General features: G+C 39.9%; 5 protein-coding genes and 1 long non-coding RNA gene across 11 annotated transcripts in view; 4 read left to right on the top strand and 2 right to left on the bottom strand.

The window, feature by feature from the left end:
- The first annotated feature begins 662 nt into the window (after positions 1–662).
- herpud1 (homocysteine-inducible, endoplasmic reticulum stress-inducible, ubiquitin-like domain member 1) lies at positions 663–20,063 on the top strand. The gene is made up of 8 exons (XM_077596205.1): positions 663–1,068; positions 2,366–2,446; positions 8,858–8,935; positions 10,909–11,087; positions 14,333–14,443; positions 15,853–16,227; positions 18,449–18,563; positions 18,643–20,063. The coding sequence occupies exons 1-8, from the start codon at positions 916–918 to the stop codon at positions 18,829–18,831; spliced, it is 1,281 nt and encodes a 426-aa protein (XP_077452331.1). The 5' UTR covers positions 663–915; the 3' UTR covers positions 18,832–20,063.
- Positions 20,064–25,517: 5,454 nt separating this feature from the next.
- Positions 25,518–46,784, top strand: cetp (cholesteryl ester transfer protein, plasma). Of its 4 annotated transcripts, none has more exons than XM_077597242.1 (18): positions 25,518–25,635; positions 26,044–26,241; positions 26,490–26,604; positions 26,681–26,812; positions 28,634–28,704; positions 28,823–28,910; positions 29,913–29,982; positions 30,064–30,124; positions 31,702–31,793; positions 35,815–35,914; positions 37,488–37,567; positions 37,666–37,716; positions 37,845–37,991; positions 40,647–40,714; positions 42,211–42,250; positions 42,940–43,009; positions 45,489–45,574; positions 45,661–46,784. In XM_077597242.1, the coding sequence occupies exons 1-18, from the start codon at positions 25,620–25,622 to the stop codon at positions 45,757–45,759; spliced, it is 1,584 nt and encodes a 527-aa protein (XP_077453368.1). In that variant the 5' UTR covers positions 25,518–25,619; the 3' UTR covers positions 45,760–46,784. The 4 variants fall into 4 exon arrangements, 3 of the variants coding, with proteins under 3 accessions (XP_077453368.1, XP_077453369.1, XP_077453367.1); XM_077597243.1 differs by lacking the exon at positions 25,518–25,635 and adding an exon at positions 25,931–25,943; XM_077597241.1 differs by lacking the exon at positions 25,518–25,635 and having other exon boundaries at positions 25,957–26,241.
- On the bottom strand, positions 28,851–32,431 carry LOC144071821 (uncharacterized). The gene is made up of 3 exons (XR_013299741.1): positions 31,650–32,431; positions 29,323–29,505; positions 28,851–29,160 (listed from the first exon to the last, which is right to left on the bottom strand). It is a non-coding gene; the product is annotated as an uncharacterized LOC144071821 (long non-coding RNA).
- Positions 46,785–46,871: 87 nt separating the features above from the next.
- chka (choline kinase alpha) lies at positions 46,872–87,908 on the bottom strand. 3 transcript variants are annotated; one of them, XM_077595964.1, is made up of 12 exons: positions 87,502–87,908; positions 86,059–86,167; positions 76,223–76,276; positions 65,162–65,275; positions 64,689–64,822; positions 62,312–62,416; positions 61,987–62,045; positions 61,807–61,891; positions 57,386–57,494; positions 57,192–57,298; positions 57,028–57,109; positions 46,872–51,810 (listed from the first exon to the last, which is right to left on the bottom strand). In XM_077595964.1, exons 1-12 carry the CDS (start codon positions 87,735–87,737, stop codon positions 51,751–51,753), a joined length of 1,254 nt encoding a protein of 417 aa, XP_077452090.1. In that variant the 5' UTR covers positions 87,738–87,908; the 3' UTR covers positions 46,872–51,750. The 3 variants fall into 3 exon arrangements, with proteins under 3 accessions (XP_077452090.1, XP_077452092.1, XP_077452091.1); XM_077595965.1 differs by lacking the exon at positions 46,872–51,810 and adding an exon at positions 51,827–56,237; XM_077595966.1 differs by lacking the exon at positions 76,223–76,276.
- A 3,195-nt stretch (positions 87,909–91,103) lies between these two features.
- LOC144071726 (uncharacterized) lies at positions 91,104–98,680 on the top strand. The gene is made up of 3 exons (XM_077597068.1): positions 91,104–91,400; positions 93,861–94,473; positions 97,726–98,680. The coding sequence occupies exons 2-3, from the start codon at positions 93,943–93,945 to the stop codon at positions 98,311–98,313; spliced, it is 1,119 nt and encodes a 372-aa protein (XP_077453194.1). The 5' UTR covers positions 91,104–91,400; positions 93,861–93,942; the 3' UTR covers positions 98,314–98,680.
- An 8,671-nt stretch (positions 98,681–107,351) lies between these two features.
- The window catches only part of anpeplb (alanyl (membrane) aminopeptidase-like b), a 27,447-nt gene continuing 12,490 nt past the window's right edge, over positions 107,352–122,308 (top strand). Inside the window, exons 1-12 of the mRNA XM_077595963.1 lie at positions 107,352–107,947; positions 111,981–112,123; positions 112,230–112,363; positions 112,928–113,048; positions 115,327–115,481; positions 116,402–116,515; positions 116,719–116,862; positions 116,995–117,060; positions 120,026–120,091; positions 120,199–120,338; positions 122,106–122,185; positions 122,272–122,308. The exon at positions 122,272–122,308 is cut by the window's right edge and continues 94 nt beyond it. Of these exons, the coding sequence (XP_077452089.1) occupies positions 107,352–107,947; positions 111,981–112,123; positions 112,230–112,363; positions 112,928–113,048; positions 115,327–115,481; positions 116,402–116,515; positions 116,719–116,862; positions 116,995–117,060; positions 120,026–120,091; positions 120,199–120,338; positions 122,106–122,185; positions 122,272–122,308 (1,796 nt within the window). The remainder of the gene's footprint in view (positions 107,948–111,980; positions 112,124–112,229; positions 112,364–112,927; positions 113,049–115,326; positions 115,482–116,401; positions 116,516–116,718; positions 116,863–116,994; positions 117,061–120,025; positions 120,092–120,198; positions 120,339–122,105; positions 122,186–122,271) is intronic.

The following is a 122,308-nucleotide window of genomic DNA, read 5'->3' as shown; positions in this document are numbered from 1 at the left end:
TGTCTTTTCCCGGGAAAATCGCCCCCCTGGCCTGGTTTTAATGTCTGAAAAGCTCCAGTATTTGTATTTAATCATGAAATGCTGCTAGGAAGTGGATTTTACCCCATTTTTGTGCATTGATTTATTGATTATTTTTTATGTGTCGCAGCTCTAGCTGCAGTAGAGGTTTTACAGCCATAAAATAGTTTTTGAGGGTTGGATAGAAACATTGAAGGCGCTACGAGAAAATGCACCGACCGCCACTGATTAAAACTATACGGAAATGAATTGGATTAAATGAATGTTTTCAACGATTTTTTTTACAATGTGGTAATAACACCTTTTATAAATGATTAGGTTTAATTCTTTTTAAATAATGGTTGCCGGCCCTTCCCACATGATGCAACAAAATTACATCATCTTTGTAACAACAATTTGTGCCTCTCTGAGAAGAAAACTCACTCTTTACACTTTTTCCTCACTTGTTTTACTTGGGGAAACTGTAAGAAAACTAATGAATCTTGATACCCTAAAATAAAAGGTGAATATAGATTGAGATTTATGATGTACATTTGCAAGAAAGAAAGCAGATTACAATAACCAAATGCACAATAGACGATCTTTGTAATTGGGATTTGCGCATGCTCACAACATGTTCACTCTCTGACACTCCACGTCGGAACGCCAGGATGAATTGACCAATCAGGAGCGTCCACAGTGTGTTGTTTGGCAACAACATTCCGTCTCGTCGCTGTTGGGGCACATTCGTACAAACGCAACGATAATAGTGCAGCTTTGTGCACAACTTTCCATCTTGAAGAAACATTTTTACATTTGTTGATATTGTTAATGACCGTAGAAGCCAGTGTTTACCTTCACCGAGTTGTAAAATAGAGTCATCGCTTAAACGTGAACACGAACGTGAAAAGTGGAAAAATGGACGTGGAGGACTCGCAACAAAAGACCATAACAATACTCATAAAGACACCCAGCCAGGCTGTGGAGGATCAAAAAGTCGAAGGAGTCCATCTAAACTGGACGGTAAAGGATCTGAAGAAACATCTATCGGCAGTCTATCCGACTAAACTGGTGAGGTTTTTCGAGGGATTGGCTAACCATTGCGGAGCCAGCTAACTTCGTGTTCGAATGCCAAGACGAGACGAATTGCTTCTGTAGCACTGGTTCTTTGATTTGTTTTAATTTCTTTTTTTCTCGTTAACTACTCTGTTCAATTTGAACAAACTGATTTATTATTTTCATCAAGGGCTGTGGTTCATGTAATTTTTCCAAAACAGATAGGGATATCGTGTTTGTCAAACGACCGGTTACGCAAGTAGACGCAGGTGTATGATAAGTTAAGAAAATTAAGGTAATAAATCAAACACAGCTTCTTTTTCGGCATGACTTAACATTAGGAAGACATGCAATATTTTGCTCCTATTTAAGCTCTGATCAATGACGATGTTAATAAAATAAGTGACAGTGCACTTTCAGAGACGTTTTAAAACGACATTTGGTGTGAGTGAGCTAAACGATACAAATGTCAGCTTAAAATGTGTGCTTAAAATTCAAGAGATAATTTTGCATTTTGTTTGAGTACCACTGAGTCTGATATTACCTCATAGTTATTTAGCCAATCTACCTGCTATATTAAATAATGCTAGTGCTTACACAAATTGAACTATACATGTTGAAAAACTTCTTTAATGTTGATTAGATTTTGGGCGGTCATCCAGGATTTTCTGTTAAATAGTGCTATATATACATATCAGTCGTATATCGTTTGGAAAACCCCTGATACAGAGCAATTGGTTTGAGAAAGGGAAGAACTAGTGACATGCATGTTATGTTAGTTTGGCTAAGAAATTATGCAGAGCTGTCAACCACTCCGGAATTTCAGGAGTTTACCTGGAAATGCAACGCAAACTCCGGGGCTCCGGACAACCTCCCTAAACACCGGAAATCCCAAAAAATTGTCACTTAATTTTTTTTTGAAGCAACCATTTCAGAAAAGTACCAAATTTCCAATTTAAATGCCTTGAAATTTACACCATCGCCACGGCTTCCTTCTGCCACCTTGATTCAACTGCACTGTAAACCGGAAGAATTTGGTAACAAGTGTGCATTGTGAATCATCCGAGTTACAAGTTCTGATGAATGATTCGTCTTGTGCGACTTCAGCGCAAATCGATTTTGCGTGAATCGCATTCACTCTGGATAAACTCCAGAAATGGGACAAGGGTACTCTTGAAATGGGGTCGACGGAGGTAGGCAGCTCTGAATTATGTCGTTTTAGTTTGTTTAGAACCTCTACTTGTATTAGGTAGTCCTAGTTAGTAAGTACTGTCAAACTAATTTTACATCTTGTTCTTCTTGTTTCCACTAGCCTGAGAGTGACCAGAGGCTAATCTATGCAGGCAAACTTCTACCCGACCATCTTCACATTCGTGATCTCTTCAGAACTGTGGTATGTCAGAGTTAGGTTTTTTTCCCTCCAGGCTCCTGAAATTGGGTCAACGGAGGTTGGCAGCTCTGTAGTACCCTGGTGTTCCTTTTCTTGGAAAATGAACTTAGCCCTTTCAGGGACAGTGGTCACTACAGTGGACAGCTATTCAAAGTTGACTCTTAAAGTACCACTATCAGGAGTTTTTACACACTTTTTTACTCAAAAATAGATTATTAAGACTCAAACTTATCCATAACTTTTGAAATCGTGCATGTCAATTTTTTTTCGTAATGCTTTGCCTGTGCACAGTTGAAACTGATGACCTCCCGTATTTACTCGCATATAAGTCGGACAAAAAATGATGACTGAATCGAGGGTACAGCTTATATGCGCATAAAAAGACGACATGCACGAAACTGCAAGGTGACAAAGACGAAACGCCATGACGCAGGACAATGCAGCTGATACGGTCATTTATTTCAAAATAGAGAAAATATAAACAGATAAAATGATAAACTACATTTATTTTGACGTCTATGAAAGAAATCCCCTCCCCCCAAAAAACGGATCTTGCATAAAAGATGAAAAAACTCACTTGTGCTTGCCACCGCTTGCTCAGAGCGTCGCCATCCCACCGCAGTTATAAAGTGCTCTGACTGGCCCGATGCGAGTACCCTTGATAGATTAGTTTCCCATGTCAGCACATCCCAATTGTTGTTAAGGCTGATCAAAGGTGTGTATCTCATGCTATTATTGCACCCACCAACAGAGCTGGTGAAAAGTAGACCGGACACACCTCCTCTACATACCGCTCATGTGAATTCTCTTTTGAATTTGTCTACGTGCAGGCAACAGGCCTTTGGGAACATGGAAAGAACAGATTCTATAATAATCATGGTTGTAGAAAAAAGATCAAGAAGAATGTGTTACAGAACTGATTTCAATCCACTTTGATTTTTTTTCTCGTTTTATTTCTTGTTCGAAAGTGACAACTATTGCAGTAATATGAACCACCCAAAGAATTGAGATATTTTGACATTAGAAGTAATATGGCTACGACAACATCTTAAACTTCTGGTAAGAAAATTTTAGTTTCTGTCATTAAAAAGCATCAGGTTCTCATCAAGATAGACTTACCGTATTTTCACACCTATAAATCGCACCGTCTGATAGAGCCCAGTCTCATTTGCGGGTATATTTTCTGGTTTTTGTCAATACATTGGGCGCTTCCTTGGAAAAGGCGCTAGCATGACACTAGGCCAGCGTATGTTATGCTATCCGCTAGTGTACCTATGTTATGCTATCCGCTAGTGTACCTATGTTATGCTATCCGCTAGTGTACCTATGTTATGCTAGCTGCTAGCATATGTTATGCTAGCTGCTAGCGTATGTTAGGCTAGCCGCTAGTGTGTTTTTTTCAAGGACAGCATGAGCAAAACTAAGTTTGATAATGCTTTATTAAGGTCAAAGGTACACTGATATAAAGAGTTCAGCGTTTAACATGCTAGGCTCCACTGTCAGTCAGAGTTGTGTATTCCTGAAACCAGTGGCGGTCCGTGCATTTCCTAGTGACGCCTTCAGCAAAAACTATTTTATGGCTATAAAACCTCTACTGCTGCTACAGCTGCGACACATAAAAATAATCAATAAATCAATGCACAAAAATGGGGTAAAATCCACTTCCTTGCAGCATTTAATGATTAAATACAAATACTGGAGCTTTTCAGACATTAAAACCGGGCTAGGGGGGTGGTTTTCCCAGGAAAAGACAGCGATGGACGTCAATGGCGAAACCGCAAAAATGCACTAAAATGGGGTAAAATCCACGTCCCAGCAGCATTTAGTGATTAAATACAAATACTGGAGCTTTTCAGACATTACAACCGGGCCAGGGGGGTGATTTTCCCGGGAAAAGACAGCGATGGACGTCCATGGCGAACTGGCAAAAATTGCACTAAAATGGGGTGAAATCCACTTCCTAGCAGCATTTATTGATTAAATACAAACACTGGAGCTTTTCAGATATCAGAACCGGGCCCGGAGGACGACTTTCCCCAGGAATTTCATACAATTGAAATATTATTCAGGAATATAGCCATATTTTACCATTCACCATCGAAGCTAATGCTGAAAGTCGAGCCTCTCCTGTCGTAATTCTGGCATACGTTTTTATTCGATATAGTGCGAAAATGTTTGTTCCAAGTTGTGACAGGCTTGCTTTCTTTAGAGTTGTCCGACCTTTCTTAATGATGTCCAGCTTTTTTTTCTTGAAAAGTCCGTCTTGAAAATGGCTTTAAATAAACACAACAATATATTTGCTTGTGCAGCTCGCTCCAGATACAGTTTGGTAGCTCTGGCTAGGCCACTCTATCACTAGCTAATCATAGTTGGTGAAAGCGATGACATATCCCTACGCCTGCGAGAAGGCAATGACGTATCCCTACACCTGCGAGAAGGCAATGGCGTATCCTTACGCCTGCGAGAAGGCAATGGTGTATCCCTACACCTGCGAGAAGGCAATGACGTATCCCTACGCCTGCGAGAAGACAATGACTTATCCCTACGCCTGCGAGAAGGCATTGTGGTGTTGCCAACTCGAAATCTGATTGGTTAAAGCAACAGCCTTATCGACGCTTGTTTAATGCAGCAGAGCCTGCAAAACTGATTGTGAGGGCCTTGAGGCAGATTTCTGACCCTGGCAACAAATAATGGCTGAAATGTGATTGGTTAAATGCTTCAATTTGAAAACACACATCTGATAGCAGTGCAACCAGGGGGAAAAGCAATCTGTCAGTCTGTGATTCAGATATTTCTTAGGCCAGCAGAGAAGGCCTTGAAGGCCCTGACGGCATATCACTGCCTGGAACTTAATTCCAGCTTTGGCGAAAGCTCAAACAGTGCTGGCCGACACTTGAGCCCAGTCATCCACAATCCATTGTAGCTCGCGACATGCATGACTCCCAAGCCTTTGATTCTCCTCGCTGTTTTATCGGCATCGACAATTCAAATCATCACGTAACTCGTGAGACGCTGCCTGCCCGAACTACAATGTTGGCCATCCGTTAGCCATCCGTTAGCAATCTGTTAGCAAAGCTGTTAAATTGTGTTCGATCCAGGGCTTCAGTCCATTTTCCAAGCGTTCACACCCGCATTGTGTTATCATTCACACCAGGCATTTCCTCTGCATAGCTCTGATATGCTGTTTCTTTAAGTATTGAGAGTGTTTTTGAGGGTTAAAAGCGCTGCAAGCACACGGAAGTCAAATGCCTTGCCACTCCCCTGGGATGTTTTGAATGGATTTATCGTAATGCTTGGAATGCGCGGGGAGGCTCTTTTTAGGGTGAACGTCCGCTGGGTTGATCGCAACAAGTAGCGTTCCGGCAAGAAATAAAATCTGTCACTCAAGCGGTCAGGGCCATACAAAAATTTAGTTTAGTGCACAGACAAAATGCACCGACCGATTGGGCGCATCGACCGTTTTAGAGAAAATTTTAGACTTAAGTGCGCCCTATAGGTGTGAAAATACGGTACCTACTAACATATGTATATTGGTAAAATATTTGCTGGCCAATGGACGCATGTTCATAACGAGTTTTATTTTGCTCAAGTGGAACACAACCTCATTGATTCAGAGTTGCTGTAGTAGCTTTAGTTTATGTAGCCTACAGATTTTTAATCTTTGGCAATCTGGATGCAGGCACAAAACTGACATTGTAATTGCTTAAATGGTGGGCAGGATATACGCTGTCAATAAAAAAAATCAAAACAATAACAGCTAATATGGGTTGAATAGCAACTTTCAAAATTGGGAAATCTAAGTTTAGCAATTTAAAACCTTAGAAGTAGTATGAAATATTAGGGGTGTTTAATCAAGAATTGAAGGGCAATCCTTTCATATGGCACCATTAATACAACATTCTTGAATGCTATTCATTTTCTGAACCGCTTATCCTCACCAGGGTCGTGGGAGGTGCTGGAGCCTATCCCAGCTGACTTTTGGGCATAAGGTGGGGGACACCCTGAATGGGTGGCCAACCATTCGCAGGGCACAAGGAGATTGACAACCATTCACGCTCAAACTCATACCTGTGTGCAATTTTGAGTGTTCATCCGCCTACCCTGCATGTCTTTGGAATGTGAGAGGAAAGCAGAGTACCCAGAGAAAACCCATGCAGGCCCAGGGAGAACATGTAAATTCCACACAGTAGGACTGACCTGGGTTCGAACCCAGGATCCCAGAACTGTGAGGCCAACGTGCTAACCACTCAACCGCCGGCCCACTCATGAAAGTTAAATTAAGGAAATTTAAATGAATATAATCAGAAATAAGTCTGGTTACATCCTGAAGTAACCTTCTTAAATATTTTTTCATAGTATTTATCTCATTGCATGTAATTGATCTCGATAAATGGCTAATTTAATTTAGGATACTATGCATGAATGCTTATCTTTCTGCGCCATTAATAGAGGTAGATGTCCAATCCATTTTGACTGGGAGGTTTGAATAACTAATTAACATTTATTTGCCCCTCACAGTCCAATGGATTAACATCTTGGTTCCCAATGCCATCCTTTAAGTTTAGGGATATCTTGTAAGGGTAAAAAATAATAATACAGAATTTGTGTATAAATGTGATAACAGGTCAGAATTGACATAAAACATAAATATGAGCGTTTAGGGTTGACTTAAATATTTTGACTTTTGTCGTTGCTTATGCAAGTCCTAAACAATAAATGGGAAATTATACAACCAAGATGATTTTTCTTTCTTTCTTGAAATTGTTTATTTAATCCATCGGTCAAGATTATCCTTGTTAGCCATACAAATCTGCTAATTTACCTATCATACTCATGTCTAATATGTAAAGCCATCTGAATTTAGTTAGTCTTTCAGAAAGTCAATCACTGGCAGCCACAAATAATTTATATGTTTACAATTAAATTACACTGCAAATTGTCATGCTGAAATGTTGTTTAACACTGTACAGTGGTACCTCGACATACGAGTGGCCCGACATACGAGCAATTCGAGATACGAGTAAAATTTCGGGCAAATATTTATCTTGAGATACGAGACAAATTTTGATATTCGAGCAGACAGCGGACGCGAGATGCTGCTCATAAGAACATCATGGGCACTGTCTCTCTCCCCGTAACTCCCTCGTGTAATGTCTCTGGTCGCAACTCCCTCTTTGTAATGTCTCTGCGAGCACTGGGCGGAGCGTTGCATTTTTTCAGTGTTTTTTCCCCCCCATTAGTCAGTGCGAATGGCGTATATACTACTTCTCGTTGGCAAGTGGTCGTGGGTTATCCTATTGTGAGGACATTTGTGTGCATCATTTTGGGAATATTTTGAAGGGAATACAAACTCAAACAACCCTCGATATTGACTGAAAGTCAGTGTGGAGGCGGGGCAAAAAGAGCCAACCCGGGAGAAGAAAGGTATCAATCAAAATGACAAACAAAATTAGAATTAAGTTTAGTGTTAGGTTCAATTAAACTTATTTTGAGTGTGTCTGCATTGTAATACAAGTTCATTTAAATTTCCGTTTTTTTCTCCATGTTTCCGTAACTATCACTTATTTAAGTCTTTTGCCGAGTAAACGCATCTTATGGAGAAGCACCACCAATTTCGTCATACGCAGTTTCTGGGTGTGATGACAAGTAGGCTTTTTGTTGTTGATGATGACGACAGGGCCTATGTCCGATTATTAGTATATTATTATTATTTGTTTGTTATTTTACGAGCGTATTGCCGTACAAAAAGCCCCCCCCCTGTCCGTTTCTCTCTCCCCCTTCAAAATTCGTATAATTTTAGTACTATTAAACACATTTTAGTAATATTAAACCACTAGTTATGTGTTACTTTGTTAATAGATGGCGAATTAGAACAAATAAAAAAAAATTCCAATCCAATATCCTGTTTTTGGTGTTTTTTCAAACGGTTGGAACTAATTAATTTGTTTTTAGTTCATTTCAATGGGAAACGTTCGTTTGAGTTACGAGCAAATCGACATACGAGCTCAATATCTCGAGGTACCACTGAGTTGCATCTAAGCCCAAAAAACAATGTATCATCTAAATCAGGTGTCTCAAACCGATTCCGCCGAGGGCCGCAGTGGGTCCTGTTTTTTGTTCCAACCGATCCAGTGCCGACATTTTGACCAATCAGGTGTCTTCTAAAATAAGTAGCACCTGGCTGCAATCAACTGATTAACTGATTACACTTGCAAAAGGTATCCTCTTGTTGAGTTGGAATGATAACCTGCACCCACTGCGGCCCTTTGAGGACCGGTTTGAGACCACTGATCTAAATGAATGCAATTAAGTCTTGTAGATGAAAGAGAATGAAAAATAATTTGTGATCAAAGTCACAAAAACTAAGGCTTTTTGTTGAACGCAGCTGCCACAACTCTGTGTTTTCTTTCTCAGACAGATATCATTCCCATACTGCATCTAGTCTTTGCTGTGAAGATGCCAACCAACCCTGATCTGGGAGCAAGACCCAAGGTGAGATGTGCAACAGTAGACATGGTGTTAGGGTGCATTTTGCTGTGACCCAAAGGGAGGGAAATTCACAAAGAGACAGGGCATAAATGTTCCAGCATTGCAAGGGGACTTGTTGGCTTTTTAAAGAAAATTGTCTGTACTAGAACATTGTCGACACAACTTGGCTTCCCCTCATTTCTTCACAATGGCTTAATTATTGTAATAATAAAAACAATCAATTTTATTACAAAGCGCCAGGTTCAAATCAGAATCAAATTGACAATAAAACAGTAAATCAAAATAAGATAAACAAAGCACAGAAGAAAAGCAAATTCAAAGCTAGTGCTAATGAGTTCAGAAACATAGGGTGGGCCCATAGCAGCGCGAAAAATATTTCCCGTATTTCTGCGGTCATAAGGCACAGTCTCAGTTACGGGTACGATTTCTGTTTTTAGCACATGCATAAGGCTCATTGGGCAGAGGGATATTAAAACATAGGTTGTTTAAAACACACAAATGCACATAAAACATGCAAGCATGCATGATAGATAGATTAAATATAATAGATTAAAAGTTTTTTTAAAAAGGCAGCGGGAGCAAAGATGATTTCACTTGTACTTTATTAAAATATTTAACAATCTCACTCAAAGCCCTCATCTTCTGTATACGAAATGAATAGCTGGCCAAGTTTGCCATCAAACATGCAAGTTTCCTTCTCGTCATTGTCAGTCAGTCACATTGGCTTGTGACTTGTCAGAAATGATGCCAAAATTTGTGCCTGTGGACATGTTAGCCCAATATGGGCCGCCTCACTTTGTTTTTCTGCAAAAACTCAGCTTTCTCTTCTTAATTCAGTGGCGCTTGTTTTCCTACTTTTTCCACTTCCATGAATTCATTGATCTTGATTTCTCTCACAGCTGTTTGAATCCTAAGTTCCTCTGCGCACACAGTTTAAACTGTCCTTTCTAAGTGTACCTCTTGTGAATAGGATTTTTGGTCATCCTTAGTCAAACCAATATTGTTTTTCACAACGCATACCAGCACTATTTACCCTACTGGTGCATCCCTTCAGTGTCCTCTGTCACGGCCACTCTGTAATATCAGCATGCCCTTCTCAGTCATGTCCACGTTCCCCTGAGGGCGGAAAACACTCAGATTCCCACACCTTCTGTTCTGAGCCGCCCAATTTGGCTAGATTTCAAAATTGTCCAACATGCATGTACTGTATCATACATGTACCGAGACGGACAACCATACACACTCACACTCTATTTTGAAATAAAAGACCGTATCGGTCGCATTCGCTTGCATCATGACGTCACGGAGCCATTGCATCGTGGTTTCATCGTGTCATGGCGTCGTCAACTTGCAGTTTAGTGCATGTCGTGTTTTTATGCGCATATAAGCCGTACTCTCGATTCAATCATTTTTGTCTGACAAAAGCGGTATATATGCAAGTGAATACGGTACTTCTGTACTTAGGAAAAATCCAAGTTACAAAACAAGTTCTAAAATCAATTAATTTCTTAAGTGAAGGTATGACTACACTGTTTCTAAATTACATGTAATTACACTTTAGTCGGAAAACTTTCTTCAATTTCAGTGTACACACCAAACAAAGACAACCTAAGTGAAAAAATTGTTAACTGAATTGAAATACAATTTTTGTGGAAAGTTACGCTCATTTTCATTGACCACCGTATTTCCACTAGATTTAGTTAAGAAACCCCTCGCAAAGCACTGTCACAAAGTGCTTGTCCAAAAACGTGAAGTGAAAAAATAGTGAATTGAAGTGGGAAAAAAACGCAACAAAAACAACATCAGAGCATAGTTTCATGATCTGTAACTGTAATGTGATATACAAACAAGTGATTAAAAAATCAGAAAGGCGTAAAATATGTTGTTGTTGCAATTATTGTCACCAAACAGAATTAGTTTGACATCAAATGATTGTAATTTCATAAAAAGTAATGTCTCTAATTTTCTTTTTTCAGGTCAGAACAGCCGAGCCTGATCAGTCCAGCCCAAAGGCCATTGTATCCTCTGCTTCAGCCAGCAGCACTGCTGAGCTGAGACAGAGAAGGCAGCCTTCTTCAATTTCAGCTACCGCTCCAATAAACACACATGTGACTGCATCACCCCCTGGAGTTTCTGCATGGCCTGCCACCAACATGTAAGTCAAAAATGGAAACACTGTGCTTCTTTTATTTCTTTAATTCATGAGATTTTTTTTCTCTCTCAAATGGACATAAGGCGATGACATGATTCAAGAGAAAAAACATAGCAATAATACAATAAATAAATAAAACATGGCATACACCAGGGGTCCCCAAACTTTTTCTTGTGAGGGCCACATAACTTTTCCCTTCTCTGATGGGGGGCCGGTGTCAGTTTGTAACAGAAAAAGTGTGACGATCGTAGGGGAGCTTAATTTTCTTTTATTGTTTTCCAGAAAGCCACACATAACCAAATAACCCTTTCCAGGTTCTTTACAGAAAAAAAGTCAGGAAACATATAATAACACTATTAATGAAATAAATAATAACTAAATAACCCTCTCTGAGTTCTTCACAGAAAAAACAGGAAATAAATAACACTATTTATGAAATAAATAATAACTAAATAACTCTCTCTGGGTTCTTCATAGAAAAAAAAGCCATGGAACATTAACTTTCTGTTGTGCCATGCACAATCTTCTCCCTTTGCTCTGAAGTTTATGCACGACACCACAACCGTCATTACAGAATCCCACGTCAACATTTTGCAGCACAGTGCTTGCTGGTGAATTTGGCAGTGGACTCGTAGCGGGGCGGTGAGACCCCTTTTTTCCAACTCCCGGTTCATGCGTCCCATTATTAGACCGCGAGTTTCGGCCACCATGCTAGGAGCCCCGTCAGTCGTGATGCTAGCTAGCTTTGACCAGTCCAGCTCCAACTTCTCCATGGTTTGGCACACTTTGTCAAAAATATCCTCTCCCATTGTAGTCCCTTTGAGACTTTGGAGGGCTGCCAGATCCTCGCAAATCTCAAAGTTTGCGCTAACTCCACGAATAAAAATGAGCAGTTGCGCTGTGTCTTGCACGTCCGTGCTTTCATCCAGTGCTAATGAAAAAAAGTCAAATTATTTCGTCTTCTGCTGCAGCTGGGCATATACATTACTCCCGATTTCTTCAACGCATCTGGTCATTGTACTCACCGACAGACTTACCTCCTCCACGACAGTATCCATACATTTCTTAACAAACTCTCCGTCAGTGAAAGGCTTACCGCTGCTTGCTATCAATTTAGCAACCCAAAAGCCGGCCCGAACGGATGCCTGGTTCTGCTGAGATAGTAGTCCACTTTTTCGCTTTGAGAGTTTGTCTGCTCGTATTTGGCCTTGCAAGCTATCGTACTTGTCTTTGTGACGGGATTCATAGTGTCGGCAAAGATTGTATTCTTTGAATACCGCCACCGTCTCTTGACAAATGAGACAAACAGCCTTTTCTTTGCCTTGAACAAAAAAATAATTGTTTGTCCACTCCAGGTTAAATACCCTGCATTCTCAATCAATTTTTCTCTCACCTAACTTTTTCGCCATTATTCCGTTCTCAAACAGGTTGCAGTTTTAATATGCTTGAATAGTCCGCGATGGTCCCAGGGCTCCGCCCTCACCTGCGATCGTCCAGATGTCTCGGTAACACTGCTCGTGCATGCAACGGTGGACGTGCCCGCATGCATCAAAGGGAAACACTCTCCCCGCGCGTGTCACCAAAGAAGCAATGTGAAGCCCCGCTTCACTGGGATGATTTGTGGGCTCAGCAGGGGTGCAATGAACCAAACACAAGATTAAAACGTCCCAGTCTTCAAGGCCAAATAGGAAAAAAAATCCGATAGCGTCTCTGGTATTGTTCATAGGGCCGGTCCAAATGTGCCGGCGGGCCGCATCCCAAAAAAAAAAAAAATTAAAAAAAAAAATAATAATAAAAAAAAAAAATAAAATAAAATAAAATATCCGATAGCGTCTCTGGTATTGTTCAGAGGGCCGGTCCAAATGTGCCGGAGGGCCGCATCCGGCCCGCGGGCCGTAGTTTGGTGACCCCTGGCATACACTATCAAATTAAGGACAAAAGGAAGAAAAAAAAGAAATTTATTTTTTCTCTGGGGGACTGCAGCAAGAAACGAACGGCTTGGAGTTTATATTTTCATGGGCAAATGAGCAAGTTAATCCCAGCCTCTGGGACTGACCCATCAAATCATACTAAGTGAAAAAATACAAGTACACAATAAATTCCCATGTCCACCTTATCATTTAGTGAGGAGAGTTTAAATGTTTACAGAAAGGAGAACAGGAACTTTGTGACCAAGCGTGTAGACACTGGCAGAACAGCAAAAAATGAATACATAAAATTTTGCATGATTATATAAAAATAAGACCACATTGTGATTTTGGGCAAGGTCTGTTTGATAAGTAGCTACAAGGAAATAATACAAGTGACTTGATTTGCATCCTCAAATGTATGTAGATCTAAACTGTTTGTGCTGCAATATGCTAGTTTGCAGGCTAGCGTATGTTTTTAAAAAGGCAACAGGAGTAAAACTGAGTTTGACTGTGTTTTAATTATGTAATTTTTATTTGTGGTAATGTAAGTCAAAGCATTCAAACATCTACATTCGTAAAAGTCCACATCTTCTCTATCTGACATAGAGGTCGGCCAAGTGGCCGAGTTCGCCGTCCAACAATGCTGGATTCCACCTCATTGTCAGGGTCAGAGTTGTCGCCGTGGGGTTTCGTAATGGGGATTCCATCTTGGACGAAAGCTCAAATTACAGTGCTTGCCGACACTTTGGCTCAGGCATCGACAATCCATTCCAAATCACCATATAACTCGTGCGACGCTGCCTGCCGTCTTTGTATGTAACTATGTTTGCCATCTGACATCCATCACTCCCAAGCCATTCGCAACGCTGCTTCTCCCGGCTGTTCTCTCGTGGCTTGAGTCCATCTTCCAAGCCTTCACCATATCGTATTGTCCCTCCTGTCAGGCCTTTCTTTGCTCTATGGTTATAAGGTGTTGTTTCTTTAACTATTGGGTGTTTTTCAGGGTTAAAAGTGCTACAAGCAAATCAACTGCCATGCCACTCAAATGGAATTTTCTTAATGGATGTACTGTAATGCTATTTTTCGGGTCTGCTCATTTGACCACGAGAACATGAACGTCCTCTGGGTTGATTGCAGTAAGTAGCGTGTCGACAAGAATTAAAAGTCAGTCAGTCAAGCGGTCATGGTCATCCAAAATTTCTAAGTTTGTGCAAACACAAGGTGCAGACTGACTGATTGGGCGTAGAGTCCATTTTAGAGAAAATGTTATACTTTTAATTGTACCTTATAGGTGTGAAAATGTGGTACTTAATAATTTATGACACCTTCTTTCTACAGGACTGAAACACCACAAATTACTCAACCAGTATTTCCAGCCTACTCGCTGTACAGTCCTCAACAACTACTGTGGCTCCAACATGTCTATGCTCGACAATATTATATGCAATAGTGAGTTTCTTCTAACTCTTAAAGGGGAGAATGACCATGTTTACAAATTTGTTCTGAAATGCTGTAATTGTCCTCCAATTGTAGTTGTAATTGTTTAATTTCTAATTTTAGGCAGGGGTTGGCAACCCAAAACTTTGAAAGTCATATTGAACAAAAAAAACACACGCAAATATGTCAGGAGCTGCAAAAAATTAAAAGCCTACTATCAAAAGGACTAAGTTGGCTACTAATACATCATGAGCCTTCATGATTAAATGTTTATTTTCGCTGCAGTGCTTTCTATAGAGAATGATGCACCACGACCCTGCTCTATTGTACAATGCAGCCTCAAGTTTAACTTCATTACAATATTAATGAATTATGTTTCATTGCTTTGATGAAATTGAATAAATCAGAATTTTGATGTAATTTTTGTTTTAAAGATTCGACAAAAAAAAAACGAAATGTAAAGTGCATAACGTGCCCCTTCAGCATCTGTGAATGCAACAAAACTTGCGACAGTCGTGGAATTCGAAGATACAATCCAGATCTTAAATCTATTTTTTCGCTCTTATCATTTCTCCAGAAGTAATGCAATCACACTTTTTCTCTCTTTCCCAACTGGGTACTCGTCTGTAGCATGCCTTACCTGGAAATGTCTCTCCACGTAACTATTTTTATTATTTGACCACTTCTTGCTACAAAGCAAACATTCAGGCAATCCTACCGCATTGGCAATGAATGTAAATGATTTGGCCCAAGAAATGTTGAATCCTCTGTTTTTCTTTGTTATTTTGTCTGTTTTTCCCATGGGTTCCATGGCACATCACACAATCGTCAGTTTGTTTACAACAGCCACCTGCTCAGAAATTGCCCTCTGTTGTGTCTTAGGCTATGAAGCAAATCTTCGTTCACAGAAAGTTTGAAATTTAATATTCTCCACATTCTTACAGCATTAGAAAATGTTTGAAAAATTCATTCATGCTTGTCCTCCTCTCGAAACCATATAACACAAAAAAATTTATTTCTATCCCCCATTGCAGCACTAAAGTGCTGCTTCAGGGTTGCCGACCTCTGGTTTAAGGTTTTACGTCAGCAGAGGAACCTTTTAGAAAAGGGATCTCAAACTTGCGGCCTAGTGGCCAATTGAGCCTATCGTACGGGTTCTGCTTAATAACAGATTTTAATGTTAATGTGTAATTATTTGCTAAGTTGATTGTTTTCGTGTTTTATGTTATTTTATACATTAAATCACTTTTTTTAAAGATTAGACGAAAGGATTTCTCGCACCTATCCCTTTGATGGGAATCAAACTAGTTTCAGATTTTATGTCCAGTGGCTCTTAGATGAATTAATCCCCGCTTTAGAAAACTTTATTTATGTCAGAGAGATGAGCTATATGTGATAACTGTGATGTGTTCCATCAACAGCCATGCAGCTATGGCAGCAGCTGGCACTGACCCCACCATAGCACCTGCAACTGTTGGCCATCACCTTCCTGTACCTGCCCACCAGGTACCTGTACCAGCCCCCATCGCCAATCAGAACCCCATCGACAATCTGCAACCGGCAAACCCAAACCCAGCGCAAGATGGTGCATTTATCAACCCAGGTGTAGCCAATGAGAACATGCGAATGAACGCTCAAGGTGGGCCACTAGTTGAAGACGAGGAAGGCATAGAGCGAGACTGGTTGGACTGGTTGTACTCAGCTGCCAGACTTGGTGTTCTACTCATGATTGTTTACTTCAACTCCAATTTGAGTCGCTTCCTGCTGGTGATGAGCGCACTCTTCATCATCTACCTGTGAGTACTCTGCCAACTTGTCTCTGTCACTGTCTACTTGGGCTCCTACTCAAGCCCTTTCTTTTCCATCGCTAAAAGGCGCAGTTATTGATGGATGTTTTGTGTTTTGACTACTTGATTCAATCTTTAGACTTGTGTTTTGGTAGTATTAAACCAGGGGTAGGGAACCTATGGCTCGGGAGCCACATGTGGCTCTTTTGATGGGTGCATCTGGCTCTTTGCCAACCTGTGAGCTAAAATATGGAAATCGCTGTTGACAGAACTAAGATATTACATTTAGAACTGCTTTAATCTTCTTTTTTTTTTGCTTTAATCTTCATTTTTTTGCAGTAGACTCTTCTGGAATGCATCCTCATTGATTAGCAACAGCATGAGAATCTTTTAAAAAATATTCAGTTTTTTTCCACTTTAAAAGTGGTGAAATTACCCCAAAAATTGAAAACTTGACTTTTAAATTTGTAGTATGGCTCACAAGGAATAACATTGGAAAATATGAATTGTTTGTGGCTCTCTTCGTCAAAAAGGTTCCCGACCCCTGTATTAAACAATAGGTGCCAGCCCTCGAATTTTGCGGATTATGTAGGCCGCAATAATCGAAAAACCGTGAAGTAGAATCACCCCTATTAGTACTACAATACTACCGTATTTACTCGCATATCAGCCACTTTTGTCGGACAAAAAAATGACTGAATGGAGGATACGGCTTATATGCGCATAAAAACACGACATGCACGAAACTGCAAGTTGACTACACCATGACACGATGAAGCCAGGATGCAATGGCGCCGTGATGTCATAACGCAAGCGAATGCGACCGATACGATCCTTTATTTCAAGAGAGAAAAGATGAACAGATACAACGCTAAACAAAATGTATTTTGATGTCTATGAATGAAATTCTAGAAAAAAATGTACGTATCTTGCATAAAACGTGAAAAAACTCATTCCCGTCACTGCTCGCCCGAGCCCTTCTTACCTAGGTCCCGGGTATCAGCCATCTTACCTAGGGCGCTGCCGTCTAAACCTAGTTAAACGTGCTCTGACTGGCCAGACGCTAGTAGCCTTGATGTTGAAATAAAACAAAATTCCACTTTGATTTTGTTTCGTGGTATTTCTTGTTTGAAAGTGACAATTATTGGAGTAATATGAACCATCGAAAGAATTTAGATATTTTGACATTGGAAGCAATATGGCTGCCACAACATCTTAAACTTCTGGTAAGAAAATTGTAATTTCTGTAACTAGAAAGCATCAGGTTCTCATAAAGATAGACTTATTTCTTTTTTCAAATTGAATAATTTCATATTTTGCATTTACAAAGACTTTTGATTCATACTGTATCTCAAAAATACCATGTGTGATGATTTTTCTTAAGATTTTCCCTTCAAAGTACACATTTGTACTCCAACCATGAACATGGAGGTGAAAATTGGGAATCAGGGGGGTTAGCTTATTACGGGAGAAATTGTGAAATTCAAAAATTTTAAGGCAATGTTAAGGGTGCGGCTTATATGCGAGTAAATACGGTACATATTTTTGCGCCTTAACGAAAATAGAAGTACACAAGTACAATGATCAAGAAGTGTATTAAATGTTAGTTATAGGCATATGAAAAGACTAATGTATTAATACCTAAATATAATCTATATATAATAAATTGTACATACTTTACATAGAGTGTAAATAGTTCCTTTCCCCTTGATTCAACCCCCCCCCCCCCCCCCCCCCCCCCCCCGAAAAAAAAATTATAAATTAGAGTCTGAAAATCAAGGTCCCAAGTCAGAACAAAATGCATATGGATAATAAAAACCTTTTTTTTTTTTTTTTTTATATATATGTGACTAATTTAATGCTCTATTTTCACTTCACTGAAAATCCTTGTAATTTATCATGAGCTAATGGTGGCAATGCTTTTGTTCACATGTTAAAAAATGATTCAAATTCTTAGGGAAAAAAGTCAAAACGGACAGGTTTTTCTTATCTAACCCTACTGGAGTTATCGTCGTTCCTGACCAGCGTGATGAAGTTTTGCAAATATTTGCGTTGTATGATGTAACCAAAACCCACACTTGTCCACTCACATCCATTTTCAAATTCCTTTGGCTGTGGAGAAATTTAGAGTATAATGTTCTCACCACGTTCTAAACCTCACAAAGTAATATTATCCTGTTTTGCACGTCACCGCAGTCATTTTGAATCAGTTTGTTTTCCTTTTCTTTAGTCACACCACAGGCTGGTTTCCTTTTAGAAGGCAACAGCCGGTCCAAGGACCCAATCACCTGCAGCCTCCTGAAGTCCAGCACAACCAGGCGAATGAAAACAGAATCCCAAATGATGTATGAAAACAACTGGTAGCATTAGCTTGAAGATTATTTTTCTTTTTTAATTGATACCCTTAATGTTGCGTGTTTTTAGGTCGCTGAGCCTGCTGAAGAGCGGAGGGAATATTCTCCCCATGATCAAGAAGATTCAAACGAACGGCTGCAAGTGACTGCTGTTCAGGTGCCTCGAAACAGGGTGTTATCCATGTGGACAGCGTGGGTCTTTTTGAAAACTTTCTTCTCCTCGCTCATACCTGAGGTTCCTCAGGGGCTGGCCAACTGACCAGCAAAGACTGATCGTTCCTTAGGGCAAACTTAACCATGGAGTTGTTCTTATTCACAGTGTAAAGAAAACTTCCACATGACCAAAAACAGCAGTATCATCTACACAGACGTGAGAAATTGTAAGCAGCTTAGTGAAAAATAATCGTACGTTAGGCAGAGGGCAGACATGTAGCTCTTTATATCAGAGAAATACAAACCTAACCGAGTAAATCCTGCAATACTACATGTATTTTGTCAAATTATGAAAATGTGCCAGGACGTTCCAAACTGATTGTACAGGTTTTTTTTGCTGCGTAAGATCTAGTGAAGGTACAAACTGATTAGAGTCTACCTTTGTGCAGATGAATGTTTGTTGGCCTCTTCATCCCTTCAGAAAAAAATGTGCCAAAATTAAATGGTATAGAAAACCAAGCTAAACTGTATTATTGATGCATATTCGAACGATCAGATTGTCTTGTACGTAATTCGGGTTAGAGTGGTTTTTAGTTCTGAACTAATGCAATCAGTTGACAGTAACAATTTAATTCACCGTCTGCATAGAATTTGTACAACTGTAATACTGAACAAAAGAAAAAATGCAGTACAATGCAAATCATCAGTCCAACACTGTACACAGGGAAACAACTCCAAAGACTGCTTCTTTTGGTTCACAGTAAAATCTGTGTTCTTATAAAAATATTGTCTCTACCCAAGAACGCACTTTAATAATACTGTATGCAAGCGTCTCACCGGTAGGTTATTTGGTGTTATTTACAATTATTTCTAATATAAATGGGTGAGATTGAGTCAGCATGGTATCAAGCTCTCATGAAATCTATTTGATTAGATGTAAAGAAAAAACAAGAGGTGGAGTAATTTCAAATGTCTTGAAATACCTGTATAATGGGTTCCATCTCTCTTTACAGCATTTATTCTGTTCTTGTTGTTTAGGCATTTGTGAACATCATTGATGGTGTGAGTGTCTTATCAATAATGCTAGATTTATTGGCCTATTTACCTGAAGTTTCTTTCTGTGGTGAAAATATTTTTCATCCAGTCTAATGAAATAATTTATATTTCGGGGCATACAATTATCCCCACTTGTAGGATTTATATCCTGGCGAGGATATTTTGTGACCAATTTCACTTTGTACATTATGAATGAATATTTTAAAGTTTGCTAAATGAATTATGTTATTTTGTATATTGGGAAGACTTGCAATAAGATGCAATAAATATTCTGGACTTAAACTTTTGGAAATGTGTGATTGCAGTTTCTATTGAGTTCCCTGAAAAGAGTACAACGTTTTTTTTGACCCCAGGTTCAAATACGTGGACTAGGCTTGTCAAAACCACCCCAGACACAAATATTTAGATCAAGAGTCTAGGGCAGTGGTCCCCAAACTATTCCAGAAAGGGCCGCATTGGGTGCGGGTTTTTGTTCCAACCTGTAAGAGGAAACCTTTCCACCAATCTGGCATCCTAGAAGCACAATCAGTGGATTGCAGTCAGGTCCTTTTTTCAGCAGAAACCTCATTGGTTAAACTGTTTGTGTGGGATCGGTTGGAACAAACACCTGCATCCACAGCGGTCCTTGAGGACCAGTTTGGAGACCCCGGGTCTAGAGTATGCTTTCAACTTTGACTACCCGCACTAAAACAGTAGATTAGTCACATGATTACAACTTGTCTTAGGCCATATATTGTGTTATGGTATAGACCATAACATGTTTACCATGCCAGCACACCAGAATCAAATAATCAGGTCGTTATCAAGCTTCTGGACAGCTTGCCGATGAGTTAATAATTTGATTCAGGTGTGATAGAGAAGGGAGAGATTAAAAAACAGACTGGATGGAGCCCTCCAGGACCGGAGTTGGACACCCATAGTATAGAGCAGTGGTCTCCAAACGATTCCACGAAGGGCCGCAGTGGGTGCGGGTTTTCATTCCAACCCAGAAATAGGACAACTTTTTTCACCAATCTGGTGTCCTACAAGTGCAATCAATGGATTACAGTCAGGTGCTTCTCATTTTCTGCAGAAATCTCATTGATCAAAATGTCTGTGCTGGATCGGTTGGGACAAAAACCTGCACCAACAGTGGTCGGTTTGGGGACCCCTGGTATAGAGGCATAAACACTGGCTGCCTGAACTTGAAGTGGCGCCAGTAGTAAAGTAAACTATGACGACCCCCCATGATCTAATTTAAAATACTACATTGTAATTTGAACAAGGGCGGCCCGATAGCCAAGTGGTTTGCGTGTTGGCCTAACTGTGTGGAGTTTGCATGGTCTCCCCGGGCTCGCATGGGTTTCGCACGGAACTTCAGGTGCTCCGGTTTCCTCCCACCTCCCAAAACATGCATGGTAGGCTGGTTGAACACTAAATTGCCCCTAGGTGTGAGTGTGAGCGTGAATGACTGTCCATCTTCTTGTGCCCTGTGATTGGCTGGCCACCAATTCAGGGTCTGTGGTCAACAACACTTTGTATGGACCTTCCCACTTTGGGTCGTGCTAATGTTTTTTCTTTATGCTGCAGATGAGCACCCAGTTTCCTGGCACCACTGCAGTCCCTCAGAAAGAGCTGAGTACTCTGCTCGACTAACATACGTCTCTGGGTGGGTTCGAACCACCAGCCTCCCGGTTAACAGCCGTATCAAACTTTCTTCCGTTCATCAAAATTAAGGCTTGTTAGTACAAGACTTTCTTCAAATTATTTGAAGGTTTCAACCCTCATCTTGAAAAAAAACCTACCAATTTTAAAAACGTATCCAAATCCTTCTATTGCTAAAGGAACATTTAAAACAAAAAGATCAAATCACACGACAAAATTCTCTTAAGAAACACAACTACACTTGGGTTTAAAACTTCTACCTCACAGTCAACAGTTGAGTTCTCTGGGTAATTGACTCTGCTCTCTGGGTGGACAGAAACAACTAGCCATTGTCAACAGCTGGGTACTTTGGACAAGTGACTCAATTTTGGGTGGGTTCAAACAACGAGCCCACTCTCGTTAACATCTGGGAGCTCTGTCTGATTGACTTACATTTTTGGGTGGGTTTGAACCCACAGTCTCTCAGAAAGAGCTGACTGTGTGCAGTGCACGGACACGCCAGTGTGCATAATCCATGTGATCATAAAGAGGCTAATTATTGGGCTCCTTGATTGGCTTATACATTTCCCTCGAGTGCTTGGAAATGCAACTTTTTTGGATACAGTATGGAAATCATTTAATGGTTAGTGGGCAGACTATGGCTAACAGAATCTGATGTCGATTTTTTGATTTTTTTACGGATTGCAAACGACGCAAAAGCGCTATAACATGAAGTTTATCGCAAAAAGATTTTTTTTTAACTTAGCGAGTTAAACACCAATGTCAGGGGTGGCCAACTCCGGTCCTCGAGAGTCGCTATCTGGTCTGTTTTCCATATCTCCCTCTTCTACCACACCTGGATCAAATGATCAACTCATCAGCAAGCTGTCCAGAAGCTTGATACCGAACGCGATTATTTTATTCAGGGGTGTTGGTGGAGGGAAATATCGAAAACAGACCAGATAGCTGCTCTCAGGACCGGAATTGGCCACCCATGACCGATTTTCTTTTGTAAACGTGCAAAAGATTTAATAGCGGGAGTTAAAATATATCGCAATAATTTTCAATTATTGCATTTATGGCTAAAATTAATTATCTATCCAAGCATCTGAAAAAAACACCAAAAACAGGATATTGGATTGGAAAAACATTCTTATTTGTTCTAATTCAGCATCTATTAACAAAGTAACAATTAACTAGTGGTTTAATAGTACTAAAATTAGACGGATTTCGTGGAGGGGGGACAGGGACAGCGAGAGAGGGGGGACTTTTTGCACGGCAACGCGCTCATAACATAACATAAACAAATTTAAATGAACTTGGATTATGATGCAGACACACTCAAAAATAAGTTTAATCTAACATTACACTAAACTTAATTCTAATTTTGTTTGAAATGTTGATACCTTTCTTCTCCCGGGTTGGCTCTATTTGCCCCGCCTCCACCCTAACTTTCAGATGCAACCAATCGAGGGTTGTTTGCTTTTGTCTTCCCTTCAAAATATTCCCAAAATGATGCACACAAATGTCCTCACAATAGGAAAACGCACGACCACTTGCCAACAAGAAGTAGTATATACTCCTCTCGTATTAGCGATCGCTCCACCATTCGCACTGACTAACGGGAAAAAAACACTGAAAAAATGCAACGCTCCGCCCAGTGCTCGTAGAGACATTACACGAGGGAGTTGCGAGCACAAAGACAGTGCCCATTATGTTCTTATGAGCAGCCTCTCACGTCCGCTGTATGCTCGTATGTCAAAATGTGTCTAGTATCTCAATATAAATATTTTCCCGAAATTTCACTCGTATCTCAAATTGCTCGTATGTCGGGGCACTCGAATGTCGGGGCACTCGTATGTCGATTTATTACTGTAATGGGCAAAAACGTGACATGCTGAAAACACACAACCATATTATAACCACCTGTATAAATTTTAACCTCCCCTCTTTGCATTACATTACAAACTTCCTCTACAGTCCGCCATTTTCACAAAAGACTTGACATAATTCGGAAGCGTTAACATTTAACTAGACACCAGTACTTGTTTCAAATCACAAAAGGACTGTTGAGCTTCTGGCTTTGGGTTATTGTGAAATCTGATCTCTGACTTCCCTCCCACCACTGCAAAACGACCTTGACTAGAATGTGTAAATAGCATCTGGATAAGTAGTGGGCTTGTGTTGAATGACTGGGGCAAAAATATTCAGTTCAAAAGGCATTGGCAGGCAGCACTGAGAAAAAGATATATTCGGGGAAGGAATATATTGCATATTGGCATATTACCACTTCCATTTCGCTGCTCAATTTTTACATTATGCAATACAGTCCATTACTGTATATTTAATACATACGTTTGACAACCTATTAAAAAGTGCACATCCAGTTAGCTAATAGATTGGCTTCCAGCCTTGCATACAAGTGTGGGGATTCTCCAGAATGTCTTTCAAAAGCATTTTTTTCAAGTTTTGCAGCCTTCAAAAAGAAAATAAAGATAAGTAAACAGCCGATTTTTTAATTTTGGAGCATTAGTGGCCATTTTTATTCATCTGCCATAACGCACATCGGTGTGGCGTATGCATGTTCTCCTTGGGCTTGTGTGGGTTTTCTCTGGGTATTCCGGTTTCCTCCCACATCCCAAAACCATGCACAGTAGGCTGGCTGGACAATCTAAATTACCCCTAGGTATGAGTGTGAGCGTGAATGGTTCTCTGTCTCTTTGTGCCTAGGCCTGCCCCCAATTCAGGGTGTCCCCCACCTGATGCCCAAAGTCAGATGGGACAAGATCCAAAACCCCCTGCAACCCCTGTGGGATTAGCGGTACAGAAAATAAATTAGTGAATAATTAAAATTGTGTAAACATAAAAGATTAAAACAAATCTTTGCGGCCGTCGTGATTTATCTCATTTTCTGAACCACTTTATCCTCACTAGGGTCGCGGGGACTGCTGGAGCTTATCCCAGCTAACTTGGGGGCAGAGGCAGTGCACCCCCTGAGTTGGTGGCCAGCCAATCGCAGGGCACACGGAGACAAACAACCATTCATGCTCACAGTCATACCTAAGGGCAATTTAGAGTGTCCAATCAGCCTACCATGCATGTCTTTAGAATGTGGGAGGAAACCCGAGTACCCAGAGAAAAACCACACAGGCCCGGGGAGAACATGCAAACTCCACACAGGTGGACTGACCTGCATTTGAACCCAGGTACCCCGCTGTGAGGCCGACGCGCCAACCACTCGCGGCACCGGGCCGCCCCTGCATTATTTGTATGAAGTTGAAAATACATTTTATCTCCAAGTAATGCTAAACGTTAAGAAATTCCAAAGGGTGAACAAACTTTACTGTACATTATGTCCAGTAATTATCTGTAGACTGTACTTCACAGACCATGGAATATGGTACTCCCACTAGGTGGTGCTACATCAGTGTTAGGTTTATCATTATTATAGATGTGTATCAATATTATTATATTATATGTACTTGCAACGAAGAGTTATTGACATTAATACAAAGGGCACTTTAATGCATCTCTTGCAAAAGTAAGGACTGTGGTTCGCATCAAGAGGACTGGGAATGGCCTTGGGCAGGATGGGTTCACAAGAGAGAGACCTCGAGTTGTTAGAATTATCCTGACCGGAGTCGCGGATGGATGTATTCTCTTCTTGCAATAATTAAGCAAAGATGTGACTTCAGATGCCTCTTTTATTGTGAATTTGGAAATACCTAAGGATTATTCCAACAATCAGTTTCCCAAAATTGGTTTGGATTGAATAACTTTATTCATCCCGTATTCGGGAAATTTCATTGTGACAGTAGCAAGAAGGGGGAATGCAGATACAGAAGATAAAACAAACAAACACATAGTTACAAGTCAGACATTTCATTTGCAAAAGCCGCAGAACAACAAAGCAAAAGCACAAAGTACAAAGCAAAGTAAATGGGATCAATAAGAATCACCAAATCAAATCATCAAGACAGAAAAGCAGCAAAAACACAAAACAAACATAAGTGGACGGAGCTATATTATACAAGCCTGTGCTGTCAATCAGTTACCTACAAGAAGTACAAATAAAAGTGAGCAGGTCCAAAAAAGGCTTTCTTCTAGTTTATAGCTTGTTTGTGTTGGAATGGTCTCCAGTATTTCACTTCATTGTCCGATGGGAAATTATCATATTTTTGACTGTTTTAAACCTAGTAGGAAAAGTGTGGGCAGATGAAAATTGTAGAGGGTAAAAGATTTATTTCCTACACATTGACATTATTAATCACTGCAAAGCATAATGAAGCAAGGCGAGAGCTATCTGATTCTTTTAGACAAATTGTAATTGGGTTACTATCACTCTCCTTTCTACTTGGTGCTAATCTCCAATGCAAACAATGACCAACAAAAGTTTGCATTTTTATCAAGTGATTCATTCAGATTTGCATCACACATTTGTAAAACTGGATGATTGTTTACATTTTCCCCCTCTGTACTTTTACGTTCAAAGTTCAGCATCTCAAACATTGTGTAGCAAGATCGCAAGTGGGTTGAAATGTAAGAACTGCAGGAGGTTCAGTACAGGTTATGGAATGTTTTGATTATAGAGTCAAAGTGAGGCTGGAACCAATTTATGTGCCCGTGTGTGTCGTTACAGGGAACCATACAAACAGTGTTCCCAAAGAGATTGGTACGCTTTTGCCTTGCAAAATGTCTTTTGGCATTTCTCCACTGTCACTCGTGTTACTCCTATTATCTATGTATGGATCATCACAAGGTTGCCTGCAGGATTCCACCTCGGCTTACAGATTCACTGGAGCAGTGTGCCGTCTCACCTACCCAGCAGCAGTTGTGTGTGAGTTTGTGATCACTTTTTTATCTTCTGGTGTCTTTTTGCCCTTTTTGTTGTATAATAACACAAGGCAGGTAAACAATACAAAACTTGATCAAAGAGTTTTATTCAATGCCAAATGGCTGCTAACTTAGTTGACAGAGTTTTAGTTCAATTCTTGATGTGTAACTGGAAAATCCCATTTTTCTTCTAATTTGTGAATGATGCATGATATGTTTCCATGACTAAACAAATCTCACGTTTATATGCAGTGAATGAAAAAACCACCAAAGTGATAGAGGCAGCATTCCAGCATGCCAGATATCCAGATGTAAATGCAATAAAGACAGTGCCCTTCTTGGGTAACATCTCATACGGCCTTCAGGAGTGAGTAAATGCATGTACCAACACAGTTGGACAAGGAAATGCTTTTATATCTAGCTGTTTCCAACTCTTCCACTAGTTTGGAGATTCACAACCTGACAATTGGCCAGAGCTCCTTTGAGCTTCTTGCGGGTGAAGGCATCACCATTGAGATAAACAATGTATCAGCAGCCTTCATTGGGACCATCCACTACGGATATGGTAGCTTGCTGTAAGTCTCATTTCATCTCATCTCATTTTCTGAACCGCTTTATCCTCATTAGGGTCACGGGGGGTGCTGGAGCATATGCCAGCTGACTCCGGGCCAGAGGCGGGGGACAGCCTGAATTGGTGGCCACCCGATCACAGGGTACAAGGAGACGGACAACCTTGCACACTCACACCCATACTTAGGAGCAATTTAGAGTGTCCAATCAGCCTACCATGCATGTTTTTGGAATGTGGAGGAAACTGGAGTACCCGGAGGAAACCCACGCAGGCCCGGGGAGAACATGCAAACTACACACAGGTAGACATGACCTGGATTTGAACCCAGGACCCCAGACCTGTGATGCCGATGCGCTAACCACTCGCTCCACCGGGCTGCGCTTGCTGCTGTGTGACTGGAAAATAAAATACATCAATACAATACAGTGGTATCTTGAGATACGAGCCTAATGCGTTCCGGGACTGAGCTCGTATGTCGATTTACTCGCATCTCAAATCAACGTTTCCCATAGAAAATACAAATTAATTTGTTCCCACCCTCTAAAAAAACACCAAAAAACAGGATATTACAATGGAAAAACATTTTTATTGGTTGCAATTCACCATCTACTAACAGAGTACCAAATAACTAGTGGTTATGATGTTTAATAATAAAATGAGGGATTATTTTATACAACGGGGAGTTCGTGGATGGGAGAGAGAGAGAAAGAGAGATAGAGAGAGAATGAGTCACTTGACGGATGCGCTCGTAACGTAACATAAATTTAACTTAAATGAACTTAGATTCCTATACACATATTTACAAAAAGTTTTAATCTTACGTTACACTAAATTTAAACCTTCTTATGCAATAACCAAGGCAAAAAGGTTCATGTATTCCACCACAGCTTTCAGGGCCAACTTCCTGCTTCTCCATACCTATTGGTGAGCCAGCTCAGTGACCCGTACACTACTCATGTTTTTTTTATCATTTTGTGCTTAATATCGATTATCATCATACGCCTTTTCTTCGCACTACCCTTCATTGCACCGGCTTGCTTTGGATCCATTGTGTTTCCCTTAATTCTGCACTGACTAACGCAAAAAAACTGAAAAAATGCAACACTCCGCCCAGTGGAGATCTTTGCGCTGAGGAGATGCGGCGAGAGAGAGTGCGGTGAAATCATAAAGCAGTCTCTCGCGTCGGCCACCTGGCTGTATGCTCGTACATCAAAATTTGTCTTGTATCTCAAGGTAAATATTTCCTCGGAATTTTACTCGTATCTCAAATTCCTCGTATGTCGGGGTACTCGTATGTCGAGGTATTACTGCGTGATATTTAAATTGAAATAGTGATTATAGTAAAACTGGATGCCCAATAAAACACAAATCAAAGATGCTATGTTCTCAAACGCAATAGTGGCGCAATAGGCATGTCGGGATCATAGTCCTGAGATCGAAGGTTCAATCCCAGGTACGACGTTCCAGTGGGGAGTTTGTATGTTTTCCCCAGGCTTGTGTTTTTTTCTGGTTCTTCCAGTTTCCTGCCACATCCCAACAACATGCAGCATAGGCTTGGTTGGACACTCTAAATTGCCCCTGGGTATGAGCATAGATGGTTGCCTGTCTCCTTGTGCCCTCTGATTGGCTAGCCATCAATTCAGGGTGTTCCCATTTTTCTGGGGTAGTCTGCAGAACCCCCATGACCCTTGAGAAGATATGCTGTATGGAAAATGAATGAAATGATTAGTTAACAGAAGCAAATACTCTTATATGCACTGAATGACACATGAATACTATTGAAATGTTCTCTTAATACTGCAATATATATATATTTTTTGTCTAGCTTCAATGTTGCTCAGTCAATTAATTTTGAGATGGAGTTCCAGATTGATCTTGGAATCAACACTAAACTTTGTAAGTATTTCATTTTTTTGTATCAATTATATTTGAAAACAAAAACAGCTCAATGTGTGACAATCCCGCTTCAATATGTATTTAATTCATGTAAAAAAATGTTAATATTTTCTCTCAGATTGTGGTCAAGGGAAGGTAGCAGCAGATACATCATCTTGTTCCTTTAACTTTGACAAGCTGCGTTTGCACCTGGAGGGTGACAAAGAGTGAGTTAGTTCCTCTTGAAGATGGACGGACACCCGTACTCTTCTACTCCATTCCTCGGGCATTGAGTACCTTTCTAGGATCTCTCATCTCATCTCATTTTCCGAAACGCTTTATCCTCACTAGGGTTGTGGGGGGTGCTGGAGTCTATCCCAGCTGACCTCGGGCCAGAGGCGTGGGACACCCTGAATCAGTGGCCAGCCGATCGCAGGGCAAAAGGAGACGGGCAACCATGTACACTCACACCCATACCTAGGGGCAATTTAGAGTGTCTAATCAGATGCCTGCCATGCATGTTTTTGGAATGTGGGAGGACTTCGGAGTACCCGGAGGAAAGCCACGCAGGCCCGGGGAGAACATGCAAACTCCACAACGTGACCTGGGTTTTGAACTGAGGACAGGTGCCTCTGTTACCTTGTGTGTGCGCTTTGGTTCTCTCATTTTCCTCATTCATTAATTCCTTAAAATAATTCTTCCATCTTCCTTGTACATTGCTGGCCTCTGCATTTAGCTGTGCTGTCCTTTATCAATCTAATCTGCTGGACATCCTTTCCATTTTTTCTTTGCTCTTCAACCTCCATTGCATGGTTGGGTCACCTGCATTGCAAGGTTTGCAAAAACACAATTTAAAATGCAAAATACTTTACCCAGCACAGGTTACAATTACAGTAAATAAAGATGTGAAATCAAATAAAAATGAAAGAATATCAGGATTTTGCCAGATTTTTTATATCAACATTATTACAAAAATCACAGACTAATTATTTTTATCTTTTTTTTTAACTGACATGATGTTTTTTAAAATTTAAATTTTATAAAAACCCTAATTGTGAGTTCAAAGTAAAGAAATCAGGTTTTCTTCTGCAAATCTTATTCTCCTTGGGTGTATGATTTTTTTTTTCTAATTAATTGTGCAATTCTTGTTAAAATAGGGTTTGTCGTCCAAAAATAGTGTAAATACTGTTTGAAGATTATTTACACTGTGTGGCTTTTTTTTTATAAAGACCAAACTGGCTTAAGAAGCTCTTCACTGACTTCATCACATTCACCGTCAAACTAGTTGTCAAGGGACAGGTACTAAATTTAATCTTTTAATACTGATATGATCATCAATATTTTGAATGTTGTTTAGTTATTCTTCTTCTTCACATATAGATTTGCAAGGAGATCAACAAAGTGGCAAACATATTAGCTGACTTCATACAGGAAAGAGCAGGTGGGTTCACTTATGTTACTTAATGACATTAATTAATTCATTCAGTCAATTATAAGCTCTTTGGACAATTTTTCGGCAACCCAACAAACGCACACTTTATTCAAAGCAGTAAGAATGTGCATGGCATTTTTTTTCACCATCAAGTGCAGGTTTTCAAAATTGGTTACTATGCAGGGGGGTGCTGGGTGCCTAGGCCAGGGGTGGGCAACCCGGTCCTCGAGGGCCTCTGTGGGTGCAGGATTTAGTTCCAACCAATCCAGCACAGACACTTTGAACAATGAGATTTCTGCAGAAAACAAGAAGCACCTGACTGCAATCCACTGATTGCACTTGTAGGACACCACATTGGTAAAAAGGTGTCCTCGTTATGGGTTGGAATGAAAAAACGCACCCACTGCGGCCCTTTATGGAATAGTTTGCCCACCTCTGGCCTAGGCCTTTATTGGGCTCGGTTTGTGGGCGTAAGGGGAGTGTGAATGGGTGTGGAGACGGGCTAAAACAAACGTAAGATGATGTACTAAGTCTGCTAGTTCTCTCTTTGTATTCATATTTACATTTACCAAAAAGGTTACAGCACCTTGAATTCCCATCCACATCCAAGTACTTAGCAAGTGCTGATTATTTTCCGAAATTGGGCGTACTCAGGGTAGTATGGTATAAGGTGATTGTGAATGTGGAAAGGTATTTAAAAAATCACTTTTAACTACAACCTGAGGATGGCAAACACACTTGGATAGATACAAATTCCATAGCCTCCCCAAGCTGTTGCGTTATTATATATGAAACACTAACAATGGTGCTAGCAAATTTTGATCCCTCCTGTAGGGCCCTGGTTATATCGCACCTGGGCGCTCTTAGCATTGTGTCTTGACCTCGTACCTACAACGGATTTGAAGATAGACGGAGACAAGAACAAAAACTAAAGCTAAGGGTGATGCAGGCACCTCAGCAGAGGCTTTATTGCAAGAAGCACACCGACTTGACATCTGACTCCATTATATATCTTCTTTCCAGCAGGCAAAAGTGGGCATTAATTTGAATAATAGTGGGCATGTCTAAGTTTAGAAGTAACTTCCAAATATGGAGTTGTTTTCCGTGGCTAGCTAGTCTTGACAATTAAACTTTCTCATCACTAAGGGGCTTGAGAACAATGGTAGAATCTTTTCTTATGGTAGCAGCCCCCCAGACCAGAGCTGGAATATTCCCTGCCTCCTTTTCAAACCCTAGACAACCACAGCTAACAAGAAAGAATTATGAGTCCTAAGTTAAATGTGGAATTTGCAGAACAAATTAGCCCTTGTGCTGAAAAGCAAATACAAGGATTAAGTATCAAAAGTAAAATATAAGTGTGAATGCATATGGAATTTGAGTGATAATAGAAACAAGATAAATGATCGGAGTGCATAAAGTCAAAAAGGTTATAGGCTGGTGAGATTATACATTTGAGTACATAACCGCGCATATCTGATTTGTTCCTCCGCTGTTACTTTGTTAAAATCAGTAAGTGTTGAACTAGAGAAGTTACCTTTAGTTGACTTCTATCTCTTTGATGATGTATCCTCTTCATGCATTTTCAGAGCAATTCCTAAGTGATGGAGACATCAGTGTAGATATCAGTCTGACCACGACACCCACCATCACTGCTAACTACATAGAGTCATACCACAAGGTAAACAATATTGTTTATTATCACATGCATCACATTTAACCAGGTAAGGGAATTAAGAATGCTCCATATTGCCATACAGAAGTCATAATAAAGAAATTGAATGATTACTTAAATAATACTTAAATAATTATTTAATTAAAGTATGTTTACTATCTTATATTGCTTCATTAATTTTTGACACCACTTATCATTGTCAGGGTCGCAGGGCGCTGGATCCTGTCCTAGCTGGATTTGGACAAAAGTTAAACAACATGTTAGACTTGTCGACAGTCAGTCATAGGGTACAGATAGAGACAACCATTTCAACTCACAATCACACCACCATCCAGTGGAATAACCCACGCATCCGATGCTGATAAAACAAAAGAAATACGTATACAGTCATACCTCTACTTACAAATGCCTCTAGATGCGAAATTTCCAGGTTACAAAACCTTTTTATATGCAAATGATTGGCTCATGATAAGAAAAATATCCAAGTTACGAAAACCCCCAAAAAGTACATGCATTCCTTATCCGTTATTTTATTTTGAAAATATTGTCGCGGATCCATTGATTCTCGCTTTAGAAGCTCACTCCACCATATACTGGGCTCTCATTGGCTGTCTCACAACAACCGTCCATTTTCTTTAACCCATTGTGTGCTTAAACTTATTTATGCTTGGCAAAGCTGGGGCAGAGTGCCTCGACCTGAACCGCTGCCTTCGGTGGGCGAAATTGTATTTCGTGGGCAGGCGGTGGGCCGTGTGGTCAGTAATACAGATGTTGATGAGGGAGTTGGTCATTGTGCACTAAGACAGATTTTCAGTAAATGCAACGCTCGGCAATACATGAGGAATTCAACGAGAAGGCAGCCGAGGAGGAAGCAGCCACCATTGCAACAGCACAAATAAGAAAAAAATGGGGGAGGAACAAACTTTCCGATGTCGTGGAAAAAACATCCTGAAAGTGTTCACAAGTCGTGCCCACTTTGACAACGTTTGTCTTGTGCATGTTAGAAACATTATTAAAAGTCGTTAAAGGCAACCCTCTTTAGTATTTTTTTTCAAAATGTTCGTCAACCAGCACTGCAGAAGCAGGTAAGAACCAGTTGTGACTTATAAAATGGGTGTAAAATGACATTTCAGAGAAATCATAAAACGTTAATGTTGGTTGTTGATTAATGTTTGAATTCTTAATGCTGTGTTTATTAAATGTGTGTTCTGTTTGTGTGCTAGTATCTCTATGTTGCATCCCGGGAGCTTTCTCTTGTTCCCATGCATTTCAACACGGGTAGATTTTGTATATATACTTATTCATTTTGTGACATTAATAATTAATTTCATTGTCATTTCCTCTCATTTTTGTGTTTCTCACATTTTTCTTACAAAATTGGCACATGTTGACCAACTTTAAATGGTTTAGTTGGTAGTTGTGCGAGGACCGTGGAACGAATTAGAGAATTTACGTATAAAGTACTGCTCTACTTAGGAAATGTTCAAGTTACGAAAAAAGTTCTGGAACCATTTAATTTAGTAAGTAGAGGCATGACTGTATATGTATATACAGGTGTGGTCAAAAGTTTACATACACTTGTGAATAACAATGTCATAGCTCTCTTGAGTTTCCAGTTATTTCTACAACTCTGATATTTCTCTGATAGAGAGATTGAAACAGATACTTCTTTGTCACAAAAAACATTCATGAAGTTTGGTTCTTTTATGACTTTATTATGGGTGAACAGACAAAAGTGATCAAATTTGCTGGGTCAAAAATATACATACAGCAAGGCTAATATTTGGTAACATGTCCCTTGGCCATTTTCACTTCAATTAGGTGCTTTTGGTAGCCATCCACAAGCTTCTGGCAAGTTTCTGGTTGAATCTTTGACCACTCCTCTTGAGAGAATTGGTGCAGTTCAGTTAAATTTGATGGCTTTCTGACATGGACTTGTTTCTTCAGCATTGTCCACAAGTTCTCAATGGGGTTTAAGTCAGGACTTTGGGAAGGCCATTTGAAAACCTTAATTCTAGCCTGATTTAGCCATTCCATTACCACTTTTGATGTGTGTTTGGGGTCATTGTCCTGTTGAAACACCCAACTGCGCCCAAGACCCAATCTTTGGGCTGATGACTTTAGGTTATAATAATAATAATAATCGGACATAGGCCCTGTCGTCATTATCACAACACAAAAGCCTACTTGTCCTCACACGCAGAAACTGCGTGTGACGAAATGGATGGTGCTTCTCCATAAGCTACGTTTAATCGGCAAAAGACCTAATAAGTGTAAGTTACGGACTTGTAATTTGTCATTCCGCTGTTGAGGATACAGGTCGCTTACCTCTCGCTTACCTCTCACTGTCTTCCACTTACCTTTCCTCAGTCAGCTAGTAGGAGGCAGATCACCAACCAAACATCTGTTCATATACCGCAGAGGGGAATGTGTGTTATGTTAGCGCGAGGTTAGATTTCTGATGGATGTGGGGAAAAAACTGTCCTTAAGCCTATAGCGTCTGCCAGAGGGCAGCAGCTGGAACAGATTGTGACCAGGGTGGTAAGGGGCCCCTATGATGTTCTTGGCTCTGCTGAGGTAACGAGTGCTGGCAATGTCTTCAAGTGAGGGCAGAGAGCAGCCGACAATCCTCTGGGCAGTGTTAATCACTTTCTGCATGGCCTTTTTGTCTGCTGCCGTGCTTCCAGCGTACCACACTGTGATGCCGTACGCCAGGATGCTCTCTACAGTGGTTCTATAGAAGGTTCTCAGAAGATTGGTGCCCAAGTTGTTCTTCGAAGGTAATCCTCCTTCATTATCCCATTTACTCTCTGTAAAGCACCAGTTCCATTGGCAGAAAACAGCCCCACAGCATAATACTACCACCTCCGTGCTTGACGGTAGGCATGGTGTACTTGGGGTTAAAGGCCTTACCTTTTCTCCTCCAAACATATTGCTGGGCATTGTGGCCAAACAGCTCGATTTTTGTTTCGTCTGACCACAGAACTTTCCTCTAGAAGGTCTTATCTTTGTCCATGTGATCAGCAGCAAACTTCAGTCGAGCATTAAAGTGCCGCTTTTGGAGCAAGGGCTTCCTTCTTACACGGCAGCCTCAGTCCATGGAGATGCAAAACACACTTGACTGTGGACACTGACACCTGTGTTCCAGCAGCTTCTAATTCTTGGCAAATCTGCTTTTTGGTGATTCTCGGTTGAATCTTCACCCTCCTGACCAATTTTCTCTCAGCAGCATGTGATAGCTTGCGTTTTCTTCCTGATCGTGGCAGTGAAAAAACAGTGCCATGCACTTTATACTTACAAACAATTGTTTGCACTGTTGCTCTTGGGACCTGCAGCTGCTTTGAAATGGCTCCAAGTGACTTTCCTGACTTGTTCAAGTCAAGGATTCGCTTTTTCAGATCCATGCGGAGCTCCTTTGACTTTCCCATTGTAGCGTTTGCATCCAATGAGCCCTATTTAAATGGCCTCAGAGAAGTCACCAGCTGTAGTCACTCATAATCACTCACAAGAAGTTAAGAGGCCATGCTATGAATCTCATTTCACTGACACAACTTTCTAAGTCACCAAAATTGCTAATTCGTGTTGCTCTATGTATATTTTTGACCCAGCAGATTTGATCACTTTTTCTGTTAACCCATAATAAAGTCATTAAAGAACCAAACATCATGAATGTTTTTTAGTGATAAAGAAGTATCTGTTCCAATCATTCTATCAGAGAAAAATCAGAGTTGTACAAATAACCGGAAACTCAAGAGGGCCATGACATTATGTTCTTCACAAGTGTATGTAAACTTTTGACCACAACTGTATGTATATGCATTCATTTTCTGGGATGTGTGTGTGAGGGGGATGATTTAGGTAAAAGTGCATTGCGATGTTTATCAATGAACAATTGAAGCTGAAATGAATCATCCAGTAGTAGGTAGAACTATGTAGCATTGAATAATGTAGTAAATATAGCAAGTTTGTAATTTTTTCAAAACACAACAGTTTAAGCTTTGTTTCACTTTTTGCTCTTTCTTTACAGGGCTTAACAAACTACAAAAACACTACAGTGGTCATTGATGAGTCAGCATTCAACCCTCATCAACTGACTGAAAATAGAATGCTTTACTTTTGGATCTCAGGTCAGCATCATGTCCAAATGCAAGGATATGTTGCAAATACCTCAAGGGTAACCACATTTTAAAGGTTGATATGGCAGTAGGTGTTATATCAACACATCTCAGCATATGCTCCAGTAATAGGTGTATCAGTGGGCAGACTCAAATCGACAAGTTTAAGACTTACCGTATTTTCTCGGCTATATGCCAAAAAAAGATGACGACAATCAAGGGTACTGATTATATTTTGACGTCTATGAATGAAATTCAAGAAAAAAAACGTACGTATCTTGCATAAAACGTGAAAAGAATTACGTAACAGTCACTGCTCGCTCGGGGCATGGCCATCTTACACAGGTCGGGGCACGGCCATCTTACCTTGGGGGCTACCGTCTAAACCTCGTTAAACGTGCTCTGACTGGCCAGACGCGAGGAGCCTTGATTTTGAAATAAAACAAAATTCGACTTTGTTTTTATTTTGTATTTCTTGTTCGAAAGTGACAACTGTTGGAGTAATATGAATAATCGAAAGAATTTAGATATTTTGACATTAGAAGCAATATGGCTGCCACAACATCTTAAATTTCTGGTAAGAAAATTGTAATTTCTGTAATTAGAAAGCATCAGGTTCTCATCCAGATAGACTTATTTATTTTTTTAAATTGAATAATTTGATATTTTGCATTTACACAGACAGGCATATTAACTTCCTTACGATATTGACCCTAATAATGTGCTTTTAATTCATACAGTATCTCAGAAATGCCATGTGTGATGATTTTCTCTTCAAAGTAAAACATTTGTACCATTTGTACTCCCTATTAAAACCTTGAATATGGAGGTGAAAATTGGGAATCAGGGTCGGCTTATATGTGAGAAATTGTAAAATTCAACAATTTTAAGCCGAATTTAAGGGTGCCGCTTATACGCGCGGGCAGCTAATATGCGAGTAAATATGGTAAATAGTTTTAGATGTCATTTTTATTTTGAGGACTCCACAAAACCACAACAAAATCGAACATGCATAACGTGCCCCTTCATTATGTTGATATGTAAGATTTATTCTACACATTCTTACAGCATTGGAAAATGTTAAAAAAATTTTTTGTCATGTTTGTCCACCTACAGAAACCATTTTAAAACAAAAAAAAAACATTTCTCTACCCCATTTTCAAACATTTTTTTCAAAAGCGCCAGAGGGCAGCGCTAAAGTGCCTCAGAGGCTTCAGAACTGAGGGTTGCCAACCCCCGCCCTAGACTGTACGCCATTCAGCCATAGGGCACACATATTGACAGATAACCATGATCCATGTTCATGCCGATTAGCGCTGTTGGTAGGTTTCACTCATGAGCTAACAACCCAAACAGTCTGAGCTCCTCCTGTTTTATGTAAATTACTTCTAGTCATATTTTATATTCATGGAGCTATTTGCAACAGATTCCAATCAAAACGTTTGCCTGCTACACCCAGTTACTAAAGGACACCACTAGTCTGTGGGACAACTATTTCCCCCAAAATGCATACATAAACACACTCAACGATTACTTGCAGTACTGTTGTGCAAACATTAACGCAAAAACATGTTGTTTCCTTTAGATGAAGTCTTAAACCCTATAATGACAGCTGCCCACAATGATGGTCGCTTCCGACTCAACATCACAGGAACAGAGTTAATCGTAAACAAATACTTCAGAATTAAGATCTCTGATCTACATTCAAATTATACTAAAATTGTGTGAAATAACTTTCAGAATGCTCATGAATGTGATTTCAGGAACTTTTCAAGACAAATCTTTCTACAACCATGCCAGATTTTTTTAGAAAGGTAAAGTATTCAATTTACTGCCCACTCCCAAAAACCAACAAATAAAAGCATGCTTATGAACATTTTGATTTTCTCCCAATTCTTTATATAACAAATATATAATAATATTTGTGTGCTTGTGTGTCAAGTTTACCATAGAAACCAGTTTTCCAGAAATACATGTGTGGAGCTCTTCAGTGCCCTTTCTAAACACCTCCACATTTGGGACAGCTGTCTGGGTTGAGGTCTCTGGTGAACTCTGCTGGGGAAATCAAGGCATTCTATTCTTTCAGACAGTAAGTTTTAATAAGATAGATCTACAATAAAAAAGACTGTAAACATTTTCAATAAGTTACTTTCAAATTTATTAACCCCTGAAGGTGTAGGAATTATTTTCACTCTTGTTTTTTTAACATGTAGATAATATCTCCTGAATCATAAATGTAGGAGACACAGATTGGCATTTCTATGGTGTTAATGCTGTCTATGAGGAGTTTATAAATTCTACCTCCTCTTCCTTTATCAGACACACTTAGAGATGTGTCTCATCTGATCTTTCATCTCATTTTCTGAACCGCTTTATCCTCATTAGAGTGGCGGGAGGTGCTGGAGCCTATCCCAGCTGACTCCGCGCCAGAGGCAGGGGACACCCTGAATCGGTGGTCGGTCAATCGCAGGGCACAAGGAGACAGACAACCATGCACACACACCCATACCTAGGGGCAATTTAGAGTGTCTAATCATCCTGCCATGCATGTTTTTGAGAGGAAACCGGAGTACCCGGAGGAAACCCATGCAGGTCCAGGTAGAACATACAAACTCCACACAGATGGACATGACCTGGATTTGAACCGAGGACCCCAGAGCTGTGAGGCCACCGCACTAACTTGCACGACCGGGCCGCCCCCTTAGAGATGTGTCATTTGCAAATTTTACAGCGTGTACAGTAATCCCTCGAATATCGTGGCTTCATCTTTCGGGGTTTCACTACATCGCGTTTTTTTCTGGGGTATTTTTTTTTCTTTGTAAGTTCCTAAAAATGTGAAAATCACACACTACTTTCATTAAATGCATTCACATAGTTATACTTTACTGACAATCATACTTTTTAGAACAGATCATTGAGCATTTGCCGTCAGTGTATACCTAATGACCACATAGAAGTGTAATACGTTTAAATAAATATACAATATTTATACAATTTTTTAAAAATACCGCCCAGCTTGACAACGTACAAATTGCGCACTTACGGAAAATTATGAAGTCATTGAATCTAGATTTTACCAAATGTAACAATTTTAAGTTGTGTATTCACACGTGTGTGTTTACTCAGGTACCAAAAGCTTGCCTCCTCCTCCTCCCTCACTTGCGCACTCGCTCATCCCCCCAGTAGAAAATGTCTTATTAATTTAAATTAATAATAAATGTTCTTTTCTTTTTTCTATTTTTCATGTTTCACACTTGTTTCATACTGAAATGGTGTACTTTTATCATTTTTAAAGTGTTTCGGGTGTAGGATTAGAGTCTTCGAAAAGACAAATTAGAACAAAAAAGCGTCTCTTTTTACAAAAAAAAATCCAATTTACAAAACTACGGTTTACGCTTTAAATTCGTAAGTAGAGGTTCCACTATATTTAGAAGAAAATAAACAATCAAAATGACCTAACTACATCTTTAAGCTCATAAAGAAAGAAGTAGTCCCAAAAATATCTTTTAGGAACGAGTTTGTACATCGAAAGAATTGGAGCATGATTTTTCAAAGCAGTTATGACAAAAGTGCATTAATGTCACATCTATGCCACTCACTACCATGTAGACTTGATAAGTTAATAAAATCCCATAATCGGAGGTTTGCAAGACCTTTATGACCACTGTTGCCCCACATTAGTGACATTGTCATAGTAGTATAATAATATTGGTTTAACATGAAAGACAACACACTATAAATGAGCATGTAAAATATGGTTGTATTCAAGTGTGCCAACCACAAATTTCTTTGACCTCTGGTAAAGGTAATGTGTTTAAATACAAAAAAAGGACAATACTTATGGGTGCAGCCATTTTGTGATGTCAGTTATAGCCATCCTTAATATCATTTGCATGCATAACCGTGTGAGGGTGCGTGTGGTCATGGATATAATTGAAATAACAGGGAAGGGCGGTCAATTCGGGATACTGACATTTGATTGGTTAAAATAGTATTGGCATTATTTAAATGTTGGTGGTCACTTGCTGAAAATACTGGGTTTTATTTACATTTTTCTCTATTACACAATTTAAAATTGCATTCTTTAAAAAAAAAGTTCCGACATCGAGGTTTCAATCCCTTGGTGGGTTCTGACTTACCTGTGTGGTGGGTTTAGTCTGGGGACTCCATTTTTTTCCCCACATCCCAAAAACATGTGTGGTAGGCTGGTTAAACTGTCCAGATTGCCCTTAGTTAGCATGAAAGGTTTTCCATCTCAGTGTGCTCTGCAATTGGCTGGCAACCATTTAAGTGTGTCCCCCACCTACAGAACATAGTTGGGGTATGGATAATTAATGAATAAAAACTTTCGCTGGGATGGACATGAAGATCTGATGATTGATGATTACCCTTACCTTTTACTGCTTATTACATAAGAATGGAATCTTTTATGATTCATTTTGAATGATTCAGTGCATATGCAATAGGACAAGGTATTGTGGGCATTGAAAAACTGATCAAAATATTATAAAATGCCCAATACCGTCAAGTTTTTTTTCTCCTGATAATGGCGGAATTGAATGAGTGAAAATCATTATAAATTGTCTCATCACACGCAACTAGATCATGGTTAGGGTTGTTTGTTCTGGATTAGAGATGACTAAGGTTGATCAATCAAGTGTTTTAATGCACAGAGGATAAAGATTTTCTCAGATAAATGTTTTTGTCATATCATCATATTTCTGTTTTGTTTTTGTGTGTGCAGCTTATCACCACTGATGTCACTGCTTCTTACGCCAACAAAAATGTTTTACTTGACGCCAAATCATCACAGTAAGACCATTTTTAAGATTAACATACATCGGTTTCATCCAGAGGTGTGTAGTAAGTATTGACGTTAGTTTTTTCCCACCTCGTATGGACAATGCCGGGCGCTTGTTTTGTGTTCTGGAGGGTTTTTGGAAGACAGACGGGGACCTACAAGACATACTCAGGCTCAGGGTCCGTTCTCACACCAGCGTGGCTTTATTGCGAGAGCGACAACTTTTTCATATCTATCTCCTGTTTACATAACCATTTTCAGCAAGCAAAAGTGGGTGTTAATTTGAATGAGTGGGTGTGTTTCAGGTTAGAAGAAACTTTCCAAATACAGTGGTACCTCGAGATACGAGCTTAATTCGTTCCGGGACTGAGCTCGTATGTCGATATTCTCGTAGCTGGAACGAACGTTTCCCATTGAAATGAACTAAAAACAAATTGATTTGTTCCAACCCTCTGAAAAAACACAGAAAACAGGATATTGGATTGGAAAAAAAAATGTTTTATTTCTTCTAACCGCCATCTATTAACAAAGTAACACAAATGCAGTGGCGGTCCATGCATTTCCTAGTGACGCCTTCAGCAAAAACTATTTTATGGCTATAAAACCTCGACTGCAGCTACAGCTGCGACACATAAAAGAGCGGGGAGACTTTTTGCACCGGTGAATAGTGAATATAATATAAACAAATTTAAATGAACTTGGATTACGATGCAGACACACTCAAAAATAAGTTTAATCTAACCTTACACTAAACTTAATTCTAATTTTGTTTTACATTTTTATACCTTCTCCTGGCCGGGTTGGCTGTTTGCCCCGCCTCCAACCTGACTTTTAGTATCGATGGGCTGTTTGCTGTTGTATTCCCTTCAAAATATTCCGAAAATGATGCACACAAATGTCCTCACAATAGGATAACGCACGACCACTTGCCAACGAGTAGTCTTGAATTAGCGATCGCTCCACGAACGGGAGCTAACAGACTAAGGGGGAATAAAAAACACTGAAAAAATGCAACGCTCCGCCCAGTGCTCGTAGAGACATGACAAAGAGGTACATAGTTGCGACCAGAGATCTTACACGAGGAGTTGCGGGGGGAGAGCCAGTGCCCCTGATGTTCTTATGAGCAGCAAACGAGAAGTAATATACTATACTCCTCGTATTAGCGATCGCGCCGGCATTCGCGCTGAGCGACGGAAAAAACACTGAAAAATAATGCAATACTCCGCCCAGTGCTCGTAGATATCCGTTATACACGAAAGAGATGCAGCAAAAAAAGACAGTGCGCTACAATGATAAACAGCCTCTCATTTCTTAGCCTCTACTTACGAAATTTTGAAGTTACGAAGTCTTGGAACCAATTAATTTCACAAGTAGAGGTACAACTGTATTACTTAAACTGAAACGGGGTGCAAGTGAAACAAAACTTTATAGTTAGTAATTTAAAGAATAAAAATCTTGATTCGATCTTGGATGCTAGATACGAATAAAAATGTATTTCTTTCTTCAGGGTTGTTACACTAAAGGCTGAATTAAACCAAAATGCTCTGGTAAGTAAATTGCAATGATGTTTACAACCACTTTGGTCATTGTTGTATCTTGGGGTGTTTTATTTAAACTTGAAAGGAAACACCACAAAGGACACAGGCTTAAACCTTTTATCTAAGAACTGTGAGTGGACGCGCAATGCCATCTGCCCCAGTGCCATCCTCTTTACAAGTTATTTGTGAGGGTATGCGAGATGGAAGATTAATGAATGAATTAATTTCGGGGGAAATTGATATTTAACTCATCCTGGCAAGTGTAAAGTCTTGTTTTTAATGAGGATTAAATTTGAATTATGTTAAGCACATCGGTAAACCCCTATGTTAACAGGTGTATTTAAAATTCAAAATGTATGATCATGTTTTAATTTAAAAATGGGGAAAAAACTATTACTAATCACAATTTATGGAAACTTGAATAATAGCAATTAAAATTTGTTACAACTTGACAGAAAGAATATCCATAACTCAGATTTCAGATGTGGTCCTTGCCTAAATTAGCAAGCACTCAGTGATTCAATGATTTTTCCTGGCCATTTGGACCCCTGCATTAGTTGAAGACATCCAATATACTGTCTGATGTGTTCATATTTAGGATGTGACCTTTAGATTATTTATTCTTGAAGAACAAACACGTCTGATTTGGGATTATGAGAGCCAATTGAACTGATTTCCCTAGTGATTTATCTTTTTAGGTAGATCAAGCACAACAGGATTTCATTGAAGAAGCTGTGATGAAGATAGGCATCCCCAAAGTGTTGTCATGTAAGAACCCCATTTACCTTACTAATGTGCTCTAATACTGATGATTACACATTATGCGTGGTCAGAGAATATTACAACTACAGTAATCCCTCGAATATCGAGGCTTCAACTTTCGCGGCTTCACTACATCGCAGATTTTTTTGTGGGGGAATTTTTTTAAAATATTTGGGGGGGGAAATTCATAAAAATGTGGAAATTCACACTGAAACTCACAAGCGGAAGCCACTGCCCTGTCCTCCACTTGCGACTAGGACTCAATAGTGAAGTAAAAAAAAAATATATATATATATATTTTCACACCTATAAAACGCACCATGTGATAGGGCGCAGTCTCATTTGCGGGTATATTTTCTGTTTTTTGTCCATACATTGGACGCCTCGTCCGATAAGGCGCTAACATGACACTAGGCTAGCGTATTTTATGATAGCCGCTAGCGTATGCTATGCTGGCCGCTAGCGTATGTTAGGCTTGGCACTAGCGTGTTCTTTTTAAAGACAGCACGAGCAAAACTACCGTAATTACTCGAATATAACACGCATATTTTTGCTATATAATTAATTCCAATAGTTGGGGGTGCGTGTTATAATCAGTAACTAAAATAAATTACAAATTTTCGATCGAAAAAAGCATTGTCAAACTCACTTTGACGCACGGACATTGTGCAATTTCCAACTTTGAATTCAAAATACACGCATATTAAAGATCGTCAAGCCTCACAAACATCACAATCCTGCATTAATAAGCTGGAAAGTAGAATACTACATTGTAGTGTAGCACGTACTTGTATTTAGAAATATGTCCAGCGGGGGGCAGTACATTCCCTTGTTACATGTGATAGTCTTTTCCATTGTGCATCTCTTCAAATCATTTATTTATTCAATTTGTATGTTCCTTTTCTTGTTTGAGAATGACAATAGATATTTGAATTAAAACATGGTATTGTCAATTGAAATGTAGTCAATGTTCAAGGAAGTCTAAAAGGTATTGCAACATAACATGTCTACATGATATGTTTGTCCACTCTGTGTATCATCTATTGCCCTAAAATTCAAACGCATAACTCCACGACACTCGACACGCTCGTACCTGAAGATTTCTCTATCCGGTTTTGAACAAAACAATCGTGAAACGAAGAAAAAAAGGTAAGATTTCTGATTTTCGTCAGCGGGAAATTTTAGGTGCGCACTATATTCGAGTACAGACACTCCTCAACTTACGAACGCAATTGGTTCCGAGCGATTGTTCATAAGTTGAATTTGTTTGTAAGTTGATTTAGTGCTATATTTTGTATTATAATTTATGTTTAAGGCCTATATAAGTATATTGAAGGTTTATATAAGTGCATTTGTATGTTTAAGGCTTGTATAAGTAACACGCATTGGTTTGTACTGAAAAAAAAAACATTTAATAAAATGGAGAGAATATGTACAGTACTGTAGAGAGAGAGAGATAGATTTATGTATTAGAAACTGGCCAAAAGAAGCGACCTAATGACGATTGCACAGTTTTCTTTTTTTCATCATAAATGATGCAGTAGCACTGTATGGCATCATTCAATTGATTTGCAAACTTTGTGCAACGTTCAATATTTGGGTCCTGCTGCTCGATCTTTCTGTTTATAAATGGTACTGAATGTGCAACGCTCACCACTTTCTGACGCGCATCAAGCTTCGTTATTATTGCCACTCGTTTCAAATGAAATGGCTTGCCTCTTCCTTGCAACTCCCTCAATAGAAGCCTTTAGCTTTTTACCAACCATATTCAATATTGGATGCATGAGATATTTAATGATACAAATGAAAAAGGTTCTTTGCACACTGGAGATACATTCACGCACTTCCGCATTGCAACGAAGAAGGTAGATTCTGGGTGAGCTGAGCTCTCACAGCGCCAGGCGTCGGTATTAGCGGCGGAAAGAAGTACTACTCCGAAAAAGACGCGAAATACAAAATTGGACTTGCGAACATTTTTGGACTTAAACGCAATTTGCAGACATGTTCGTATGTACCGTTGTTCGTAAGTTGAATGTTCGTAAGTAGGGGAGCGTCTGTACTGCGTTTTCCAGATTTTTTTGGCCCAAAATTACCTGCGTGTTATTTTCGAGTGCGCGTTATATTCGAGTAATTACGGTAAGTTTGATAATGCTTTATTGAGGTCAAATGTACACCCTGATATAAAGAGTTCGGCGTGTAACATGCTAGGCTCCACTGTCAGTCAGAGTTTTGTATTCCGGGAACATGAATGCAGCTTTGGCCGACACTTGAGCCCAGTCATCCACAATCCATTGTAACTCACAACATGCATCACTCCTAAGCCTTTGATTGTCCTCGCTGTTATATCGGACGAGACAAAGACAATTTGAGTACCTTCAAGTGAAGATATGCTAATGACCTGTGTCAAACCAACATGTTGCACATTTTCTCATATTACTTACTGTACATTGAATGAAATGTGGTCCTCTTGTATTTGCTGTTCCAGTGCTTGGATCACAAATAACCAGGCTGTTGAACAAGCAGGGAGCACACTTATTTGACATCTACAACCCAGAGGTCCTTCCTCGGGATGTAAGGGCCATTTGAAATTACAGTATTTTGTCATTTTCTCAGTTTTTGTGCATGTGTTATACTTAGTGTTATTACTTTCCACGCAGGGATATGTGATTATACAGATGGACTTTGGGTTCCCTCATCACCTCCTTGTTGACTTCCTCAAAGTGACACTGGACCAAATGGGCAAACCGCAAGAATAAAGTAGAACAAGAAATTTGGGAACATTTAAAGTACCTCAAGACCTTTCAATTAGTACCGCTGAGATTCATAAATACAGTACTATAGTTGTATGTTTAATCCCATGGATATAACTTTTAAGATAGCAATATTTAACTTGGTAAAATATTTTCAACTGTTCGTTCGATGTCAACTTGCTGGAATGATAGAAAAAAAAAAAGGAAACAAATGAGAGAAAATTATAAGGAAATGATTTATTTATGTCTTAAAATAGATAATTATATGAAAATGTGCCCAACGCCACTGAATAGTTTCCTCTGCGGCCGTTATAATGGGAGACGTAATATCCGTGTTTGTCCGCCAGATGGCGTGGCGGCAAGAGCCCGTTCTACCAAGGCCAAAAGCCGTCCACTTTGTACTACATTTTACTTTTAACTGTGCCGTGTATGTGTGTGAAAATATGTGCCACGTTGCATTTGTATGGTTTTTAATCGCTTAATAAGTGGAATTGCAATCATTAATAAGGGGAGCATTTAGTCCAGGTGGACAGGTATGTAAGAGAATCTTGAAACATGGATAGTGGTTGTGAGACAGCCAATTGAATGCTCTTATTGTCATTATATGAGATAGAATGAGAGCCCAGTAGAGGGTAGTGATGTTCTAAAGTGAGAATCAATTCATCCGCGACAATATTTTCAAAATAAAATAATGGATAAGGAAATGCATTTACTTTTTGGGGGATTTTGTAACTTGGATCTTTTTCGTATCTCGAGTCACTCATTTGCATATAAAAAAATTCGTAACCTGAAAACTTTGTACCTGGGGGCATTCGTAAGTAGAGGTATGACTGTACTATGATAATTGCACTGCAAGCATGTCTAAATGCGGATCAGTAGTTTTCTTCCCTTCCCCTACTTTTTCAGTCGTTTTTGCATTCCTTACAAGTTGAAACACAATGACTAAGTCTTCAGGTCAGAGTCCTCTGTTTGAAACAACCGCCTGCATTCACAACCAAAACTGTTTTTTTCTTAAACCATTAAAAATGTACAAAAAAGTCTGTTTTTTTTATTTCCAGTAAGTCTCCACATTTGTCCACTTTAACCCAGCCCACAACACAAAGTCAAACAAATATTCATTATCTTTACATCTTTTATTTGTGCAAAGCAGAAATACAACAAGGAGGATCAGTCATTTTTATCCTGCATTAGATAGCAATAACATATTGGCTAAGTTAAGAATCATAACAATACTTTAGAATCAAGTATTTCAAATACATGTGTATTACTATCAATTTGGAGATCATGACATGTGTATTTCTTCTATTGTCGTCTAGCAGAGAAAGTTGGGCAAGAGTCAACACGGATATGTGAACATAATTAAATGAAATGATCAACAACAACAAAAGGTTTAGTCCACCGTTTTCAGAACATTAAAAAAAAAATTCTAAATGGATTATTACCAAGATAGTAGGGTGGGTAGGTACTATTTGCTCTTTGGCCCTGACTCATATGAATCCCATTCCTAATCTCTAGGTTTTAGTATGAATTTGGCACCTCTTTTGTCGCTATATCTTCAACCATTCTGGAAAGGCTTTTTTACAAGGTTTAGGAGTGTTTATATAAATTATTTGACCATTCTTTCAGAGAAAATTTGTGAGGTTGCACATTGTTGTTGCATGAGAAGTATGTTTATGGCCTAGCCATAACAAAGGTGTTCAGCATGCCTGTTAAATTCAGACAACTAAAGATTGTAATCCATGTTTGGATGGAGATGGCATGTTCCGAAAGTTTGGTGTAGATTAATCTGACTGGATTGACCTCAAACAAATAGAACACTGTGATGAATTAGGACAAAAAGGAACTGTAAGATAATTCCCCTACATTAGTGTTTGGATTTTTAAAAAATGACGTCTGCAAGAATTTAAACAGTCCTTTTCCATGTGAAAAAAAGCCTTCCCAGATTATATGCAGTGCTGCAGAACGTAGACAAACATTAAACCGTATGAATTATGAATGGGACGTCACTTCAATTTTAACTACCTTTGAGGAACTCCTTTTGGGAATGATATATACATTGTTGTTAAGGTAAGCACTTGAAGCAGTTAAGACTCTTGCCTAAATTATGATAGGGGTTTTAAGACTTTTGGGATTGCAAACCCAAATCTACCTACCCATGACTAACATTGGTCCAAGCCATATTATCAGAATGGATGTTTTCCGAAATAAGTGAAATTGTCTTACTGTATTTGGATAAAAAAATACAAGCATTAAAGATGGTCAATGTAACTTTATGATGGTGGAAGGCTTAGAGCAGGGATGGCCAAGTCCGGTCCTCGAGAGCCCCTATCCAGTCAGTCCTCTATCACACCTGAATCAAATGAATAACTCATCAGAAAGCTGTCCAGAACCTTCATACCGATCCCGATTATTTGATTCAGGTGTGTTGGGAGGGAGACGTGGAAAACAGACTGGATATGGGCTCTCGAGGCCCAGACTTGGCCACCCCTGGCTTAGAGAATGAGACTTGAATACCACAGAATGTACTGTTAAATCAAAATCTTTGTGATAGCATATCGACATTAAATATTTGTCCCAAAATTAATAGGAAAAATGTATATATTATTATTCTAAGTGTAATCATCATGTAACGGAAAGAAACAAAAAATTACTGGAAGTTCTACTGAATGTAATAAAAACTGGCTTTTCCACATGGAAAAAACACAACCATGATAATTTTATGGACAATATTCCCAGTGCAGTATCGAATAAAATCAACTACATATACAATTCAAAAATAAGGATAACAGTGAAATATAAATAAAACCTGCATGCAAAATGAGTTTTATAATTCAAATGAATCCCAGTTTTATTTAAACTGACATAATTTATATTTTATTTATTTTGCTTTTTGTTATCCCTTCAAGATTAAAAGTGCTGCACTGGACATTCAAACATTTTTGGATGTAGTTCCAGCATCAGACAACTGGCACATACAGTATATGCTGATGAGTAAATCACACAACAACTAATAGAAACAATGAGGTAATGCCAACTGTATGCTTTAAAGAATCACATTTTCGGGGTTTCTACTTTCAGACTCAGTGAATCAAAAAAACAAAAAATGCGTAATCACAACTTGGAACACAAAGCTGTATAAAGTACAAAGCAGTTCAACATAATTGTAAAATATTAAGGAAAGCTATTGATAATGACAGTCAAAGGAACGTCTTGGATGTCTTGTCCAATCTTCACTAACTTTTATGTTGTTTTGATTTGCTTGCCAGCTATCATGAACATTTAAATTTGTACAGTACAATAGAATTTAGTTTTATTTTGTCATTTACAAAACATTTTATTCTTCCACCAAGATGGTCTGTAGCAAATGAGAAAAATAATCTAGAATTAATTTTCCCACGAACTGTAAGGACTTTAAATAATTTACCGTATTGGCCCGCATTTACGCCGTATTTGTCGCCAAAAAAAATGATGACTGTATCGAGGGTACGGCTTATATGCGCACGAATTAGACATGACAGGCACGAAACTAAGGTGACAAGGACAAAACGCCATGACACAAGACAAATTTATTTTGACGTCTATGAATAAAATTCAAGAAAAAAAACGTATCTGGCATTAAACATGAAAATAAACTCACGTTCTTGTGCCTGCCATTGCTCGCTCAGGGCGCCGCCATCTTACCTAGGGATGACAAACCAGACCGCTACGCACACACTTCCTGGTTCTACTGCTCACCGTACTTCCTTTTTGAATTTGTCTACGTGCAGGCAACACCCTATAAGAATGTCCAATCCAGCAACGGATTTCTTAAGATTACGAGATATACGAGAGAAATTGTAAAATTCAACGATTTTAAGGGTACGGCTTATATGCGGAGGTGGCTTATATGCGGAGGTGGCTAATATGCGAGAAAATACGGTACTCTAATTACCTAACTGAGAGCAAAGTGTAAAGCAGGGGTGGCCAAGTCCGGTCCTCGAGAGCCCCTATCCAGTCTGTTTTCCACATCTCCCTCCTCTACCACACCTGAATCAAATGATCAACTCATCAGCAAGCTGTCCAGAAGCTTCATACCGATCCTGATTATTTGATTCAGGTGTGTTGGTGGAGGGAGACATGGAAAACAGACTGGATAGGGGCTCTCAAGGACCGGACTTGGCCACCCCTAGTGTAAAGAAAACAGTTGATCAAGTCATAAAGTAAATGGGGAATGTGACTTGAACAAAAATTGCAGAAGAGCTGTCGTTACAGCTGTATTTTAAACCATTTCAGTAAGTGAACTTCATCCTAGCTAAATGCTGATTATTGACAGTTGCTGTTAAATACAACAGCAAAATATAATACTCTATGAGTAATGTAAGACGATTTCACAGTGACATTTTGAATGGGGTTCACCCATGACCATTCTTATACAGTAATACCTTGAGATACCATCTTAATGCATTCCTGGACCGAGCTCGTATGTCATTTGCTCGTATCTCAAATCAACTTTTCCAATGGAAATGAACCAAATACAAATTAATTCGTTCCCACTGTCTGAAAAAACACCAAAAACCGAATATTATATTGTATTTTTTTTTATTGGTTCTAATTCGCCATCTACTAACACAGTAACAAATAACTATCTAGTGGTTATGATGCTCAATACTAAAATGAGACATTCAGTACAACGCGGAGTGCGCGGCGGGCAGAGAGAAAGAGAGACAGTTTTTGGATGACAACGCCCTCGTAACATAACATAAATTTAACTTAAATGAATTTAGATTATGATACAGACACTTAAAAATCGGTTTTAATCTTACCTTACACTAAACTTAATTCTAATTTTGTTTTAATTTTTTTTAAACTTTTCTTCTTCTGGCTTGGCTCTTTTTGCCTCGCTTCCAGTTTATAAAAGGAACCTATCTAGGGTTGTTTGCTTTTGTCTTTCCTTCAAAATATTACGGAAAAAATGCAGACAAATGTCCTCACAATAGGATAACGCACAACCACTTGCCAACTTGTCCAGGTGCTTCTCTCGTATTAACGAGCCAGCTTCGTCATGCGTACACAACGCTCATGTTCTTTTTATTATTTCATGCTTAATATCGATTGTCATCATACGCCTTTTCTTCGTACTACCCTTCATTGCACCTGCTTGCTTTGAACCCATGGTTTTTCCCTTAATTCTGCACTAACACAAAAAAACCTGAAAATATGCAACGCTCTGCCCAGTGCTCGTAGATATCTATCTTTAAACAAGGGAGATGCGGCACTGTTATCATAAGTAGCCTCTTGCATCTTGGCCACCTGGAGGTCTCGAATGCTCATATCTCCAAATTTGTCTCGTATCGCAAAGCAAATGTTTGCTCGGAATTTTACTCGTATCTCAAATTTCTCGTATGTTGGGGCACTAGTATGCCAAGGTATTACTGTGCATGGAAATACACCATCCCTTTCTCTGGCCTAAATAACAGTGTAAACTGCCTTTAAAAAATAAAATTGCACGTGCACCAACTTCATAATATGAAGTCATAATACTATTAGCTTGACAGTCTAGTATTAGTAACAAAGAGTGCCAGGTTACTGGTACATGAGGGTTATATATAATATACGTAGCAGGACGCTTCAGTAAGCAGAAATCTACTATAATAAGTGGACATTTTGGCTCTTTCTCACAGAATGATCAATACATTGATGCAATGTTAAGGTGTCCAGTCTAGCTTCAAATAGGATCATTTTTTCCACCTGCTTTAGCACATCTTAGATGAGTCATATTCATATAAGCAATGCAAATACCTTGACCAGATTATAGGTCCGTAGGCAGTTGAAACTTTGAGCTGCAGCACAGTGCGGGGTGTCGAGAAACACCCAGACTTTCAATTCGATTTGGCAGCCCTACCACAAAGAGCAGCCAGCAAATACTCTTGTGGGAGAGTGTAAGTAAAGCATGGAATCTGTATCAGCTAGTAATGACCCCCTCCACAGAGATTGTTTGCTGAGAGTCTTCTCACTTCACTAGACGGCCCATGTTTTCTTCTGCTGGAAGTAGGCCTCAAATCTGTCGAGGGCGTACTCCTATACATACACGCCAGAAAGTACAAATTAGTTAGGAATAGTTGTAGAAACCATTTTAAGAAACCATCATCCGAGTACAAGGTGAAAAAAACAAGCTAAAATTTAGATAGGGGTCATTTATTGACCCCCCAATTAAAATGACACTGTAGCTATAACTACTGAATTTTATGTTCAGAAGATCATAGTTCATATTAATATCGCTGCCTGTTATCTGGGGTCACCTCATGTTATGTGCAGATAGATTTACATTTATTCAGAAATAGTCACACATTTGTTTACATATACACAGTGGCCATGACCTGCAACTGCTATTTTGATAAGAAATGAATGGGAGCTTCCAAGCTTTGCTCCTACAGCAAGGCCATTGTTGCTGATAAGTCACTGTTTTTGTGGGGCACAGATGTGCAGTAAATTTCCAGTGAGGTGAGTTTTACAAGTGCTCTCGCGGGGTTATTTGCATAAACAGTGGTACCTCTACTTACGAAATTAATTGGTTCCAAAACTTTTTTCATAAATTGAAAATTTTGTAAGTAGAGCAGTATTTTATATGTAAACACTAATTCATTACACGGTCGGAGCAAAACTACTAACTAAACCCTTAAAAATGTATCAATGTGTCCCAATTTTGTAGGAAATGTGTGAAGAGACACAGAGAGAAAGAAAATGATCATATTTTTTTAATAAGAAATTAAAATGAATAAACATGCAAAATCTATTCGTGTTGAAGGGCATGTGCACAAGTGTCAGGATGCTAACGTTAGGCAACAGAGGCAGAGAGCATACAAACACATGAACACATAAAATTAAGATTTCAAAACGATATGACATTGAACTTTTAATCTTTTCCATTAATGTTTCATGATTTCTTTGGCATCTAATTTTTAACCCATTTTTTTTATCGCCACTGCTTCTTACCTGTTTGGATTTAAGTTCTCCTTTGGCGGTGCTTGTTGACGGATGTTTTGGGGATAAAAAAAACGATCTAAAGAAAATTGCCTTTGACGACTTAATACGGTTTGAAAAATTCAATTTTAAGATCATTTTCTATCATTTTTGTTTGTCTTGACCCTTTTACTACAAAACACCTTGATGAATTTTAAGGGTTTAGTTGTAGTATTTACATACTGCTCTACTTAAGAAATTTTCAACTAACGATAAAAGTTCTGGAACCCATTAATTCCGTAAGTAGAGGTATGATTGTAACTTAAGATGACTGCTGGATGTTCATCTTTTAGTGCCATTGACAGGGCTAGATGCAATGTTCCCTCTAAGCTGGGCGCGTGCGCAATTGCGCACTACTCTCGTCTTCTCCGCGCAGCAGCAATCATATGGCGCGCACAAAATAAAATCCTAACTTTTTTCCCTCTTTCCTCATGATGGCGCCGTTCATGCGGTAGCCGGTGGCAGTAGCTCTGTCTGCTCTTATGTTTTTCGTGTTTTACAGCCCTTCTATCTTTTTTTTAATTACATTTTAATATTTCTTAATACATTCCTTTTTACTTTACTGTGCAAATAGAAGAACAAGATGAAGATGTTTTATTGATAGATATTTTTTCATTCATTTTCTGAACTGCTTTATCCACTATCACTCACTGGGGGTGCTGGAGCCTATCACTGCTGACTTTGGGCCAGGGGCGGCGGACACCCTGTATCGGTGGCCAGCCGATCGCAGGGCACAAGGACGGACAGCCATGCACACTCAGACCCATACCTAGGGGCAATTTTAGAGTGTCCAATCACCCTACAATGCATCTTTTTGGGATGTGGGAGGAAAACGGAGTACTCAGAGAAAACCCACGCAGGCCCAGGGAGAATATGCAAATTCAACACAGGTGGACCGACCTGGATTTGAACCCAGGACCCCAGAGCTGTGAGGCCGACGCGCGAACCGATCATCCACCGGGCCGCCCATTCATAGATATTAATCATTACATTTTATTATTACTAAATCATTTATGTGTAGTAGACATCCACCTGCTTATGGCAGGTGTGTGCCCACAGCGAGCAATGATGATGTTGCTCACACGGGTACTCAGTGTGCTCAGGGAGGTTGTCTTTCTGCCCAGACAAACAAAAAAATTTGAGGGAACATTGGCTAGATGTCCAATCCATTTTGACTTGGGGAGCTAACAAACCTTGATTTGATGCTCCCAGTCCAGATGGATCGAAGTCTAGCGCTGTCAACGGTGTGTAGTCAGTGAAGTGCCCAAAAATAAACTGGTCCAGCCCATGTGAGAAGTAGCTACCGTGAATGTGGCCCGCAAACCAAACTCAGTTTGACAACCCTGCTTTAAGCAGAAAATGTGTACTACAGCTTTCTGACTTTTTCCTATAATATTTTGGAGGAAAAAGAACTGAACTAAAATACATCCAGTAAACCTGAGTACATTATGCAATAGCTAGGTAATGCCATTGATTGAGTGTTTAAAAAACAAATAAAACAATGTGAATGCATATAAAAACAAATTGGCCAAAATCTTTGTCAAAATAGCATCCAATGGGCCTAAATTAGTTTCAGGGCCACAAGGTTAACTGGTTACATGTTATTTATAGTAATAAAAATAATAATAAACCATGCATTTTTTGTGTTGTATTTTTTTCAAGCAGTTTCATCTTGATTTGATGATTAGATAAAGCTTACTTCAGGTAGAAAAAATAGAAAGTTTGCCTTTTTGCCTCACACGGTAAATGAAACTTAATTTTCAATGATTTCAAATCATTTTTCATATGAAAGTGTAACGTCAGTAATTCTAAAGAGTTTACAAATGCAATTTTACTAATGCGCGGTCTGCTATATTTTCTATTTTTCAACTACTTGACCATAGACTGCAGCTGTTCCCTGATTGTTTTAACAGCTGGTGAGTGTATGACCTTGGGCAGAGAGGTCTGCTGTGTTTCAGACAATGTGAAGTGCAATTCAGAGAACTGCAAACGCTCAGGCATTTTGGCATGCTGTTGTCATGGCAGTCTGACCTGATCTCGGTCAACCACCTCTTAACTAAAATATTGACTGCGCCACTCTGCAGGTCGTAAAGTTTTTTGGGCAAATATGAATAACAAATGATTTGCGGCTGAGTATAGAAACATATCAAAGAAGGTGTGAGTCTACAAAAATTCCAAAAGGTTGTGAAAAGTGATGAAAATAAAAAGGGTCTCTCGTGTTATTGTTAAGGCGGCCCTTGTGTGGGGATAAGCAGTATGGAAAATGAATGGATGAATTAGGCATACTAGATTAATTAATTTTGAAAATGTGATTTTTCCCCCCCGTGTAAAAATGGATGTGTCGTGTGATACAAAATTGGTCCGAAGGTAGAATTAAAGGCTCCAATTTTAAAGATGTTTTCTTTGCTGTTAATCATTTTATGGTTTGTGCTTGAAATTATGTTATCACGAGAAATACATTTAATAAGTAACATTTGGAAAACTAAAATAATTCTGTTGCAACTGTTAAATCTGGAAATATACAGTGCCTTGGAAACTATTCAGCCCCTTTAACTTATCAACCTTGCGCCATGTTTCAGGCTTCAAACAAAGATGGAAAATTAAACTTTTTTGTCAAGAATCAACAACACTGGGGACATCATTGTGAAGTGGAATGAAATTTAGTGGATATCATTTACTTTTTTTAACAAATAAAAAAACTGAAAAGTGGGGGCCCCCTTGCATTCATACTTTGTAGCGCCACCTTTTGCTGCAATTACAGCTGTTAGTCACTTGGGGTATGTCTCTATCAGGTTTGCACATCGAAAGACTGAAATTCTTGGCCATTCTGTTTGCAAAACAGCTCTAGCTCAGTGAGGTTGGAGATGGAGAGCGTCTGTTAACAGCAGTCTTCAGTTCTGCCAAAGATTCTCGATTGGATTCAGGTCTGGACTTTGACTTGGCCATTCTAATACCTGGATACGTTTATTTCTGAACCATTCGGTTGTAGATATGGCTTTATGTTTTAGATCGTAGTCCTGTTTGAAGATAAATCTCCGTCCCAGTTTCAGGTCTTTTGCAAACTCCAACAGGTTTTCTCCCAGAGTGGTCCTGTATTTGGGTCCATTCATCTTTCCATCAATTTTTAACTATATTCCCTTTGGAGATGGCACATTCAGGGTGATGGGCTGTGTTACTTTTAGGCCAAAGATATTGTTTTGCATTGTGGCCAAAAAGTTCCGATTTTGGTATCATCTGACCAGGGCACCTTCTTCCAGACATTTGGGCTGTCTTCCAAGTGGCTTATGCCAAATTTTAAGCGAGACTTTTTATGGATGTCTTTGAGAAATGGCTTTATTCTTGCCACTCTTCCATATAGGCCACATTTGTGCCTTGTATGACTAATTGTTGTCCTGTGGATAGACCCGCTCAACTGAGCTGTAGATCTCTGCAGTTAATCCAGAGTGATCATTGGCCTCTCAGCTGCATCTGTGATCAGTGTTCTCCTGAAAGTTTAGGGTGAAGGCCAAGTGTTGGTAGATTTGTAATGATCTGGTATACCTTTCATTTCAATACCATTCCTTGCACAGTGCTCCTTGAGATGTCCAACAGTCACTTTGGAAACAGTTGTCCCACCTCTTTTCAGGTTATTAACCAAGTCCTCTCGTGTAGTTCTGGGCTGATTACTCATCTTTCTTAGGATCAGTGAAATCCCACAAGGGTATATCCTGCATGGAGCTCCACTCCGATTGAGAGTGACTGTCGTGTTTAGCTTCTTTCATTTTCTAATGATTGCTCCAACAGTAGACCTTTTTCTACCAAGCTGCTTGGCAATTTCCCCGTAGCCCTTGCCAGGCTTGTGGAGGTGTACAATTTTGTCTCTGACAGCTTTTTGGTCTTGGCCATGTTACAAGTTTGAGTCTCACTGATTGTATGGGGTGGAGAGGTGTCTATGTAGCTAATGACCTCAAACAGGTGCATCTGATTCAGGATAATACATGGAGGGGAGGTGGACCTTTAAAAGGTGTACTAACACCTCTTTGAGGATCGGAATTCTAGCTGATAGACAGGGGTACAAATAAAATCATATACTGGTAGTTTTTCATTTTAGATTCTCTCTCACAGTGGACATGCACCCAAGATGAACATTTGAGACCATGATTTTTAAATGAGAAGCAATGTAGCAGTGTTGAAATACTTATTGAACTTATTTTCATTGTGTTTTCCCCCATTATTTTTTTAACAATAATAAGGCCAAATCGTAAAAGATAAAAGTTGTGATAGTCTATCACTTACCAGATATCCAAATTTAATAGTGGAGAGACGTGCCTGAATGATTGACCATAATCCCCAAAAGAAGTGGGATGCAAGGGAGAACCTGTGGTCCAAAACAAAGCACAATGGCATTTATTTCTGAATGCTGCTAGCCTTTTGGTCTCAAATATAGTCACTTTAATTACCTGTTGACCTCCATGTAAAGATCTTTCTTCATTTTTCTTTGGTCTTCCTGACTAAGCGTGTCAAATTCTGGATCAGATGCACGCAGGTAATTTTCAAGGAAGTAGAGCTGCAAATATGGTATCTTATTTCATTATTGAATGTGAAAACTGCTGTCGTGATACAAAAAGAACACATTTTTAAACATTGCACAAACCTGCTGAGCCTTGGATGGATAACCCTTAGTATTCACTTTGAAGAAAGGAAATTCATCACAGTTGTAATCATACATCCATTCACAGAAATGGTTGCCAATATCAAATCCCCTGCAACAGATGATTTCTTCGTTATAATTGTGAGTTATTTTCCAAGTATGGTGCCATATTAGGATGTTTTCTCTACTTAAAAACTTCCATGATGTTAATTTCTCATTTCACTGACTGCTTAGCACTTTAATTCCCATTCAAGTTAAATGACATTTGTTTTAATTATAAAATTCACAGAAATTTTTACATTTCTTATAACTTAAGTCTCAGATAATGTGTCGTGTTCATTTCTGTAAATTTAGGCTTTTTAACCTGAGAATGTTTTTTCCTCATCAGACTTGTATTTTGAATTCTATTGCATTCTTGTGAAATTTACTTATCGTATTTTCTCGAATATAACACGCAGAATTTTTCTATATAATTAATTCTAATATATGGGGTGCGTGTTATAATCAATAACTAAAATAAATTACAAATTTTCGATCGAAAAAAGCATTGTCAAACTCACTTTGACGCACGGATTTTACCTCATCTCGTAAAGCCGATCGAAAATCGGAAAGCCGAGACCACCACTGCCCCCCTCTAGCCTCGTACTCGTCTCAGTTCACCCTCTCTCAGTTCAGTTTTGGACATTGTACAAGCAACATGGCATCAAAACGAGCAAGTTATACCGCAGCGTTCAAAAGAAAAGTCATCAAAGTGGCAGAGGAATTGGGCAACAGAGAAGCTGGAAGAAAATTCGATATTAGTGAAGCTAACATCCGTGGTTGGAGGAAGAAGAAAGACTCATTATTGAAAGAAAAAGCAACAGCAAAAGCATCAGGACGTGGAAGAAAAGCAATGTTCCCAGAGTTAGAGAAAGAACTTCTTAAAACAAAAGGTATTGCAACATAACATGTCTACATGATATGTTTGTCCACTCTGTGTATCATCTATTGTCCTAAAATTCAAACGCATAACTCCACCAACTGCACGACACTCGACACGCTCGTACCTGAAGATTTCTCTATCCGGTTTTGAACAAAACAATCGTGAAACGAAGAAAAAAAGGTAAGATTTCTGATTTTCGTCAGCGGGAAATTTTAGGTGCGCACTATATTCGATTACTGCGTTTTTCCAGATGTTTTTGGCCCAAAATTACCTGCGTGTTATTTTCGAGTGCGCGTTTAATTCGAGAAAATATGGTATTTATTTACGTCCTTGTACAATTTAATGTCCATTAATCTGCACTCTCAGATTTTTGATAATTATTGAGGCCAAATTGACGACTGGAATCTATACATTGTTGGTTGTGATGCTTGTATTACCAAGTAGTGATTGGCAGGAACGTTTTGAAACCCACTGATTAATTTTATATTTCGTTTATATACTTACATGAGTCTTATAATAATGTGTTGAACAAAATCCTCTTTTGGAATTTCACACATGGAATCAGTAAAGGAGGCTCAATTCATTAATTTTACTTTCCATTAGATGTTTGTCCAGCAGTGATCAAATGTAGCAAACGACCAATAAAGTGTTGGGATTCGGAAGAGATTCATGTTACTAAAGTCAAATAAGCATCCGGAATCCATATGAGTGTGTTTCAAATTCAAATTCCTCCACTTGAGGTATTTTTTTTTCCATCAAGATTCACTTATTTGTTGTTAACCTCCCTGCAATGTAACCCTGTGGTTTATAGCTGGTAAGATCCACAATCAAAGTTGATGCAATGGTGGTGATTCTTGCATGGGTTCAAGTAGGAATTGAAGAACAGAAATTATTGTGAGTAGAGATGTTTCTTCATTGACAGATACATGTGCCAGTAATTTTAAACACGACACCTGAATTCAGCTGTTCTGAGCCCATTTAGTGTACTATGCTCACGGTAACAATCTATTCATTTGCAAATTGGGACTTAGAATCCGGGACAACTCAGTTGTGTTCTCGTGCCTCCAGCTAATAAGTAGGCCATTTAACAGTACACAAACATGCATCATATTGCATACATGGTTAAGGTCATTTTGGGGGCCTGCTCGGCCCGGAATTTAGAAGCATTAGCTCACGTTGTGCGTGTATGTCTGTGCGTGCGTGTAGGTCTGTGTGCGTGTATGTCTGTGCGTGCGTACGTTTGTGCGTGTGAGTGCATTGTGCAGTATGCCATTTGTGTATAGTACAACAAATGACGACAACATTAGGGGTCCCGTAAAGGGTGCACACTTCTGGAGGACCTCGGGGATGGGACAAAAGGACTGTGGGAGAAAACGGAAGCTTTGTCTGCTCTTCGCTTTTCATGGATACGGATACGTGTGCGCGCGCGCGTGCGTGCGTGCGTGCGTGCGTATATGTGTATATATATATATATATATATATGTATATATATATATATATATATATATATATATATATATATATATATATATATATATATATATATATATATATATATATATATATATATATATATATATATATATATATATATATATATATATATATATATATATATATATATATATATATATATATGAATATGTATATGTATATATATATATACATATACATATACATATACATATACACACACATATAGCTATAGCCTTGAAATTTGTAAAACAAAAACACAAAAAATCCCAAATGTACTCGAGGACAAAACTGTCACGCAATTCCCCTTTTTATAACATGGCACAGCTGGCATCATACACTGTCCTTGCATTATGTCTGGAAGGTGTCTTTCTGTGCCTCCACTTGGCTTGCACTCATTGGTTTGCCAAATTCTGTTACATAACTGCAGAGAATTTCAACATCACAACCAGCAAGGGGGCCGTGAATTATAACTACTGGGAGGTCGTATTGATTTAATCCAGGCTATGTGCAAGGTGATGTTCTTCTTTCTCTCTTGTTCCATCAATCTACATTTCTGCTGAGTCTCTAGGTTAAAGCTGGGCGATATGACAACATTTGTTATCACGATAAGAAAAAATTATCAGTCGATATCGATAACTATCATCTTTTTTTGGTTCAAATTTGAAACTTCAAACCTGTAAATAAATGAATTACTTTCCTCATTAAAATATGAAAGTAATTATCTTACCTTACTTTATAAGCAAAGAGAATATGAAATGATTTTAAACAGTATTTTGGTTGTTCTGCTGTGCAATAAATTTAAGACAACTCCCTACACTATGAAAAGTAAAGAATAAAATATGCCGAAATTTTGACAGGCGTCTTTATTTTTATAAATTTGCCTCCAAACCAAAAGTTTCTGTGCAATATGAAATAAATAAAATAATCAGCTGAAGACATCAACATTGGCAAGCAGATTATTTTCAGCCTCACAAAAAGAAACAGGGTGAACTTACCTCACATATGGTCATTTACCAAAAAAAATGAAAAAAGTTGGATGAACTTAACCCATTTTATCCCAAAATAACAAGTTTTAGATTTTTGTAACGTTTTCAGAACATTTATATAAAATGAGGAAACCCCGGATATCAAGAAAAATATTATAGGTTGTCCTCAAATGAGGAAAGTGGGTTAAGGACATTTTCAATAAGGCTGCTCTTTGCACTGGTACGACACATCTCCTGAGCGTTGGTCTGGAACTAGCATACATGTCGCAACACCGCCCCAGTTCTCTGTGGTGGTCGGGTGGTGTAATTGCAGTTTAAAATGATCAAAGTTGTATTATTATTGTTGACAAAAATTATTTCATGATAGTTATCATTATCGTTTTATCGGCCAGCTCTAGTTGAAGTTATGCATATATTTGTATGTCGCCACGCAATTTTTTTAGCAGCCAAGTTTACTTTTATGGGCATGAACTTAAAAGAATGCTGGACAGAGACTTTTTGATCAGCACTCTATGAAAAGGATTATCACCCTGATCAATTTGGGGATTTTCAGGTTACCGTTTTCAAACAGCATTAGGCGATATGTTGACTTTCCTTTAAATGAGGCAAATGCAGTTGGGCATTTTTTTTTTTTTTTTTTTAAAGCATATTGATAGGAGCACAAAACGCATTTTGGAAAATCATTAGATTCTTGGTGAAAACCAAGCCACACATTATAGTTCTTTTTTCTTTATATGTTTAATAACAGTCTGAAATGTCAACAAGACAGACACAAAGATTTTTATAATTACATGTCAATGACAAATGCAGTGTTGCTTTTTTAAGGTGTGATTGAGTGATGATAGTTCGTATGATTCAACAATACTTAAGAGCGCGAGAGGACCAAATCAACATTTTAATTAAAAAAAACAAGGACAACCAGTTGTTTTTCTTTGTCATTTTGAATCAGCACCCACAATTAAATTGAGCCCACCATGTCATTCAGCATTATACTTTTGGATCACTTGTCTTTACAACTAGTGAGAAGTGTACAAGCATACCTATAGTTGTAGCTGCTGTACTCGAAGTCAATGAGCATCAGCTTCTGTTTTTCTGACTGATGGTCTCTTAGAAGCAAGATGTTTCCTAAAGCAATAAATGCAAACATCTCATTTATCCAGGTTTAAATGTTTCATTATTTAATTTGCACAAACACTATACATATATTTGCTTGCACTTACCTTCCTGACAATCATTGTGGCAAAACACAACTGGAGAATGGGTGGATTCTAGCAGAGACCTGAGCATAACAAAGGAAAGTCAGCAGAGCACTTCAAAAGTCCATCTTATCATTCATTAGCCACATTTTATTAACTTGATTACGGTATACTAAAATATAAAGCATGTTAAATACCAGATAGGTACTTATGTAGGTTTTCCCCCTGTATTACTGTATTACAGACCATATTTACAAACATTGCTTATTCTCTGTTTGCCAAATATAAAAAAAAAACCTTCATATGTCTACATTGTTGATTATGTAACACCAGGCTAAGCACAACATACTTGAGCCAATCCATTTCTTGCAGAAGGTTGTAGTTGAGCAAGCGGTTAAAACGCCACAAGTGAGACTCTCGAGTGCAGTTGAGCCTCATGACTTGGCTTAAATACCTGATGAGAAACACAGGCATACACAGAAATGTTATTCCATGTACATGTCATCGATGCCGCAATCACTATTTGAAAGAGGCATTCAACTCTTATTACTTGCATATTAGCATCATTTAAGTGTACATTATGCTCAGAGACCAATATTTTTGGAGCTTTTGTGACCTCTAAATAAAGTGTTTCGATTAATTTGTCTAATGCACAACCTAATGCATGAATACATTAAAATCAAATTCAATGGCAAAAATAACAGAAATGAATTATCCACTATTCATCTTTAGTGGTTGTAAAAACATGATTTGCACATTTAAAATGAAATATAGATGGATACCATGACATAATATTTACCTAATGGAAGGTATTTGGGAACTTTCCATGAAAAAAACTAGAACAGGAGAGCGGACTTCGTCACTAGACACTGACCGTAATTATGCCTCAAAATCCTTGTAAACAGATACTGTGGGTAAGCTCAAGCAGAGGTACATAGTGATAGCGGTGAAGTTATCAGATTTAGTTATCTGTTAAAAGAGGTTAGAAAGGGTGGCTTTGAAGTGAAAAGAAGAATGGAATCTGTGCCGACTCATTAAACAAACAGATTTACAAATCAATAACAGGCAGAATGGAAAATTTGAGGTTAGTGAACTTTTTTGACCAGCCAAATTTTCAAGTATCAGTAATATACCAGGATCAGATCATGTCCCAGAAATACCAGACATGGTGTGTTGCAAAATATATAAGTTAGCTTTGTAATAATGATACAATACAACAGACATCTACAATATCAGGGGCGCTCACACTTTTTTGCTCCAACATCTACTTTTCAAGGAGCCTACCTCCCGCAATCTACTTCTCGTATCGCAGAAGCCCAGACCGCGAGTTAGGCTTAGTATATTCATATTATACTACATGCCTTATTCCAGTATTGGTATGATGTGCACCAGTGGTGTTCAAACTTTTTGATCCAAAATCTACTTTTCAGGGAGTCAACCTCCCACGATCTACCTTTTTTTCTAGGCTTCTGACAAAGCTCAGCAGTTATGTATGTTGATATAGCTCAAAATAGATTTATCAACATATATGGGAATGAGAGGTAACGGGGGTGAAAATCCACTGCCCATTCATCCACTAGTTTACTGCAGAGAGTATGCCAAACTCATAATAGCTTTGCTAAGGGAATCAACAGACTGACAAATCTTATTGTCTTGCGATCTACCAGTAGTACCTTGGCGATCTACAGGTAGATCACGATCTACGTATTGAGCATCCCTGTACAATATGGTATAGCTGTCACGTTTGTGCAACAGCACAAAATCATAACAACAGAGTAGACTAGTAACTATTTCTTCTGGAATTTAAATTCAGACCGGCCAGGGGAAGGAGTGGGTTATTTATTCATTCATTACTTTTCTATTCTCCTTAAGATTGTGGTAATTTCATGGAAATGCACAAGAATGCATTCTGGAAAGAGAGAAAGTTGCATCGCTTTAAGTTGTGAACACCAGCAACTTTTAACAATAAGCAGGTCTTTACATTCATTCCCTTTAAGTGTTAGGGTAAGCACCGCATTTTTGTCACAGCTTATCCTCAACATGACGGAAAGAACTGATTTGCAGTGTGATGTGGGTTTCGTGAGAAAGAACAAGCAACCTACTGTGTATATGTACATTTTGACCATCGAGATCGCTGTGGTGAAACCGGCACATGGAGACTGCCTTCCATTCCGAGCACTCTACATACTACTATAATGCGTACGACATGGTCTCCACTGACCAATAGAAGCTTCTGGCGTATTTTGTCAAACTCCACATTTGCAGTTTAAGAAAATAGGGCCCTAAGTCTCAAGTATTCTGTTATTGTCTGCTTTATTCCAATTTCTTGAGCCATCTATTTAAGAGTGCCACATTTAACTATAAATAAAACACCTTTAATCCAAAGAGGTTCTTTGTGTCCATATTTTTATATCAATATATACATTAATTTTTCCAGAAAAAAAAGTGTTGTTTACCTGACTTGTTCCTTCAAAACACATAGAAAAAAACCCCTATCTGAAAAAAGTAAATAAAAAGATAACATGCTTTTGGTATTCATCAATCGTGAACATTGTTCCTGCATATTCATACAGTATTTAAGTATAATGTTATCCAAGAAGATACAAATGTTACAACAACATCATACATGTAAATATTCTACAGAAAGTGTTAAAGCATAGGCCCAAAGGCAGAGATTGAAACCTCAATATAGGCCAGGAATAATAAAAGTAAACATATTGACTTACTTGTCCATGGTTCCAAACAACCATTTTGGCTCCTTGTTGAAAGGCATTCTCATTCCATGAAACTCCGCCATTTTCTCTGCAACCTCTGCTGAAATGCTTGGGTCACTCAGTTCAAAGGTTTCCAGCTTTCGGCTCTGTCAATACATACATGTACTTGAAGGCAAGAATTTATATTATCTGTAACATGGACTGTTTCACTGTTCATGAAAATCATAAACAGACCAAAAAATATGGTAATATTCAAAATGATCTACGATATTTGAGATTGTCTTATCATTTCGAATGGCAGAACATGCAAGTATCAAAAGATTGTCTATGTGGTCAATCAATGATTTTAAACTGCAAGATTTTTGTGTTATTTCACCTATTCTAGAAACATGGAATTTATCTTCTATGCAAACTAAGATAGCAGTACCAAAAGATATGGTTCTTTTCTTTCAACATATTCGTGTTAGCAATAAAAGGTAACCTACAGGAACATACTGCTCCAGTCGTCCTTGTGGAAAAATACCATAGAGTTTCGGTCCTAATTCCCTCTCTGCCAGGATTGCAAACATCACACTCTCCAGCACCATGGCCTCAGCTCCCTAAAACAGACAAAACAAAACAAAAAGAACAGAATATTGAGAAAAGTAGACAAACAAAAGAAGGACTTAACTGTCAGAAAATTTATGCCAAAACAACTAATTGAAAAGTCACAAGAATTCATTGTTCAAAAATGTATCCAAACCCAAGTAGTACTTATGCCAATTTTGTGATTTTTATTCATTGAAGACACTTCTCAGCTAGGTAATTTAGATATCTTAAATGCACCATATCCAAAGAATACAAAAATATAAATTTTGGGCCAAAACCAAGCAAGAAAACTGAAGTATAAATTATGATGGCAATTATTCAAATGACTTTCACAAATATATATACAGTAATACCTCGACATACGAGTGCCCCGACATACGAGCAATTTGAGATACCAGACAAATTTTGATATACGGGCATACAGCGGGCGCAAGACGCTGCTCATAAGAACATCATAGGCACTGTCTTTCTGGTCGCAACTCCTTTGTGTAATGTCTCTACGAGCATTATGTCTTTTTCAGTGTTTTTTTTCCCGTTAGTCAGTGCAGAATGGCGGAGGAGCTTGCTCGATAATACGAGCGGAGTGTATACTACTTCTCGTGGGCAAGTGGTCGTGCGTTATCCTATTGTGAGGACATTTGTGTGCATCATTTCGGGAATATTTTGAAGGGAATACAAAAGCAAACAACCCTCGATGTTGCATCTGAAAGTCAGGGTGGAGGCGGGGCAAATAGAGCCTACCCGGGAGAAGAAAGGTATAAACATTTTAAAAAAAAATAGAATTAAGTTTAGTGCAAGATTAGATTAAATTTATTTGAGTGTGTCTGCATCGTAATCCAAGTTCATTTAAATTTGTCTGTTTTGTTACGAGCGTGTTGCCGTGCAAAATGTAATAGAAAAAATGTTGTCCAATCACATTTACAGTAATACCTGTACATACGAGTGCCCCGACATACGAGCAATTTGAGATACAAGTAGAATTTCGAACAAATATTTACCTTGAGATACGAGACAAATTTTGATATACGAGCATACAGCCTAGGCTTATGAGAACATCATCTCGTCGCAACTCCCTCGTGTAAATGTCTCTACGAGCACTGGGCAGAGCATTGCATTTTTTCAGTGTTTTTTTCCCCGTTAATCAGTGCAGAATGGTGCTTGCTTGCCAATACGAGAGGACTAAACTACTTCCCGTTGGCAAGTGGTCGTGCAATATTCTATTGTGGGGACATTTGTGTGCATCATTTTCTGAATATTTTGAAGGGAAGACAAAAGAAAACAACCGTCGATAGGTTCCTTTGAAAAACTACAGCTGAAAGTCAGGGTGGAGGCAGTACAAATGGTATAAAAATGTAAAACAAAATTAGAATTAAGTTTAATGTAAGGTTAGATGAAATTTATGAGTGTGTCTGTATCGTAATCCAAGTTGATTTAAATTTGTTTATGTTATGTTACGAGCGCGTTGCCCTGCAAGTCTTTCTCGCTCTTGCCCTCTCTATGTCACTCTCTCTCTCCTCTGCGAAATCCGTCTAATTTTAGTACCATTAAACATCATAACCACTACTTATTTGTTACTCTGATAATAGACGGTGAATTAGAACAAATACAAATGTTTTTCCATTCCAATATCCTGTTTTTGGTGTTTTTTTTCAGAGGGTTGGAACGAGATAAATTGTTTTTAGTTCATTTCTATGGGAAACGTTGATTTGAGATACGAGTAATTCCACATATGAGCTCAGTATCGGAACCCATTAAGCTCGTATCTCAAGGTACTGTATTTTGAAATTCCTCAATCTATGTGAAGTGTAATTGGAATACTGCAAAAGAAATTTTGTATCATTGGAAAGCTCTGAATGTCCTATATAGAACACAAAAGTTAATGTGATTGGATGCACTGGGTGGGAGATATTTATGTTTACAAATGTCCTCTACAGAGGACAAATTTGAACAACTGGTAGTCAGAAGGAAAAAAGATGTTTCAAAAATATACAACCCACTAATTTGACTTGGTTTCAACATTTCTGGTTTGCATGACAAAGGTGCCAGCGGGGTTGTTAGTGAATGAACAGGGTTGGCAATAGTGCAAAATTCATATCATGAGCTGTATTTCCACTGCTTGCAAATAAATGACAATTGGGATTTACAAACAGTGTTGTAATGAACTTGTGTTTGTCACTCTTTTGAGTCCATCACCACAACTACTGATTTCAGCTATGTTGCCATTAAAAGGCCTTTCCGACAGAACCGGACACTGGAGACAGTCATGAGAGAATTGCAGTAGAGAGATTAGGTTTACGTTTCATCCCACCAACTCCATCAACCACTCTTTGAACAGCCTGGATGTTCTTAATGTGCGTGGCACAAATCTTGGACACCCAGACGAACTCAATGAACTCCAGAGAGTAGAAATTAATCTTCAAAAACAGCATTTTGGATATGTTGAGTCTCATTCCATAGTTTCTTTCTCACCTGACTAAAACATCATCAACTTCATTCAAAAGTTTTTTCAGGCTGGAGTTGTAAAACTGACCAAATCCTCTAGAATAAAATTATGTCACTGTCAACCACAAAAACATTTCTATAGTAGAACGCCATGTAAAAAATTAAAATGCAGCCACTTTCACACTTAAGCGAATAACCTTGGGATAACTGGCTGCAAAAAAATAACTTTAGGATGACTACTGGGATCTTTGGCCACCTGCCAGGGAATCCATTATACTCTCCAGTTGGAAGATGCAGGAGACAGCTCTGCTTTGTGAGACCGTCAATGTGAGATGACAAATCATTCTACAATGCATCACATTGCAGCAATAGGACAATGACTGATAGAGCCTTATTATTAGTTTATGTATAGTGCACTTGTAATACGAAATAATTCCAAATGAGATGGAAATGTTGCTCCAGCAATTTGCTTTCAGGAATTCATCTTAAATGTAAAACAAAATGAGAACAGACAGTAAAGGTAGCTATGAGAAAAGCTGCCTTGCATTCAAAAGAAATATGCCCTTAATTAAAAAGTGACTATTCTCTAGTGTCAAAGTTGTAACACATTAAATATTTTAATTAATGTTTGTCAGTCATGAACATAAATTAATTCTTTTGACAGATAAAGCTTCCTAAATCCGACTGAGCTGAACCCAAAACCCTATACATTAGAATCAATATCATTTTATCGAATGACACGTAATGACATCCATTAACATCTTGGCCCGAATGTGAGTCAATGATTTATGCGTTGAAATAAGACTGAAAAACTGATGTTCGTCTTAAAATCGGGGTCTAGACATTGTACAAATTCACAACACGATAGACTTTTAAATGTTGAACACTTTGATGGTTAACTGAATTCAATGCCTTTATTGTTATTATGCAAGTATATTTCGATTTAAACCTTCATCATCAAGTGCACACATAAATAATCAATAAATAAGTAATTAATGAATAAGTACTCAAATTAGATTACTAGTCAACATGAATAAGTGGTCACATAAGTACCGTATTTACTCACATAAGCCCTTAAAATTGCCTTTAAATTGTTGAATTTTAAAATTTCTTGCGTATAAGCCGCCCCCTGATTCACAATTTTCACCTCCACATTCATGGTTTAAATAGGGAGTACAAATGTGTTACTTTGAAGGGAAAATCTCAAGAAAAATCACACGTGGTATTTCTGAGATAGTGTATGAATCAAAATCACATTATTAGGGTCAATATCACAAGTTAATATCCCGGTCTTTGTAAATGCAAAATAATTATTCAATTTGAAAAAAGAAATAAGTCTGTCTGGATGAGAACCTAATGACAGAAATTACAATTTTCTTACCAGAAGTTTATGATGTTGTGGCGGCCATATTGCTTCTAATGTCAAAATATCTCAATTCTTTTGATAGTTGATATTACATCAATACCGTAATTACTCGAATATAACACGCAGATTTTTGCTATATAATTAATTCCAATAGATGGGGGTGCGTGTTATAATCAATAACTAAAATAAATTACAAATTTTCGATCGAAAAAAGCATTGTCAAACTCACTTTGACGCACGGATTTTACGTCATCTCGTAAAGCCGACGCACGGATTTTACGTCATCTCGTAAAGCCGACGCACGGATTTTACGTCATCTCGTAAAGCCGACGCACGGATTTTACGTCATCTCGTAAAGCCGACGCACGGATTTTACGTCATCTCGTAAAGCCGACGCACGGATTTTACGTCATCTCGTAAAGGCGATCGAAAATCGGAAAGCCGAGACCACCACTGCCCCCCTCTAGCCTCGTACTCGTCTCAGTTCACCCTCTCTCAGTTCAGTGTTATAATCAATAACTAAAATAAATTACAAATTTTCGATCGAAAAAAGCATTGTCAAACTCACTTTGACGCACGGATTTTACGTCATCTCGTAAAGCCAATCGGATGATGTGTTGTGGGAGGAAGAGGAAGTGGATGAAGGAAGCGTGGACGTTGATAGAATTCTATACGAAGAGATGTATGAGGAGACGGATGAGAGGAATATCTGCAGAGACTATTTAAAGATTCTGATGCGGACTCTTCATTTGAAGGATTCTAATGAATAAATTTGTTTGAACAAAACAATCGTGAAACGAAGAAAAAAAAGGTAAGATTTCTGATTTTCGTCAGCGGGAAATTTTAGGTGCGCACTATATTCGATTACTGCGTTTTTCCAGATGTTTTTGGCCCAAAATTACCTGCGTGTTATTTTCAAGTGCGCGTTTAATTCGAGTAATTACGGTAGTTGTCACTTTCGGACATGAAATAAAATGAAAAAAAAAAATCAAGTGGAATTTTGTTTCATTTCAAAATCAAGGCTACTCGAGTCTGGCCAGTCGGAGCACGTTTGACTAGGTAAGACGGCAGCGCCCTAGGTAAGATGGCAACGCCGTGAGCGAGCAGTGACAGCCACAAGTATGTTTTTCTCAATCATAGACGTCAAAATAAATTTTGTTTAGTGTTTTATCTGTTTATCTTTTCTCTAATTTGCATTGTCTTGCATCATGGCGCCATGACGTTATGTTGTTATGCCGTTGTAACTTTGCAGTTTCATGCACTTAGTCTTTTTATGCGCATATAAGCTGTACCCTCGACTCGGTCATCAATTTTGTTCAACGATACGGCTTATTTGCGAGTAAATACGGTAGTGAGGTACAAAAAGTGACTAAAGTGGTTAGCAGCCTAACATGTTTTAGTGTAGTGCAAGTAGAAGATTAAAAAAAATACCTACATTCGTTTTCCGGGGTGCAGAACTCGAGTTGATGCAGTTATTCCAATTTTGTTGTTTTATCACAGTATATTGGTTATTTACATTTTAAAAACCAGAAACCACTCATTTACAAATGTGATTGCACTTTAGTTTACATATTTAAATGTTTAGATAAAGATGTGGTAGACCAGGGGTGGCCAACTCCGGTCCTCGAGAGCCGCCATCCGGTCTGTTTTCCATGTCTCCCTCCACCAACACACCTGAATCAAATAATCAGGATCGGTATCAAGCTTCTGGACGGCTTGCTGATGAGTTGGTCATTTGATTCAGGTGTGCTAGAAGAGGGAGATATGGAAAACACACCGGATAGCGGCTCTTGAGGACCGGAGTTGGCCACCCCTGTGGTAGACAGTTCTTGCATATTTGAATGAGGCAAAATAACATGCTTTTTTCTCAAATATATTGTAATCATCATTTGTTTCATCTGTACTGTCATTATTTTGTGTATATTGAATTTGGCATTCAAACCTTGAGTCTTGAAAAAGGGAGTCATCTTATATTCGGGCCAATATGGTATATGGATTCTCCTTGGTAGGACTATGACAGGCTTGTGACACAGTCATAAGAATCATTGAAATAAAGGGTAACCACCAAATTCAGAAAAGGAAACAATTACTTTCAAGGACTTTCAATCAATTTAATATATTACATATTTAAACGATAAAATACATAAAACGATTACTTACATTCCACTTAAAAAAAATCTACATTTGCCTAATTTAAAATAAAATAATACAAATTACTCAGGTGTGTTGGTGGAGGGAGACATAAAAACGGACTAGATAGTGGCCATACAGCAGTGTTTCCCAAGCACTGTGCCACGGCACACTATTGTGCCATTAGAGACGGTTAGGTGTGCTGTGGGAAATTAGAAGTCATACATTGTAATGTTCTGAGAGAAAAATCTTAATACTATGAGCTATGAGGCCAACGTGCTAACCACTCGCGCCAGCGGGCCGCCCACTTTTCGCCAATTATGCCAAAACAGAGGAGTTCTCTTTTCGTATCGAGTTGGGAAAGGCGTAAACAATTGAAGCGCACCAAGATGGCAGCCAAATCCTCTGCTTTCCAAAGTGGTGGCGAGGCTTCGACCTCAGCAGTCATCTATAATCCTTATAAAGTGTGATTTATGGATGCGTGTGTGTGTGTATGTTAACATTCTCTCACTACGTTTGCCAAACCGTGCAACGTAGAGAGTTGAATTTTTTTATGGTGGCCAGAAACAGCTGTTGGAGCCTAATAGACGAGTGATTGCATTTCTTCACCTTCTCTAAGTGTGTCAACTCAATCTTTTATGTGTTAAACACCCATTCTTCAAAAGAGATTTTTTTTAATAGGGCAACAATTGTCTTTTGGTTCTAAACAACATTAAATGATAGATTGTACTATTAAAAGATTCAACTTGTAATACAATGGATTACAGTATTTTTGTTTATGTTCAGTAATGTGAACCGGAAGTTGTTTGGCTTCATGGGCTTCAACTTTTGTCAGCTGTTTGTCAGCTCTTTGTGTAACGTTAGATTGAGGTAATATTGAGAGTAGAAAAGTTGTAATGTTACGAGATTCAAGTCATTTTCTTGTTTTTACGTTGCGTGAACCAGAAGTTTTTTGGTTTCAGGGGCATCGACATTTAGCGACGTGTGTGTGAGAGAGAGAGCACAACATTGCTTTTCACGTAATATTAAGGAGATTTCAGTAAAATTGGGAGTAAAAGTCATACAATTATGAGATTTAAAACATTAAATTACTTATTTTTAAGTCACTTTAACCGGAAGTTGTTCAGATCCGCAGACATCAACTTTGGTGGCATTAGATTGCTGTGAAAAAAATGATTTTGGCATAATTTGGGGGATTTATTTGACTCCTGTAGATAAAACTTTGATAAGAACGACTTTACATAATTAATTTTAGGGGACAGATTTAAATTGGAAGATTTTTAGCTCGTGCTGTGCCTTGAGATATTTTCAATGCAAAAAGAGTGCCGCAGCTAAATAAAAAAGGTTGGGAAACACTGCCCTAGTTGGAGACCCCTGGTTTAGACATTTCACAAAGTTTACCATTACATTGCGTTTTGATCAATTGATCAATGAATTGTGTCTACCAATTGATATATATGGATTCAGATAGTTAAATAACCAACTTGACGCTGTAATAGTATATATATAAATGGACCAATATTCTCTTAGTACTATGTTAAATTACATTCAAAAGAAATATGCCTCAAATAGACGAACAGATTAAACAATGGTGTTCTGTTTTCAATATATTTTGTATGTTTTCAGTAATGGAAAAATGCAGGTTACACTGACTCAAACGACATACATATGTATATAAACGTGAATAGCAAAAAATAAATTTAAAAGTGGACAATGATTAACTATTCATTCTATAAAGAGCCATTCTTCGTTATACTGAGACATTAAAAGCGATAAATTGCATTTGATAGGTGCAATCCCAAATTCCCTTCAAAGAACTGTGTAAAATAAATAACTGAGCCTCAAAAGACTAAACTAATAAAAGTAAAACTTAACTAAATCCAATGTAATCTGCTCCACAGCAAGAGTTGGGTTTATTGAATTAACCCAAAAATATTTGGATGATGGAGATGCATACATAAAGAATAATCGACAGTAAAGCACCTAACAAATAAGAGGGGACTAATCATGGCTACTGCAAAGTAAACTCACATTCTTGTGTATGAATACATAACCTTATGCAGGTGTAATCACACCTGGATTTAAATCCCACAGTGTGTATTACCATTTATATAATCACACCACCCAACTGTTAATTTAAAGTAAACATTTGCAAAGATTACATCTGTTCTAAAATTTATTTTACACTAAGCATACCTGTTATTTTTTCTGTACATATGCAGTTTTAGGTTTTCCCCAACTAGGGGATGAATAAAGTTTAATGGAATCTATTCTAATCTAAAGTAGTTCAGCAAGTACACTGTGTGCTACAGACATCTGCTACAGCAACCACAATAGTTATCAGTCATGTGTCAATAAGGCAGTCAAATAAAAAATTATATCTACCCGTACATTTTATCTGCCACGCGAACATGCTCCGAATTAGAACATGAGAACTGAAATGTCAACATCCTTAAATGTGGGTCAAAAAAATCACTGATAAGATTTGAAAGACAAATATTGTGTTGTATAACAATGGCTGGGGTCTACATACGCCTATGTCTTTTGAACACATAAATAAACACAGTAGAAACAGACATGTCTAGGGGATTATCAATGCAGTATCATCCTTTCCAAGACAAATAGGATTAACCTAGGCCAGACACTGCAGACGATCAAAGTTAGGTTATCTCTAAAACGGTAGCTGTGTTTCAGTCTTTAAGGACTTTGCTCCATGGGTATGAGATTCCAACTCTGAATTCCACTAAATTACAGCAGTTGTGTTACCGACTGCCAAGGGTAAATAAAATAGATAATGGTGTGTGTCTACAACAATCTGATGAATTCATTTCAATCACATGTTGAAGAGGGGTAAGGATCACAGTCACAATGGGAGGGATCACGGCGGTGTGACTATGAGGTCATTGTGAAGCCTGTGGGTGACTCCAGATGCAATATTGAGTGAGCTCATTCATGTAGCTTCTTTCAAAAATTAACTCCTAATGAGCCATCAACTGCATAGTGGTTTAAAAGGAATTTTCAAGTGTTACAAATAATTTCCTGACATGTACCAACTATACTCATTGCAGTCGCTTTGAACTGGAGTGTAATATAGTCCTCTGCTGCATATTCTCTACAGTTTAGTCATACTGCACCATTATTTGAAATTGAAGGAGTGTAAAAGTTATTACAAGATTATATAAGATGTGCTCATCTCTATGACTAACACCACATAGAACATGGTAGCTCAGAATTCAGAGGGCAATGTGTTTACTTGAACATATGAACTGTTTATAAAGAGGGGCAAGTGTTTTCAAACTAAAACGTATTTCTATCCGATAAAAGAGGACCACCCTTTAGAAAAATGAACTGAGAGTTTAGAAATATACATACAGTGGTACCTCGTCATACGACCGCTCATCATACAATATTCTCGTTTTACGACGAAAATTTCGATCGAATAATTCGCCCGTGATGCGGTCAAAATTTCGTGATACGACCAAGCCAGGTGGCCATGGCACTGTCTTTTTTGCATCTCTTTCATGTATAACAATATCTACGAGCACCGAATGAGTTATTCAGACCAGGAAATGCACAACGTGCATGCGCGGGAAAAAGAGGGCTTTCTGGGTAATGAAGTATACTCGTGCACACAACGCCGACAAGCAATGGCACTCGTTCTCAGAATAAAACTTCATTACCCACAATCAATACGTGGGAAGCTCAGCTATTGCATTTCCTGTTATTCTTTCTAAGGAAAGAAGGTCCCACGATCGTTCTTTAAAGACTACTTCTCGTTGGCAAGTGGTCGTGTGTTATCCTACTATGAAGACCCGAATAATAGTAGGCACTGGAATAATAGTAGGGAGTGGAAAATTCCAAATGAATTAATAATAGTAGGCACCGGAATAATAGTAGGCAGTGGAAAATTCCAAAAATAATGAATATTAGTAGGCATGAGATAATTAGTGTCTAAACAGATTCGATGCATAGAATTAAAGCTATGATGGAATATTTATTATAAAATCATAACAAGGACAATCATTATTATTTTAATCAACAGTTTACTAGTAGCATGAAACAAAAATGTTTAAATTCCACAATTAGCTACAAATTAAAGTCATGATGATCGATTACATACTATGCGCACACGCATTCCCCTTTCACACGAAACAGGAAATGATTAAATCATTTCCTGTTTCGTTATTTAAGCAGCTATGAGTCATAGCGCTTGGGTCCGAATACATTCACGGTCGCGTCACGACAACGCGGCGCGACCATAACACTTTTACGTGCACCCTATGTGAGTAAATATGTGCCGCGTTGCATTTGTACGGTTTTCTATCGCTTAATACGGGGAATTCCAATCATTAATACGGGGAGGAATTGGCCCAGGTTGACAGGTATGACATTGTAATTATGTATATTGCAACTCTACCAGTGGCAATTGCACGTTCTTACTAGTACTAGTACGTTAGTAAAAACAGCACGTGTGCTTTACACGTAGAAAGTTAATGACATAGAACAATGTTGCTGCTGCACGGACTTAATTGAGGCAAAAATTAATAATCGTAGGCACCCGAATAAGAATCGTAGGCATGCGAAAATTTGAGTTGAAAAAATAATCGTAGGCATACGATTATTTGGGTCTTCATAGTATTTTGAGGACATTTGTGTGCATCATTTTCGGAATATTTTGAAGGGAATAGTACAACAGCAAACGGCCCATCGATAGCGAACGCGAGGGTGGAGGCGTGGCAACAAACAACTAACCCGGCCAGGACGGAGGTAAAAAACAGATTAAAACAAAATTAGAATTCAATTTTGTGTAAAGTTACATTAAATGTATGTTTGAGTGTGTCTGTATATATTAATCCAAGTTAATTTAAATTTGTTTGTTCCGTTTAAGAGTGCGTTGTCGTGGAAAATATATATATATATATATATATATGATTCCTTCAACACCTGCCAGTAAATGGTGAACAGGTTTTCAATGGTCATAAAAACACGCAGTAGATCGGCACCATAATCTGTTACTTACTTGAAATTGATTCTCTTTGTTTGACTGTTGGGATTCGCCTTTATTACAGGACATCTATCAAAAAGAAAAAAAAGGAAAGAACTAACCATGAATAAAGTAGAAGCTATACAGGAGAACACTTCCATGTGCATCCAAACCCAGCCATGCCCATGAGTTATATTATACAATTTATAGATGTATAATAAATTTTCAGTATGCTGCTTTCATTCTTAATGCAACAGTTAGATATTAACAGAAGGTAATATTGCCAAAGATACATACAATTGTGGTTTACAAGCTGACCTTCTTAAAGGCTTGAGATTATATTTACCTTTTGGGCTAAAGATATTCACGTCTTTTATGAATTTACTAATGGTACAATAATCGACTCACATATTTCCATTGCTGGGAAACCCCAGCTCAAGCACAAATATGGTTTGTTTAATCATTAGTATCTGTGCACTCTGGCAATGAAATCAAACCTACTTAGTCATATTAGCCTTCAGATTCAACATCAGCTATTCCTCAATGGTACATTTATTTGAAGACGATGACTGCAGTTACCTTGGTGAAGGGCACACTGTCTTTGCTCCCTGTAATCTCTGGTAATAAAAGCCAAGTTTAGATTAGACTCTATTAGCAATTCATTAGCCAGATGTTACGATAGAGTTGCGTCTTGAGACGGAGAAAGTGGTTGGACGCAAATGCAGGGAAGCAGACAAGGGATGAGTTCGTGGAGTGCTCTAACAAAGCGTTAATAACTGACGCAGGAGGGGATTCAAGAAAATAACAAGAACTTAGCAATGAACAAGCAGGGGGCCCGGCTTCGCCAGTCCCACCTGCTTGTTTAGAACCAATTGTTGCGCTTTAAAAAAAAAAAATCTCTTTTGAAAAATGGGTTAGATGAGAAAGGAAAATTTCAGTTACATGCATGCTGGCCCCACATCTGATATTGCCCCTGCTAAGTAAACACGCTTAGTAATAGGCATCCGAGCATGGTCGGGGCTATGTACAATCCATCATACCATACTGCCTGAAATCTGCCACAATTATCCCTGTCCCTAAAAATACAACCATTGACAGCCTGAATGATTATAGGCCTGTTGCACTTACGCCTGTGATCATGAAGTGCTTTAAAAAGTTGGTCGCCTGCCATATCAGGGATACAATGCCTTCCTCAGTTGACTTTCACCAGTTTGCCTATAGAGCAAATAGGTCCACTGAGCTTTACGCACCGAGCCACCTGGAGCACCATGGAAACTACGTGAGGATGCTTTTCATTGACTATATAGCTCAGCCTTCAACACTATAATACATTCTGGCTGAAAAACTCTCCCACCTTGGACTATCCTCTTCCATCTGCTACTGGATTAAGAACTTCTTAACCAACCATCCACAAACTTGAATGCAACAGCCTTAAAAATTTCACTCTCCCCATAGAGGTCAATAACTTTGATTTGGCATTTATAGACCTCCAATAAAGTCTATACTGAGCTTTGGGTCCTACTTAGGGAATTCAACAAAAAAAATGAAGTTATCTTGCTTGGAGATTTAACTGCCTTGACAAATCAAATAGGAGAAAAATGAAATAACTTAACTAAATTTAACTACCATATTTTCACGACTATAAGGCGCACCTAAGTCTTAAATTTTCTCCAAAATAGACAGGGCGCATTATAATGCGGAGCCCCGTGTGTATGCTCCGAGCTCGCTCCAAAGCCTGACAGAGCACTTCTGGCCGACACGCTTCTTCTAGTGAAAAGGTGGACATGGGTGGGGTCAGGCTTGCGGAGGGGGTGTGTTTAAGAAGACGCTTTTACTGTCGTTCTTGGTTGCCATGCTCATGGACAGAAACAACCACCTATGGTTATTTTTAAGCGAAAGACGCTCCCAAAAGAAAAGTTTCCAGCCGGCGTCATTGTGAAGGCAAACCAAAAGGGCTGAATGGACGAGGAGAAAATGATAGATTGGCTAGGTGAGGTGTATGTTAAGAGACCGGATGGCTCGCCGTCACTTTTGATTTGTCAAGTCACGAAGATGAACTCTGAGCTTGTCGTCATTCCCGGAGGCTTAGTCAAAGAACTCCAACCGCTGGACATCAGCATCAACCGGGCGTTCAAAGCAAAGTTGCGAGCGGCATGGGAACAATGGATGATAGCTGACGAACACAGCTTTACGAAGGGCGGCAGGCAGCGCCAGGCTAGTTACGCTCCTATTTGCGAATGGATTGTGGCCGCTTGGACTAACGTGTCTGCTTGCACTTTTGTTCGAGCTTTTGCCAAAGCCGGCATCATTTCTGTGTAGCCACATGGCAATGTGAGTGACTCCGACAACGAAGAGACGGAACCCGGCGTTTTTGACTAATCATTTGGACAATTGTTCAATTCGGACACAGAAAATTAGGACTTGGATGGATTTGTGGGTGACGATTGATCAAAAAATGTGAGTACATTGTAAAATGGCTAAATAAAGTACAACCGAACTTTTTAAAAACGTGTTTTTAGCGCGTGTCCGTATGTTTAAGCTGGTGTATGTTTAAGCTGGTGTATGTTTTGCCATGCCTGGCTGCGTGTATTGGTGCGGTGTGCCTTGTGTGTCAAATACAGAATTAGCACTCGTTACTGACACTGCGTCTTTAAATGCGGTGTGCAATATAGTCGTGAAAATATGGTATATGTAACTAATGAAAACTCCTACTAGAGTCTAGTAGGACTTTTCAGACTTTTTAGTCTAGTAACTAGACTAACTGCTTCTTCTGAAACATGCATAGATCTGATCTTTTCCAATAAGTGCGAGAGTATCCAAAAGAAGTTCAATATGTTAACAGGTCTATCAGACCATAGCCTCATCCTATTCTCAAGAAAGCTTCCTAAAAATAGATACTCATGCGTTCAAAAAAACAGAGCAGAATGGAGGACCAAAAAGGGAGATGCCAAATTTGACACAGCCGTTAAACAATATCAATTGGGACAATTATTTCTACCATAACCATACTAATGAGAGCTGCAATTATTTCATGATCATTATCAAGGACACAGTATCTACATTGACAAGAAAAATTAAAACAAAACCATCAGAAAAAGAATCACCTCCTATGGTTAAATGAAGACAGAGGCCTCATTGCTTATCTATAATCCTTATAGTGTGATTTATGGTTGGGTGTGTGTGTATGTATGTTAAGATTCTCTCGCTACGTTTGTCCAAACCGTGCAACGCAGGGAGATGAATTTTTTTATGATGGCCAGAAACGGCTGTCGGATTCTAATTGACGAGTGATTGCATTTCTTCACCTTCTGTGTGTAAACTCAATCTTTCATTTGTTAAACACCCATTTTTCAAAAGAGATTTTTTTTATAGCGCAACAATTGTCTTTTGGTACTAAAGATTTTAAATGTACCGTGAACCGGAAGTTGTTTGGTTTTCACCAGCATTAACTTTTGGCGACGTAATGTCTGTGTGACCACAAAACTGCTTTTCGGAAAATACAGACGCTCCCCTACTTACGAACATTCAACTTACGAACAACGGTACATACGAACATGTCTGCAAATTGCGTTTAAGTCGAAAAATGTTCGCAAGTCCAATTTTGTATTTTTTTCCGAGTAGTGCTTCTTTCCGCCGCTAATACCGACGCCTGGCGCTGTGAGGGCTCAGCTCACCCAGCATCTACCTTCTGTTGCAATGCGGAAGTGCGTGAACGTATCTCCAGTGGGCAAAGAACCTTTTTCATTTGTATCATTAAATATCTCGTGCATCCATTATTGAATATGGTTGGTAAAAAGCGCAAGTCTTCTATTGAGGGAGTTGCAAGGAAGAGGCAAGCCATTTCATTTGAAACGAGTGGCAATAATAACGAAGCTTGATGCGCGTGAGAGTGGTGAGCGTTTCACGGGCATACAACTTGTCAGTACCATTTATAAACAGAAAGATGGAGCAGCAGGACCCAAATATTGAACGTTGCACAAAGTTTGCAAATCAATTGAATGATGCCATACAGTGCTACCGCATCATTTATGATGAAAAAAAGAAGAAAACTGTGCAAAACCGTCGTTAGATCGCTTCTTTCGGCCAGTTTCTAATACATAAATCTCTCTCTATATATATACAGTACTGTACATATTCTCTCCATTTTATTAAATGTTTTTTTCAGTACAAACCAATGCGTGTTACTTATACAAGCCTTAAACATACAAATGCACTTATATAAACCTTCAATATACTTATATAGGCCTTAAAACATAAATTATAATACAAAATATAGAACTGAATCAACTTACAAAAATTCAACTTATGAACAGTCGCTCGGAACCTAACTCGTTCGTAAGTAGGGGAGCGTCTGTATGTATTCATTCGTTTTCTGGACTCCTTATCTTCACAAGGGTCACGGGGGGTCCTGGTGCCTACCCCAGCTAACTACTCATACTACAATTTAGTGTGTTTAACAGCCTACACCGAATGTTTTTTGGATGCAGGAGGAAACTGGAGCACCCGGAGAAAACCCACACAATCCCAAGGAGAAAATGCAAACTCCACACTGTGAGGACCGATCTGGGATCGAACCCTTGACCCCAGAACTGCGAGGCAGACGTGCTAACCACTCGGCCGACTCGCAAAATGTTAAAACATTGAAGTAAACTTGAGAAAAAAAGTCCTAAAACGAATGAAATTGGTACATTATATTTCTACATCACTATAACAATGGGGTAGGGGTCAGATGAAGAGCCATGCATGTATGGCAATTAGTGTAAACAATAACTATAAAATCACCATCTGCATCCTAAATAACTAAACACTAAATTTGGTAACATGTACACAAATGAAATAAAATAAAAACAAAAGTTTTAAATATGAGATGAAAATGATAACTAAAACTACATTTTAGCTTTAAAAATGGACTGCAACTGACTAAAATGTTAGCATTAACTTCCTTTGTTTTCATCTAGCCACAAATATCAAACAAACTTTCATGGTTAAATTTAAATTTACAAAAGACACCTGTTTGTTTTCCTTGTGCCCTGTGATTGGCTGGCCACCAATTCAGGGTGTCCCCCGCCTCTGGCCCAAAGTCAGCTGGGATAGGCTTCAGCACCCCCCACGGCCCAAGTGAGGATAAAGCGGTTCAGAAAATGAGATGAGATTAGAGATTAAATACACTTTTTCAAACTCAAACCTAACAAATTTGCTACAAAACTATTTAAATATATCTATATTTGAAAATGAAAGAATATATTGGTGATAATAAAATATCCAATATTATTATGACATTGGCTCCACATATTCCTTCAGAAGAGAGAAATTAACCCCGTGGTGCAAGTACCATCGACTTCGTAGTAGTCTACCAGTATTGCTCCAGCTCCAATTTTGTCACCAAAGGTATTTGAGCCTGGCAGGAAAAGCCTGTGTATATTGACATTTATTCTTTGACCCTGGTCTTTATAGTAAAAATGAACATTGTCATACATTAATTGTTTCGAACTAAACTTAAACGCTCCAATTTATAACATTGTTTTAAAGGACAGTCATACCTGATAAATATGTCAGGGTTAATTCAGTTGAAAATTTTCCTCTGTGGTTTGACAGTTTACTTCAAAAAATTGTTGCCGTTTTAATATTTTTTGCATTCCATAATTTTGCATTTAAATGCACAATGTTGGATTGCTTTCAAGGCATGTAAAATTAAGTATAAAGTCCCACTGTCATGAGATTTTAGACCCTAACCAAATGGTACAAACCTGTCAGAAAGTATTCAAACATTGTCAAGGCCCACACAGAACGTCAACTCTTGTAATTGTTGCAATTAAAATAATGTATGTGACAATAGTTGGGACTCCGGCAGTGGTCATATTGACAATGGAAAACGGTAGTCGAGACTCGTCTTCATCGTACGATGAGTCGAATTACGATATTCATAGTGAGTCAGAGTAAGAATTAAGTACCAAAGATCATGATTCCAGGGAAATTATACCATCCAAGTTCAAACCAGAGCCAGCATCACAATACATAGCAGAAGTGAGAGAGAGAGAAAGAAAGCTCCCAGACACAGAAGCATCCTGATGTTATCACTTCTGGTAACTGACTATTTTAAAAAGAAATTGACTACGGGTTGTGGTTTAGTTAAGTCCAATCTAACAAAGTACCCCATGAGGTGCTAGTCAAACTAGGTAATATGTATAGGTGTAAAAATTATGATCGTGATAATTTTGGCATCGACTTGGCATTTTACCCCATTTTAGTGCAATTGTTGCAGTGGCGTTGGTTGGTTGCTTAAGGACAGTTTTTTCCCCACATCCATCAGAAATCTAAACTTGCGGTAACATAACACACATTCCCTTCTGCGGTAATATGAAAAGATGTTTGGGTGGTGATCTGCCTCCTACTAGCTGACTGAAGGTAAGGTAAGTGAAAGACAGTGAGAGGTAAGCGACCTGTATCCATAACAGCAGAATGCCAAATTACAAGATTCCGTAACGTGCACTTATTTAGGTCTTTTGCCGAGTAAACGCAGCTTATGGAGAAGCACCACCAATTTCGTCACACGCAGTTTCTGGGTGTGATGACAAGTAGGCTTTTTGTGTTGTTGATAATGACGACAGGGCCTATGTCCGATTATTATTATTATTATTATTATTATTATTATTATTATTATTATTATTATTATTATTATTATTATTATTATTATTATTATTACAATTTTAATCTTGTAATATTACAATGTATGATTTTATATTATTAATTTATAATATTACAATTTTAATCTTGTAATATTAAAACTTTATATACTTTTAATACTACTACTCTTGTACAATTACAATGTAGGACTTTTTGGGAGATCATTGCCCGCCTCATTAGATCATCACCCACAATGGTTGGGAAAGACTGAATGCAAAAAAAGAAAAAATAAATAAATCAAAGATCGTGAGGATGATTGTAAAAATGTGTAACACAATTTTTTGTTCCATATCTTACACACCTAAACTGTATTATATGAATACAATGGGGTGAGTCGACAAAAATCTTCCAAAATAAAGCTATTCAAGTCATCTGGTGAAATTTTTTTAATACCGCAATTTAACATACCACCCCCACCCCACAACAACAAAAATTGCAGTGTCAGTTCACTCAATTTCGTTCTGTCCTAATGTGAATGATCCACAGAATTTCATGTGGTCAGTACAAAGCTAAATAGAAGATTTACAAACTCAACTCGTGTTTCGAGAAGGAAGAATGCCGAGTTGCATCTGAAAAACACCATAGCTACAGTGAAGCATTAGGGGTGGAAACAACATGCGTTGGAGCTGTTCATCTCCAAATGGGACAAGAAAATTCATCAGTGCCAAGGAAATAATTAATGTTGAGATATATCATGAGAGTTTAAGGCCAAAACCTCCTTCCATCAGTGAGAGCGTTAAAAATGAAACCTGGCAGTGTCTTCCAGCATTATCCTAAACCTAAACACAACACCCGAGCAACAGGGGAGTGGACAAGCCAGTCTCCCACTCAACCCCATAGAAAATCTGTGAAGAGACTTGAAAGTCTGTGCTCCTCAGTAACAGATTAAAACAACATTCTAGGTCTGCTTGGAGGAATGGCCCAAAACAACAGCTAGTGTGTGCATCTCTGGTAAAGACCTAAAGCAAATTTTGAAGAAAAAAAATCCATTGCCAACAAAGGTTATACTTGCTACGGAAAATTCATTCATTTATCGAACGGCTAAGGGCTGCTGGTGTACTGGACCCTGAATCGATGGCCAGCAAATCTCAGGGCACAAGGAGACGGGCAAACATTCACACTCAAACTCATAACTAGGGTAAATTTTGAGTGTTCAACCAGCCTACTAACCATGTTGTAACATTATAATTTTAAGTGTTTTTTGGTATACTATGTATGCATTTTGGTGTTAATCTCCAAATCTAAACATATTTATTTTACCGTGTGAATGGGAATGATGCATCATGGGTCTTTGTATCTTTATATGTGTTTCAAAAGTTGTTCCAAGACTAATCCCAAATGTTGTTCCAAGTGACTGCTTCACGAAAATCACTTGGATACTTCAGAGGAAGGAAACAGACAGGAGAGGGTTTTAACACACAGGCTACGTTCAGATCGCAGGTCTTAATGTACAAATCCAATTCTTTGTTATATCCAATCACTGTGTGCTCGTTCAGACTGCTTTCATCCATTACAGTTGAAAAAGTGTCAAGCATGAAAAGAGGTTCACAGTCCACCATGTGTTGAATACAAGTGAAAAGTATGCACAAAAGCATAAGCATGTTCTGCTTTTTTGTAAAATGGACATGAAATATGGCCCTGTTGACTTTGGAGTCTTTGGCTTCTTTAAATCTAGCTTTGAGGGAAACTGTGGCACAGGTGGTTAAGCGGCTCATCCATTGATTCAAGGATCAAGCATTCAAATCCAGCTCCCGGTTATTTTGACTGGCCATTGTTATTGTATACTTGGGCAAGATACTTTATCTGACTTCCCTGTGTGAAAGTAGTGCGACAATGAGTTGTTGATCGTAGCCAGAAGGGCCGATGGTGCAAATTGGGTACCTTCTGCCAGACTGCCGTAGGGCAGCTGTGACTCCAATAATACCTTACCAGCATCTAGCGTGGAAAGAATTATGCAATGATGTAATAGAAAACACCTGTGGCTGTCCCCCAAAAAATTAATTAAAAAAAATAAAATGGTGTATGCCTACAAATCATTATTACTTTTAAGTTTTAAGTCCTATTATTTTTCTTTGTTTGCAATTGTAGTTAGACCAGCCTCCTTTTGTTTTACGCTATTGCTGAGTAATCCAAATTGTAGTTATTGTCACAGAATTCCAATTTGGACAGCAGTCAAAAACCCCTCTAATCCTTCTGAGACTTAAAACCTTATCAAAATGCCCCATTTTACAATACCTGCTTCCATGTAACTTGGAAAATTTGTTAATTATCAAAAGAATCACACAAGTCAGAAAAAGAGTAAATGATTCAAATTGGCTCATTTCAAACTGCAGTCGGAATGTAGCCTTAGTTTTCTTGCCACCCTTATTAGTGTTGGCAGTCAGGTTTGTGCTTTAGAGTATAAAATGCCATTGTATTAGTCTGAGATTTCAGAGTTCCCATACTGTACCGTGTTTTTTGGTGGGTTCAACTGGGAACAAGAGTGCCCAAGGCATGCTCCTTTGGGAAGCCTATGGCAAAGAACACATGCATGTACAGCCTTGGGGGTACGTAACTATGTACAACAACACCTAACACGTGCATAAACACAGACACGGCAGGGGTGAAAGCATCCCCGCGCGTAAATTGAAGGTATAAACTCAGCATATCATCATCCACACAATCACACGCACCATTTGCTTAGTACCTTGTGCTTTTTGCTTTTGTTTTGTTGTTCTGCAGCCTTTGACTGTACTGTCTAACTTATAACTACTATGCCTTTTCTTGCTACTGTCACAATGAAATTTCCCGAATACGGGATGAATAAAGTTATCCAAAGTTATCCAATCCAATCCCACAAAGCCCATCCACCTGTCCTCTCTCTGTGTCCCATCCAGTAGCAATAGTAATACCTTTTTAGGTTTGTTTCTTGTCTGGTCGAAACAACAGAATATGGTTTGGGCATAGACAAGAGTTGTATCAGTCCTAAAATCAGACAAGGCAAGGTCTAAGTCAATTAAGTTAACAAAAAAAAACTACGTATTATTTTTTGCCTGTGTGACTGCTACCCTTGAAAACAAAACCAGCGAAAAAAAGAATTCACTGTGTAACCAGAATAGAAACACAAGAAACTCACTTTCGATTGTGTGCAGTTGTTAAGGCAGACAAGCTGTTAAGAGAAATTACAAAATAATAGTGAAGACTCCCACCTGCAGGATGGCCCCATAGAGGCGCAAAAGAATGTTTCTTGGCTCATCCCCCACAGTATCAACACTGTCTGGGAGGCTGCACAGGAAAAGCTTGTTACTCAGCCCACCTCTGGAAAACACACAATTGCAAAAAAAAATCTGAATGATTAATGAAATACTTTCCTGAAAGGAATCAGTGACAACTCTCCATTAGAGACAGGTACATTGCTTAGCTACATTTTTCTTCATTTCTAAGTTCATTCATTCATGTTCCATACCGCGCATCCTCGCAAAAGTTGTGAGGGTTGTTGTTGGAGCCTATCCCAGTCAAATTCGGGCGAAAGTCAGACTACACTCTAGACTGGTCGCCATTCAGCCGTAGGGCACAGAGAGAGACAGAGGACCAATCGCACTGACAATCATACCACCATCAGTGAGAATCGAGTCTGCGCCTGCCCGCACCAAAGTCAGGCGAGTGAACCTCTACACTATCAGGTGGCGCATTTCTAAGTACAATAGTGATTTTATAACAAGGTTGTGTTATAAACTGGAAATGGGTCAAAGAAAATGGAGGGTTGTTGAGAGAGAGCCAATGAGAGCCCAGTATATGGTGGAGTGAGCTTCTAAAGTGAGAATCAATCCATCCGCGACAATATTTTCTAAATAAAATAACAGATAAAGAATGCATGTACTTTTTGGGGGTTTTCGTAACTTGGATATTTTTCTTATCTCGAGGCATTAATTTGCATTTAAAAATGTTTCGTTTTTTACCTGGAAATTTTACACCTAGAGACATCCGTAAGTAGAGATATAACTGTACTTTAAACACAAAACAGGCAGCCCGGCGGATGAGTGGTTAGCACATCGGCCTCACAGTGGGAGTCCTGGGTTCAAAACCAGGTCGGTCCACCTGTGTGGAGATTGCATGTTCTTCCCGGGCCTGCGTGGGTTTTCTCCGGGTCCTTCGGTTTCCTCCCACATTCCAAAGACATGCATGGTAGGCTGATTGGACACTCTAAATTGCCACTAGGTACGAGTGTGAGCGTGAATGGTTGTTTGTCTCCTTGTGCCCTAAGATTGGCTGGCCACCAATTCAGGGTGTCCCCCGCCTCTGGCCTGAAGTCAGCTAGGATAGGCTCCAGCAACCCCCGCGACCCTAGTGAGGATAAAGTGGTTTAGAAAATGAAAAATGAGAGACAAAACAGCCCAAGCATTATTTCAAATTATTCTTAATACTGTAAAAAAACTATATACATTTATACGGAGTGCAGTCCTATCTTAAGCAAAAATAATACTACGATGAACAGTTTCATATTTTTTTAGGGTATTCACAATAGCAACAATTGATTGACAATGCAATGGTAGTTGTTAAATTCCTCTTACTCCCTTCAATGGGCACAATGCGTTGGATGTGTGTTTGTTTGAGCAACATTTTAGAACCAAACGATAAAAAACACGACGTACCTTATAATGGTGATATCAAAGTCGTCCTCTGCCAGGGTTTTCCATGCTCCATTGAGAAACTCCTTACACCAAAGATAAGCATTTAACCGCGTGTCCTGGTCAGGAAACTCAGGGCGAACCAGCTCCTTGCAGTCCTCCGGTCCATCAGGCTGAACCTGCAAGGCGGTCTCGCTCACTAGTAAACCAAGCGCCATGGAGGGGGATGCCGAAACCCCGTTGATAAATTTGGTTTTCATTTTAGCGTTTTAAACTGAAAACTCGAACAATTTCAATAACGTGTTAAGCAGAAGATTTTTAATCTATTTTAACGCTGTAATTGCGACAAAGAATGTGATCTTTAGTTCGCAGACGGGCAGGTTAAAGCGCACCAAGAAGCTGTGCGTGATAACGAAGAAGACTCGCCAGGCGTGCAGATTTACAGCCAAAATGGAAGGGCGTGGACGTTGTGGTCACGTGACTCACGTACACTAATCGCGTGGTCTGATTGGTTGGCTCGGGCGCAGCCTGGTGGAATGGGTTGTCTGCGTGTGGACCTTAACAAGCCTTTCATCATTCATTTCAATCATTAAGCATGTAATAAATTGAGCACTGCACGACATGACAAGGAATTCTGGGATTTAAATTGAGTTATTTTGGACATCAAGGTCGTCAAAGTAACCATGAAGTTCTGTGTTAAAATATCATATTGCATACCTGTCAACCTCTGCCGATAACTGGCAGTTTTCGGCAGAGGTTGACAGGTATGAATTATTGTGATCCTTGAAGGTATGAACAGAAATATACGTATTAGAATAAGTTACAAAAGACATTAACCCTTTCAATGAACGAGTTATAATTAATTATTCATTCATTTTCTGAACCGCTTTATCCTCATTATGGTCGCGGGGGGTGCTGGAGCCTATCTCAGCTGACCACCGGCCAGAGGCGGGGGACACCCTGAATTGGTGGCCAGCCAATCACAGGGCACAAGGAGACGGACAACCATGCACATGCTAAAACATTAGCATTCACTTCCAGTCAAATTAGATGTCTATTGCCTTGGTATCGTGACTTGGTAGAAATGTGCACAGATTTCATAGATATTTTCAACTGTTTGAGGCAACCAGTAGATGTTCACGCTTTATACATGTTTACAACATTAACGACACACTAAAAATTCTTAACACAGTGGTACCTCGAGATACGAGCTTGAGGCGTTTCGGGACTGAGCTCGTATGTCCATTTACTCGTATCTCAAATGAACGTTTCCCATAGAAATAAACTAAAAACAAATTAATTCGTTCCAGCCCTCTGAAAAAAAAACAGGATATTGGATTGGAAAAACATTTTTATTTGTTCTAATTCGCCATCGATTAACAAAGTAACAAATAACTAGTGGTTATAATGTTTAATAGTACTAAAATTAGACGGATTTTGCGGAGGGGAGAGAGAGAGGGACATAGAGAGGGCGAGACCTTTTGCATGGCAACGCGCTTGTAACATAACATAAACACATTTAAATGAACTTGGATTACGATACAGACACACTCAAAAATAAATGTAATCTAACCTTACACTAAACTTAATTCAAATTTTGTTTTACATTTATATAACCTTTCTTCTCCCGGGTTGGCTCTATTTGCCCGGCCTCCACCCTAGACTTTCAGCTGCAGCTAAAAGGAACCTATCGAGGGTTGTTTGCTTTTGTCTTGCCTTCAAAATGTTCCCAAAATGATGCACACAAATGTCCCCACAAAAGGATAACACACGACCATTTGCCAACGAGAAGTAGTATATATACTTCTCTCGTATTAGCGATCGCTCCGTCATTCTGCACTAACTAACAGAGGGAAAAACACTGAAAAAATGCAACGCTCCGCCCAGTGCTCGTAGAGACATTCATGCGAGGGAGTTGCGGGGAGAGAGACAGTGCCCATAATGTTCTCATGAGCAGCCTCTCGCGTCCGCTGTATGCTCGTATATCAAAATTTGTCTCGTATCTCAAGATAAATATTTGCTCGAAATTTTACTCGTATCTCAAATTGCTCATATGTCGGGGCACTCGTATGTCGAGGTATTACTGCATTTTATTTTCTGAGATTGAGGCTTTCGATCCCAGGTCCGGACCTTCATGTGTGGAATTAACATTTTCCTCCTAGGATTGCGTGGGTTTTCTCCAGGTACTCCAGTTTCTTACCCGTGATTGGCTGGCCACCCGGTGCCCAATGGCTGTGATAGGTTCCAGCACACCCTGCGACCCTTGTGAGGATAAGCGATATAGAAAATAAATGAATTTCATTAATGTAGTTTTATTAATATTTAGTTGATTTATAAATCTATTCATAATTATAGAATACTATGCATATTAATGCTTTCATTTTCCATTCCGCTTATCCTCACATTAGTCACGTTTGGTGGCCAGCCAATTGCGAGGAAGAAACTGGACCCGTAGAAAATCCACGAAAGCCCGGGGAAAAAAAGCAAATTCCACACATGAAGATCCGGACCTGGGATCGAAAGCAGGACACAAAACACTGTTCAAACAATTTGCCATGCATGTATTTGGGGTTGTGGGAAGAAACTGAAGTACCTGGAGAAAATCCATGTATGGTAGGCTGATTGAACACTCTAAATTGCCCCTATGTATGAGTGTGAGAGTGAATGGTTGTTCGTCTGTGCCATGCAATCGGATGGCCACCGATAGAGGGTGTCCCCCGCCTCCGGAGTACCTAGATAAAACCCACGCAACCCATACTGAGTAGCTCATCGCTCACTGATACTTCAGTTAGAACCAACAAAGCAAACTAGAGGAAAAGAATCCTTCACTGGGTGTTTTGCAATGACAATTTTCAGTATTCGATAAAATGACTCAGCGGCCCGTTAGGTAAGTAGTTAGCGCATTGGCTTCGCAGTTCTGGGGTCCTGGGTTTGAACCCAGGTCAGTCCTCCTGTTTGGGGTTGGCATGTTCTCCCTGGGCTTGTGTAGGTTTTATTTCCACTTTCCTCCCACATTTCCAAAAAATGCATGGTGGGCTGGTTGGTCACTCTAAATTACCCTGAGGTATGAGTGGGAGAGTGAATGGTTGTCTGTCTCCTCATGCCTTGCGATCGGCTGCCCACCGGTTTCAGGGTGTCTGGCCTGAAGTCAGCTGGGATAGGCTCAAGAAACCCCCTCTGCCCTAGTGAGGATAAAGTGGTTCGGAAACGAATGAGGCGGCCTGGTGGAGCGAGTGGTTAGCGCGTCGGCCTGACAGCTCGGGTCCTGGTTCAAATCCAGGTCATGTCCACTTGTGTGGAATTTGCATGTTCTCCCCGGGCCTGTGTGGGTTTCTTCCAGATACTCTGGTTTCCCCCCACATTCCAAAAACATTGGACACTAAAATTGCCCCGAGGTGTGGTGTGAGTGTGCATGGTTGTCCGTCTCCTTGTGCCCTACGATCGGCTGGCCACCCCCCGCCTCTGGCCTGGAGTCAGCTGGGATAGGCTCCAGCACCCCCAACGACCCTAATGAGGCTAAAGCCGTTCAGAAAATGAAATTAGATGAGAAATGAATGAATGAATGAACTTCCATGCAATAAGAAGCGGGTTGCGCCCTCTATGGTTTCAATTGACACAGTACAACACGACGCTGATGACTACGTCACGGCAGCGAAGTCCTTCGCACACAGTAACCACAGAAGTCAGCTGTCTGGCACGAGTGGCTCCAAGCGGAAAATAGAGAAAAAACACAACTTTTGTAAAGTGTTAGGACTTCTACGCTACCCACAAAGTTGAGACGTCTCTGTTTGAGTTTTCTTATAACCTGGAAAACGAAGGCTTTCGTCGGAAACTCATTTCTTTCATCTTTCTTTGCCTTAGCTAATAGCATGTTAGCTTTATAAACCGGGGGATCGAGGGTGCAGAGCCTGTTCGTCCAAAAGGTAACATAAACGTCGTTTTATTTTCAATATGCACCCTTATTGTTGGAAAATTATGTAAACTGCATTTTTATTCATAACGATTGCAGTAATTTATGTACTGAATAAGAATAGGGTTCCAAATCGGTGAAAAAAAACCGATTTATGTTGTGTGTAAAGCGACTTTTTAAACTTATTTGACTCCAATTTATCAGGTGCATATTTGAGGTATAGACAGACACGTGGAAAACTATAATAGTCAACAATGTATTTTAATTTGACACTACATTAAAATAAATATTTATGTTGCTTAATTTACTGCTTGATAACATCCCCAAGGCATTTTGCATAATATGAATCTTCTCAGCACGATGATATCTCTATGTACTGTTATTAAACTACAGCCTTTGTATTTTTTACTCAACCCCAAATTAGATGGATATTTGATATACCGTATTGGCCCGAATATAAGACGACCCCCTCTTTTTCAAGACTCAAATCGGCAAAAAGACTTTTTGAACACCAAATGTAATGTTTATTCAGAAAATAATTACAGTACATCTAAAACTAATTTTAACAATATATTCAAGAGTCTTGAAACAAATCTGAATACGAAATACATTGCAATAATATAATGCAAACGGATTTAAACTTAAGAGTCGATGAGATCTGTCATGTCAGAACATTACTCTTAACAAACATTGTCTTCGCGGTGCTCAGTGTCAATGTCCTCACTCCCATCCTCTGGCTACTCCCATATCACGTCATCTTTTACTGCCGTCTAGGGCATTTGATATGCAACATTTTTTAAACCCGTGGATGATGCTCTTTGAGGAAACTGCATCCCATGCGTGGAGGATTCACTCATAGAGCAAACGTACCGGAGGCACCTGAATCTTTCCAGTCGGTATGAGCGCGTGATTACCAGACAGGAGCCACACTGTGTATTTCTTTCCCAGATTGTCTTTGAATGGTTTGTTGACCACAACATACAACACCTGCATCTGACTTGTCATTCCCCCCGGAATGATCACCAAGTCGCCCTAGACCGCCTTCGCTTGTTTTTTGACTGGATCAGACAAGTGTCAACGAAATGCATCCAAAATCAGCATGTTTCTCTTTTTCTGAGTCCCCCAAGCCGTCTGCACCGCACAACCTTGAGCCAGTCCAATACAAGCTTCATTTCCATCCAGCCCTTTTCCTGGGCGCGTACAATAATGCCAGCTGGCATCGCCTCCTTAGGTACTGTCCTAGTTTTAAAATCACATACGGAGGAAGTTTGGTTCCGTCTGCGAGGCAGGCTAACATGTTTTTTCCGTTAGTCATTGCGAATGGCGTATATACTACTTCTCGTTGGAAAGTGGTCGTGCGTTATCCTATTGTGAGGATATTTGCGTGCATCCTTTTCGGAATATTTTGAAAGGAATACAAAAGCAAACTACCCTCGATAGGTTGCACCTGAAAGTCAGGGTGGAGGCGGGCGGGGCAAATAGAGCCAGAAGAAAGGTATAAAAATGTAAAACAAAATTACAATTAAGTTTAGTGTAAGGTTAGATTAAACTTATTTTTGAGTGTGTCTGCATCGTAATCCAAGTTCATTTAAATTTGTTTATGTTACGTTACGAGCGCGTTGCCGTGCAAAAAATCGACATACGAGCTCAATCCCGGAACGCATTAAGCTCGTATCTCAAGGTACCACTGTACTCCTCTCGTATTAGCGAAAAAGCTCTGCCATTCGCTCTGACTAACGGGGAAAAAATCACTGAAACATTGTAATGCTCCGCCCACTGCTCATAGAGACATTACACGAGGGAGTTGCAACCAGAAAGACAGTGCCCATGATGTTCTTATGCCTCTCGCGTCCACTGTATGCTTGTATATCAAAATTTGTCTAGTATGTCAAGATAAATATTTGGTAGAAATTTTACTCGTATCTCAAATTGCTCGTGTGTCGGGGCACTCGTATGTTGAGGTATTACTGTACCTGTACGTAATTGTATACACGTTTGCTGTGCTATGCGTGAAACTGAAATTTTCCTTTCTCATCAAACCCATTTTTCAAAAGAGAATTTTTTTTAATAGCACAACAACTGTCTTTTGGTTCTAAACAAACAGGGGGGCCCGGCTTTTCAATATGGTAGCGATTGTGGATGAGTTTTGGCCATATTGCCTTGCAATTTCGGTCAACCGCATGCCACCATCGTGCTTTGGCCTGTCTTTTTCTTAGAGTACAGTCATGAACATTGGCCTTAACTGCGGCCAGCGAAGCCTGTAGTTATTTGTATGTTTTTCTAGGTTGAAATTTGTGTTTGTGATAAATTTGCAAAATACACTGAAATCAGGAAGGGGGCAAATACTTTTTCACAGCACTATATAACCCCTTTCTTATCAGTAAATCACTTTTTTTTCAGCAGGCCAATAAAGAAATTGTTTTCTGTTTCTCAACGTGTCACTTATGTTCTTCTTTTCTCACCTATCTTTAAGATGAAGAGAAAGATTTATGGCAAAGCCTGACAGCAAAGCCTCCCAGTGGAGATTCTAACATCCACCACTGGCCACCATTGACATGTCACCGCGTAAAAGACCCTTGGTTCCTGTAAGCAACCGGCGGAAAGCTGTGGACGACTACTTCGCTTTCAACTTCCTGCCTGTGGAGTGCCAGCTACATGTGTTGTCTTTCCTGAATGAGGTGGATAAATGTAGTTGTGCTCTAGTTTGTGTGAGCTGGAGTTGCCTTGTTCGTTCATGGAAGCTCTGGCGTGTTGCTGATTATTCACGTCGAGGAGTCTTCCACTTGGGGCAAGAGGGACTGCTTGTCTCCAATCGAGAGTTTGTGAGGTGGAAATCCTGGGTTCACCACTACACTCACCATCTCATCTCACGCCGTGCCAGCCTTCTCACACTGAAGGCTAGCTTTGATTTGGGTGATCACTGTAACAAGTGGCGTGACCTATTAAGCCATCTTTTGGATAATGTTCACTGCAGGGACCTCAGTCAGTTAGACCTCAACTGGACGTTTACGCTTCTTGAACCGCTGGACCTCAGGGTTCATTCCAGCTCCAGTTCCCACCAGGACAGCATCACTAAGATGGACCAGGTAACATGATATTTATTCACATGGATTGTGTAACTATTTATTGACTCCACAGCAATCATATATATAGAGCAGCAGAGAGATAGCCACTCGCAGTCTGCTAAAAAGACTTGTTAATACTATTTGCCAGCCAAGAACAAAAAAATGAAACAGTCAAGCACGTTTTGGGCAATATAAACCACCAGTGAAATTTCCCGAATACGGGATGAATGAAGTTATCCAATCCAATCCAGTTTATTTATATATGATATAAAGCAGTAGGGCAAAAAGTATTTGTTCTCCACAAAATAGCTGATTCACAATTTTGTTCGAATGTGCTCTCTCTCACGCTCCTTTGGGTGCATGTGCCTGCTACTATAACATTCAATCATTCTTCATCTTCCATACTTGAAAGGGTTGCGAGGGTTGCTGGAGCCTAACCCAGCTGTCTCCGGGCAAAATGCAGACTACACCCTAGACTGGTTGCCAGTCAGTCGTAGGGCAGACAGAGAGACAAACAACCATCCACACTCCCAATCATACCGCCACCAGCGGGAATTGAGCCCGCGCCTGCCCGCACCGAAGTCAGGCGAGTGAACCGCTACATCACGAGGCGGCGTTCCTTTAACATCTTTGGTTTATATTGTGTATACTGTGATCCATCTTCACTTCGCGGCTTCACTACATTGCAGAATTTTTTTCTGGGGAAAAAAATCATAAAAATGCAAAATCCATGCTGAAACTCGCAAGCGGAATCCACTTCCCTGTCTTCCGCTTGCCACTGAGAAAATGGCGGAAGACAGAGGTTTGTCACACAACTCAGCACTGGGGTAAAACGATGGCGGGCACCGGGCGGTGTCTGTCAATTTTATCTGAAAATACAGCTTTCTGAGCCCCTGTGCGGGCTAATTTTTATCAGAAATGAGAGTCCCGGGCAACGTTACAGTGGACAGCCTTATCCGAAAATAGAGCAGTTTGGCCGGCAAGCATGGCGGGAAGCCGGGATGGAAGTTGAGATTCAATTGAAGTCCAGGCAGTGGGCTGAGGAGCAAAGTGGAAGTCTAATTTCCCGGCCGGTTGGCCGGCCATCCTGCGGCACATGCCGGCCGTGTCGGCTAGCCATCCAGCAGCACATGCCAGTCGTGTCGGCCGGACATCCGGGGGCACATGCCGGCCACGTCGGCCGGTCATCCGGCGGCGCATGCCGGCCGCGTCGGCCGGCCATCCGGCGGCGCATGCCGGCCGTGTCGGCTAGCCATCCAGCAGCGCATGCCAGTCGTGTCGGCCGGCCATCCGGGGGCACATGCCGGCCACGTCGGACGGTCATCCGGCTGCGCATGCCGACGGCGCCGGCCGGCGGCGCATGCCAGCCGCATCGGCCAGCCATCCGGCGGCGCATGCCGGCCGCGTCGGCTGGCCATCCGGCGGCACATGCCGGCTGCGTCGGACGGTCATCCGGCTGCGCATGCCGACGGCGCCGGCCGGCGGCGCATGCCAGCCGCATCGGCCAGCCATCCGGCGGCGGATGCCGGCCGCGTCGGCTGGCCATCCGGCGGCGCATGCCGGCCGCGTCAGGCGGCCATCCGGGGGCACATACCGGCCGCGTCGGCCGGCCATCCGTTGGCACATGCCGGCCGTAACGGCCGGCCATCCGGCGGCGCATGCCGGCCGCGTCGGCTGGCCATCCGGCGGCACATGCCGGCTGCGTCGGCCGGCCATCCGGCGGCACATGCTGGCCGTGTCGGCTAGCCATCTGGCAGCACATGCCGGCTGCGTCGTCTGGCCATCCGTTGGCACATGCCGGCCGGGTTATCCGGTGGCACGTGCCGGTGACATTGGCCCACGATCCGGCGGTGCATGCCGGCAGCGAGCGAGGTCTGCCCCGCACCTGGCCCCAGCCGGAACAGGCAGGCAGTTTCTTGGAAAAGGATGCCACTCTTATTCAAAAATGAACAGACTGTGTTTGGGTTCACACGGATCGCATGATGCCTTCCCGGACATTTTTATTCAAATATTAACTGAATCATCATCATGTGTGGGAACGCTGCCAGCTGGCTTCATGGTAAAGCCAGCCTGAATGAACAAGTTCGACTTTACATTTCAAAAGCCAGAAGCCATTCTTTTACTAATGTGATTGCACTGTAGTTTACATATTTAAATTTTATTAAGACGTGATAGACAGTTTTTGCATGATTTGAATTTGAGTGGACCAAAATTTCCTCAAAGCCACCCAGAAGTCATTCTTCATGGTCTCACCGAACTCCTTCTATGCCCAGGTTTTTCCCTTGGAGACGAACAGAGCCGCATGCTGCCTCGCCACCAGGTACCCGTCAGCTGCCTCCGGAGTCCAGTGGGCCAAAAAGGCCTGAAAGGACTCCTTTTTCAGCCTGACGGCTTCCCTTACCGCCGGTGTCCACCAGAGGGTTTTGGGGTTGTCGCCACAACAGGCACGACAGCCTTGCGGCCGCAGCTCTGGTCTGCCGCCTCAGGAATAGAAGCTCCGAACCTGGTCCACTCGGAAGCAATGTCGCCGGCCTGTTCTCGGACGTGAGAAGCTCTGTAGGAGGTGGGGGTGAAACTCCTTCTGACAGGGGACTACGCCAGGAGCTCCCAGCAGACCCTCACAAAACGTTTGGGCATGGGCATCTGCGCCCACCATTGGAGCCAAGTCACCACCAGGTGGTGATCGGTTGACAGCTCCACCCCTCCCTTACCCGAGTGTCCAAGACATGCGGCCGCAGGTCCGATGACACGACCACAAAGTCGATTATCAAACTGCGGCCTAGGGTGTCTTGATGCCAAGTGCACATAAGGACACCCTTGTGCTTGAACATGGTGTTCATTATTGTCAGTCCACCACGAGTGCAGAAATCTAACAATAGAACACTACTAGGGTTCCGATCATAGATTACCAAAACATGCGCAATAACAACCTCGCACAAGCAGGTGGGATCGTCGAAGACGGGCCCCATTGCCTGTACTGAAATAATCTCCCCTACGATTGACTGACGACCAGTCTAGGGTGTAGTCTGCCTTTCGCCCAAAGACAGCTGGGTTAGGCTCCAGCAACCCCCACTACCCTTTCGAGGATGAGTGGTTTGTAAGATGAATGGATGAATGAATACTGAAATAATCTTGTTCAATTTGATTTCAAATCCCTGTTGATTAAGTTTAGAGCCAAAAAGAAAAAAAAGTTGTGTTAATATTTATTGAACCTACTGTATGTATAAGCAGCTTTGTCCCATTTTCTCAAGCCAGCTTAATGTATTTTCACAGGTGACCAATTTCCAGGAGCTGATGACCAAACTCACCCAGAGCTGTCCCCGTATCACCAAGATGAGGTTACACTTTGACTGGTCAGATTTGTCAGTGTCTCTGCTCACCCAGTTTCAGCAGCTTAAAGTCCTTGAGCTCAAGTACTTCTGGGTCTTCAAAGGAGTGACTCCATCCACACTACAGACTCTAACATCATCCCTCCCTAACCTAAGATCTCTAACCTTACACATACTGGTACCGCTGAGGAACCTCGGTATTTCTTACACTCTGGAGTCGCTTTCTTTGGAGTTCTTAGACGTGTCACCCAGCAGAGGCCTGGTTTTCTCTTGCCTAAAGCTGCCTGCTCTGCGTGAGCTCAGAGCCACGAAAATTGTGCGCGGCATCACATTGGACAGGCGCACCAGGTTGAGGATCCAAAGTCGCTGGCCCTGTTTGTATCACGTTCTTCGAGAAGGAACGCCAAGACTCCAGGCCCTCAACAATGAGAGACTCCTCCCTACGTGGAGAGAGAACAGCTATGGGGAACTATCAGCTATTCTGGAAGGGTCCTGTTATTGCATTCAGCATCTAGACAGCTGGCTGTGGTAACCAATTCTGTGAATGTTCTGTATTTGCTGTATTATTGTTTTCCATTACTAGCACAAAGTAGTCCCATGTAAGTGAAATGACGCTTGATGTGAAAAACTGTTAGTTTGTTCCACATCAATCGGAATGTAGCTTGACGACTCCAGACTTTTGTTTGCATAGCCTACACATTGGAAAAAAGCATGAAGTTAAATGTTTCATCCTATACTTTGGCTAACCATTCCTAGATTCAGTCAATTCAAACAGAAATGACAGAAAGACCAACTTCAAACCAGAGAAGGGACAAACGATATGAATGAAGATGATGGCTGAGATGTGTTTAAGATTTTAGATTTATTTTCCTTGACCAAATAAATGCACTGGAATTATAGCTTTCATTTTAATATATTATTTTCATGGTGGCCCTATATTAATGTTAAGCCTTTCATGAACGTTGCACGGGTCCATTGGGGTGCATATCAATGGTGGACTGATTATTGACACAAACATTTCATGTGTGTGTATATTTATGCATATATATATATATATATAGTAATTACTCGAATATAACACGCAGGTTTTTGCTATATAATTAATTCCAATAGTTGGGGGTGCGTGTTATAATCAAGAACTAAAATAAATTACAAATTTTCGATCGAAAAAAGCATTGTCAAACTCACTTTGACGCACGGATTTTACGTCATCTCGTACAGCTGACGCACGGATTTTACGTCATCTCCTAAAGCCGACGCATGGATTTTACGTCATCTCGTAAACCCGATCGAAAATCGGAAAGCCGAGACCACCACTGCCCCCCTCTAGCCTTGTACTCGTCTCAGTTCACCCTCTCTCAGTTCAGTGTTATAATCAATAACTAAAATAAATTATAAATTTTCGATCGAAAAAAGCATTGTCAAACTCACTTTGACGCACGGATTTTACGTCATCTCGTACAGCTGACGCACGGATTTTACGTCATCTCCTAAAGCCGACGCATGGATTTTACGTCATCTCGTAAACCCGATCGAAAATCGGAAAGCCGAGACCACCACTGCCCCCCTCTAGCCTCGTACTCGTCTCAGTTCACCCTCTCTCAGTTCAGTGTTATAATCAATAACTAAAATAAATTATAAATTTTCGATCGAAAAAAGCATTGTCAAACTCACTTTGACGCACGGATTTTACGTCATCTCGTACAGCCGACGCACGGATTTTACGTCATCTCGTAAAGCCAATCGGATGATGTGTTGTGGGAGGAAGAGCAAGTTGACGCATACCGGCTGTAGCCAATCCATTGATTCCTTTCGTTTCCTGTATTTAAGTAGCAACGCGTCATCACACGTCGCCGGATCGTTCACTATCGTTGACTATCATTGACTGTTGTTAGCGGTTGCTAGCGGTCGCTAGCTGTCGTTATTCTGTTGCCTCTGTCCGTATGCGCGCCGCATGCGGCCACGTTTGTTTCCACGCCTTGGTTGATTCATTAAAGGACTCCGTATCACGCTGAATGCCTCGTCCTCTCCTGCTTCCTGTATTTGGGTCTACCTACATCCACGGTCGCGTCGCACAACGCGGCGCGACCGTAACAGATGCCCTCGATCGCGCTGCGACGACCCAGCGACGCGGCGCGATCATAACAAGAGGACAGACAAAGAGAGAGAGGAACTCTTCATTTGAAGGATTCTAATGAATAAATTTGTTTGAACAAAACAATCGTGAAACGAAGAAAAAAAGGTAAGATTTCTGATTTTCGTCAGCGGGAAATTTTAGGTGCGCACTATATTCGAGTACTGCGTTTTTCCAGATTTTTTTGGCCCAAAATGACCTGCGTGTTATTTTCGAGTGCGCGTTATATTCGAGTAATTACGGTATATATAATATTATTTATATATATATTATATATATTATATATTGTATATACAGACGCTCCCCTACTTACGAACATTCAACTTACGAACAACGGTACATACGAACATGTCTGCAAATTGCGTTTAAGTCCAAAAATGTTCGCAAGTCCAATTTTGTATTTCGGGCCTTTTTCGGAGTAGTACTTCTTTCCGCCGCTAATACCGACGCCTGGCGCTGTGAGAGCTCAGCTCACCCAGCATCTACCTTCTTCTTCGTTGCAATGCGGAAGTGCGTGAATGTATCTCCAGTGTGCAAAGAACCTTTTTCATTTGTATCATTAAATATCTCATGCATCCAATATTGAATATGGTTGGTAAAAAGCTAAAGGCTTCTATTGAGAGAGTTGCAAGGAAGAGGCAAGCCATTTCATTTGAAACGAGTGGCAATAATAACGAAGCTTGATGCGCGTGAGAGTGGTGAGCGTTGCACATTCAGTACCATTTATAAACAGAAAGATCGAGCAGCAGGACCCAAATATTGATCGTTGCACAAAGTTTGCAAATCAATTGAATGATGCCATACAGTGCTACCGCATAATTTATGATGAAAAAAAGAAGAAAACTGTGCAATCGTCATTAGGTCGCTTCTTTTGGCCAGTTTCTAATACATAAATCTATCTCTCTCTACAGTACTGTACATATTCTCTCGATTTTATTAAATGTTTTTTTTTCAGTACAAACCAATGCGTGTTACTTATACAAGCCTTAAACATACAAATGCACTTATATAAACCTTCAATATACTTATATTGGCCTTAAACATAAATTATAATACAAAATATAGCACAGAATCAACTTACAAACAAATTCAACTTATGAACAATCGCTCGGAACCAATTGCGTTCGTAAGTAGGGGAGCGTCTGTACTACATGTTCTTGCTACATTGAGTCGTCAATGGGGAGATGTTTGCAAATACTGGGGATTATGGACTGTGGATGAGACGTTTTAATTTTTTTATCTTTTTATCCCCTACATCACAGGTGTCAAAATGGCAACCCGGGGGCCAAATCTGGCCCGCTGCATCATTTTGCGTGGCCCGAGAAAGTAAATCATGAGTGCCGACTTTCTCTTTTAGGATCAAGTTCAAATGAAGTTTATAGATGTATATTATATTTCCTGATTTTCCCCTTTTTAAATACATAATTGCAATTTTTAATGCATTTTTTGCTGTTTGTGTTTTTAGTTCAAAAAGCATTTTGTAAAATCTAAAAATAAATAATTACAAATATTTTCTGTTTTCCATTTTAATATTGAACATAAAAATATTTTCTTTCCTTTTGAAATGAAAAACAAATGATTAAAAAACTAAGAAAAAAAAAGCTCAAATAAACATTGTTTTCGATCTATGAAAACTTGAATATTGAGGTTTTCTGATCCATTTCTTTCAATCCGATTTTTAAAATAAAATCTAAATATTATTTCTAAAAAGGTCCAGTCCACATGAAATTGAGTTGACTTTAATGCGGCCCACGAATCAACCCGAGTTTGACACCCTTGCCCTACATGATTTATGTTATTTTAAGGATATTGTTCTTATTTTTCACCACAACTACTGCTTTTGCAATTACACACACTGCTCAGCAGAGGCCATTAGTGTCATTCTTTTTCCAGTGAACATTTCCTGGAGTTCTTATTGCACATTTATGGATAGATTGTTCTCTAAACTAATGGATTGTCATCATCGAGGTAGAGGTCTATGTAATAAAGTGTTTTCTGAAAATGACGGCAGAAAACTACGATTGGTCTTTTATATTCCTCTTAAAAACTGCTTTCAAGCTTTTTTTCTTTTCATTATTGCCCTCATCGCTTAACTGCTTCGGCTAAGTAAGCACATTCAATAAACACAAGGTAAAACGGGTCTATGTTTATCCATTGTCTTTTTTATTTTCACAATTTACTGAGTTGTGGAATGTGTTTTGCTCTATATTATTTGAGATTCTACTATACAATAATCCCTCAAATATCGGAGTTAATGTAGACAGACATGGCCGCGAAAAACAAAAAAAAACGCGAAGATCACCCCTCTTGGTATTACTACATACCATACTTTTCGCGCCTATACAGAAATACAAGTACACAAGTACAATTATGAAAAAGTGTATATTTATTAAATATTACAATTATAATATCAAAGGCTAATGTATTAAGATCTAAATATAATCTATATATACAGTAATACCTGGACATACGAGTTCCCCAACATACGTGAAATTTGAGATACGAGGAAAATTCCGAGCAAAGATTTGCCTTGAGATACGAGGAAAATTCCAAGCAAATATTTGCCTTGAGACACGACACAAATTTGAGATACGATCATACGAGACAGTCAGGTGGCCGAGTACACGAGAGGCTGCTTATGATAACAGCAAAATCAACACAAATAATAGTTTCTCTACTGGTTTCAATCAATTCAGTAACGTGTGCTATTTATTCAGGAATCAAAGCCCAAGGGTTTCCAATGGTTGGGTTGACTCCACTGCAGTGGCGGGCCGTCAGGGCCTTCAAGGCCTTCTCTGCTGGCCTAAGAAATATCTGAATCATATTATATTTTGTCCATCAATACGTACTTATTATTCCAAATGGTCTGTTAGCTTCCTTTCATTGCTTTTCCCCCTGGTTGCACTGCTTCCAGATGTGTGTTTTCATATTGAAGCATTTAACCAATCACATTTCAGCCATTATTTGTTGCCAGATCAGATCTGCCTCAAAGCCTGCACAATCAGTTCTTGCGGGCTCTGCTGCATTAAACTAGACTGTTGCTTTTAACCAATCAGATTTCGAGTTGGCAACCCCACAATGATTTTTCATAGGCGTTAGCATTTTGTTGGCTGGGACATGTCATTGCTTTCACAAACTATTATTGGCTAGTAGGTGGGCCAAAGCAGTACCGAGGCAGCCGAGATCGCAAACTCCACCCACTATGGCCGACAGAAGCAAAAACAAATAGATTCTGTTTGCTCACAAAGGTATTTTCCAGACGGACTTTTTCAGGGAAAAAATGGACATCATTAAGAAAGGGCGGTCAACTCCGAAGCTAGCAAGCCTGTTACAGCCGGGAAAATGGTGTGTGGGGCACTTTCAGCGCGCTAACTTAGCTCCACAAGCAAATAGTGTATTGTTGTGTTGATTAAAAGCTATTTTCAAAACGGACCGGAAATATGACAGGACAGGCTCGACTTTCATCATTAGCTTCGATGGCGATTGGAAAGAAGGAAGAAAGAAAGAAGGATGGATATTGTGTAAAAAGGATTTTTGGTGAGTAAAATTACAAATATGGCTATATTCCTAAATAATATTTCAATTGTGGGCCAAGTTCTGATATCTGAAAAGCTCCAGTGTTTGTATTTAAGCTCCAGTGTTTGTATTTAATCACAAAATGCTGCTAGGAAATGGATTTTACCCCAGTTTAATTTTTGGGGTTTCACCATTGACGTCCATCGCTGTCTTTTTTCCCGAGGAAAAATCACCCCCTGGCCTGGTTGTAATGTCTCAAAAGCTCCAGTATTTGTATTCAATCAATAAATGATGCTAGGAAGTGGATTTTACCTAATTTTAGTGCATTTTTTGTCATTTCACGTATGGACGTATCGACGTTCATCGCTGTCTTTTTACCGGGGAAATGATACTCCGGGCCCGGTTCTGATGTCTAAAAAGCTCCAGTATTTGTATTTAATCAATAAATGCTGTTTTCGGCTGGATTTTACCCCATTTTCGGGCAATGTTTGCCCGTACGCCATTGACGTTCATCGTTGTCTTTTCCCGGGAAAATCACCCCCTGGCCTGGTTTTAATGTGTGAAAAGCTCCAGTATTTGTATTTAATCATGAAATGCTGCTAGGAAGTGGATTTTACCCCATTTTTGTGCATTAATTTATTGATTATTTTTTTATGTGTTGCAGCTGTAGCTGCAGTAGAGGTTTTATAGCCATAAAATAGTTTTTGAGGGTTGGATTGATACGTTGAAGGCGCTACCAGAAAATGCACCGCCCGCCACTGCTCCACTGTCACGCTCGGTGTTTAGACATACATATAAACATGCCAAATTAAGAGACTAAACACTTGTCTGGTGAGAACACTGAGTTCTGCCCCAGTGCCTCTGTTCATTTCAATTTATTTTCTTTCAAAGAGGTCCCTCAAACATGGCATCCAAAACACGGAAGAAACGGGTGAACAGAAGTGCTTTGGATGCTTGAGTCTGGTCGTCTGTGCGTATCTGCATGTGTATTTTGCACTAACATTTTGTCTTATTTCTGATAGTAATATTTTGCCAAGTCACAACAAGACATGTTTTAAAATTCCTCTGGCTGTCACTAAGGAACATTGCAATGGTCCGAAAACAAGATTACTTAGTTTGAGCTTTCCAACCATGTCCAATCTTTTAAGCGAATGAATGATGATTCTCATATTTTCATGATTCTTTCATTCTCCTGTTTATCTTACATTTGCACACATCCTCATTTTTTAAATAAAACTTCCTTGTGGCCTTTATTAGTTCATTCCTATGAAAAAAACATAATTACACCAAGAGGGAAGTGTAAGTGCATAAATCTTTTTGTAAGTCTTTCGTACGCCTTTAAAAAAAACCTTACTCAATCAAGCCTGAAGTAAAAAGAACATGATCAAGTTCATTACAGTAATCCCTCAAATATCGCGGCTTCACTACATTGCAGATTTTTTCTGGGGAATTTTTTTATTTAAAAAAAAAATTAAGTTCAGAAAAATGTGAAAATCCATGCTGAAACTCGCAGGCGGAAGCCACTCCCCTCTCTTCCGCTTGCTACTACTCAGCACTGGAGATGAAAAAAAAGGTAGTTATAATAGGGGTGATCCTACTTCCTGGTTTTTCGTTTATCTCATAGTCTTAAATATCAGTGTCCATACCAGCATGCTTTATTTACTGTGCTCATGATAGTACCTGACTCAAAACGCCTTACAAAATAACAAGGACTTGTACATCCCAAAACGAAACAAAACCGGAGCATGGAGAACAGTACCTTTGCAGCGATGTATGCGGTATCACACAGGACGATCCGACAGAAGAAATACCAATTCAGTCGTGTTTAAATATACACATCCCGAAGTAATCATGAATCACTCGCAGCTGCTCGAACCTAACGGCAAGCCAGGAGGGACAAACAAGCTGCTCCTTACAGTACCTCCCCTCTAAGACACGGATTCTAGACGTCCTAATGCCAAATGTCCATGAGAAGAGAAAAGCAGGCTACCGTTAACATCGTTCGGAGGGCGTCCGCGCCAGCCCGTGACGAGACGAGGGAGTGGCCGGGCCGGCGGGCATCCGCGCCGGCCCGAGACGAGGCGAGGGAGTGGCCGGTTCGGAGGGCCTCCGCGCCGGCCGGTGACAAGGCGTTGGAGTGGCCGGTCCGGCAGGCGTCCGCGCCGGCCGGTGACGAGGCGTAGGAGAGGCCGATCCGGCGGGCGTCCGCGCCGCCCAGTGACGAGGCGTAGGAGAGGCCGATCCGGCGGTCGTCCGCGCCGACATTTGGAGAGGAGTGGGAGTAGCCGGTCCGGCGGGCATCCCCACTGGCCTTTTAAATGCTGGACAAGCCCCCTGCCCTTAACAGACACCAGAATCTTAGAAAGGTCATCGGGCACCTTACCCTGGCTGCTCGGGGGGCCGGCGACCCCCTCGTCCAGGGGCCCCGGAGAGTCGCTGCCGACCCCCTCGTCCAGGGGGCGCGGAAATTTGCCGACCCCCTCGTCCAGGGGCCCCGGAGAGTCGCTGCCGCCGCCGACCCCCTCATCCAGGGGGCCCGGAGAGTCGCCGCCGCCGCCCCCCTCGTCCAGGGGGCCCGGCGTGTCGCCGCCACTTAAGGGCGGGCGGGAACTTGGCGGGCGGGAACTTGGCGGGCGGGAACTTGGCGGGTGGGAACTTGGCGGGTGGGAACTTGGCGGGTGGGAACTTGACGGGCAGGAACTTGGCGGGCGGCAACTTGGCTGGCGGGAGCTTGGCAGGCCGGAACTTGGCAGGCCGGAACTAGGCAGGCAGGAACTAGGCGGGCAGGAACTAGGCGGGAGGAACTTGGCGGGCAGGAACTAGGTGGGCAGGAGCTTGGCGGGCAGGAACTTGGCAGGCAGGAGCTTGGCGGGCAGGAACTTGGTAGGCAGGAGCTTGGCGGGCAGGAGCTTGGCGGGCAGGAGCTTGGTGGGCAAGAGCTTGGCGGGCAGGAGCTTGGCGGGCAGGAGCTTGGCGGGCAGGAGCTTGGCGGGCAGGAGCTTGGCGGGCAGGAGCTTGGCGGGCAGGAGCTTGGCGGGCAGGAGCTTGGCGAGCAGGAGCTTGGCAGGCAGGAGCATGGAGAACAGTACCTTTGCAGCGATGTATGCAGTATCACGCGGGACGATCCGACAAAGAAATACCAATTCAGTCGTGTTTAAATACACACATCCGGAAGTAATCATGAATCACTCGCAGCTGCTCGAACCTAACGGCAAGCCAGGAGGGGTCTTTTCTACGGGTACTCTGGATTCCTCCCACATTCCAAAAACATGCATGGTAGGCTCATTTAACAATCTAAATTGCCCCTAGGTATGAGTGTGTGTGAATGGTTGTTTGTCTCCTCGTGTCCTGCCATTGGCTGGCAACCAATTCATTGTAGTGCCAGAAAATCAGCTTGTATAGGCTCTAGCACCGCCCACGACCCTTGTGAGGATACGTGGTTCAGAAAATGAATTAATGAAAACCAGAACTCCATTTGTCAAGTCACATGTTGATGGTAAACATGAAGGTCAGCCTCCCATTTAAGGATTTCATTTGGATCCAGAATCTGTCTGTTGAAATGTAATGTTATGATGTGAGGCGAGCAATGGGCTGTTTTGTGCTTCATGAGAATTACCTTTGAATTAGTGGCTGGAGCACAATAACTACTTCCAGATGTTTGAGCACTATCTATCTATGACGAATATTTTACAACCCTCCAGCTTGAATCACTTACTCTTTGCTCCCTTTGCAATGTTCAGGTTAATGCTTAATCCAAACACAGTCTAGGGATAGAAGGGCCAAACCCAATTTATGAGTGGGCGGTAACTTTAATGCAGATAAGTTTTTGCAGATCAGAGGGATACAAAAACAGAGACCCATCAGACCAAGCTCAGCCAGGCAAACAAAACAGAAATAGATCATTGGGTAGAGTGGACACCATGCTGAAGAATTCGACGTCCAAGGCCATCGCCGTCGCTTTTGGCATCCTGACGCTGTCTGCACTTGGTAGCATTGTCACCATGGTGATTTTTTACGAGATTCAGTTTTCTACAATTAATATGACGTCTCGTCCTACCACTCCATCCACTACTGTTGGACCACCACCTGTCATGCGATTGCCAAGAAATCTTGTGCCGCAGAAATACAAAATATATCTTCAGCTTTACTTCTACTCCCAAATCAACAAGGAAATTAATGTTACTTCTCCCAACCAGACTATGCTTTTCATTGGTAACTCTACAGTGTATTTTCATTGTGTTGAGCCAACAAAGATCATTTACCTCCATAGCCAAGACCTGAGGGTTTTTGACCCATTTGTGAAAAATGAAACCACACAAAAGGACATTAAGATTATTGATACCAAGTATCATGAAGATGGAAGTAATTTCCTGGAGATCCAGTTGAACGATGCACTGAAGAAAGGAATTAACTACAGTCTGTTTCTGGCATTTGAGGGGGAGATATCACAAAGACTTCAAGCCTTGTATGTAAGCACGTACCATGAAGGGATGACTCATTCTGAAAATACCGAGCGGTAAGTGTGAAAAGGATTTAAATTTTTCAATGTATTTATTTATTTTGATATAACTTGAGTCATTTTGAAATAGTGGTTGTAAATGAATCATCTTTAAACCTTATTATATTTTTATTGTATTATATTTTATATTATATTTTATTTAAATAATCAATTTTAGGAAATCAAAAACAATTAATGCATGTGCTTTAGCTATTTTCATGTTCTGTTGGCTACTATACCAACAACAAACTAAGTTAACTTATGAGAAAGCCAGTTAACAACAATAGTATTGAAATGTAATGAATACATTTCAATCATAGTGTTGCACAGATGAATTTAAAAATTACAATCTGGCTCAGATAAAATTAATAGCAAAATAAGAAAAGATCTGCACAATTTTGTAAACTGAAAGACACGAAGGAATACAACACAGGATTAGAACAATAAAAATCACAATAAAAGTTATATGCTACAGGAAAAAGGGCAGCCTTCTTTGAATGCGGGGAGAATAATAAACAAAGTTGAGGCGGATAAATTATGTCATTTCAACAACTATGCCTGTCCATGCGGTGCCTGTAGGGGTCAGATAACAACACAGTCTACCTACACTATAGCCTGAAAGAATATCAGATTCTCCAGGGGCAAGTCGCACAAAGTATAAATTCTGCAAAGCACATGCTGGCTCATGCCCGTAGGTCTCATTTCTGTGGGAAATGTTCATGTCAAGCATAAACCAATTTAATGATTGGACATCAGATATAAACACGCTCAGACAGCAACACAGACTCCAACAGAAACACAGACTCCAACACTGGTATCAGTAATATGAAAAAAATAGGCAAGTGCCCATTTTCAATCTGTCACTTTCACTCCTCTTTTTCCCCTCTGAGACTGTGATCTGGCGTTTGTAGAACTAAATTAAAACTTGGACCAAGTTGTGAGTAAAACCTAGAACGACCATTTATTTAAAAAGTAGCACCAATTGTACATGTTTTCCCTTCTCTCGTATGTAATGTTAACCATTTGAATATGAAAACAACCTGCTGTTTTATTTAAACACTGAATATCACATAGTTAACCTTAATAAAAATATGAATTAAAATATGAATGAAATTTCAAATAACATCCATTAGGTGTTTTTTTTCTCGATCACTTGTTTTGTCATTTTAAAGCTGTTCAATTCCTTTATTTATCCAATCAAATTCTCGTGGTTCGTTTCATCCTTTCTGCTGTGGATTTTAATTAGTGATCATAGCCAACCCTCCCAGTCCAAAAGGGTGGAAATGTGTCACCGTTAATGGCAGCCAATACCTTAATAGTAGTCCAACAACAAAACAAGATAAAAGACAAAGAATGATTTGAAAAGCCAGCCTTTAGTACCTTGTGGTACAGAAAATGTGTAAAGAAATTGAATTGAATGGAATTGAATGCTTTTATTGTCATTATAGACGTATAATGAGATTGAAAGCTTTCACCAATTAGTGCACAAACAACAAGCAGACAAATAAATAATCAATAAATAAGAAATAAATAAATAAGTAGTCCAAGTGAGGTCAGCAGAGTGGAGCGGGCTTGTCCCGTCTGAAGTCCAGGATGAGTTCCATGGTTTTGGAAACGTTCAGTGCCAAGTTGTTGAAAGCGCACCACTCAATGAGTCTATGGATGCAACAACAAACAAACAAACACACAGATAATGAATATATAGCAATAATAAATAAATAATCACTAAATAGTAATAGATAAATAAGTGGTCAACCTAATACATAAGTAGTATAAGTCATAGTATAAGTCGTAGTAATAAGTCTTGATTATAGGTCCTAGGTGCAGAACTCGAGGTGAGTATGGCTTTTGGGAAGAAACTGTCCTTCAGTCTGTTTCTCTTGGCTATTATGGCTCTGTAGCGCCTTCCAGGGGGCAGCAGGTTGAAGTGGTGGAAGCCGGGATGCATATTGTGTTTTATAATGCTCTGTGCCCTTCTAAGGCACCGGGATTCGTAGATGCTGACATGGTAGGTAGGCGACAGTTGATGATCTTTTGGGCTGTGTTGATCACTGCCTGCAGGTTGGTGTTCAGTTGTTCCTTCCTGAGTACTCTCAGGAAATGTAGCCTCTGCTGTGCCTTCCTGACAAGTGCTGTGGTGTTTGCCGCCCAAGTGAGATCAGCAGAGAAGTGGACTCGTGCGAAATTGAAAGTCTCCACTTGCCCCACACATTCACCGTTAATATACAGGGGCGACGGAGCAGCCTTGTTCCGTCGGAAATCCAGGATGAGTTCTCTGGTTTTGGAGGCGTTCAGCGCCAAGTTGTTGCGATCGCACCACCCGCTGAGTCTAAGGACCTCTATGGCCGTCTTATTCTCCCCTGTGATCATCCCCACCACTGCGGTCGTGTGTTTAGAGTGAATAGAGTAATGGACTCAGCACGAACCCTTGGGGCGAGCCGGTGCTGAGCGTTCAGGCAGATGACAGGTGGCGACCCAGCTTTACGTGCTAGGGTCGGTTGACCAGAAAGTCCTTAATCCAGGAGCATGTGGAAAGTGGGAGCCCCAGGTTGGCCAACTTGGGGTTAAGTATGTCTGGTCTTATTGTGTTAAAGGTTGAACTGTAGCATTCTGTCATAGCTCCCTCTTTTCTCAAGGTGGCTCAGTGCAGCATGGAGGGCGGTGGTTATTGCATCTTTGGTGGGTCTATTCGGCCGAAATGCAAACTGATGCGGGTCGTGGATGAGGGGAAGACAGGCTTTGATGTGTTTAAGTACCAATTTTTCAAAGCACTTAGTGTTGATTGGTGTGAGAGTTACTGGGCGGTAGTCGCCCAGATTGTTAGCGGGTGACTTCTTGGTTACTGGGGTGATGGTGGCCAATTTCAGACTGCTGCGATGGAGGCTTGTTCTAGTGAAAAGTTGAAAATGCTTATGAAGACTGGTGCTAGTAGGCGTTCTGGTGATTGTTTATTGTGTCCATTAGTAGGGAAAGAGCGGTACTTACCTTAGCGTCCGGTGGGATGTCGACAGCAGTAATGATAACAACGGCTCTCTCTCTGGGCAGGAAGAAGGGTCTGCATCTCACCGACATGAATTCTGTGTCTGGAGAACAGTGCCAGAACCAGAACAGTGCTATTGTTACATCATCCCACATTCACATAAATACAAAGCCCACCACCTCGAACGTTCTGTCTGAACTGAGTAGCGTGCGGCCTGCTAGTTGCACGGTAGCACCAGGTATTTGTGGGTGTAGCCATGTCCCTGTGATTATTAGCATTCATGAATGTAGCGATTAGCAGCGAGCTCTAATTCCAAATCGTCCGTTTTGTTTACAATGGATCTGACGTTGGAGAAATATATGCTCAGCAGTGGAGGTTTGAATGGTTGTTTCCTGAGCTTATACAACAGGCTTTCCCGACGCCTTCTCTTTCGCCGACCAGACCCGATAACAAACCACGGGGCCACCTCTAGTGTCGCGATCTCCTCCGGTGTGAGATGTTCCTGGTGAAAGTAGATAGAAACCTTAATTCACTTTAATAAGTCTAAATGATTGTAGCTGAGCCGCCTTGTGGTGTAGAGGTTCACTCGCCTGACTGTGGTGCGGGCAGGCGTGGGCTCAATTCCCGCTGGTGGCGGTATGATTGGGAATGTGGATGGTCAAAGATGAGGTTATAGCTGAATATAAAGCTCGGTTTTGACAAACAACTTGCGACAAGAAACACAAAAGACATGAAAAGAGTGCACAAGTAGAAAGAGCCTCTGACAGCTGCTCGCGTAGGCACCGCCATCTTGAAAAAAATATTAATTATTAATCAATGATTAATTATCAAGATTTGTTGGCTGCAATCTAATTTAATTTCCTGCACACTCATTTACACTTTATGTTTTCTTGTGTCATATTCTTTCTTGGAACATCATTGGCTTCACAAACAAGATCAAATGCTTGGTGAAATCCTGTGGTGAACAGTTCTTTTGCATTTCACCTGTCCTAAAGCTCCTGTTATTAATCTTTTTAAAGTGTAAATATCTCTAAGGTACAAAGTGAAATTTCAAAACTTTTTTTGTCATAGATTTCTTGCCAGTACACATCTGCAACCAACAGACGCCAGAAGAGTGTTTCCTTGTTTCGATGAGCCGGAAATGAAAGCAGTTTTTGATGTGACTCTTATTCATAGAAAAGGAACGAGCGCACTTGGAAATGAATATCAGGCAGGTAAATAAATGGCATTGTTAGAGAATGTTATGGATCAATGTGATAAAAATGTTTAACAAACAAGGGAAAATGTACACTTTCATACAGTCTGCCTCTTTTCTTTCAGATAATTATGAATTAGATCCTGACTGGCAAGTCACTCGCTTTTACCAGACACCACAAATGTCCACGTACTTGTTTGCGTTCACAGTTTCAGAGCTCAAATCCATCGAGGTTATCCAGGACGGTTTGAAAATCAAAGTGAGTTTGCTTAAACTTTTAGTTGTTTTGTAGCAGTACCTGTTGCCTTCCTTTAGGCTCACATTTGTTTTGGAATGTGCACGTGCAGTCTTTGGTACCTTTCCTAAAGACAAAAACCCACAATAGTGGCAGAAATAACTGAAAATCAGAAAGAAGGCCATAAAATAGTTTTAAATCAATGATTACACAAAAGAAAAAGCTAACAAAAAACTTGACATAAACTATAAATAAAAATGACTGCTCCAACTTATTATTTTTTTCGCCACAATGTTGTGCCGTGATTTTTTTTTTCCTTTGTAAAAGTCACACTTTGATAATGTTTGGAATCAGCTGTTGAATGACCAGTACGCATTGCTACCCATAACGACCCACGTTCTCTTTCAACAAGGCAAACTAAAGTAACTATTTGCTTGCCTTTTGTCTTAGGTTAAGCTTTTTAATCATTGGCTTTTCTCTCTTAAATGAAAGATTACCAATAATTTTGTTCATGTGTGAAAGTTTAAGTGGCGATTAAAAACAAAACAGGACCTTAAGTGTGTTGCCCTCTCTGATTTTGTCATGCAGATATTTGCTCGGCCGGATGCAACTGATGCTGGACACACTCAATATGCAGCAGATGTTACTGGAAAGATTCTTAAATTCTACGAAGACTACTTTGGAATCGAGTACCCACTGAGGAAGCTTGGTTAGAATTCATGAGAAATATTGATAGAAGCAATTCATTGTGTGCTTAATGTACGAATGTTAATAATAATGAATTCACTTTTTATCTAGACCAGGTGGCCAAAAATTAGTCCAATTACGCCCTATGTTGCCAACCAAAATTACAGTCATAACATCCTTCAGTTACGTGACCAAACCAACAACTTGCAAGAGTTGTTGACAAAACAGGTTAATTTTGACCAAACCATCATGTCATCAACATTCAATTATGCTATTTGAGAAAATACTGTGATCCTTCTTCACTTTGCGTCTTCAACTTTCGCGGCTTCACTACATGGCGGATTTTTTTTCTGAAAAAAAAAACATCCGAAAATAGAGCTCCCTGTACGGCTAATTGAGGGTTGGACAGCGCGGAGCGCATGCGTCGGCCAGCGGTACATGGCGGCGACATCGGCCGGCAGTGAATGCCGGTGGCGAATGAGATCAGGCAGTGACAAGTTTTTTGGAAGAGGATGCCATTCTTATTCAAAAATAAACTGAATTTGCTTGGGTTCACACGGGTCACCAGAGGATCTTCATGTGTGGGGATGCTGGTGGCTGTCTTCATGGTTAAGGCAGCCTGATTCAATAAGTTTGATGGTCCTCATGCTTTAGAAAAACAAGAACAAAGCCTGTTTTGACTGATTCATTTATAACAGACAATGGTGTTTTTTAGGTGGTTTTAGAACCTGACATGTTTCGATCCCACGCATAGTCATGCGAAGACAGTTATCACTCGAATTTCACGGATAATGTAGACCAGACATGGCCGCAAGAAGACAAAAAACTTACCGTAATTTCTCGCTTATTAGCCGCCTCTGCATATAAACCGTACCCTTAAAATCGTTGAATTTTACAATTTCTCTTTTATAAGACGCCCCCTGATTTTCACCTCATAATCAAGCTTTTAATAGGGAGTACAAATGTGTTACTTTGAAGGGAAAATCTTTAGAAAAATCATCGTACGTGGTATTTCTGAGATACTGTATGAATCGAAAGGATAGTCTGCTGGACTGCACATTATTTGGGTCAATATAATATGGAAGATAATATGCCTCTCCTTGTAAATGTAAAATATCAAATTATTCAATTTGAAAAAAGAAATACTAAGTCCATCTTGACTAGAACCTGATGCTTTTTAATCACAGAAATTCCAATTTTCTTACCAGAAGTTTAAGAAGTTGTGGCGGCCATATTGCTTCTAATGTCGAAATATCTTGATTCTTTCGATGGTTCATATTACTGCAATAGTTGTCCCTTTCAAACAAGAAATAAAAAGAAAAAAACAATCCAAGTGGAAAAAGAAAGTCACGTGAGCAGTGCTGACATGGTAAACACTACGAACACGAATCAAGGCTACTCACGTCTTGCCAGTCAAAGCACGTTTAACCATGGTAAGATGGAGGTGCCCTAAGCAATGGCTGGCACAAGTGAGTTTTTTTACGTTTTATGCAAAATAAGTTTTTTTTCTTGAATTTCATTCATACACGTCAAAATAAATTTGGTTTAGCATTTTATCAGTTTATCTTTTCTCTATTTTGAAATAAATGAGCGTATCAGCCACATTGTCTTGCGTTATGGCGTTTCGTCTTTGTAACCTTACAGTTTCGTGCATGTCAAGTCTAATTTGTTTGCATATAAGCTGTACCCGTGATTCAGTCGTCATTTTTTTTAGCTACAAATATGACGTGTATGCGAGAAAATACGGTACTTCAACTAAGAACCTAGCCCTGCTGCTTGTATACTGGATGAGCAACGGGAGTAAGAACATGTTGACTGGGCGAACTCCCATTGCCCCCCAAAACTCGCACTGGTAATTTTCTTGGGAGGCATGATGATAAAAACAGAAGCAGCTGCTTTATCCATACTTGGAAAAATTCAATAAAACACTGTCAGAACTCTGTGACGACGAACGGCGGTCAAAAGTACATAAGAGAAGTTTGAAACATGGATGGTGGTTGTTGTGAGACAGCCAATGAGAGCCATAGCGTGTGAGTGTAGCGAGGTTCTAAAGAGAGAATCAATGCATCTGCGACAATATTTTCAAAATAAATAATGGATAACAAAATGTATTTACTTTTTGTGGGATTTCGTAACTTGGATCTTTTTTGTATCTGGAGGCACTCATTTGCATATAAAAAGCTTTCGTAACCTGAAAATTTCTTACCTAGTGGTATTTGTAAGTAGAGAGGTATGGCTGTGTATGTATATATATTGCTGAATACTTACTGAGTATTCATTATGCTTAATTATTATGACAGATCAAATCGCACTGCCAGATTTACCTACAACAGCAATGGAAAATTGGGGACTGATCACATATGAGGAGGGAGATTTACTGTATGAAGAGGGAGTGTCATCACTGTTGCACAAGGAAACAATCTCTTTTCTCATTGCACACGAGCTGGGACACCAGGTTAGTAAAAATCTCATTTCATCTCATTTTCTGAAACGCTTTATCCTCATTAGGGTCAGGGGGGTGCTGGAGCCCATCCCAGCTGACTCCGGGGCAGAGGTGGGGAACACCCTGAGCCGGTGGCCAGCCGATCGCAGGGCACAAGGAGACGGACAACCATGCACACTCACACCCATACCTAGGGGCAATTTAGAGTGTCCAATCAGCCTACCATGCATGGTTTTTTTGGAATGTGGGAGGAAACCGGAGTACCCGAAGGAAACCCACGCAGGCCCGGGGAGAACATGCAAACTCCACACAGGTGGACCGACCTGGACTTGAACCCAGGACCCCAGAGCTGTGAGGCCGACACGCTAACCACTCGCGCCACCAGGCCGCTCATTCCAACCAAATCTGGTTTAATCAGTTGATTGCCGTCAGGTGCTGCTGCTTTCATTAGAAAACTCATTGCTTAAACCAGGGTGACCAACTCGAGGGCCCCTATCCTGTCTGTTTTCCGTATCGCCCTCCTTTATCACACCTGAATCAAATGATCAACTTACCAGGAAGCTGTCCAGAAGCTTGATAACAATCCTGATTATTTGATATAGGTGTGTTGGTGGAGGGAGACATGGAAAACAGACTGTTTAGGGGCCCTCAATGACCAGAGTTGGGCATCTGTGAGTTATTCTGTCTGTGCCGGATTAGTTGGAAGAAAAATGTGCAACCACTGTGGCCCTTTGTAGAATAGTTTGAACACCCCTGCCGTAAACCTGTCACATTTCGCTGGCCTTCTTACAACTCTTTTTAATTCAGGTACTTTCTACCGCTAAACAAAAATGTAATGTTAAAATATTTCAATACACTAATTAATTCTTGAGTTTCCTTCTTTCTCCCAAGCAAAATGTGCTTGTAATAACTCAGTCTCCTTTTTCTTGCAGTGGTTTGGAAATCTTGTGACAATGAAATGGTGGAGTGAACTTTGGTTAAATGAAGGCTTTGCCACATACATGTCAACCTTTGCACTGGATAACGTGGAACCTACGTTTAGCGTTGTAAGTTCAGATTTACACGTCTAGTATCTGGATTGTATATAGTTGCCCAAATATTTGACAGATCAGACGTATTGGGTGTGTACTGAAAGAGTCATTTGAAAATAGGTGGGTGAGAGAAAAAAGATGAGCTTGGACAAGCTTTGCACCTCTTGTAAGTCTTGTTATTCTATAAAAGCAATTTATGGAACATACACCTTTCACAGAAAGAAATATACATCATGAATGGACTCCATACGGCACTTGAGCAGGATGCATTGGTCTCTTCACATCCTCTTAGTGTCCCAGAAATCGATGTCCAGTCCGCTTCACAGATCATTGGGATGTTTGACCCTATATCTTACTTCAAGGTACGTATGAAAGCAAAACAAGGATAACTCACATACTGTAGAATTTACATTAATTGTCATGTATTTTCTTTGCTTTATTATAATTGCACTTTGTAAATAAACACTTCTTTCTTTTTTGTGTTTTCTTGAAAGGGAGCCATGGTGTTGAGAATGCTGGCAGACGTTGTGGGGCAAAGTGATTTTGACAAAGGGATTAAAGTAAGTGTTAAAAAAAGGGACAAATTCCCTATTTTAAACAAGTATCTGTGTAGTTTCCTAATTTTTGTATGTCTTTGGAATGGTACCCTTTTCAAACACAAATAAGAAGCTAAATAGAAGTCACAAACAATGTTCCCTCTAAGCTGCGGGCGTGCGCGATTGCGCACTACTCTCGTCTTCTCTGCACACAGCAAATATGGAGCGCACCAAATAAAATCCCAATATTTTTTTTTAGCTGTGAGGCCGACGCGCGAACCACTCATCCGCCGGGCCGCCCATTCATAGATATTAATCATTACATTTTATTATTACTAAATCATTTATGTGTAGTAGACAAGCACCTGCTTATGGCCGGTGTGATACTGGTGTGTGCCCATAGCGAGCATTGATGATGTTGCTCACGCCAGTACTCAGTGTGCTCACGGAGGTTGTCTTTCTGCCCAGACAAACAAAAAATTAGAGGGAACATTGGTCACAAACCATCAAGACAGTTGAAGACAGAATTTTTTTAAAAGACGAAATAGAAAGAAGGCAAAAGTCATGTAACTTGAAATTTGAAATACTATATGGGCATTCAGAATATCCTGTGGGAAACAATTGCATTTTTAGCCATGATTTAAAGCACACTTTATAGTGTAAAGTTTACATTGTAAAAACTGGTAAACATGACGACACGTCATCAGGCGCATGTGTTACTTTATGGCAGTGCTGCTCAAATATATTTAGCAATTTTTTTTTGCAAAAACATATTTATAAAGTTCTCTAAAAAAGTGAGGCACAACTAAATCATTAAATTACTTTTATCTACTCCCCATCCTCAAGATTATTCCCCTTACAAGGCACAATGTGATAAACAACCATTCAAGTTCACATTAATACCAAAGGACAAATTTGGGTGTGTAATCATCCATTTTTTGGGATATGAGAGGAAAAAGAAGTGTCAGGAGAAAACATGAAAACTTCAAAAAGGAACGCCAAACCCCACGATTAAACCCTTCAGCACATCTGTTTCATATTTTTTATGAGAATATAGTGTAAGCCAAAATGTTCCGTGTTAAAAAAGTAAAATACACCAATCAAATCAATCCGTTAGGTTTCTGTTTGCTCCCCCCTTTCATTTTTTTCTTCCCTCAGTGACCTTTGAGTATTTTAGAATTCCTCTTGTCAAACCAATTTCACACACCCAGGAAACAATATTTCAGACCTGGTTCTGATGCTAAAAATAAGGGAAAAAAGCAAGAGGATGGACTCATGCTTTCATTTTCTGAACCGCTGATCCTCCCAAGGATCGCCGGGGTGCTGGACCCTATCCCAGCTAACTATGGGCACAAGGCGGGGGGCAGCCTGAATCGGTGACCAGTCAATCACAGGGTACAAGGACATGAATAATCATTCACGCTCACACCTAAGGGCAAGTTAGAGTTTTCAATCAACCTACTCTGCATGCTTTTGGAATGTGGGAGGAAACCGGAGTACCCAGAGAAAACCCACACAACCCATACTGAGTATCTCATCGCTCACTGATACTTCAGTTAGAACCAACAAAGCAAACTACAGAAAAACAATCCTTCATTGGACGTTTTGCAATGACAATTTTCAGTGTTCGATAAAATGACTCGGCGGTAAAATCCAAAAATATATTTAAAAAAGCTAAAATAAACATTATTTTAGATCTATAAAAACTGAATATTCAGGGCTTTTAATCCAGTTCTTTTAATTCATTTATTAAAAAAAATAATCTAAATGTTATATCTAAAACGGTCCGGCCCACGTGAAATCAAGTTGACGTTAAAGCGGCCAGCGAACCAACCCGAGTCTGACATCCTTGGTCTAAACTGACTTTTGCCAAACAGGGTCACAATTACTTTCTGTCTGCAGTAACCCTTCTCCCATACATAGAAATTGTTCTTTAGTAGCACGGCCAAGTTTATACTTCGTTGCAGGCAAATGTATTATAAAATGAAATAAAAATCCGGGCACCTGGGGAGAACTTCCAAACTCCACACAATGAGGACCCACCTGGGACTGAACCCTCAATGTGAGATGATGAGATTTATGAAGATTTATTCACAAAAACAACAAACCTTTAAATACAAAACCTGGGGAAAGTAACAAACTAATAACTAAGACAAATGAATCATACATCATAAATTTCATATGAAGAGACGTTCGTAAGCAATGTTCCCTCTAAGCTGCGCGCGTGCGCAATTGCGCACCGCTCTCGTCTTCTCTGCGCACAGCAAATCATATGGAGCGCACAAAATAAAATCCCATTTTTTTTAAAACAAATTTAGCTGTGAGGACGACACGCGAACCACTCATCCGCCGGGCCGCCCATTCATAGATATTATTTTCATAGATATCATTCATAGATATATTTACATTTTATTATTACTAAATCATTTATGTGTAGTAGACATGCACCTGCTTATGGCAGGTGTGATACTGGTGTGTGCCCATAGCGAGCAATGATGATGTTGCTCACACCGGTACTCAGTGTGCTCAGGGAGGTTGTCTTTCTGCCCAGACAAACAAAAAAATAGAGGGAACATTGTTCGTAAGTATAGGAACAACTCCACAGTGAAAGGCGTGCTAAATTTTTGGTATTCTGTTTTATTACTCTCTGCCAATGTGTTAGGTAATTACTGAGCTGCAGCAATAGCTGCAATTTATTTTGAGGGGGAAGCAAAGTTTAAGGGAGGGTTTCTGTGCAGAAGTTCAGTGCAAATGTCAGACCAGGGAGAATGCATAAAAGGCAAAGCTATGTCGAACCGAGCGTTTCAGAAGCTCTCACTGGCAGACAGGAGAAATTCAACAATTTCTCCAACATGCGTGAATGGTTCCGAAAACCACTCTGGGGTGGGGTTTTTTAAAGAGGGAATAACCACATAACATTAAAATAAACAAAATATGTCTATTTTGCATAACACAATCTATAAGCAATGTCTCTTTTTCATCCACCCAGGACTACCTCAAAGCCTTTAGTTTTGGAAACACTGACCAATATGACCTTTGGAAGTCTATACAAAAGGTATGTTGACAAAATCACACAATAAAAAATAAAAAGGTAAAAAATACCATGTTAGCAAAACGTCGCCAAAAAAATCTATAAATTACCCTGATTTTCCATGCTCTCAGGCTCATAGGCCCGACTTTGATGTAGCCAAGATGATGGAAACATGGACCAATCAAAGTGGTTATCCTGTCATTACTGTCAGTACTACAAATGGCCAAGTTACTCAACGCCACTTTCTGTTCAACAGTTCTTTGGATTCTCAGTGAGTAGTGTTTAAATTTTGGTCTTAAAAAGAAATAATCAATATGTAACTTTTAGGGTGTCATGTTGGTACACGTTCGACCGCGACCAAAAGACCGGCGACCGAAAGACCGGCGACCAATCGACCGCACACGGTCATGTTTTGTTAGATTAGGTTAGAACTTTATTTCATCCCGTATTCGGGAAAATTCTTGGTTGCAGTAGCAAGACAGACACAAGACACACAAGACATCGTAGACCTAGGTAAAAAACTAAATACCAGTGGCGGTCCGTGCATTTTTTCGTAGTGCCTTCAACGAATCAATCCAACCCCCAAAAACTATTTAATGGCTATAAAACCTCGACTGCAGCTACAGCTGCGACACATAAAAAATAATCAATAAATCAATGCACAAAAATGGGGTAAAATCCACTTCCTAGCTGCATTTATTGGTTAAATACAAATACTGGAGCTTTACAGACATTACAACCGGGCCAGGGAGGTGATTTCCCCGGAAAAAGACAGCGATGGACGTCAATGGCGAAACGGAAAAAATTGCACTAAAATGGGGTAAAATCCACTTCAGCATTTAGTGATTAAATACAGAACCGGGCCCACAATTGAAATATTATTTAGGAATATAGCCATATTTTACTCACCAAAAATCCTTTTTAACTGTACACAATATCCATCCTCCTTTCTTTCGTCCTTCTTTTCTATCGCCATCGAAGCTAATGCTGAAAGTCGAGCCTGTCCTGTCGTATTTCTGGCATAGTCCGTCTTGAAAATTGCTTTAAATCAACACAACAATATATTTGCTTGTGCAGCCCGCTCCAAATACAGTTTGGTAGCTCTGGCTAATGACTAGCCTCATAGTTGGTGAAAGCGATGACGTATTCCTCCGCCTGCGACAAGGCAATGACGTATCCGTACGCCCGCGACAATACATTGTGGTGTTGCCAACTCAAAATATGATTGGTTAAAGCAACAGTCTTATCGACGCTTGTTTAATGCAGCAGAGCCTGCAGAACTGATTGTGAAGGCTTTGAGGCAGATTTCTGACCCTGGCAACAAATAATGGCTGAAATGTGATTGGTTAAATGCTTCATTATTAAAACACACATCTGGAAGCAGTGCAACCAGGGGGGAAAGCAATGAAAGGAAGCTAACAGACAATTTGGAATTATTTAATAAGTATTGATGGACAAAATATAATATATGATTCAGATATTTCTTAGGCCAGCAGAGAAGGCCTTGAAGACCCTGACGGCCCGCCACTGCTAAATACATACCAAAATGCAATTAAAAAAAGACAGAAAAGCAGCAAAAACACAAAACAAGCAAGAGCGTCTGTTGGGGTTTTGGTGGAGGTGTGTGAATGTGCGTGTGTGTTTTCCTTGCGTGTGCTAGCTGGGTGATTGTGTGTGTTTTTCCCCCTTGTGTCCCTCCTGTATTTAAGCATGAGTCTCTTGTTGCATCGTGTGGGAGTATTACCTTGTGTACCTTGTGTTTCGTTTGGTCGCCTTCACGTAAGTCATTTGTTTGCCTGTTCGTCAGTGTGCGTCTCCTCCCAGCTTAGTTCCCATTTTGTCCCTGTGTTATTTTTCTATGATTATTTTGTAATTAAAATGCTAAATTGTGGACCAGTATACCAGTATGATCAACCTGTGCAATATTATCTTTGTATAGACTGAATGTTCAATACTCAATATGCTTTTGGGTGCTGCACTTTACTATAACTTATGAAGTGAGAACAACGTTATCTAATGTCTATTTTTGGTTGGTCAGTTTTATGTGGCATATCCCAATCCAAGTGATGTCAAATAAAACAGGAACTTCACTCACCTGGTTAAGAATCAAAACCTCATGTAAGATCAACTTGTCACATATTTTAACAAACCATCTTGCTTTCTTTGCAAATGCATCAACTTAAACAATGTTTCTTTTAACACAGCAATGCCACCATTCGTTTCTCAGCAAGGAGAGTGGAT

This window comes from Stigmatopora argus, chromosome 3 (genome assembly GCF_051989625.1).
Source record: "Stigmatopora argus isolate UIUO_Sarg chromosome 3, RoL_Sarg_1.0, whole genome shotgun sequence".
Lineage (NCBI taxonomy): Eukaryota > Metazoa > Chordata > Actinopteri > Syngnathiformes > Syngnathidae > Stigmatopora > Stigmatopora argus.
The sequence above is the reverse complement of the archived record's forward strand: the minus strand, read 5'-3'. Positions and strand labels throughout refer to the sequence as shown.

Bases quoted from the DNA above. Each gene is read 5' to 3' on its own strand.
- herpud1 (XM_077596205.1), top strand. From the start codon at position 916: ATGGACGTGGAGGACTCGCAACAAAAGACCATAACAATACTCATAAAG. The intron at 11,088-14,332 runs GTAAGTCAAAAA...TTCTTTCTACAG, and splicing joins GCATGGCCTGCCACCAACAT to GACTGAAACACCACAAATTA. The intron at 16,228-18,448 runs GTGAGTACTCTG...CCTTTTCTTTAG, and splicing joins GCACTCTTCATCATCTACCT to TCACACCACAGGCTGGTTTC.
- cetp (XM_077597241.1), top strand. From the start codon at position 25,974: ATGGAATGTTTTGATTATAGAGTCAAAGTGAGGCTGGAACCAATTTAT. The intron at 30,125-31,701 runs GTGGGTTCACTT...ATGCATTTTCAG, and splicing joins CTTCATACAGGAAAGAGCAG to AGCAATTCCTAAGTGATGGA. The intron at 42,251-42,939 runs GTAAGTAAATTG...TTATCTTTTTAG, and splicing joins AATTAAACCAAAATGCTCTG to GTAGATCAAGCACAACAGGA.
- LOC144071726 (XM_077597068.1), top strand. From the start codon at position 93,943: ATGTCACCGCGTAAAAGACCCTTGGTTCCTGTAAGCAACCGGCGGAAA. The intron at 94,474-97,725 runs GTAACATGATAT...GTATTTTCACAG, and splicing joins GCATCACTAAGATGGACCAG to GTGACCAATTTCCAGGAGCT.
- chka (XM_077595964.1), bottom strand. From the start codon at position 87,737: ATGAAAACCAAATTTATCAACGGGGTTTCGGCATCCCCCTCCATGGCG. The intron at 62,417-64,688 runs GTAAGTCAATAT...GTTTCTCATCAG, and splicing joins TTGTTTGGAACCATGGACAA to GTATTTAAGCCAAGTCATGA. The intron at 57,299-57,385 runs GTTTGTGCAATG...CCATATTTGCAG, and splicing joins ATCCATCCAAGGCTCAGCAG to CTCTACTTCCTTGAAAATTA.